The following is a 144,179-nucleotide window of genomic DNA, read 5'->3' on the forward strand; positions in this document are numbered from 1 at the left end:
GAAACTGGAAGTGAATTTGGCAAAATGCTAGGTTAAGACAGTGAAAACACTGCAAATCAAAAGGAAATTTGAGATATTAAATTTTACAAAGTATAGGCTGAAAAATAACATGTGAGCTTATACATAAGATCTTAAAAATGCTCAAAAAAATATAAAGCACATTGTTTCCTTGGGAGATAATAAGATATCTTAGAAAGGATACTGGGCTGTGCAGTCAGAGTTTGCTGTGACTGCTTATTGTGTTACTTACAAGATGGGTAGTCTTGGGGAAGTTACCCAGCCTTACTGAGTCTGTTTCCTGAGCTGTAAAATGGATGTAAATTTCATATAGGTATTTAATAGGAAACTAGATGCACCTAAAGGGAAAAGTGTTGAAATGGAAGAAAGACTGAAGAAATTATCCAGAATGCAGCACAGAAAGACAAAATTATGGAAGCTGGAGAAAGATAGAGGATAGAAAAGATCTAAAATATGTTTAAGAGATTCAAAAGCAGAGTTGAGACTGTGACAAAGGCAGTATTTAAAGTGACAGAAGATTTCAATCCTCTTAAAAGTTCCTATAAATCTCAAGTAGAATAGCTACTTAAAAACCACATCACGTAAGTTAGATATAGCATCACCAAAGACAATGAGAAAATCTGGAAAAAGCAGTTTGCACAAAAATGATGCATAATCTACAGAGGAAGGACAGAGCGGCAGTTTGCTTCTCACCATAACACAAGCCAGCTAACAAAGAAATGATAACTGTAATGTACTGAAATAAAATAACTCTCAACCTAGAATTCTACATGCAGCAGAAATAAAAAATGAGGGCATTCCTTATAGCAAATATACACTTAAAAATGGTTAAAATGGCCAATTTCATCTCACCTATATTTTACCACAACTTTAAAAAATGTTAAATGCCACATACCAAAAACCATTTAATTATGGTGCTAACCACACTTTAAAGGGGTTAATTGTATGGTATGTGAATTGTATCACAACAAAGCTGTTTCATAAAAGAATAATAGCATAATAAAATATTTTCAGAGAAACAAAACCAACAACTTACTGAACATAAATTCTAAAGAATGTACTTTCAGAAGAAAAAAAGGGGTAAAAATATGTAAGTAAGCCTGATAAAGACTATATGTAGCAATGTATTATGATGTTTAAACACAATAAAATTAAAATATATTACAACAATAATATCTAATTTGGGAGGTGTTCTTAGTCCTTTCAAGTTCCTGAAGAGTCTAAGGAGGGTTAAAAGGTAATGACTAACTTTAAACTTTGATAAATTAATATGCAAGATGTAGTTCCTAGGGGATCCAATAAGATTAGAAGTGAGATGCTTACGTTTCAAGTTAATAGAAGAAAACATGAAATTATTTTTTAACTTCAAACACAGGCAAGACAGTAGAGACAAAGTGTTACAAAATATCAATAAAGATTTATACCAAAACATAAAGTAATTATATTAACTATAATTTGTCTAAACGTTACAATTAAAAATAAAGACTATCAAGTTGGCTTCTTATTTAAAAAAATATTCCGATTATATGTTGTTTATAAGAAAAAAACTGAACTGTAAGAATGCAGAAACACAGCAAACAAATGCATCACTAGAGACAGTGACATTTCACAATGGCTTTTATAAAAAAGTGAAAGAGGGAAGGATGCAGGGAGGTAGGAAATAAAGAAGTACAAAGTGTATTGTATCTGTTGCTTCATAACAAACCACCCTAGGATTAAATGGCTTATAACAACAAACATTATCTCATATTTTCTGTGGGTCTAGATCCAGGCATAGCTTAGCCGAGTCTCTCACAGGCTGCAATCAAGGTGTCAGTGAAGGCTGCCTTCATTACAAGGCTCAACCAACAGAGACTTCGCTTCCAACATCCACATGGCTGCTGGCAGGCATCAGAAGATCCACTTCCAAGATCACTCACACAGCTGTTGGCGGGCCTGCCACCCCCACAACTATTCCATAGAGATGACAGTTCCTTGCCTGAGGGGCCTCTCCATAGGACAGTTCACCAGAGAACAGTTAGCTTCCCTCAGAACAAGCCAGGGAGAGAATAAAAGAGAGGGCAAGCAAGATGGAAGCCAGGCTCTTTGTAATCTAATCTCAAAGATGATACCCCATCCCTTTTGCCATATTCTACTTGTTAAAAGCGTCATGAGATCCAAACCACAATCAAGGAGAGATTACACAAGAGCATAAACACTAAGACACAGGGATCGTTGGGGACATTTCAGATGCTGTCAACTATAGGAAAGTGTAGTAAGGTTGTTGAGTACAAAAATCTGTACACAAAGATTAGTTTATATTTACAATATATAAGCAACAAAAAGAAAATGGAAACTTTAAAATGATCCCTTTTACAATAGGATTGAGCATTAAGGTATTTTTAAGGTAAATAATAACTGTTGATGCTAGGGAATTTTGATACGAACCTGTTTTTAAAGTATCAAATATCTGCCAAGAAATCTAATAAAAAATTTGCAAACCTTTACAGAGAAATTTAAATTTCTCACTTATTCTAAAATAGAGCGATAAACCAAGTTCATGGACTAGAAAACTTAACATTGCAAAGATAGTAATTCTCTCCAAGTAGATTTATACATTCAATACAATCAAAATTTCAACTCTGTGTGTGTGTGTGCATGTGTGTGTAGCTTGATAAGCTGATATTAAAATCTGAACAAAGGTGAAAAAAGTCCAAAAACTGTGAACTGGTGAAAAAGCCATATTAATAATGCAATGTGAAACCATAATGAGATACCATTACACATCTGCCACACTGACAATTCACACTCTGACAATAGCAAGTTTTGGTGAAGATGGTACACTGCTGATGGGATGTTAACTGGGACACAACAAGTTTGAAAAACTGGTTTTATTCACTCCTCAATTTCACATGCAGGTGTGGTTATGTTTGATGATCTCGCCATAAGTATGTTATATATAACAACAAAAACAGTAATTCAAGGGGAAAAAAAAATAAAGAAAACAGAAAACAGTAACATATATTTCCAAAGAGGAGACTTTGAAGTCAATTCTACCTTGGGGAATAAATAAAAAATAAAATAAAGCAAAAAGTCCTTACTCTTCACTCTAAACACAATTCCAAGGTCGAAGAATAAATGCTGAAACACTAACAATTTCCCAGTACTTTCCTTACTGTCAAGATAAGGGGTACTCAAACCAAAAGGAACACTTCTTTTCATCTCTGAGGGGGCAATATCAGAGTCAATTCCAAGAGGCATTCTGCTACAAAAGAGCGGGGGCAGATCTCAAGTGCAAGGAAAAATCAGTCCAAACAGCAGAGCAAGCCAATTAGTGAGGGTTGCTCTTTTAGCTTTTTGGGTAATCACTCTTTAGAAGAAGCCTTCAGATGCTCTATAATTTAAGTGTACCACTATTTGCAAGAGGGCAAATCAAAGCAAAAGAAATAGACAAATCATCTCCTGTAATCTAGTACAAAAGCCCAAACTCACTTCTTACTTTATCATAGAAATAAATGATTGATATGAAAACACTGGCTAAGGCATTGATGCTTAGCATTTGAAGACATTCTCTGACTGACCTAAAGAAATGCCAAAAAAGAAACGCCAAGTACAGTATTAAAAAGAATGGCTTTTATTTACATTCCATTTACTTTAAAAGGTTGAGGACGTTGGGGAAAATATAAAGGAAGTAGTCTCATTTTACTTAACCCATTTGTTTTTCATGAAACAACAAAGATTTGACTTAGAATCACAGGGCTAATGAGACCGAAAGAATTTATCCAGTTCAATTTTCCATCTTTAGCCAAGACTGAAATTATACCACTGTAGGCGCAAGAAAATCTACTTCACATACAAATAAACACCAACTAATATGTACATCACAGAAGAACCAGCTTTCATAAAATCTGTCACAGCATCCAACAAATCTGGCATAAAAGACACAGCCACTGTAATACAGAACATGACGAATCTTGGTACAACAGTGAAAACCAATTTATTTACCAGAAACCACAACTGGCTATTAGGTCAATAGCATCACAGTAACAGTACCCAGTGTCTTTCTTATTCAAGTATATATACACTATTTTTCAGTCATGATCATCACAGACATCAGTAACTAGGACGTACACACAAATATTTTACAAACACAATAGAAAACAACAAATAAAAAAATGAAGATACCTTAAATTTTTAGCAATTATAAACATGTTAACATTACCACTATATATAGTTGTCTCATTATTTTTAATAGATTTGTACCCTTTAAAAACAGCACTGAGTTTTATAAAAATACTGATAATGGCTCAATGTTTCTTGAAGTCAGGAAATCTTTATAATTCAGTAGTCTGTGGTTTATGTGCCTCTTTCTTCCACCACCAGAGTCCTATAGCCAATCATTTACTCAAAACAACAGCAACAACAGAGGTCTCTATCCAAGTATTACATCCGAAAACTTCTAGTTCTTTGAAATGGTTGGAAGGGGTTTTTTAGCGCCCACATCAGCAACTGTGGTTTCGCTTTAGGTTTTTCAGGAAACAGAAGTGCTTCACTTTCTGGTGTAGGAAATCGTTCTTGATAGACTTCAGGATATGATTTTTGAAACTAAAAAACAAAAAAGATTCAAGAGTCAAAAAAAAAAAAAAGACAAAATTCAATAAAATTGGGCACTGTAATTTTAAAATAAGTTAAATAATTTTAAAATAAGTTTCTGATGTAATACTTTCCTATTTTTGTTTGGTTTTAATATTTACTGCTTTCCATCAGAAGAGAGAATAAGAAGAAAACAGATCACAAGTTCTCATCAACACAAATCCATTTCTTTTTGTTAAAAAAATCACTGAATTCCACTTTCTATAGATCTGATTCATCTTTAATTTGATCTAATGGTCAAATAAATGTCTCACTTTAGTCATACCTTTTAAAATTTCTCCCCTGCCAACTATAAATAGACCTCCCTTCTAAAACAGTCACAAGTAACTGACTGATGCTCTACATCGTTAAAGAAAATATTAAAAAAAACATTTCCCTATCTCCCTGCTTCCCCAACTCAGCCCCACCAGATTCTGCCCAGATGGAAGAAAAAGCATGCTGGTATACACTATTTTACAAAAAGTTTATGAAGAAGCAGTGGTGATCCTCACCACTGAACTCTTCTCCAAAATTACTCTGCGAAAAATACAATGAGAGTTTAGAACCCTCATGCCCTATGTATACATATGTATACATACATGCCCGATGTAACTCTCATGCCCGGGTATGCATATGTATATGGTGTGATCAGAAATTAAGCTATGCAGGATTCAGTCTCTAAAAATAAATACCCTTGACTTGCTCTTGAATCAATATTTTAAAAATGATGAACATACATACATACATACATACATATATATATATATATGTACATATATATATATCTGAACTAACACAACACTATAAGTCAGCTACACTTCAATTTTTCAAAAAAGATCAAGTTAAAGGTATTCTGAGTTGAAAACTATTCAAACTGTTGAAAACCTTGTTCTTTAATAGGAACTAAAACTTTTAGTGATGCCTGAGGCAAGAAACCAAATTGATACTGGCTATCTAAAACAGAAGACTTTCAAATTATGGACATTTTACACTTGTGAATTCAGTCTGATTTGCCTTTCAAAAAAAAGGAAACTGCCCCCATTTATAACTTCTCTGAATTTAAAGCACCTGCTCCACTAATTCACAAAATCAGTTCAGTCCAGTTCAGTCCCTCAGTCGTGTCAAACTCTTTGTGACCCCATGGACTACAGCATTCCAGGCCACCCTGTCCATTACAACTCCCGGAGTTTACTCAAACTCATGTCCATTGAGTCAGTGATGCCATCCAACCATCTCATCCTCTGTCATCCCCTTCTCCACCCACCTTTAATCTTTCCCAGGATCAGGGTCTTTTCAAATGAGTCAGCTCTTTGCATCAGGTGGCCAAAGTATTGCAGTTTCAGCTTCAACATCAGTCCTTTCAATGAATATTCAGGATTGATTTCCTTTAGGATGGACTGGTTGGATCTTCTTGCAGTCCAAGGAACTCTCAAGAGTCTTCTCCAACACCACAGTTCAAAACCATCAATTCTTTGGCGCTCAGCTTTCTTTATAGTCCAACTCTCACCTCCATATATGACTACTGGAAAAACCATAGCCTTGACTAGACGGACCTTTGTTGGCAAAGTAATGTCTCTGCTTTTTAATATGCTGTCTAGGTTGGTCATAACCTTCCTTCCAAGGAGCAAGTGTCTTTTAATTTAATGGCTGCAGTCACCATCTACAGTGATTTTGGAGCCCCCCAAAATAAAGTCTGACACTGTTTCTACTGTTTCCCCATCTATTTGTCATGAAGTGATGGGACCAGATGCCATGATCTTAGTTTTCTGAATGTTGAGCTTTAAGCCAACTTTTTCACTCTCCTCTTTCACTTTCATCAAGAGGCTCTTTACTTCTTCACTTTCTGCCATAAGAGTGGTGTCATCTGCGTATCTGAGGTTATTGACATTTCTCCCTGCAATCTTGATTCCAGCTTGTGCTTCATCCAGCCCAGCGTTTCTCATGATATACTCTGCATATAAGTTAAATAAGCAGGGTGACAATATACAGCCTTGACGGACTCCTTTTCCTATTTGGAACCAGTCTGTTGTTCCATGTCCAGTTCTAACTGTTGCTTCCTGACCTGCATACAGGTTTCTCAAGAGGCAGGTTAGGTGGCCTAATATTCCCATCTCTTTAAGAGTTTTCCACAATTTGTCGTGATCCACACAGTGAAAAGCTTTGACATAGGCAATAAAAAAGAAATAGATGTTTTTCTGGAACTCTCTTGCTTTTTTGATGATCCAGCGGATGTTGACAATTTGATCTCTGGTTCCTCTGCCTTTTCTAAATCCAGCTTGAACATCTGGAAGTTCATGGTTCACGTACTGTTAAAGCCTGGCGTGGAAAATTTTGAGCATTACTTTACTGGCATGTGAGATGAGAGCAATTGTGCGGTAGTTTGAACATTCTTTGGCATTGCCTTTCTTTGGGATTGGAATGAAAACTGACCTTTTCCAGTCCTGTGGCCACTGCTTTCCAGATTTGCTGGCGTATTGAGTGCAGCATTTTCAGGGCATCATCTTTTAGGATTTGAAATAGCTCAACGGGAATTCCATCACCTCCGCTAGTTTTGTTCGTAATGATGCTTCCTAAGGCGCACTTGACTTCACATTCCAGGACGTTTGGCTCTACGTGAGAGATCACACCATTGTGATTCTAGGGTTGTGAAGATCTTTTTTGTATAGTTCTGTGTATTATTGCCACCTCTTCATATCTTCTGCTTCTGTTAGGTCCATACCATTTCTGTCCTTTATTCAACCCATCTTTGCATGAAATGTTCCCTTGGTATCCCTAATTTTCTTAAAATGATCTCTAGTCTTTCCCATTCAATTTTTTTCCTCTATTTCGTTGCACTGATCACTGAGGAAGGCTTTTTTTTTATCTCTCCTTGCTATTCTTTGGAAATCTGCATTCAAATGGGTATATCTTTTCTTTTCTACTTTGCTTTTTGCTTCTCTTCTTTTCACAGCTATTTGTAAGGCCTCCTCAGGTAGCCATTTTGCTTTTTTGTATTTCTTCGTCTTGGGAATGGTCTTAATCCCTGTCTCCTGTACAATGTCACAAACCTCCACCCATAGTTCATCAGGCACTCTGTCTATCAGATCTAGTCCCTTAAATCTATTTCTCACTTCCACTGTAGAATCATAAGAGATTTGATTTAGCTCATACCTGAATGGTCTAGTGATTTTACCTATTTTCTTCAATTTTAGTCTGAATTTGGTAATAAGGAGTTCATGATCTGAACTGAGTCACAGTCAGCCACAGTCAGCTCCTGGTCTTGTTGCTGACTGTATAGAGCTTCTCCACCTTTGGCTGCAAAGAATAGAATTAATCTGATTTTGAGGTGGACCATCTGGTGATGTCCATATGTATATTATTCTCTTGTGTTGTCGGAAGGGGGTGTTTCCTATGAGCAGTGTGTTCTCTTGGCAAAAGTCTATTAGCCTTTGCCCTGCTTCATTCTGTACTCCAAGGCCAAATTTGACTGTTACTCCAGGTGTTTCTTGACTTCCTACTTTTGCATTCCAGTCCCCTATAATGAAAAGGACATCTTTTTTGGGTGTTAGTTCTAGAAGGCCTTGTAGGTCTTCACAGAACTGTTCAACTTCAGCTTCTTCAGCATTACTGGTTGGGGCATAGACTTGGATTACCATGATATTGAATGGTTTGCCTTAGAAACAAACAAAGATCATTCTGTCATTTTTGAGATTGTATCCAAGTACTATATTTCTGACTCTTTAGTTGACTATGATGACTATGTTGACTATGGGGGACTCTTGCCCACAGTAGTAGATATAATGGTCATCTGAGTTAAATTCACCCATTCGAGTCCATTTTAGTTCGCTGATTCCTAAAATTTCAATGTTCACTCTTGCCATCTCCGGTTTGACCACTTCCAATTTGTCTTGATTCATAGACCTAACATTCCAGGTTCCTATGCAATATTGCTCTTTATAGCATTGGACCTTGCTTCCATCACCAGTCACATCCACAAGTGAGTGTTTTTGCTTTGGCCCCAGCTCTTCATTCTTTCTGGAGTTATTTCTCCACTGATCTCCAGTAGCATATTGGGCACCTACCGACCTGGGGAGTTCATCTTTCAGTGTCCTATCTTTTTGCCTTTTCATACTGTTCATGGGGTTCTCAAGGCAAGAATACTGAAGTGGTTTGCCATTCCCTTCTCCAGTAGATCACATTTTGTCAGACCTCTCCACCATAACCCGTCCATCTTGGGTGGCCCTACACAGCATGGCTCATAGTTTCATTGAGTTAGACAAGGCTGTATTCCATTCAGTTAGATTGGTTAGTTTTCTGTGACTGTGGTTTTCATTCTGTCTGCCCTCTGATGGAGAAGGATAAGCTTATGGAAGCTTCCTGATGGGGGAGAGACTGACTGAGGGGGAAACTGGGTCTTGTTCTGATGGGCGGGGCCATGCTCAGTAAATCTTTAATCCAGTTTTCTGTTGATGGGTGGAACTGTGTTCCCTCCCTGCTATTTACTTGGGGCTGCCAACAAAGGTTTGTCTAGTCAAGGCTATGGTTTTTCCAGTGGTCATGTATGGATGTGAGAGTTGGACGGTGAAGAAAGCTGAGCACTGAAGAATTGATGCTTTTGAACTGTGGTGTTGGAGAACTCTTGAGAGTCCCTTGGACAGCAAGGAGATCCAGCCAGTCCATCCTAGAGGAGATCAGTCCTGGGTGTTCATTGGAAGGACTGACGTTGAAGCTGAAACTCCAATACTTTGGCCGCCTCATGCGAAGAGTTGACTCATTGGAAAAGACCCTAATGCTGGGAAGGATTAGGGGCAGGAGGAGAAGGGGACGACAGACGATGAGATGGTTGGATGGCATCACTGACTCGATGGACATGGATTTGGGTAGACTCCAGGAACTGGTGATGGACAGGGAGGGCTGGCGTGCTGCGATTCATGGGGTCGCAAAGAGTCGGACGCGACTGAACTGAACTGAAGTGAAACTATGGTGGAGGTGATGAAGATAATGGTGACCTCCTTCAAAAGATCCCATGCATGTACTGCTACACTCAGTGTGCCCAACCCTGCAGCAGGCCACCACTGACCCATGCCTCCGCTAGAGACTCCTGGACACTCACAGGCAAGTCTGGGTTGGTCTCTTGTGTGGTCACCACTTCTTTCTCCTGGGTCCTGGTGCACAAGGTTCTGTTTGTGCCCTCCAAGAGTCTACTTTCCAGTCCTGTGTAAGTTCTGGCAGCTCTATGGTGAGGTTAATGGTGACCTCCTCCAAGAGGGCTTACAATAAATTCACATCAAACCACATATCAAAACCAAAGACAAATATTAGAGAATAGCCTCATAAATGAGGATCTCAATAATGGTAAAAGATCTACAGTGGAGAATAAAGATCTGGACAACTGACCACAGTTATGTAAATTAATACATGAAATGAATAATAATAATTTCAAAACTGCTCTGTCTCAGAAGATAAGATTCATATCATATGAAATCTCTTTAAACAGAGAATAAAAAGGAAAAAACAACATAAGAACAGTAGGGAGAAGAAATGACTTCGGAAGAACACCCTTTTTACCTGCTTCAATTTTTTCTTCTTTTCTTTGCTGGAGAGTTTGTCATCTGTGATGACTTCCTCCAACAGGGCTGCCAGAGGTTCCTGGGAGCCATATGCTCTTTGGTATTCAAATTCCTCTGGGCTGATTTGACGGCAAAATGATGGAGCAGATAAAGTAATATCCATGTCAGCTCCTGGGTATTTTATCTGAGGCAAATGGATTATTAGTGAAAGTACATTTTCAAATAAATTACAAAAATTCGTTCAGATAGTACAGCATATCTCCTAGAAGGAATGCTATGACATTCAATTTGACTGGGAAAATCTCTATAATGAATAGTAAAAATGTTATGAAAATAACTATACTACCAAATGTAATCTACAGAGTCAATGCAATCCCTATCAAATTACCAATGGTATTTTTCACAGAACTAGAACAAAAAAATCTCACAGTTCATATGGAAACACTAAAGACCCCTAATAGCCAAAGCAATCTTGAGAAAGAAGAATGGAGCTGGAGAAATCAACCTTCCCGACTTCAGACTGTACTACAAAGTTATAGTCATCAAGATAGTATGGTACTGGCACAAAAACAAATATAGACCAGTGGTACAAGATAGAAAGCCCAGAGATAAACCCATGCACCTGTGGTTACCTCATTTTTGACAAAGGAGGCAAAAATATACAGTGGGGCAAAGATAGTCTCTTCAGTAAGTGGTGCTGGGAAAACTGGACAGCCACGTGTAAAAGAATGAAATTAGAACACTTCCTAACACCATACACAAAGATAAACTCAACATGGATTAAAGACCTAAATGTAAGACCAGAAACTGTAAAAATTCCTAGAGGAAAACATAGGCAGAATACTCTATGACACAAATCACAGCAAGATACTCTATGACCCACCTCCTAGAGTAACGAAAATAAAATAAAAAATAAACAAGTGGGACCTAATTAAAAGCTTTTGCATAGCAAACTATAAACAAGGTGAAAAGACAACCCTCAGAATGAGAAAAAATAATAGCAAATGAAACAACTGACAAAGAATTAATTTCAAAAGTATACAAGCAACTCATACAAGTCAATACCAGAAAAACAAGCAACGGAAACAAAATATGGGCAAAAGACCTAAACAGACATTTCTCCAAAGAAGACATACAGATGGCTAGTAAAACATGAAAAGATGCTCAACATTGCTCGTTATTAGAGAAATGCAAATCAAAACTACAATGAGATACCACCTCACACCAGTCAGAATGGCCATCATCAAAAAATCTACAAACAATAAATGCTGGAGCAGGTGTAAAGAAAAGGGAACTCTCTTGCACGGTTGGTGGGAATGCAAATTGATACAGCCACTATGAAGAACAGTATGGAGTTTCCTTAAAAAACTAGAAATAAAACCACCATATGATCCAGCAATCTCACTATTAGGTATATACCCTGAGGAAACCAAAGTTCAAAAAGACACATGTAACCCAATGTTCATTGCAGCTCTATTTACAATAACTAGGACATGGAAGCAACCTAGGTGTTCATCAACAGATGAATGAATAAAAAGGCTGTCATACATAAATGATGGGATATTACTCAGCCATTAAAAGGAACACATTTGAGTCAGTCCTAATGAGGTGGATGAACCTAGAGCCTATTACACAGAGTGAAGTAAGTCAGAAAGAGAAAAACAATTATCATATACTAATGCATATATATGGAATCAAGAAAGACAGGACTGATGAATCTATTTGCAGAGCAGCAATGGAGACACAGACATTGAGAACAGACTTATGGTCACAGCTTGTGGGGGGTAGGAGGAGGAGAAGGTGGGAGGTATGGATAGAGTAACATGCAAAATAGACAGCCAACGTGAATTTGCTGTACGACTTAGGGAACTCAAACTGAGGCTCGGTAACAACCTACAGGGGTGGGATGGGGAAGGAGATGGGAGGGATGTTCAAGTAGGAGGGGACACAGGTAAACCTATGGCTGATTCATGTTGATGTTTGATGGAAAACAATGCAATACTGTAAAGCAATTATCTTTCAATTAAAAATAAATAAATTTTAAAAATTAAAAAATAAATAAAATGCATTTATAAAAAAGAAAAATAAAAGTGCTTCCATGATGTCAAAAAAATTCATATAAGCCACAGTTTTAAATATGAGTTTTTGCCTTTTTAAATGTCAAAGCCATTTTCATAAGCAAATAAACCTTGTGCCTTCTACTAATAAGATCTGAAATTTACACATAAACTAATAAACATGTCGACTAAAATGATTCCAAACACACAAGATGAACTATGCAGGTTCTTCTCACATCTGCAGAGTCTGCTCTCCCTTCACTTGGGGATGGGTAGAGGTACAAGTTCTAGCCCAGACGTTGTGGACAGGAAAGTACTGCACCCATCCCATCTCCAAACACGTTCACAGTAGGAAACAAGTGAAAACAAATGTGCAGACACTGCACAGGGCAAAAGGAAGAAGGAAGAAATAAGAGGGGAAAAGGCACCAAGATCTATAAAATATAAAGATAAAAGCACACATTAAAAATATTTAATTTCAGGGTCTAAGAAGTTCATCTTCTCAAAAATATAGCACCAAAATATATATATATATATATATATATATATATACATACACACACACACACACACACACATATATAGCACCTACCATTCTGTGGCGGATAAGATTCCTACCATTACAGTTACATCTTTGGTTTAAGATTTTTTGTCCAGGACACACAGTTAAAAATAAATGTGTTGTAGAGCCTGAAGTCAGGCAGGTTGATTCCTCCAGTTCCATTCGTCTTCCTCAAGATTGCTTTGGCTATTCGAGGTTTCTTATATTTCCATACAAATTGTGAGATGATTTGTTCTAGTTCTGTGAAAAATACCATTGGTAGCTTGATAGGGATTGCATTGAATCTATAGATTGCTTTGGGTAGTATACTCATTTTCACTATATTAATTCTTCCAATCCATGAACACGGTATATTTCTCCATCTGTTTGTGTCCTCTTTGATTTCTTTCATCAGTGATTTATAGTTTTCTATATATAAGTCTTTTGTTTCTTTAGGTAGATATAGTCCTAAGTATTTTATTCTTTTTGATGCAATGGTGAATGGTATTGTTTCCTTAATTTCTCTTTCTGTTTTCTCATTATTGGAGTATAGGAATGCAAGGGATTTCTGTGTGTTAATTTTATATCCTGCAACTTTACTATATTCATTGATCAACTCTAGTAATTTTCTAGTAGAATCTTTAGGGTTTTCTATGTAGAGGATCATGTCATCTGCAAACAGTGAGAGTTTTACTTCTTCTTTTCCTATCTGGATTCCTTTTATTTCTTTTTCAGCTCTGATTGCTGTGGCCAAAACTTCCAAAACTATGTTGAATAGTAGTGGTGAAAGTGGGCATCCTTGCCTTGTTCCTGACTTTAGGGGAAATGCTTTCGATTTTTCACCATTGAGGATAATGTTTGCTGTGGGTTTGTCATATATAGCTTTTATTATGTTGAGATATGTTCCTTCTATTCCTGCTTTCTGGAGGGTTTTAATCATAAATGGATGCTGAATTTTGTCAAAGGCTTTTTCTGCATCTATTGAGATAACCATATGGTTTTTTTCTTTCAATTTGTTAATGTGGTGTATTACATTGATTGATTTGCGGATGTTAAAAAAACCTTGCATTCCTGGGATAAAGCCCACTTGGTCATGATGTATGATCTTTTTAATATGATGTTGGATTCTGTTTGCCAGAATTTTATTAAGGATTTTTGCATCTATGTTCATCAGTGATATTGGCCTGTAGTTTTCCTTTTTTGTGACATCTTTGTCTGGTTTTGGAATTAGGGTGATGGTGGCCTCATAGAATAAGTTTGGAAGTTTACCATCTTCTGCAATTTTCTGGAAGAGTTTGAGTAGGATAGGTGTTAGCTCTTCTCTAAATTTTTGGTAGAATTCTGCTGTGAAGCCGTCTGGTCCTGGGCTTTTGTTTGCTGGAAGATTTCTGATTACAGCCACAGTCATCAAGACAGTATGGTACTGGCACAAAGATAGAAATATAGATCAATGGAACAAAATAGAAAGCCCAGAGATAAACCCACGCACATATGGACACCTTATCTTCGACAAAGGAGGCAAGAATATACAATGGAGAAAAGACAATCTCTTTAACAAGTGGTGCTGGGAAAACTGGTCAACCACTTGTAAAAGAATGAAACTAGAACACTTCCTAACACCGTACACAAAAATAAACTCAAAATGGATTAAAGATCTAAATGTAAGACCAGAAACAATAAAACTCCTAGAGGAAAACATAGGCAAAACACTCTCCGACATAAATCACAGCAGGATCCTCCATGACCCACCTCCCAGAATATTGGAAATAAAAGCAAAAATAAACAAATAGGACCTAATTAAAATTAAAAGCTTTTGCACAACAAAGGAAACTATAAACAAGGTGAAAAGACAGCCTTCAGAATGGGAGAAAATAATAGCAAATGAAGCAACAGACAAACAATTAATATCAAAAATATACAAGCAACTTCTGCAGCTGAATTCCCGAAAAATAAACGACCCAATCAAAAAATGGGCCAAAGAACTAAACAGACATTTCTCCAAAGAAGACATACAGATGGCTAACAAACACATGACAAGATGCTCAACATCACTCATTATTAGAGAAATGCAAATCAAAACCACAATGAGGTATCATTTCACACCAGTCAGAATGGCTGCTATCCAAAAGTCTACAAGCAATAAATGCTGGAGAGGGTGTGGAGAAAAGGGAACCCTCTTACACTGTTGGTGGGAATGCAAACTAGTACAGCCACTATGGAGAACAGTGTGGAGATTCCTTAAAAAACTGGGAATAGAACTGCCATATGACCCAGCAATCCCACTGCTGGGCATATACACCGAGGAAACCAGAATTGAAAGAGATGCGTGTACCCCAATGTTCATCGCAGCACTGTTTATAATAGCCAGGACATGGAAGCAACCTAGATGTCCATCAGCAGACGAATGGATAAGGAAGCTGTGGTACATATACACAATGGAATATTACTCAGCCATTAAAAAAAATACATTTGAATCGGTTCTACTGAGATGGATGAAACTGGAGCCCATTATACAGAGTGAAGTAAGCCAGAAAGAAAAACAACAATACAGTATACTAATGCATATATATGGAATTTGAAAGATGGTAACGATAACCCTATATGCGAGACAGAATAAGAGACACAGATGCATGGAACAATTTTATGGACTCTGAGGGAGAAGGTGAGGGTGGGACGTTCTGGGAGAATAGCATTGAAACATGTATATTATCATATGTGAAACAGAACACCATTCCATGTTCGATGCATGTGACAAGGGCTCAGGGCCGGGGCAATGGGATGATCCAGAAGGATAGGATGGGGAGGGAGGTGGGTGGGGGGTCCAGGAAGGGGAACACATGTAAACCCATGGCTGATTCATGTCAATGTATGGCAAAAACTATTACAATATTGTAAAGTAATTAGCCCCCAACTAAAATAAATAAATTTATAAGAAAAAAAAAATAAATAAATGTGTTGCCAAGAAAGGTTATTTCATCAAGTACATTCCATGCCTTGGCACTAGTTTACCAGGTCATTTAGACAACCCCAGAGAGAAAGAAAGAGAGAGAACAGGCTCATAAGGAAAGGGGGCACACACACAACACTTAATTTTTATTTGAACCAGGAAGTCCAGAAGAAGCACCAGAAGAACCAGAATAAACGGTGAGTCCCAAGTAAAATGTGCCAGGCTGAAGCCTAGGAAATGAGAGAAACGACAGATACCTATGCAAGAAGAAGAGGGTTACAGATGAGGCCAACAGAAGGTAGGTGTCAAAAACAATGCAGATCTCACTGCTTATCTATCCCAGGGTCAACCATGAAACTGCCCCAAACAATTCACCAGAACAGTCCAGGTAACTCTTCATTTTCAGAAAGGCACGATCCCAAATGTTACATGACAGAGAGGCTAAGTAGACTGTGTGAGAGAGCAGAGATCTATAGATTCTGAGGGCAAAAACAAACAACTGTTTGGCAATCTGAGTGTGTACTTCTAAGAGAGAAAATGCCACTGGACATCAGATAGTTCTTGATTCTATTCAGGGCCACTGCTGTGCCCCGTCACAGGATCACGCTGCCCTGCAGTTAAGTTCATCATCACTCAGCCTTCTGCCCTTCAGCTGACAGAGAAGGGCTCACAGGGCTAAGTTCCTGCAACACCCACCTGTGCCGTGTGAACACACAAGTCCAAGACACAGAGCAACAGTCACTGCCTGCAGTGTTGCTTGCAGAAATGCAGTGAAAGTTATTTATTTTTTATGTTTTCCTTTTTTTTTGAAAGTTTGGCTCATAAACTATCAAGGGGAGGTGGGAGACTAAAACAACAGTAAAACTACACTTTCATCCATTCAAATGGCAAAGGTATGTATGTTAATAAATAATACCCAAAGTAGACAAAGGTGTAAAGAAATGAATACTTTCTTACCAACGATGGGAAGGTAAACTGAAACAATCACTCAAAACAGAAATTTGACAGTATGCAATCAATGCTTAACACACATTCATGATCTTTAACCACACAATGCCACGCCTAGGAATTTATTCTTAGAAAATAATCAGAGGAGCCAAACAAGAAAAAAATTTAGCTACAAAAAATTTACTGCTATAATGCTTGCAAAATAGAAAAAAATGTAAACAATCTAAATACTAAACCAAAGAAAAATATTTAAATAAAATACGGCATCTCTATATTATAGAATATATTACTAATTATAATGATATTATAGAATATTATATTACTAATTATAATGATATTATGGAATAATGTAACAATAATGTTGATAATAACAACAACAGCAGTACCAAATGAGGGCTTACTGTGTGATAAAACATTATTCTAAGGACTGCATATGTCTTAAACCATTCAATCCTCAAAATAGCCCTAAAGATAGGTATTAACTATTGTTATCCCATTTTATGGATGAGAAAAGAGACATTGAGACAGATGCTAAAGCTGACAGACGTTATGTGTGTGTGTGTCCTTAGTTGCTCAGTCGTGTCTGACTCTTTGTGACCCCGTGGACTGCAGCCCACCAGGCTCCTCTGTCCATGGGGATTCTCCAGGCAAGAATACTGGAATGGGTTGCCATGTCCTCCTCCAGGGGATCTTCCCAACCCAGGGATCGAACCTAGGTCTCTCGCATTGCAGTGGATTCTTTACCGTCTGAGCCACCAGGGAAGCCCAAGAATGGGAGAGGGCAGCCTATCCCTTCTCCAGCGATCTTTCCGACTCAGGAATCAAACTGGGATCTCCTGCATTGCAGGCAGGTTCTTTACCAGCTGAGCTACCAGGGAAGCCCTGCTGCTGCTGCTGCTGCTGCTGCTGCTAAGTCGCTTCAGTCGTGTCCGACTCTGTGCGACCCCATGGATGGCAGCCCACCAGGCTCCACCGTCCCTGGGATTCTCCAGGCAAGAATACTGGAGTGGGTTGCCATTTCCTTCTCCAGTGCATGAAAGGGAAAAGTGAAAGTGAAGTCGCTCAGTCGTGTCCGACTCTTAGCGACCCCACGGACTGTGGCCTACCAGGCTCCTCCATCCATGGGATTTTCCAGGCAAGAGTACTGGAGTGGGGTGCCATTGCCTTCTCCGGGAAGCCTTGAGAGACATTACAAAACATGCCAAAGTCACACAGCTAATAAAGGCCACATCAGAGATTCAAATACTGTTTAGCTTGAGTCTGTGGCTCCTGGCCATTTTGGGTCAATCAAGAATATTTAATGATGTGGAAACTTTTCTTGCTGTATTGTTAAGAGAAAGTAGGTAACTTTCTTATAAAGTAAGTTATAAAAGGGGAATAAAAGAAGGAGAGATAGAAGGAAGGGAGGGAGAAGGGGAAATAGAAAAATATCTAAAAAGACTCTAACACTGACTCAACATTTAGAGTTACTCTGTTATTTTGGTGGTATTTTCTATATTTTCCAAATTCTTTCAATGTATTAGGTTGGTACTTACCAAAAAATAGAAAAAAAACTTTGATTTTAATTTTTAACTTGCACATTAAAAAACAGATAATTATTTAATGATACTTTGGGGGATAGCAGTTCACTGGTCTTTAGTTGTGGAGCCTCAAAAAATGCTTAATGAGAAAGAGATCCAGTCATTCAGAAGGAGCCAAGCAGATCTTCTGCCTGCCTTTACCCAGAGTTCCTGCTCCCACAGGCTGACATACAAACTCTACCGTGGGGCCCACATGATAGTAATACATTATAGTTCTTTTGCATCATTTTAATATAGTAACCACAATGACAATAAAAACAGCTACCTTTGAAAAAGTATCTGCCATATGACAGACATCTGTGCCAAGGGTTTTATAATGCAGTATCTACTCTTTACAACAACTTCATAGAGTAGGTATGGACTATTTTAACACTTGCAGAAACCGAAATCCAGAGGGGATAAGAAACTTGCTCAGAACCAAACAATCAGGAAAGTGGGGAGCCAGGGTTCTGGCCCAGGTCCTGCGGCTCTGAAGCCAGGTGAGCTCTTCCACCACTCTATGGCTTACGGCGAGGCAGTATGGCAGGGAAGTTCAGAGCACTGATTCTGGAGAATGAGTTCATCAGTGTGAATCCTAGCTCTGTAACCTTGGACAGATTACCTACATTCTCTGCCTCAGCTTTCTCATTCAAAAACTAGTGTCTAGGTGGCAAGGCTACTGTGAATCAAGGCATTATTCCACATAAATTACTTCCATCAGGAAGTATATGCACAGTCTGAACAAACCCATTTAAGGAATTCGCAAACAAAAGTATGCAGCATTGACTGACACCACAAAACCTAGGGGGTAATTCCATACATTTTTCAAAGACAAGAACAAACACATGAAGTGCCTACTATGTACCAAGCCCAGGTATAAGCGCTTTGTACAAATTAACTGAATCTTCATTAACAAAAAATGCCAAGAAGCCTAACAAATGTACATGACTTTTTGCAGGCAATTTTATAGGACTGGTAACATCCCTTCCTTTACCTGGACTCTTCGTAGATGGGCCACACGCTCCTCTATGGAGGTCTGCAAGGCCAAAGGGACTTTCAGAATCTCTTGGTAATTGTCCATCAGAAATGTCACCAACCTAGCAGCTAGTAAGTCATCCAAGTCCACTTCATCTTTGGAACACAAGATGCAATGAGAAAATGTCTGAACCATCTAAAAAAAAAATGAGGTCAAGGGAGTAAATTTTTAAATAAACACAAGATGAGGATTTTGTTTTGGTTTGGTTTTTTACCTGCTCTGAACTATTTTGCAAAAAGTAACTGACTAGTCAGTGAGAAATGACCCACAGCACAGGGTGCCCACCTTACCTGTCATCTGGACACACCTGGTCACCTCAGATGGGGTAATCTTCTCATCAACCAGCATGAACAGAACATGCCTTACATCTCACAGGGACTTAGCAGAGATGCTTGTCAGAGCAGTTTTTAAAGACATCTCCTTTTATAGATGTTTTCAATATAAAACAAGGTCTGAAAATTATTATCACCATTGTGACTTGAATCCATGTAGCACTCTTAAGTTCAAAGTACTTTATAACCATTTAGCCTAATAATATCCTAATTTCATTATTATTTTACTTTCAAAAAAATCTGCTAGCACAATCTGTGTGCTTCAAACATCATAGTTTTTCCTAGTTAACTGTTATTTTCTCAGGATTTTGTAAGTGCACTGACAATCATCTTTGAACAAAACCATCAGAAGTGCATTAAGTAATGAAATATAAAAAATATAGCAGTTGCTTCCACAGAATTCATTTTAACTACTCCATTCTTAATACAATCCTTTCAGTTCAGTTCAGTTTAGTCACGTCCAACTCTTTGTGACCCCATGAATCACAGCACGCCAGGCCTCCCTGTCCATCACCATCTCCCTGAGTCCACCCAAACCCATGTCCATTGAGTTGGTGATGCCATCCAACCATCTCATCCTCTGTCACCCCCTTCTCCTCCTGCCTTCAATCTTTCCCAGCATCAGGGTCTCTTCAAATGAGTCAGCTCTTCGCATCAGGTGGCCAAAGTATTGGGAGTTTCAGCTTCAAAATCAGTCCTACCAATGAACACCCAGGACTGATCTCCTTTAGGATGATGTGCTTTTTTCCCCTTTTCCTACAAATTTTATTGCTGACAATCTTATCTCAAAACCAATAAGCATGTAAATAAGTCAGGCAGAGAAAGACAAATACTGTATGATATCACTTATATGTGCAATCCAAAACATACAACTAATGAATACAACAAAAAAGAAACAGATTCACAGACACGGAGAAAAAAATGTGTGGCATGTGGCTACCAGTGTGGAGAGGGAAGGAGAGAAGAACAATGTAGGGGTAAGGGATTAAGAATTACAAACTATTATGTATAAAATAAGCTACGAGTACATATTGTAAAGCACAAGAAATAGCACCAATATTTTATAACTATAAAAGGACTATAACCTTTAAAAATTGTAAATCACTATATTGTACACCTGCAACTTAAACTGTACATCAACTATACTTCAATTTTAAAAACACTGATACACATGACATTATGTAATTTAATAAGACTTCATTTCATCCACATACTACAGGTGATACTTTATCTTCACTCACATACACGCACAGAGGAAGAGACACACAGAGACACTCTGTCTGGGGACTCTAGACCCCAGGGATTTGGGAATGTCTTGAAATTGTGTGCAAATTTTACATATACATTCTTCTGGGAAATAGGTGCAAAGTCTTCTTTAGCGTTTCAGAAAGGTCCATTAGCCCACCTACACATCTACCTACCCATAAAAAGTTAAGAATCACTCTTCTGGGCACTGCCTAGTCCTCTGATCTTGTGCCATGCCTCTATAAGTGGGCCAGCAGGCCCTCAAGCAATACACAGTGCTCCAACAGCATATGGAAAGGATGTACAACCAATGAGACATCAATTCTGCTTTAAGATATTTTCTGGGGAAAATTAAAAAACTTACTAGCAAATAATTCAAAATGTAAACCCTATTTTAAAATACACGCTGACATAATAAAGGAGAAATCAAAATCAGCCTACTAAGTAAAATGGAGAATATATTAAGAAATATCCTCACTCATGGACTCTTGGATCATAGCCTGAAAGATACACATTTTCTCTCTCTTTCCAAGTTGTCTGGTCCAACTCTATTTCATTTTGTCCTTTTTTAATCTATGATGTATGATGCACCTAATCTACCAGTTAGAGTAACAAAGGCTTTGCCACCCTTTTTGTCCTGAAGGAGAGAATGTGGTTTCTTGAGAAGCCAGTGATCTTGTCTGTCTACACTTTCTTCTCTTTGTGTTGACAGCAGGCAGGATGCAGCAGCTATCTCTACACTCAGAGTCTACCCCTACTCATTCTTTACTTTTCATTATGTTCTTTAATATTTTGGCCACCTGATGTGAAGAGCTGACTCACTGGAAAAGACCCTGATGCTGGAAAAGATTGAAGGCAAAAGAGAAGTGGATGTCAGAAGATAAGATGGTTAGATAGCATTGCCAACTCAAAGGACACGAAGTTGAGCAAACTCCAGGAGATAGTGAAAGGCAGGGGAAGCCTGGCATGCTGCAGTCCATGGGGTCACAAACAGTCGGACATGATGAAGCGACTGAACAACAACAAATGTTCTTTAAGTCACTAAGATCAAAAGAATAATACCAGCCCAAGTGGATTTCAAGCCATGGCTCTTTAAGCCAGCCTGCCTTGTACCTTCTTCTGGTTGCCAAACTAGTAAACTTGACTCGAGTGAATTTTATCCCCCAAACCCCAATCCTCTTAGATGTCAGAAATCAATCTACCAGTGTTCGAGTGACAAAGCCATCACACAGTGGTGGCATCTCCTTATTTAAGCAGATCCTTGCCATCATCTTCATCAACAGCTGTAACTTTCTCCTATTTTCAGGAGGCAGGAGGAGGCAGCAAATTTGAAAGGCTTCAATGGCCATTTTCTCTTTCTGTAACAAACCTGATTTAGGGGAGGAAAAATAAAAGGTTTTAATCCTTTAAAACGTATAGCCTACCTGACTCTATTATGTTCACATTTTTATAAGATATGTATTACTAAAATTGTATAAAGCACATTCACATGTTCAATTATACTGGGCTAATTGCTACAGATCCACTGTCACAAATGAGCATAGAAAATACAAACCATCAACTAGGCATGCCAAATATACAAAACAAACACAGCCATTTTTCCTTCCCACAATTTGACAGTTAAAACTGAATTTTCATAGCATTTTTTCCCATTGAATTAAGAGCAGTCAGGTTAAGCCTAATGTAACACTCAACACTCAGATAGTGGAAGACAGCATGGGCAAGAACATGAATATGCCATCACTGTCCTGAAGTCTCCCCTTTTGTACTATTTCCTTATGATGAGCAGGGTCACCATATTGCCTGACTCTCATGGACTAAATAACAGGACTAACGCTCTTGGGGTCATTGCACTGCCAAAGACTCTGCTTCTTTCTAAATAACACCTGTCAAATAATCCTTCCTCCCAATTAAGCTATTTTTTCTAGCTAAGCGTGCTGATTTAATTGTGTTACATGTCAACTCTACTCAGCCAGTATGATTTTGCTAAAAATTAGGGTATTCTAATACTGTGTTCTCTTCAACCATATTTGTCCATCTTCAAGCCTTCTAAAGAGATGAAATTGCTTTCACCAATGTATTGGTCCATATCCAACCTTTTCTAGTTCCAACTAGTCTCTGACTTAAGAGACCAAATCACATTTTACATTCAGCAGATATTTACTGGCCACATACAACATGCCAGGAACAATGCTAGCTCTCTTTGAAGAGCTTGTGCACTGTGAGAAGAAGAGGCCCATGAAGTAGCAAAATGTGAGGGGAGCTGCAAGAAACATCTGCAAGGGGCATATTAGGGAAACTAGAAGTCATTCAACAGGACAGTAGCATAGGCTGTGAGAGCCCAGTAGAAAACAAGCCAAAAGGGTCAGCAGAGATGAGATCTTGGAAGGTCTTGAATGATAGACTAAGGACTTTTGGTGTGAAGAAAAGTTAAAAAGGTAAGGAGCTGGGGAGTGATGGGAAAATACTCCAAGAGTTCTGGTGGTTACTCTCTAAGGACATTTGAGCAGAGATCCAAAGAAAATGAGAGCAAGCCTGGTAAATATCACAGACACAAATTTTCAAGGTGAAGGAAATAGCAATTACAAAGATTATGACAAGGGAATATGTTTGGAGTGTTTGAGGAACAGCAATGAGAGTAGTGTGAAGACAGAGCAGAGGGCAAGGAATATTCAAGTCAGAAATAAGGTTAGAGAGGAAATTTTTATGGAAACACATAAGACTCTGAATGCCTAAAACAATCTTGAGAAGGAAGAACAAAGCTGGAGGCATCATATACCCTGATTTCAAACTATACTACAAAGCTTCAGTCATCAAAACAGTATGGTACTAGCACAAAAACATACACACAGATCAATGGAACAGAACAGAGAGCCTAGAAATGAACCACACTTATATGGGCAATTAATCTACAGTAAAGGAGGCATGAACACACAATGCGGGAAAGATAGCCACTTCAATAATTGTTTCTGGGAAAATTGGACAACTTCATGCAAAAGAATCAAACTGGAGTCCTCTCTCATACTATGCATAAAAATAAATTCAAAATCAACTAAAGACTAAAATGTGAGACCTGAAACCATAAAACTTCTAGAAGAAAATCAGCAGTATGCTCTTTGACATTAGTCTTTATTATATTTGAAGGGGTATGTCTCCAAAATACAAAAGCAAATTAGACAAATGGGACTACATCAAATTAAAAGTGTACAGCAAAGAAAACTATCAACAAAATGAAACCACCAATTACTGAATGGGAGAAGATACTCACAAAAATTAAAAAACAGAACCATCATATGATCTTACAATTCCACTCTAGGGTATTTATCTGAATAAAACAAAAACACTAATTTATAAAAGATGCCTGCTCCCCTGTTACATTCCAGCATCAATCGAAGTGCCCATCAATAGATGAATGGATAAAGAAGGTATGTGTGTGTGCAGATACAGATATAGATACTGGGTTAGACAAAAAGTTCCTTTGGTTTCTAAGTAAAAATAAATGATACACTTTTCATTTTCACCAAGAACTTTGTTGAACAATGTATTCACCATTTTGTTCCACTACTTTCTGCCATTTTTTCAGGCAACATCATAATCCTACCTTCCCAAAACTTTTTATCTTTTTGAGCAAAGAACTGTTCCAGATGCCTTTTACAGTTACCAAGGAATTGAAATTTTTGCCATTAAGAGAATTTTGTAAAGACCAAAAGAAATGGAAATCCAAAGACACAATATCTGGTGAATATGATGGATGAATCAGAACTTCCCAGCCAAGCTGTAACAGGTTTTGCCTGGTCATCAAAGAAACAGGAAGTCTTGTGTTTTCCTGATAGAAGATTATACATTTTCTGTTGACTAACTCTGGACACTTTTTGTCAAGTGCTGCTTTCAGTTGGTCTAATTCAGAGCTGTACTTGGGGGAATTAATTGATTGGTTTTCCAGAAGAAGCTCATAATAAAGGATTCCCTTCCAAGCCCACCATATACACAACATGATCTTTGGAAGGCAAGAAGGGCAGCCCCTGGTGTGGTAGGTGGTGGTTCATTTCATTCACCCCATGATCTCTTCTATTCCTTATTCTACGATTATAAGATTTCTTGATACAAATTAATCTGACCAAAGTAAAGAATAAAAGCTTTTTACTCAAAAGACAAGTCACAGACTATGAAATTATATTTACCAGACTTAAGGATTAGTACCTAGAATGTATTTTTGGAATGACTAAAAAGAACAACCAAAAGAAAAAAAATGAGTAAAGGATAGAAAAAATATTTTACTCAAGAAGAAACCCACATGACAGATAATCAGTAAGAAGATTCCTTTTCATACTCATCAGATTAATAAAATTAAAGGATTGGTAAGATAACAATCAAATAAGAATATATCACTAATGGATGTGTAAATTGCTGGAACAACTCTGGAAAGCAATTTGCTAGAACCAGTAAAGACATGAATATCAAACAACTTAGTGATTCTGCTTCAAGGTACAGAGAAATACATGGATATCTTTGCAGCCTTGCAAAATGTACTGGGTCAGGGTGGCAGGCACATGAATGTCTATTATACCACCCTCCTTCCAAACAGTACTTTTGGTGAAAATTTAGAAATTAAATTGCAGGGTTACTTTCTTTTTGCTGTGCTGGGTCTTCATTGTGGTGCACAGGTTTCTCGTTGCAGTCACTTCTCTTGCTGCAGAGCTTGGGCTCTAGGGCACACTTCAGTAGCTGCAGCTGATGGGCTCAAAATTTGCAGTATGCAGGCTCAGTAGCTGCAGCTTATGGGCTTTGTTGCCCCGCAGCATGTGAACTCCTCCCAGAGCAGTGACTGAACCCGTGTCCCTGCGTTGGCAGGCAGATTCTTCACTGGACTTCACTGGACCACCACGGAAGTCCTGCAGGGTTACTTTTTAAAGTGCTATGTGAGAATATTGTTTTCTTTCTATGAACAATACCACCAATAACAATGAGTACATTTAGCACTAGATCTTGGCTTATAAGTATCATTCTCTACAAAAAGAAACCAAGAATTCTTAAAGAAATGGCTGATTCCAGGGTTGGTGACAGAAAGCAAAAGTTGAGCCTGTAGTGGTAAAAATAAAGTGCTTCAAGAATGCTTGGGACATGGCAAAAGGACACATGAGCCATTCTGAAGGAACCCCTCCCCCGGGATTCCAAATACATGTGTATTAGACTGTGCTGTGCCAAGTCGCTTCAGTCATGTCCAACTCTGTGCAACCCTATGACTGTAGTCCACCAAGCTCCTCTGTCCATGGGATTCTCCAGGCAAGAATACTGGAGTGGATTGCCATGCCCTCCTCCAGGGAATCCTCCTGACCCAAGGATCAAACTCAAGTCTACTAGGTCTCATGGATTGCAGGCAGATTTTTTACTGTCTAAGACACCAGGGAAGTCCTGTAATTAGACTACTTGATATTATCCTATATGTCATGGGGCTGTGTTCAGTTTAATTCCCTCTACCCCCAGTCTTTTTAACTCCTGAAGTCCAATTTGGTTCTTTCTTCTTTGTTCTTTTTTTATGAGATTATCTTTAAAAAACAAAACAAAACACATATACAATTCAATGGGTTTTGGTATATCCACTAAATCATGCCCTTTACCACCATCTTAATTCTAGAATGTTTTTGTCACTGCAAAAAGAAATCTCCATACCTATTAGCAGTCACTCCTCATTTTCTTCTCCCCTCAGTCCCTGGAAGTCACTAATCTCTGTCTCTATAGATTTGCCTGTTCTGAATATTTCATATAAATGGAATCATACAATATGTGATTTTTTGGGTCTGGCTTTTTTCATTGAGAATAATGCCTTCAAGATCCACCCACATTGTAGCATGTAACAGTACTTCATTCCTTTTGATGGCTCAACACTATGCCATTGTATAAATATACTTCTTTTTTTGCATTTATAATTTGATGGACTTTTTTTTTTTTTACTATTCTGAGTAATGCTGCCATGAACATTCATGTACAAGTAGTAGTGACATATACTTTCAATTGCCTTGGGTATATGCCTAAGGGTGAAACTGCTGAATCCATGGTAACTCTATGATTATCTTTTTAAGGAGCTGCAGAACTGTTTTACAAAATGGCTCTGCCATTTTATATTCCCACCTGTAATATATGACAGTTCCAATCTCTCTACATTCTCATTAATACTTGTTAAGCATCTTTTTTATATAGCCATCCTCGTGGGTGTTAAGTGTAGTTATGATTTGCCCTGTTTTGAGGACTATCACCCTAGAGATGCACAGCTTAGTGTGTATTCAGCAACAGATTCAAGGAGATTCCCATGCAGAGTTTTGGAGCTTTTTCTCTATATAATTGCTTTATATTAGTTTGCTAATGCTGCCATAACAATATATCACAGACTGGGTGGCTTAAACAACAGAACTTTTTCTCTCACAGTTTTGGGGGCTAGAAACTATGATCAAGGTTTCAGTAGGTTTGGTTTCTCCTGAGGCCTCTCTCTGTGGCTTACAGATGGCTGATTTCTTGTTCTGACCTCCATGTCATGCCTCAGTCTGTGTCCAAAATTAATCTCTTCTTATTAGGATATCAGTCATATTGAACTAAGTCCAAGTCACACAGTTTTTAAGTGGAGAGGCTGGAGCTTGAACCAGTTGCAGAAATTATTCAAAATATTATTCAAAACATTATTAGCATTTAAAAAATTATTCAAAAAAAAAGTCATGTCATTTATATACTCAACATTAGGAAAGTAGAGATGCAAGGAGCATGGTAAATGATATAGAACCAAATGACTTTGGAAAAACTACTCAACTTCTTCTTTGGTCCACTGAGATTTTCCTCATCTGGAAATGGCAATAATACTAATACCAATTTCACAGGGGTATTGTGAAGGTTACAAAAACAATACTATAGGGGGGCGGGGATAAGATGGCGGAGGAATAGGACGGGGAGACCACTCTCTCCTCCACAAATGTATCGAAAGAACATCTAAACGCTGACCAAACTTCACAAAACTACTTCTGAAGGCTGGCTGAGGACTTCAGGCTTCCACAAAAACTGCGCATTATCTTCAAAAGAGGTAGGAGAAATTATAAAAGATAAAAAGAGAGACAAAAGAGTTAGGGAGGGAGACCCGTCCCGGGGAGGGAGTCGTAAAAGAGGAGGAATTTCCAAGCACCAGGAAACCCTCTCACCGGCGGGTGTGGGGGAGGATTTTTTATCTCGGAGGGCAACGTAACTGGGAGGAAAAAATAAATAAAATCCACAGATTACGTGCCTAAAGCAACTCCCAGCAAAGAACCCCAGACGCTCGCATCATCTGCCACCAGCAAGTGGGGGCTGAACGGAGAGGAGCGGGCGGCATTGCCTAGGGTAAGGACCGGGCCCGAGTGCCCCGAGGGCAATCTGAGGGAGCTAACGTGAGATAGTAACCTAAACTGTGGGACAGCGAGAGAGAAAGAACTATCCCGCGAAAAGCCCAACTCTAAGGCACTGCCGGCCCGCTCACAGAACAAAGGACTGAGCGATACCAGAGGAGAGCTAGCCGGCTGCGGACCGCCCCATCCCCCGCCGGACACAGCGGGCAGGCGGGGCCCGCCAGAGCCGGAAAGGGGCAAACTCGGCTCCAGAGAGGGCACCCCCTACCAAACTGCAAACAGGCTCCCAGTTTCTAAGCAAAGACTGCCTGAGATCCCGGAGGGTCGACAGCCGCCGGGAGGGTCGCAGCCAGAGACCAGCTCCCCAGAACCGACACAAAGCACACCGGAGCCGGGCGCGCCCGTAAACCGAGGCGGGGACCAGGGAGGTGATAAGCCGCACCGCCCCAACAGGGAAGAGCGCCCTCGCCAAACTCCTGGCCGCCTGGGCAGCTCCGACCGGGAACGGCACAAGCCGCGGGCGAAACCGAGTCTGCGCCTTTGTGGAGTAACCGGGAGCCTGAACCTGAGCGGCTTAGACCTGGGAAGTGCACGCAGCTCAGGGCCCGCTCCCCGGCCGAGTAACCTGAAGCCTGAGCAGGGTAGACGGGGAAAGCACACACGCCGTGAGCGGGGGCGAACCCAGTGCGGCCGAGACACTGCGAGCTTACCACACGCACGCCAGAATTGCAGTGTTCCTTCCTCCCCACAGCACGATTGAACAAGCGAACCTAAAGAGATCACCTCCACCGCTTTGTTGCAGGGCGGAAATTAGATACTGAAGAGATCTCCAAACAGAAGCCAAATAAACAGAGGGAAGCGCTTTGGAAGGGACAGGCCAACAGATTAAGATCCCTGTAGTTAATACCGACTGCATTGAAAAGGACCTATAGATCTTGAAAAGTATAAGCAGGAATAAGGATCTATCTAAAACTGAGCAGATCCCACACTGCTCACAACAGCTCCAGAGAAAGTCCGGGATATATATATTTTTTACTATTTTTTTTTTTAATTTTTTTTTTTTTAATTAAAAAAAAAAATTTCTTTTTTTTTCTCTTCTTCCCTTTTTCTTCAAGTCCTCTATTACACCTTTAACTTTCATTTTCATAACCCACTATTAACTTGCAAAAAAAAAAAAAACCCCTATTTTTGAAGCAAACTACATATATATATCTTATACCTTTTGTGTTTTCTTTTTTTAATGTTTTTTTCCTGTTCTACATTTTTTTACTGTTTCTTTTTTTACTGTTTTACTGTTTTTTTTTTCTTTTTACACTGTTTCCTTTTTTCTTTTTTTTTTTAGATTGTAAGTTTTATAAGAGTCTAACCTCTACTCTAGATTTTTAATCTTTGTTTTACATATTTGATATCAACTTTGTACATTTAAGAACCCAATCTTTAGGACCCACTTTTACTCAGGAGTGTGATCACTGGCCTGATCACTCTCTCCACCTATTGATGCTCTTTCTTCTCCCTCAGGGAACCTCTATCTCCCACCCTCCTCCTTCTCTTCTCAACCCAATTCTGTGAATCTCTGAGGGTGTTCTGGGTACCGGAGAACACTTCAGGAACAGGATACTGCCCAGATTTCTCTCTCCCCTCTTAATTCCTCCCTTTCTACTCATGCTCACCTCTGTTACCTTCCTCCCCCCTCTCTATGTATCTCTGTGAATCACTCTGAGGGTTCCAAACTGTGGAAAGCACAGAGGGAAGTGCTTACTGGCTAGATTGCTCTCTTCACATTTGAATTCCCCTCTTCCCCTCCTGGTCACCTCAACCCACCCCCCCCACCTCATCTCTCCATGTAACTCAGTGAACCTTTCTGGGTATCCCTCACTGTGGAGAATCTTTTCACCATTAACCTAAAAGTTTTATTATTGAGGCTGTATGGAAGGAGAAGTCTTGAGGCTACTGCAAGAATAAGACTGAAAGCCAGGGGAAACATTAATTAATAAGAGACCATCCAATAGCCTCCATAAATTCACTGAAACCAAGCTCCACCCAAGAGACAATAAGTTCCAGAGCAAGACATACCACGCAAATTCTCCAGCAACGCAGGAACATAGACCTGAGCATCAATATACAGGCTGCCCAGAGGCACACCAAATCCATAGACATCTCAAAAATTAATACTGGTCACTCCATTACACTCTAGAGAGCAGAAATCCAGCTCCACCCACCAGAACACCGACACAAGCTCCCCCAACCAGGAAGCCTTGACAAGCCACCTGTCCAACCCCAACCGCAGTGAGGAACCTCCACAACAAAGAGGAACTTCATACTACCAGAATACAGAAGGGCCACGCCTAACACAGCAATCTAAACAAGATGAAAAGACAAGAGAAATACTCAGCAAGTAAAGGACAATGAGAAATGCCCACAAAGCCAAACAAAAGAGGAGGAGATAGGGAATCTATCTGAAAAAGAATTTAGAATAAGGATAATAAAAATGATCCAAAATCTTGAAAGCAAAATGGAGTTACAGATAAATAGCCTGGAGACAAAGATTGAGAAGATGCAAGAAATGTTTATCAAGGACTTAGAAGAAATAAAAAGGAATCAATATAGAATGAATAATGAAATAAAGGAGATAAAAGACACTCTGGAGGGAACCAACAGTAGAATAACGGAGGCAGAAGATAGGATAAGTGAGGTAGAAGATAGAATGATGGAAATAAACGAAGCAGAGAGGAAAAAAGAAAAAAGAATCAAAAGAAATGAGGAAAACCTCCGGGACCTCTGGGACAATATGAAACGCCCCAACATTCGAATCATAGGAGTCCCAGAAGAAGAAGATAAAAGGAAAGGCCATGAAAAAATACTCGAGGAGATAATAGTTGAGAATTTCCCTAAACTGAGGAAAGAAATAGTCACAGAAGTCCAAGAAACCCAGAGAGTTCCAAACAGGATAAACCCAAGGCGAAACACCCCAAGACACATATTAATCAAATTAACAAAGATCAAACACAAAGAACAAATATTAAAAGCAGCAAGGGAAAAACAACAAATAACACACAAGGGGATCCCCATAAGGATAACAGCTGATCTTTCAATAGAAACCCTTCAGGCTAGAAGGGAATGGCAGGACATACTTAAAGTAATGAAAGAGAATAATCTACAACCCAGATTACTGTACCCAGCAAGGATTTCATTCAGATATGAAGGAGAATTCAAAAGCTTTACAGACAAGCAAGAGCTGAGGGAATTCAGCACCACCAAACCAGCTCTCCAGCAAATGCTAAAGGATCTTCTCTAAACAGGAAACACAGAAAGGATGTTTCAACACGAACTCAAAACAACAAAGTAAATGGCAACGGGATCATACTTATCAATAATTACCTTAAATGTAAATGGGTTGAATGCCCCAACCAAAAGACAAAGGGTTGCTGAATGGATACAAAAACAAGACCCCTATATATGCTGTCTACAAGAGACCCACCTCAAAACTAGAGACACACACAGGCTGAAAGTGAAAGGATGGAAAAACATATTCCATGCAAACGGAGACCAAAAGAAAGCAGGAGTCGCAATACTCATTTCAGATAAACTAGACTTTAAAATAAAGGATGTGAAAAGGGACAAAGAAGGACACTACATAAAGATCAAAGGATCAATTCAAGAAGAAGACGTAACAATCATAAATATATATGCACCCAACATAGGAGCACCACAATATATAAGGCAAATACTAACAAGTATGAAAGGGGAAATTAACAATAACACAGTAATAGTGGGAGACTTTAATACTCCACTCACGCATATGGATAGATCAACTAAACAGAAAATTAACAAGGAAACACAAACTTTAAATGATACAATAGACAAATTAGATTTAATTGATATTTACAGGAGTTTCCACCCCAAAACAATCAATTTTACCTTTTTCTCAAGTGCACATGGAACTTTCTCCAGGATAGATCACATCCTGGGCCATAAATCTAGCCTTGGTAAATTCAAAAAAATTGAAATCATCCCAGCCATCTTCTCTGACCACAATGCAGTAAGATTAGACCTCAATTACAGGAAAAAAACTATTAAAAGTTCCAACATATGGAGGCTAAACAACACGCTTCTGAATAACCAACAAATCACAGAAGAAATCAAAAAAGAAATAAAATTATGCATGGAAATGAATGAAAATGAAAACACAACAACCCAAAACCTATGGGACACGGTAAAAGCAATACTAAGGGGAAGGTTCATAGCAATACAGGCGTACCTCAAGAAACAAGAAAAAAATCAAATAAATCAACTAACTCTACACCTAAAGCAACTAGAGAAGGAAGAAATGAAAAACCCCAGGGTCAGTAGAAGGAAAGAAATCTTAAAAATTAGGGCAGAAATAAATGCAAAAGAAACAAAAGAGACCATAGCAAAAATCAACAAAACTAAAAGCTGGTTTTTCGAGAAGATAAACAAAATTGATAAGCCATTAGCCAGACTCATCAAGAAACAAAGGGAGAAGAATCAGATCAACAAAATTAGAAATGAAAATGGAGAGATCACAACAGACTCCACAGAAATACAAAGGATCATAAGAGACTACTACCAACAGCTATATGCCAATAAAATGGACAACTTGGAAGAAATGGACAAATTCTTAGAAAAGTATAACTTTCCAAAACTGAACCATGCAGAAATAGAAGATCTTAACAGACCCATCACAAGCACGGAAATTGAAACTGTAATCAGAAATCTTCCAGCAAACAAAAGCCCAGGACCAGACGGCTTCACAGCGGAATTCTACCAAAAATTTAGAGAAGAGCTAACACCTATCCTACTCAAACTCTTCCAGAAAATTTCAGAAGATGGTAAACTTCCAAACTCATTCTATGAGGCCACCATCACCCTAATTCCAAAACCAGACAAAGATGTCACAAAAAAGGAAAACTACAGGCCAATATCACTGATGAACATAGATGCAAAAATCCTTAATAAAATTCTAGCAAACAGAATCCAACATCATATTAAAAAGATCATACATCATGACCAAGTGGGCTTTATCCCAGGAATGCAAGGTTTTTTTAACATCCGCAAATCAATCAATGTAATACACCACATTAACAAATTGAAAGAAAAAAACCATATGGTTATCTCAATAGATGCAGAAAAAGCCTTTGACAAAATTCAGCATCCATTTATGATTAAAACCCTCCAGAAAGCAGGAATAGAAGGAACATATCTCAACATAATAAAAGCTATATATGACAAACCCACAGCAAACATTATCCTCAATGGTGAAAAATCGAAAGCATTTCCCCTAAAGTCAGGAACAAGGCAAGGATGCCCACTTTCACCACTACTATTCAACATAGTTTTGGAAGTTTTGGCCACAGCAATCAGAGCTGAAAAAGAAATAAAAGGAATCCAGATAGGAAAAGAAGAAGTAAAACTCTCACTGTTTGCAGACGACATGATTCTCTACATAGAAAACCCTAAAGACTCTACTAGAAAATTACTAGAGTTGATCAATGAATATAGTAAAGTTGCAGGATATAAAATTAACACACAGAAATCCCTTGCATTCCTATACTCCAATAATGAGAAAACAGAAAGAGAAATTAAGGAAACAATACCATTCACCATTGCATCAAAAAGAATAAAATACTTAGGAATATATCTACCTAAAGAAACAAAAGACTTATATATAGAAAACTATAAAACACTGATGAAAGAAATCAAAGAGGACACAAACAGATGGAGAAATATACCGTGTTCATGGATTGGAAGAATTAATATAGTGAAAATGAGTATTCTACCCAAAGCAATCTACAGATTCAATGCAATCCCTATCAAGCTACCAATGGTATTTTTCACAGAACTAGAACAAATCATCTCACAATTTGTATGGAAATATAAGAAACCTCGAATAGCCAAAGCAATCTTGAGGAAGAAGAATGGAACTGGAGGAATCAACCTGCCTGACTTCAGACTCTACTACAAAGCCACAGTCATCAAGACAGTATGGTACTGGCACAAAGATAGAAATATAGATCAATGGAACAAAATAGAAAGCCCAGAGATAAACCCACGCACATATGGACACCTTATCTTCGACAAAGGAGGCAAGAATATACAATGGAGAAAAGACAACCTCTTTAACAAGTGGTGCTGGGAAAACTGGTCAACCACTTGTAAAAGAATGAAACTAGAACACTTCCTAACACCGTACACAAAAATAAACTCAAAATGGATTAAAGATCTAAACGTAAGACCAGAAACAATAAAACTCCTAGAGGAAAACATAGGCAAAACACTCTCCGACATAAATCACAGCAGGATCCTCCATGACCCACCTCCCAGAATATTGGAAATAAAAGCAAAAATAAACAAATGGGACCTAATTAAAATTAAAAGCTTTTGCACAACAAAGGAAACTATAAACAAGGTGAAAAGACAGCCTTCAGAATGGGAGAAAATAATAGCAAATGAAGCAACAGACAAACAATTAATCTCAAAAATATACAAGCAACTTCTGCAGCTGAATTCCCGAAAAATAAATGACCCAATCAAAAAATGGGCCAAAGAACTAAACAGACATTTCTCCAAAGAAGACATACAGATGGCTAACAAACACATGAAAAGATGCTCAACATCACTCATTATTAGAGAAATGCAAATCAAAACCACAATGAGGTATCATTTCACACCAGTCAGAATGGCTGCTATCCAAAAGTCTACAAGCAATAAATGCTGGAGAGGGTGTGGAGAAAAGGGAACCCTCTTACACTGTTGGTGGGAATGCAAACTAGTAGAGCCACTATGGAGAACAGTGTGGAGATTCCTTAAAAAACTGGGAATAGAACTGCCATATGACCCAGCAATCCCACTGCTGGGCATATACACCGAGGAAACCAGAATTGAAAGAGACGCGTGTACCCCAATGTTCATCGCAGCACTGTTTACAATAGCCAGGACATGGAAGCAACCTAGATGTCCATCAGCAGATGAATGGATAAGGAAGCTGTGGTACATATACACAATGGAATATTACTCAGCCATTAAAAAAAATACATTTGAACCGGTTCTACTGAGATGGATGAAACTGGAGCCCATTATACAGAGTGAAGTAAGCCAGAAAGAAAAACAACAATACAGTATACTAATGCATATATATGGAATCTGAAAGATGGTAACGATAACCCTATATGCGGGACAGAATGAGAGACACAGATGCATGGAACAATTTTATGGACTCTGAGGGAGAAGGTGAGGGTGGGACGTTCTGGGAGAATGGCATTGAGACATGTGTATTGTCATATGTGAAACAGAGCACCATTCCATGTTCGATGCATGTGACAAGGGCTCGGGGCCGGGGCAGTGGGATGATCCAGAGGGATGGGAGGGGGAGGGGGGTGGGTGGGGGGTTCGGGAAGGGGAACACATGTAAACCCATGGCTGATTCTTGTCAATGTATGGCAAAAACTATTACAATATTGTAAAGTAATTAGCCCCCAAGTAAAATAAATAAATTTATAAAAAAAAAAAAAAAAGAAAAAAAAAAAAAAAGAAATTAAAGAGGACACAAACAGATGGAGAAATATACCGTGTTCATGGATTGGAAGAATTAATATAGTGAAAATGAGTATACTACCCAAAGCAATCTATAGATTCAATGCAATCCCTATCAAGCTACCAATGGTATTTTTCACAGAACTAGAACAAATCATCTCACAATTTGTATGGAAATATAAGAAACCTCGAATAGCCAAAGCAATCTTGAGGAAGAAGAATGGAACTGGAGGAATCAACCTGCCTGACTTCAGGCTCTACTACAAAGCTACAGTCATCAAGACAGTATGGTACTGGCACAAAGATAGAAATATAGATCAATGGAACAAAATAGAAAGCCCAGAGATAAACCCACGCACCTATGGACACCTTATCTTCGACAAAGGAGGCAAGAATATTCAATGGAGAAAAGACAATCTCTTTAACAAGTGGTGCTGGGAAAACTGGTCAACCACTTGTAAAAGAATGAAACTAGAACATTTCCTAACACCGTACACAAAAATAAACTCAAAATGGATTAAAGATCTAAATGTAAGACCAGAAACAATAAAACTCCTAGAGGAAAACATAGGCAAAACACTCTCCGACATAAATCACAGCAGGATCCTCCATGACCCACCTCCTAGAATATTGGAAATAAAAGCAAAAATAAACAAATGGGACCTAATTAAAATTAAAAGCTTTTGCACAACAAAGGAAACTATAAACAAGGTGAAAAGACAGCCTTCAGAATGGGAGAAAATAATAGCAAATGAAGCAACAGACAAACAATTAATATCAAAAATATACAAGCAACTTCTGCAGCTGAATTCCCGAAAAATAAACGACCCAATCAAAAAATGGGCCAAAGAACTAAACAGACATTTCTCCAAAGAAGACATACAGATGGCTAACAAACACATGACAAGATGCTCAACATCACTCATTATTAGAGAAATGCAAATCAAAACCACAATGAGGTATCATTTCACACCAGTCAGAATGGCTGCTATCCAAAAGTCTACAAGCAATAAATGCTGGAGAGGGTGTGGAGAAAAGGGAACCCTCTTACACTGTTGGTGGGAATGCAAACTAGTACAGCCACTATGGAGAACAGTGTGGAGATTCCTTAAAAAACTGGGAATAGAACTGCCATATGACCCAGCAATCCCACTGCTGGGCATATACACCGAGGAAACCAGAATTGAAAGAGACGCGGGTACCCCAATGTTCATCGCAGCACTGTTTACAATAGCCAGGACATGGAAGCAACCTAGATGTCCATCAGCAGACGAATGGATAAGGAAGCTGTGGTACATATACACAATGGAATATTACTCAGCCATTAAAAAAAATACATTTGAATCGGTTCTACTGAGATGGATGAAACTGGAGCCCATTATACAGAGTGAAGTAAGCCAGAAAGAAAAACAACAATACAGTATACTAATGCATATATATGGAATTTGAAAGATGGTAACGATAACCCTATATGCGAGACAGAATAAGAGACACAGATGCATGGAACAATTTTATGGACTCTGAGGGAGAAGGTGAGGGTGGGACGTTCTGGGAGAATAGCATTGAAACATGTATATTATCATATGTGAAACAGAACACCATTCCATGTTCGATGCATGAGACAAGGGCTCAGGGCCGGGGCAATGGGATGATCCAGAAGGATGGGATGGGGAGGGAGGTGGGTGGGGGGTCCAGGAGGGGGAACACATGTAAACCCATGGCTGATTCATGTCAATGTATGGCAAAAACTATTGCAATGTTGTGAAGTGATTGGCCCCCAACTAAAATAAATAAATTTATAAAAAAAAAATAAATAAAATAAAAAAAAATAAAAAAACAAAACAAAACAAAAAAAACAATACTATAAAAGTGTGTCCAAAATTCTGAACAATACTGTTTTTATTCACAATGTACAAAAGAATACCTGGATGTTTATTAAACTTAAATACATAATTCAGGAAGACTTTATACACTTCAAGGCTTGATTCTGTCAAGTATCAGTTCAGTTCAGTCACTCAGTCATGTCCAACTCTTCACGACCCCATGGACAGCAGCACGCCAGGATTCTGTCCTTCACCAACTCCTAGAGCTTGTTCAAACTCATGTCCATTGAGTCAGTGATGTCATCCAACTATCGTGTACTCTGTTGTCCACTTCTCCTACTGCCTTCAATCCTTCCCAGCATCAGGGTCTTTTCAAATGAGTCAGTTCTTCACATCAAGTGGCCAAAGTATTGGAGTTTCAGCATCAGTCCTTCCAATGAATATTCAGGACTGATTTCCTTTAGGATTAATGGGTTTGATCTCCTTGCAGTCCAAAGGACTCTCAAGAGTCTTCTCCAACACTACATTTCAAAAGCATCAATTCTTCAGCACTCAGCTTTCTTTATGATCTGACTCTCACATCCATACATGACTATTGGAAAAACCATAGGTTTAACTAGACGGACCTTTGTGGGCAAAGTAATGTCTCTGCTTTTTAATATGTTGTCTAGGTTGGTCATAGCTTTTCTTCCAAGGAGCAAGCAAGTGTCTTTTAAAATTTCATGGCTGCAGTCTCCATCTGCAGTGATTTTGGAGCCTAAGAAAATAGTCTTTCACTGTTTCCCCATCTATTTGTCTTCTCTTTCACTTTCATCTAGAGGCTCTTTAGTTCTTCTTCGCTTTCTGCCCTAAGGGTGGTGTCATCTGCATATCTGAGGTTATTGATATTTCTCACTGCAATCTTGATTCAGGCTTGTGCTTCACCCAGCCCGGCATTTCACATGATGTACTCTGCATATAAGTTAAATAAGCAAGGTGACAATATACAGCCTTGACATACTCCTTTCCCAATTTTGAACCAGTCTGTTGTTCCATGTCCAATTCTAACTGTTGTTTCCTGACCTTCATATAGGTTTCTCAGAAGGCAGGTAAGGTGGTCTGGTAGTCCCATCTCTTGAAGAATTTTCCACAGTTTGTCTAGCAGGTATATAACTTTTATTTTCTGCTCTGATGCCTAGAATACTATAGGTGCTAAATTTAGTATATTAAGTGACTGAAAAGACTTGGGAGATCAGCTATACCACTATTTTGTTTGTTTAACAATCAAATGAGATTTTGAAAATTCTGCTCCCCTATCTTGGAAGACTAAACATTACTGAATATCTTCTAGGCCCCAATTACTATTAAGCAATTTTATCTGTTCACATTTAATCATTTTGACTATCCTGTAAAGTAGGAAACATTGCTCCATTTTGCAAACAAGAAAACTAAAGCCCAAAATAGTTAAGACCTTCAGACTTTTCTCATAAGCTAAGATTCAAACCTGCGAATCCCTTAAATATATCATTAACAACTTTGTCTCAATAAGTCCAACTTGGTTTTAATTTGGTATTAAAAGTGAATGGTCAGCAATTATTAATTATCAATTAAAAGATTTCACTCTCTACTTAATACCATACTCTATATACCTATTAACCTAGGGTAGGAATAGAGATGCAAACAGAATAGAGAATGGACTCGTGGACACAAGAGATGAAAACAGGAACAGAGAATGGACTTGTGAACACAGCAGGGAAAGGAGAAGGTAGAATGAGTTAAGGGAGTAGCACTGACATGTATACACTACCGTGTATAGAACAGCCAATGGGAAGCTTCTGTGCTAAACAAGTAAAGGGAGCTTAGCTAGGTGCTCCATGATGACCTGGGGGGGGTGCGGGGTTGGGGGGGAAGTTCAAGAGGGAGGGGATATATGGATACATACAACTGAGTCACACTGTTGTTCAGCAGAAACTAACACAACACTGTAATTATATTCCAATTAAAAAAAATTTTAATTTAAATTAAAATGAAGAACAACATTCATAATGATAAACCTAATTTATAAAGATTATGAAAATAGTTAACATTTATTAAGCATCTTATTATGAATCTAATAGTGTTCTAAGCTCCAATAGTATCTCATTTAATCTTTACAATAATCTCTATGAGGTAGATACTATTATAATTTTTATTTACATATAAAGGAAAATGAGGCTTAAAAGATTATATCATTTGCCCAAATCACACAGCTATTCAATAATAGAGAAGAATTTGAGTCCAAACAGTCTAGGCATGCATGCCCTAAATACCAGCCAATTACTTTCTAAGGATAAATTCATAGAAACAGAAATGTTGGCTCAAAGAATATGCACAAATATTCAATAAACAGATAGACAAATAAAATGGCATTCTTCAACTTGAGGCAAGGATTAGAGAATGAAAAGAACAGAGAATTTCTCAATGAAGCTAAATTTGAAACTAGCTCTTTTACAAGGGTCCAGAAAACCATTTTCTTGAGATTTCAAAATGAAAGCTGGTTTCAAAATAAAAACGACTGCCAATTCCCCTCCCACAAAGTAAAAACAAAATGTAGTTTTTTCCTGAAGATTAGGGATGAAAAACTGAATATAGCCCTATAAAATGTGAGCCATAGGTAAAAGGTACATTTATCTAAATGTAAAGGACAAATCATGTGATTTTTTTAAATCATGCGTAAAGGATGAACCATGTGTAAAAGGCAAGCATTTTTCAGTTATCTATTAATACCAGTAATATCTGAACAATACTTTCTGAGAAGACTTCACATTGTGGGGACAATCACATAAGATTGTGGGACCCTCACTTAAGTCCCCACAATCACCTTACTATGTAGGTAGGTAGAGATGAAATTTAGAGTATTTTTTTCCAAAAATGTTTTACTACAACTAAAATTAAGAAATATATCTTATATCACAATAATATATATACAAATACATAGGTATTTAAAACAAAAAAGTTTATAAACATGCTTACTCTTATTATCTACAGTGTACTCTGACATTTTATACACTATTCTATGGGTTTATTTGGTTTTTTTATTAATGCTGTTCTACTACATAGAATTCACATCCAACATGATAGTTTCTGAAACAATGGCCTATGAACTACTAAATTTGAACTGAGGACTTCATATAACAAATATCCAGGAATACACAGTCAGAAGTCAAATAGACATTCTAGTCTTGAATTTAGGAGGTAGGTATGAGTTGAAGATAAGAACTGAAAATCCTCATGGGTAGGTGATCCATGAAGTGCTATAGATGTGATCAAAGAGAAGATTTGATATTTCTATAATACTTAAGTCCTTCTGGGCATCCTGTCCCAAGGATATTATTTTTCAATCTGTTCAAATGTCAACATTTTTAGTTCTGCCTTTGAATCTTGGAGTGCTCCGTATTGCTTTCCTTAGTTCAAATACATGTAGAAATACTTAAATTTCCAAAAACTGTTTAATTTGAGCTGTCTGTTTCTATTTCCTAACTTCTTTCTCATTGCTAACCATTACCTAGTCTGTTTTTTTCTCCCTTGACAAAAGCACACTACAAGATTCAGGAAAAAATGACTGCAAGAGAATTTAACTTTCAAATATCCATGACAGTCTACAGTTGAAACATCTTCAACAAGTACTTGAAGTACTCACTGATTTTAAAGAGCTTCTTGATTTTTGTTTAAGGTTAGAAATTCAATGTTTTAGCTATTTTATTCTTTGGACTCATCTCATTTTGCTAAATAAAAACTAAAAGAGTAACTTTTTTCTTTTTTTCTTTTTTTTTTTTATAAATTTATTTATTTTAGTTGCGGGCTAATTACTTTACAATATTGTAATAGTTTTTGCCATACATTGACATGAATCAGCCATGGGTTTACATGTGTTCCCTAAAAGAGTAACTTTTTTCATCTTTTGTTATTTCTAAAATCTCATCATCACAGAATCACTGAATCCTCCTTCTCTTGAGAAAATAACAAGGGCCTTCTAGAGCCTCAGAGGTAACTTGTTACTTCCATTTCAGAATGATATAATAGTGCTTATCCTAATTATAGACTCTAAAGCTCTATCACAAATAGTTTTACATAAAAAGTCTTCCTATGATTTGAGAGAAGACATGGCTAGATAGCAACATATGATTATCCTGTCTCAACTTATGCATTGTTCCAATACTTTGTAGTTTTCAAAATGAAACAAACAAAAAATGTCTAATAGAAAATGTGTTACTCATCACTTTAAGTTCCATATTTTCACACCCATAAGTATGATAGGCATCATTGCTATTTATCACAATGAGAAAACAGGCCTAGAAAGGAAGAACAATTTACCAGAGTGGGTACAACTAGGTCAACAAACCAATAAGTTACCTGAGCTTCGTGATGCTTCCACTGGTGAAATAAGAATAATGAAAAAATAAACTAGTCGCCAAATTACTTAAGCAACTCATCTGAGACTTTTTCAATCAGAGAAACATTCTGTTATTTAGCTGAACTAAGGAAGGATAAGTGAACAAATAATTAAATCTCAAAGAAACCCAACTGCTCCTTATGAAAGCAATAAAATCAAAATCAATGGGAATTTGTAATGTTCTATGTTTTAGTAGTTAAGCGACACTTTTGGCCGTAATGACCAAGTGACAGGTTCAGAATTCTCCGGTGCTTTAAGTGACATCTATCTTTGTCACCCTCCTTCCCACTGTCCAAAGATATTAGATTTCTATTTTCAAATATTAGGAACACAAATTTTCATTTTTGCAAAGTAGACCTGATCATTCCATTAACATATACAGTAAGTTATTCCGTATGGGAGGGTCAAAACGGAAGTGAAATTTAAATACTTTTGAGAAGGGCTGGAGTTTCCAAAAAGTCAGTGGACCATGTCTGTCCAGCCAGAGAATACAAGAGACTTGAGAAGGGTTCACTGTAGTTTTCGAACATCCAAAGGAATATAAAAGTTAAGTCACAGTTTCATTTCCACTGAGAAGAGTTATAAAAAGGAAATGGTTTATTCTAAGCTGCAAGAATTCAAACTACACATCAATTGGTAAGAACTCCCTACCTACAAATGTTGTGGCAGTCTGGATGGGAAGGGGAGTTTGGGGAGAGTGGATACATGTATATGTATGATTGAGTCCCTTTGCTGTCAGCCTGAGACTATCACAACATTGTTAATCAGCTATACTCCAATATAAAATAAAAAGTTAAAAAAAATAAAGAAAAGAACTCTCTGCCTAAAAAGAGACATAGTAAGTGAGACTATTTCTCCGGAGACTTTTAAGGAAAAGCAAGCAAGTTGCCTTTGTGAACTGGCTTAAAAGCTGATACAGAGTCACACACAAACAAGATGATGCCCTTTCTGACAAAAGTGTCCCAAACTGCTGTAACACTTTTATGAGTTCTTTAGCTTTTATGATTAGAAAGTCTTTCACCTAACCCAACATCAGATAAATATCAACTATTTTAGATTTGCATTTTAAAAATTTAATTCTCTAATCCAGTTGGAATTAATCCTGCTAAATAGTCTAAAAAAGATCTTAATTTTTCGCCAAGTTTTGTCAATTATTCTGATGATTACTAGTATACTTACAAGTAATGTATGTGCTTAGCTATAGCCAGCAAATGCTTAGGCATTGCCTAAATTTCTATCTTTAAGAACTACCTAACTCACTTTATTCCAGCAGTCCTGACATTACCGTAGTCATTACATTTGGAGGTGATTCAGTATGCTTACCTTGGCAACTTCAAAAGCTCGGGCCATAAGCCTTGGGACCTGAGAGCAGAGAGCACCAGCAAAAACTCTGGACTAACGTGGGCAAGAGCCCCTCTCTCTGGTCAAGTGCACCAAATAGGCACTCTCTGAAAAAAAGAACAGCTTTTCCCTAGGATTACCATGGGATAAGGACCCTGAGACAATCTGAAGCATGAGGACAAAAAGAGATGGCACACAGCTCCAGAGGATCTCTACAAGTCACTATACACAAGAATCAAAGAGCAGAAAACCTAACTTCATGGATATTTCTAGATTAAAAAACACAGGAGGAGATCTCAGCCTTTGAGCTAGATGATCACTTCTAGTCTGAAAGTGAAAGTTAGTTACTCTGTAGTGTCAGACTTTTTGCGATCCCATGGACTGTAGTCCACCAGGCTCCTCCGTCCATGGAATTCTCCAGGCAAGAATACTGAAGTGGGTTGCCATTTCCTTCTCCAGGGGATATTCCCAACCCAGAGATCAAACCTGGGTCTCGCACATTGCAGGCTGACTCTTTTCCAACTGAGCCACCAGGAGTTAGATAATCAGTCCAGTGAATTTCAATGGCACTTTCTAAATTTCACCTCTAGGAAAAAGGGAACAGCAAAGGGCTGTTCAGCCTTTCAGACTAGTAGCACATAAATTAGGAGCCGCAAGCCCACCTGCCTGTAGGAGCAGACAAATGGAATAAATGAGCAGGAAAAGGGGTCAAGTGAACTTGACTTCACCATCTGAGAACAACAGCGAGCCCTGGAGTCTTGGTAAATTGGAATTCATGTCCCTGAAACACTGGCTCCCTCTAGTGGAGGCACCCATTACACAGCTATAGCAGCTTATACCACTGAAAATTCAAGATCCAAAACTGTCAGATTTCCCAATTTTTTAAAGAAACCAAATCATAAATTCTTATGTAAATTTCCGATTTCTTAAAGTTTTGCAATTAGTTATATTTTCTTTTTAAAACACACAGGTTAAACCAGATGTATTTATGAGACACATTTGGCCCGTAGTCTAGGATCTCAGCTTTTAATACTATACATCATAACAAGCCAGACAATTTTCCAAAACTCTTTCTTGCTCCCATGCTCGTCCGTGCTTCCTTTATGCCTGGTTTCTTCCTCAGGATGCCAACTTATCGCAAGCTACACAACTCAGTGGCTCCCAGGGAGCACGTGAAGCGCGAGTAGAGGCTGCTGTGCTGTCTCACTCACCCTGCTCAAGAATCAGCCAAACTCTGATGCTGATACAGGAACTGCCAGCTTGGAAAAGAAGATTACTATTCAGTTATGTTGTTAGGCCAGACTGCTGAGCCAAAGTAGATCATTTTCTTAATTATAACAGGAAGTCTTAAACCTCAAAAAATGTCTTCTTCCTTTTTCTTCATTTTTTTCTTTAAGAACACTTCAATATCCTATTCCACCTATCGATGACTGTTCTCAGGGTCACATTTCTGGCATCAAGCTAGCATTATTTCATGCAAGAAGCAAAGGAATGACCCTCAAAAGAAATCCATTTCCATTGAAACTGCTACAGAATTAGCTTCTACACAAAGTAGACTGATTACCTACTTTAAAGTATTTTGTCTAAAGGTATCCTATTTCAATCAAAGTAAAAAAAAAAAGGTTTAAGGAATGAGTCAGTCCTTCTGGGATTCAACCTACACAACTAGTTTGCATGTACTTAGATATGATAGGCTTTCCCAGATTCTAACAGGATTGCTACATTAGATAGTCTGTTATCCATATAAACAAATTATGGTCTTCCATAACTACATCATACATCTTCATTATGTAAAGATCTAAAAAATACAGTTTTCAATGCAGGGTGTCTGAAACATATTCACTTGAGAATGACTAATCAGGGACAGTTAATATATTACCATTTATACACATTAGTCTATTATTGCTGACACATAAGTATAATAAATTCTCCATTCTAACCATCCTTCTCCACCTCATACTCTCTATAGATAATATTTTAGATGGTGGCTGATTCTGCCATCAATCTAGAAACAACCAGCTTTAATTCCTAGATGAGATCAAAATGAGCAACTGGGGTTAGGATAGACAAGTGACATCACAAATATAACTGATTCAAATTGGATTTCATACATTTTTAAACACCTTCCATTTGATTTTCTAGAAGCCAGTTGCTCAAATGAGAATTTTTTCAGTCAGCTTCCACCAAGCTTCCAACTGACCCTGCCAATTTCAGGGGTGTCAAAAACCAAAGAAGTTGTATAGCAAGTCCAGGCTGCAGTACAAGCCTCCTGTCATTTAGACAGTACACAGAGCATATGCAATGGTGACCCACGTGTCTCTGCTCAACCACAGATTTGATGTCCTCAGCCATCACAGTTATCTCCAGAAGAGACGGAACTCAAAATAAAAAATAAATTTGAAAGGATGTTAGCTGTGTTGTTAGGTTACAGAGAATAGTGGTACAATATCACTTACAACAAGTTCAAATTTTCCATATGGGGAGAGGAGACAAAATGGTAGAGTGGAAGGACATAAGCTCATCTCTTCTTATGGAAACACCAAAATCACAACTAACTGCTGAACAAACATCAACAAAAAAATGCTCGAACCTACCCAAAAAGATACCCTACATCGAAAGACAAAGAAGAAGCCACAACAAGACGGTAGCAGGGACATGATAAAATCAAATTCCATACATCCTGGATAAGTGACCCACAAACTGAAAAAAATATTATACCACAGATGCGCCCCCACAGGAGTAAAAACTGTGAGGTCCATGTAAAGCTTCCCAGTCTGGGGATCTGGCAACAGAAGAATTTCTAAGAATCTGGCTCTGAAGGCCAGTAGGGTTTGATGGTCAGAATTTACAGGACTGGGGAGACAGAAACTCTACTCTTTGAGGGTGCACACAGGGTCTCACGCTTATCAGGACCCAGGGGAAAAAAGCCGTGACATCATAAGAAACTGGGCCAGACTTACCTGCTAGAACTGAAGGTCTCCTGTGGAGGCAGGGGGCAGCTGCAGCTCACTCTACAGACAAGGACACTGGTGGCAGTAGTTCTAGGGAGTACTCATTGGTCTCAGCCTTCTTGGAGGCTACCATTTTCTCACCAAGACTTCATCCCACTCAACTGCACGCATGCTTCAATGCTGGCACACCTCGGGCCAAACCACAAAGGTGGAAATACAGCCACACTCATCAGCAGATAGGCTATTTAGTCTTCTTGAACACACAACTTCCAGATAAACACACCCTCTGACATGGCTCTGCCCCCAAGAGGGACAAGACTCACCCACCAGTAGGCAAAACCACCCCCTCCCACCAGGAAGCCTGAACAAGCCTCTCAGACAGCCTCATCCACTAGGCAACAGATAGCAGAGGCAAGAAGAACTACAATTCTGCAGCTTGTGGAATAGAAACCATAACCACAGAATGTTAGACAAAATAAGACAGCAGAAAATATGTCCTAGATGAAGGAACAAGATAAAAACCCAGAAGAACAACTAAATGAAGTGGAGCTAGGCAATCTAAAAAAAGAACTCAAAGTACTGACAGTAAAGATGATCGAAGAGCTCAGAAAAAGAATGGACATACTGATTGAAAAGATACAAGAAATGTTTAACAAAGAAATAGAGAATAAACAAAGATGAACAATACAATAACTGAAATGAAAACACACAAGAAGGAATTAATAGCAGAATAACTGATGGAAGGAAGAGATAAGTGAGCTGAAAGACAAAATGGTAGAAATCACTGCCATGGAATAGAAAAAAAGAAAAAAAAAAAAGACTGAAAAGAAATGAGGACAGTCTAAGAGACCTCTGGGACAACAATTAAATGTACAACATTCGGATCATAGGGGTCCCAGAAGCAGAAGAGAGAAAGGACCTGAGAAAATATTTGACGAGATAATAGCTGAAAATTTCCCAACATGGGAAAGGAAACACGCCGAGTGCCACGCAAGGTAAACCAACCCAAGGAGGGGCACGCCGAGACACAGGGAGTCAAATCGACAAAATGAGCACCAAGAAGAAATATGAAAAGCAACAATGGAAAACAGCAAATAATATATAATGGAATTCCCAAGGTTATCAGCTGATATCTCAGCAGAAACTCGGCAGGCCAGAAAGAACTGGAACAATGTATGCAAAGTGATGAAAGGAAAGATCCTACAACCAAGAATACTCTACCCAGCAAGGCTCTCATTCAGATTCCATGGAGAAATCAAAAGCTTTACAGACAAGCAAAAGCTAAGAGAATTCAGCTTTGCAATATTTGCTATAGGAATTTCCCTGGGCAGAAAAGACCACAACCAGAAATAAGAAAATTACAAATGAAAAAGCTCACCGGTAAAGGCAAACATAGAGTAAAGGTTGGAAATCATCTACACACAAATATGATATCAAAACCAGCAACTGTGAGAAGAGAAACTAATGCAGAATATTGGAAACACATTTAGAACTAAAAGACCAGCAACTTAAAACAATCTTGTTTATATACAGACTGCTATATCAAAACTTCCTAGTAATTGCAAACTGAAAATCTACAATAGACACACAAACAAAACACAACACTCAAGTTAGTCAACAAATCACAAGAGGACAAAAGAGGAAGGGAAGAAAAAACACCTACAAAAACAAATCCAATTACCAAAAAAAAAAAAAACCAAAACAATTAACAAAATGGCAATAAGACCATACATACCCATAATTACCTTAAGCATAAATGGATTAAATGCTCCAACTAAAAGACACAGATTGGCTGAATGGATATAAAAACAAGACCTGTATATAAGATGCTCATAAGAGACCCACTCCAGATGCAGGAGCACACACAGACTGAAAATGAGGGTACGGAAAAAGGTTTTCTATGAAAATGAAAATCAAAAGAAAGTTGGAGTACCAATACTTATATCAGACAAAATCAACTTTAATAGAGACACTACATAATGATCAAGGGATCAATCCAAGAAGATGATATAGCAATTGTAAATATATATATGTACCCAGCTCCAATAGGAGCATCTTAATATATGAAGCAAATATAACAGCCAAAAAAGGAGAAATGACAGTAACACAATAATAGTGGAGGACTTTAACACCATTCTTGGATCAATGGACAGATAATCCAGACAGAAAATCAATAAGGAAACACAGGCATTAAATGACACATTAGACAAGATGATTTAATTGATATTTATAGAGCATTCCATCCAAAAGCAGCAGAACACACATTCTTCTCATGTGCACACAGAACATTCTCCAGGGTTGACCACATGCTGGTCACAAAGCAAGCCTTAGTAAATTTAAGAAAAGTGAAATTATATCAAGCATCTTTTCTGACCACAATGTTATGAAATCAGAAATCCACTACAAATTAAAAAACTGTAAAAAACACAAACAAATGGAGGCTAAACAATATGCTACTAAAAAACCAATGAGTCACTGAAGAAATCAAAGAGGAAATTGAAAAATTACCTAGAGACAAATGAAAACAAAAACACAACAATCCAAAATCCATGGAACACAGCAAAAGCAGTTCTAATCTGTGCGACCCTATGGACAGAGGAACTTGGCAGGCTGCAGTCTTGTCTTTCCAGGCAAGAATACTGGAGTGCATTGCCTTTTCTTCCTTTAGGGGATCTTCTCCATTCAAGGATCAAATCCGCATCTCTTACATCTCCTGCATTGGCAGGCAGATTCTTTACCACTAGCGCCACCTGGGAAGCCCCTCTAAGATATAAGTGTATAGCAATACAATCTTACCACAGGAAACAAGAAAAATCTCAAATAAACAATCTAACCTTAAGCTTCAAGCAAAAAGAGAAAGAACAAAACACCCAAAGTTAGTAGAAGGGAAGAAGTCATAAAGATTAAAACAAAAATAAGTGAAATACAGACAACAGAAAAGATCAATGAAACTAAAAGCTGGTTCTTTGAAAAGATAAACAAAAAAAAATAACCCTTAGCCAGCCAGATTCATCAAGAAAAAGAAAAGGCTCAAATCAATAAAACTAGAAATGAAAAAGAAGTTACAATGAACACCACAGAAATACAAAGGATCATAAGAGACTACTACAAGCAACTATATGCCAATAAAATGGAAAATCTAGAGAAATGGACAAATTCTTAGAAAGATACAGTTTCTGAAGATCGAACCAGTTAGAAATAGAAAATATGAACTGACCAATCACAAGTACTGAAACTGAAACTGATTTGAAAACTCCCAACAAACAATTCTATCGGACATTTAAAGAAGAGTTAAGACCTATCCTTCTGAAACTATTCCAAAACAGTGCTGAGGAAGGAACACTCCCAAAATCATTCTATGAGGCCACCAGCAACCTAATACCAAAACCAGATAAAGATATCACAAAAAAAGAAAATTACAGGCCGATACCAAAACCAGACAAATATATCACAAAAAAAGAAAATTACAAAGATAGCACAAAAAAAGAAAATTACAGCAGAAAATTACTGCTGAATATAGATGCAAAAATCCTCAACAAAATACTAGCAAACCGAATGCAACAATGCACTAAAAGGATCATATACCATAATCAAGTGGGATTTATCCCAGTGATACAAGGATTTTTCCATATTCGAAAATCAGTGTTGTACACCATATCAACAAACTGAAGAATAAAAACCATATCATCTCAGTAGGTGCAGAAAAAGCTTTTGACAAAATTCAACATCCACTTATGACAAAAACAAAAACTCCAGAAAGTGGGCACAGAGGAAACGTTGTTGTTCACTCACCCAGTCGAGTCCGACTCTTTGCAACCCCTGTGGACTGTTCCCATAGAGGGAACATATCTCAACATAATAAAAGCCATATATGACAAACGTACAGCAAACATCATACTCAACAGTGAAAAACTGAAAGCATTTCCTCTAAGATCAGGTATAAGACAAGGATGTCCACTCTTGCTCCTTTTTTCAACACAGTTTTAGAAGTCCTAGCAACAGCAATCAGAGAAGAAATAAAAGAAATCCAAATTAGGAAGAAATAAAGCTGTCAGTTTGCAGATGACATGATACATAGAAAATCCTAAAGATGCTACTAGAAAACTACTAGTGCTCATCAATGAATTTGGTAAAGTTGCAGGATGCAAAATTAATACACAGAAATCTGTTGCATTTCCATAAGCTAACAATGAAAGATCAAAAAGAGAAAGAGACAATCCCAGTTACCACTGCAACGAAAAGAAGAAAATACCTATCTAAGGAGGCAAAAGACCTGTACTCTGAAAATGGTAAGATGCTGATAAAGAAATTGAAGATGACAAAAAATAGAAAGATATATCTTGTTTGTGGATTAGAAGAATCAATACTGACAAAATTACTATACCACCCAAGGCAATATACAGATTCAGTGCAATTTCTATAAAATGTCATTTTCCACAAAACTAGAACTAAAAATTTTAAATCTGTATGGAAACACAAATAGCCAAAGCAATTTTGAGAAAAAAGAATGTAACTGGAGGAATCAGGTTTCCTGACTTCTGCTTATACTACAAAGCTACTGTCATCAAAACAGTACAGAACTGGCACAAAAACAGAAATAAATCAATAGGACAGGAAAGAAAGCCTAGAAATAAACTAAACATCTATGGTCAATTAATCTACAACAAAAAAGGAAAAGCCATGCAGTGGAGAAATGACAGTCCCTTCAATAAATGGTGCTGAGAAAATTGGACAGCTACATGTAAAAAAATGAAATTAGAACATTCTTTGACACCATGCACAAAAATAAACTCAAAATGAATTAAAGAGCCTTTTGGCTCTCTGAGCGGCATCATGGCGGTCGGCAAGAACAAGTGCCTTACGAAAGGAGGCAAAAAGGGAGCCAAGAAGAAAGTGGTTGACCCATTTTCTAAAAAAGATTGGTATGATGTGAAAGCACCAGCTATGTTCAATATAAGGAATATTGGGAAAACATTGGTAATGAGAACTCAAGGAACGAAAATCACGTCTGATGGCCTCAAAGGTTGTGTTTTTGAAGTGAGTCTTGCTGATCTGCAGAATGATGAAGTAGCATTTAGAAAATTCAAGCTAATTACTGAGGATGTTCAGGGCAAAAACTGCCTAATTTTCATGGTATGGATCTTACCTGTGACAAAATGTTCTCCATGGTCAACAAATGGCAGACCATGATTGAAGCTCATGTTGATGTCAAGACCACCGATGGTTACTTGCTTCGTCTGTTCTGTGTGGGTTTTACTAAAAAGTGCAACAATCAGATTCGGAAGACCTCCTATGCCCAGCACCAGCAGGTGCGCCAGATCCACAAGAAGATGATGGAAATCATGACCCGAGAGGGGCAGACAAATGACTTGAAAGAGGTGGTCAATAAATTTATTCCAGATAGCATTGGAAAAGACATAGAAAAGGCTTGCCAATCTATTTATCCGCTCCATGATGTCTTCGTTATAAAAGTAAAAATGCTGAAGAAGCCAAAATTGGAATTGGGAAAACTCATGGAGCTACGTGGTGAAGGTAGTAGTTCTGGAAAAGCTACTGGGGACGAAACAGGTGCTAAAGTTGAACGAGCAGATGGATATGAGCCACCAGTCCAAGAATCAGTTTAAAATGCAGACTCTTAATGGTGACAAATAAAAGATCTTATTTGTGGTAAAAAAAAGAAAATGAATTAAAGACCTAAATATAAGTAAGGACACTATAAAACTCTTAGAGGAAAATATAGGCAGAACACTCTTTTTGACATAAATTGCAACAGTATCTTTTTCAAGCCATCTCCTAGAGTAATGGCAATAAAAACAAACTAATGGGACCTGATTAAACTCAAAAGCTTTTGTACAGCAAAAGAATGGGGGCAAGGGAGGGGACATATGTACACCTATGGCTGATTCATGTTGATGTTTGACAGAAAACAAAATTCTGTAAAGCAATTATCCTTCAATTAAAAATAAATTTAAAAAAAGAATGGGGGCTTCCCAGGTGGCACTAGTGGTAAAGAACTCACCTGCCAATGCAGGAGACATAAGAGATGCAGGTTTGATCCCTGGGTTGGGAAGATCCCCTGGAGGAGGGCATGGCAACCCACTCCGGTATTCTTGCCTGGAGAATCTCATGGACAGAGGAGCCTGAGGCTATGGTCCACAGAGTAGCAAACAGTTGGACACGACTGAAGCGACTTAGCACACACACACAGCTAAGGAAACCATAAAGAAAACGAAAAGACAACCCACAGATGGGAGAAAATATTTGTAAACGATGTGACCAAAGGGATTAATCTCCAAAATTTACAAACAGTTCGTGTGGCTGAATATCAAAAAAACAAATAATCCAATCAAAAAAATGGGCAGAAGTCTCGACATTTCTCCAAGGATACAGATGGCCAAGAGGCATATGAAAAGATAATCAACATCAATAATTATTAAAGAAATGCAAATCAAAACTACAATGAGATATCACCTCACACCAGTCAGAATAGCCATTATCAAAAAAAATCTACAAGCAATAAATATTGGAGAGGGCCTGGAGAAAAGGGAGCCCTCCTACACTGTTGGTGGGAATGTAAATTGATACAGCCACTATGGAGACAAGTATGGAGGTTCCTTAAGAAGGAAAAGTAGAGCTACCTCAAAAACAGAGCTAGAGTGGGATCCAGCTATCCCACTTCTGGGCATATATCCAGAGAAAAACATGGTTTGAAAGGATACATGAACCCCAAGTTTCACTGTAGCACTGTTTACAACAGCCAAGACATGAAAGCAACCTAAATGTCCATCGATAGATGAATGGGAAAAGAAGTTGTGGTACATATATAAATGGACCTACTCAGTCATTAAAAGGAATGAAAATGTCATTTGCAGCAACATGGATGAACCTAGAGATTATCATACTGAGTGAAGTAAGACAGAGAAAGGGAAATAACATGCTATCACTTATATTTGAAATCTTAAAAAAATGATACAAATGAACTTATTTACAAAACAGAAACAGACTCACAGAGAACAAACTTATGGTTACCAGAGGATGGGCAGGAGGGAGGGGTAGACTATGAATCTGGAACTAATATGTACATACTCCTATATTTAAATAGATAACCAACAGGGACCTACTGTATAGCACAGGGAACTCTGCTCAATACTCTGTAAGAGCCTAAATGGGCAAAAAAACAATGAATACATTTATGTTTATGCATAATTGAATTACTTTGCTGTACATCTGAAACTAACAACATTGTTAATCAAATATATTCCAACATAAAATAAATTTTTAAATACAATTTTTTTTTAATTTGAAGTTCTTTTGTTTTAAAAGCAGATCATTTTACCATAAAACATTATGAAAATGGAAAATGACAAGAAAATCTAAGAATTGGTTTATAATCTTCTCTTTGGAATTATTTCACCAGTGGCATAAAGGCACTAAGTAGCTATGAAGAGAATCTACTCAATTAGTCCTTATGCATATTAAACAACAGCTAGTACTCATCATTAGGCATGACATTCACAAGTACACAAGCCTCCAATATTCCTTGGTGGAAAACAAAGTATCAAGAAGACCCAGTGGTCTCAAAACACAGTAACAGGCCTAACCCCTTCATCTGTTCTTAATATTGATCTCTCTGAAACAAACTCCCTCTTAGATTTATGATTTAAAATTGTTCCATGTTGCTAAAATTGTTCCATATCAGAAATCTTATGAAATCTTAAAATTTAAAGCATTGTGCTAAGACATTAGGTATATTATTCACATATTGCTGATACTTTGTTAGGATACTATGGCAGCATACATACTTTCCAAGAAGAAAATAAGACAGGAGAAAGGGAAGAGAAGGGGAAGCAAGAATGAGAAAGGGAAGGAAGAAGGAGAAGGTGAAGACTGCTAAACTCCACAATACTCAACACCAAAAGGATGTTAACATCTACAAATTTACATAACAGAGTATGATACCCACACAGTGATTTGGTCCTTAAAGCAAACATTTTTTTATAAGAAAACAATAATACTTATTCAACAATCACGATAGGAACAGAAAAAACTGATTTCCAAGGAGAAAGGAACAATATCAGAAAGACCGACACCAGTAATATTGATTTTCCCCTTTACCATGTTTGACAGTGTACAACATTCTGAAATATAAATATATGTAAGAAATTGCAGTAAGTTTTAGAGAATAATAGTTACATGTTTATTTTACATGTCACAAATAACAAACAATCCTACAAAACCCTGTTACTTCTATAAAAAGATTTCTAAATGATTATCTCTCACGGTTGACTATATGAAGTCATATCCAGAGTAGTCATGAACAGTAAATGTCAAATTTACATTCTTCTCTATCAATAAATGTATATTTTTTTGTACAAAAATGGCATGAACATATTATTCTTTCCTAAGAAATAAAAACTACTGGTCCATGTTTAGGTTTATTAATAGAGCTTAACTATTTTCTTTTCCTCCTGCATAGAGCAAGACTTCAACTAGGCAAGCAGCTCATTTGTTTTTATTTCAAAAATACTATGGAAATTGGGCTAACGGAAGTCTCAAGATAAAAAAAAAATGAAATGTTTGCATATCAATAGTGATATAAGTTCACTATATTCCAACTTACCTAATACACTGACAAACGCATCAAAAAGGTGAAACGTAAGTAGAGGCTCTTTCAAGTGACCATAGTAATCAGCTATAGATTTAAAGACATCTTTTTCAATTCCTAGATACATAGGCTGCTTCAAATCTGAACAATTAGGCCCTGTTAAAAAAGAGAAAGAAAAACATTAGTAAGGCAATCACCTGCAAGTATTGATATTAGTCTCTGTGCATATATGTGGTATGTACAGATATGCAAAATCAGAAAAGTTTTCAAGGGGAAAATTGATATCATACATTTTACTTATATAAATATGCTTTATGTCTAAACTGAAATCTATTATAAAACAATGAGGAAAACACTGGCTCACTTCCATTTTCAAAAACAAACCGGACTCTTTTATGACCTTCTGAAAGGTATTTTTATTAAATGCCAACAGTGATAATTTTCTTTGAAATATATAATATTTGCCTAGTCTAATACAGTAACTACCTCACATATGTAACAGAAAATCTATAAAGCAATTTTTAAAGCTTTTAATTATTTTATCATTGCTATACTATAAAGTTCTAGAATTAGAGTTGAGTGAAATAAACAATTTCTGCCTCTAAACAATTTTAGACTAATAAGAATGTATACTCTTTTTCCTAAAGATATTCTGAAAAGGAGATTTTACATTGTGTCTTAAATTCATTCTGATTATAAAATTCTCCATTTGATCACCATCAAAAGATAATGCATATTAAAAAAAGTTTTTTTTAATGTTAAAGCTGCTCAAACAGAGACCATGGAAGACTAGATAAAGTGGCCTCTAAGTTCCTATTCAATTTTTTGATCTAAGAGTCTAGGTTTTATTTACCCAATGCTTTTGAGTGAATAGTGGCATTTAATGAGTTTTTAATAAACAAAATTATAATAGAAAACAATACCAAAGCAGAATCAAACTGATGTTTTCTGCTAAAAAGAAGCTTAAAAATAAAAGATAATTTCTCAAGCAGAACCATATTGCAAAGTAACTCTAAGAAACTTGGAACAACTAAGAAACCAAGAAGCTTGGAATAAGTGAAGCAAAGATCCCCTTGTATCAGGGACCAAAGAGGAACAAGAAACACTTAGCGCTCTACAGTGAAAGTGTTAGCCGCTCAGTCATGTCTGACTCTTCGTGACCCCATGGACCACAGCCTGGCAGGCTCCTCTGTCCATGGAATTCTCCAGGCAAGAATACTGGAGTGGGCTGCCATTCCCTTCTCCAGGGGATCTTCTCTACCCAGGGATTGAACCCAGGTCTCCTGCACTGCAGGCAGATGTTTACCATCTGAGCCATCAGAGAAGCCCCAAGCTCTCTACCGAGCTGGCAGCAAAGGCCCACAACAATCCATATACAGATGGAAGGATTTACATCTCCAAGTAGAGAGAGCAACTGGATCTGCCCATGCCTGAGGGAAACAGCAAGTGGTCCACTGCCATTGTGGTTGGCCAACATTGTCTATCTCCATCACAGCATGGAAGAAAGTGATGTTGACTGCATTGGTCAGTTCTGGGCCAACAGAACACAAGACTAAACAACTGTACCCGAACAGCTATCTACCCTCAGGACAGCAGAAGAAGCCAGTAAAAATTGAAAGGAAATTCTTCCTACAGAATCACTGTAACTAATGAGAAAGGATCAAACAAAAAAGAACAGTTAAGGATTCTGGGCCTCCACATCTCCAAGCCATTGAGACATTGTGAAAACTGCTTTTTGTCAGTCTCTTTAAAAAGTCTCTTACCTTTTAATGTTCTCTATGCTGCTTATAAAAAACTTGGACTAAGATAATGAAAATTATTAAATGTGTGGTACCTCATTAACCTAGTGGCAAACATACCCATTTTTACTTGCTTCCTCCTCTGAAATATCCCAAGCTTAGTCAGTTGAAATTGAGTGACATGTCTTAGCAAGCAATACATGCCACCTTCAACTATTTATTCCCTCTAAGGATAAGTATGCAGTTCATTCTAAGCAGTTGTATCTCTTACAGAACACTTGATCATTCTTGATAAAAATATGCAAAAAGAAGCCAAGAAAAAGTTTTCTCTCAAATGCCAGTGCATGGCAAGCCTACAAGAGAGAAGGCTAAGTTCAAGGATCTTTTGTTTCTCTATCATGTTGAATTTCAGAATGTATTTTTAAATCTAGTTTTTGTAAATGTTATTCATGAAAGACTTTGGAAAAGAACTGTTTACATCTACTTTTATTGAATTCTTGCAATCTATGTGCACAAGGAAGAAAAACAGCTAACCTGGTTTTGTATTATTTATTTAACATCAGTCCCTCACCTATGGCCAACCATGAAAGCACCCAGGTCTGCAAAGCACCCCCAAGGAAGAGATGAGCAGTAAACCTACAGAGTAAGAGGCCTCCAAAAGTCTCATATCCTTTCTGTTCCCTATTGGACAACAATAATGGAAACCCAGATTTAGTAAGGATAAGGATAAGCAAGAGACTATGACTTTGACAGACTCATAGTAAATTCGGGAGATGGGGGATGAGAATTTGGAAAAATCAATAATTTTATAAAATTATTCAAAAGGCTGACCTGGCTCTTTGGCCACCTTTTTTTCTTTGACACACAAGCAAGCATCTTTATGGATGTGCCAACCATTTCTAAAGTACTGCATTTGATACATGTAAGACAGGTCCCCATTCCCATGAATTTCCACCTAACCCAACACTACCTCACACATGTGGAGAACATGACTAAGTCAATCCTCATATCTTTTCTCTCCACTGGTAATCTCAGTTAGTCTGACCTTTCTGCACAAGTTTCATGGATTATATATAAATCTTTCTTGAGGGGAAATTACACTCTTCATTACATTTTGATCACCACTGAGAATTCAACATCATAACTACATCTTAATATATATATATATATACTTTACAACGTATTATAGCTTAGATTTGTTATACTGGCTTCCTCTGTTCACTCCCAGTTGACCAACTTTCAAGATCCTTGGTTTTCCAAAAAGTCATACATGGGTCATTTAACCCATTCATAGCTTCTATTTTGTCATTGCCAACTCTGGCCAAACATATAATTTAGATTAATTTCTTTAAAATCATTGAGCAAGAATAAAAAGCATTCCTCCAAACTAAAACCACAGGACTCTACATCTCAGATGTTCTAAAACATGAACCAAAACCCAATGAAAATCTTAATAAACTCAGAAAACTTTGGTCTTCACACAAACTAACATTGCTATTCATATTCAGGATGATAGTATATCATCATTTTTATATCATCACCAAGATCACCCACAGTGAGTTAAACAGTTATTTTAGTTTCATTCTATAATCAAACAAAACTAATCAGTGAAATTAATAATTCAGAGCCTACTAATTTAATAATTTATACAGCAATCTCTATACATGCTGCTGCTGCTGCTAAGTCACTTCAGTCGTGTCCGACTCTGTGTGACCCCATAGACGGCAGCCCACCAGGCTCCTCCATCCACGGGATTTCCCAGGCAAGAGTACCATTGCCATTGCCTTCTCCGGACTATACATGCTAGTCTTACTTAAAAAGGAGGAAAGAAACTACCTCTCTGAGGTGATTTTTAAGACTCTAAAGACTCTATAGACCAAATGTCACCATTACCAGTCAGCTAAGATAACTAGAATTCTTACTACAATCACTTGTTTGGGTTAAGCCATTAACCATTAGAATCTCTTCTTTGAGTTAAGACTTCTGAAAATTCCAGAGAAACAGTAGTGTTAGTGAAATACTCTAATAACTCATTTCTTCACAGTGCCCATGATATCCTATGAAGAAGACTTCATATGCCCATGAAAAACTTCAGAGGGATCGCCTTGTCCAGGCCCCTCATCTGATAGCCAAATTACTGAAACAGTCTTTCTTGTTTCTCTATATACAGGTTCTTCTCCTTCCAAACTATGCTGCACACTAATTAGATCTGTCTTCTAAAACATTTCTCTCCAACTTAAACCATTGCCCTATAAAAAGCCAATGGGAAACAGAATCTGCTGGGTAAACTAGTGATGTAAATATAAGGCATACTTAGGAATACATGCTTTAGGAATAAACTGCTGACAGGTATTTATCTATTACAATATTGTTTTCAATATTACTAATTATTCTTTTCTGTGATGAAGCATTCAAAAGAAGCAGTGTGGATGCTATTTGCAGTGTGATTTTACCCATAAGAAAACACAAATACAAAAATCCCTTTTAAAATGCTCTATAACTCAGCCCTTTGACTAAGTCACAAATTTATCACTGAAAGCACAGGAATCCTCAGTTAACTGTCAGTCCCACAGGGGTCAAATCAATGTTCAGGCCATTGAGCAAAACTATTTTGTAATTCAGGGCACTAATTTCTGTCAATTTCATAAAAATGGCAGATAATTAGTACTCACAATTTGCCAAACACTTCATAGCTGACAGTACCCAATGAGGAAGTTCTTCTGCAGAAAACGGAAAATAAAAAGATGTTTTATTCAATTACATATAACTCAAAAGTATTACATACACACTTGGTATCATAAGAATGATACTTGTCCCAAGTAATATGAAACATATCAGCTAATCACAACTCACTTACTTATGTATCAGAATACTAAAAAGATAAAAATTTTTCCTTAGCAGCAACGTTACAACTCATTCTTATATAAACCATACCTGTAAATTTCTCTAAAGACAAGATGTACTTGTAAAGCTTTAGGAAAAAGAAGAAATTTGATAGTTGGTTCTAAAGAAACAAACCAATTATCCTAAGAATTATACAGAAGGAGGAAAAACACAGAAAAAGCAAAAGTATGAGTCATCAAATGCAGATATGAAACCAGTTCACCAAATATCTTAAAAAAAAAAAAAAGGTGAATTCTGTTTTGTCCAATGTTCAATCATTTTACAAGTTTCAATTTTCAAGATGTCTTAAGGCAAGAAAGTGCCTCTGACATATCAGTACAGGCCATCAGTATTAGGACAGCCTTAAAATAATAATGGTTAGCATTGCTACAAAAACCCCAGCTGAGCTTTTTGGTATAGGGTCTCTTCCCCTGGCCCTGCCACAGACATCTGATGGACCAGCACTCACGCTTCTACTTGACACCTTCTCCACTGCCTGTGAAACTGCAAAGACACTGGTTGACTTGTGTTAAAGCTAATGAACCTGAGGCTTGTGAAGTGCTCTCTTCTTTCTCAAGTACATACTTAATAAAACAAAACTGATCATCCAGCTGTAGCTGGAAGTATTCATGTCTGCTGTACTCAGGAGAATGCAGAAGGATTTTAGATGTATTTCAAAGGCAACAGCCCTCTCATTCTATGTAACTTAATTTTATACATTGATATTAACCTGACAATTCAAGAAGTCACAAAGCTGTTTATTTCTGTTTCCTAACATTCTCCATCACTGATACATGGGCTTTAAAGGAAAATTGTTTCAGGTTTCAAAGACACATTCTGCTCCTGTCAGGAAACATGGCCTAGAAAAACCTCTTCCCTTCTCACTGCTCAGGCTCCTTTTAGGCCAGCTCTGCTTGCTGCCCAGGAGCCTCTAGCATTTCATTTAATATTAATTTATAAAAACCCAAAAGTATTATACCATCTTCCCATATCCAAAGGTCATTCTAGCTCCAGCTAATTCCTAGGATCAAGAGTTTGAAGTAAAAGAAGCAGCAATCAAAGAGTGCATCCAATGTGGATCCATCCCTTATTCAGGGGAAGGAAATTTTTAAATCAGTTTGGGGACTCTGGCTCACTACATTTACAAGCACTTTATTTTTCTTAACCAAAAACCAGGACAGGGAGTTGCTAAATGTTTATTTTTCCCAATTTGTAAACTGGCTTGGAGTAAAAAGGTATAAAAAAATCAAAGCACCTTCAATATCTAAAACACTACCTTTGTAAAAAAGGGGGAAAATGATATAAACCAAGACTATCCCAGAAAATCTGACCCAAAGACACCATAATGAAAAGGTCAATGAGAGCTCTGAAAATCAGTCAGGCCCCAGGACCCACCTAAAAGTTGACTCAAAGAATCTGTTAGGCAGTAAACTTACTCACTTTTCAGGGATTTTCTGGGGATGATAAAGAACCACTTTATACTACCACATGGCTACCACTGAACTAGCCTCTAGATGGATATGGCTTAGGCCTTCACTACTGGGTATTCATCTTCCTATGACATTTCCTGAATACAAACAATTAGTATAAAGGTCTTTGGAAGTAAGCTAAAGCTATACGTAATGAGGGGGTAAACTTATGTAGGGTTTACAGAAATGTCAAATAGAAGCAGATGGACCTGTACAGCCGATGTACTAGGTCAACTGAGAACAAAATGGCTTTTATGCACTTACTTGACTTGTCATCAATGATAACAACTCCTTGCTTGCTCACACTATATACATTATGGATGATGAACTTGGAGTTGACAAGTTTAATGTCTAAAACTTCTTCTAAGGAATCCAGGCCAAGGATTTTCTGTAAACTAAAAAGATAAACAATACTTTTTAAAAATCATCTGCCCAAGACCCAGGACTATAAAAGATCTTTAAAATGTGCTGTTTTCATGTGTTTCACCTGATTTTTATGGGGCAAAAAAGCCAGACATTGAGTATGTAAAACAAACCTAAAAGAGACCCTTTTATCATTAATGTAGTACTTCACTAATTTAAAAGCATAACACACTGAATGTCAAGAAAATTATTTTTAAGTTAAATATAATGACAAAAACTAGCTTAACCAATGATAAGAAACTGCTATGAGTACATATAAAATTTCTTTTAAAAAACCTGCTATGACATTGTTAACTTTAGTTACTTATTGTATATCATATATCTAGAAGACCAAATTTTTCATTATATGTTTCATTAAGCTTAGGATTTCAGTGTATCTAGAAAGTTTAAAAGCTTTACATCACTAATTATTAGAGAAATGCAAATCAAAACAAGTCACCACCTCACACTAGGCAGAATGGCCATCATCAAAAAGTCTACAAATAATAAATGCTATGGAGGGTGTGGAGAAAAGGGAACCCTCCTCTACTGTAAATGGGAATGTAAATTGGTACAGTCACTATGGAAAATAGTGTGGATGTTCCTTAAAAAACTGAAAATAGAGTTACCATATGATCCAGCAATCCCACTTCTGGGCTTATATCCAGAAAAGATGAAAACTCTAGTTCAAAAAGATATATGCACCCCAAGGTTCACTGCAGCAATATTTACAATAGCCAAGACATGGAAGTAACCTAAGTCTCCATCGACACATGATGGATAGAGACATGGTACATATACACAATGGAATATTACTCAGCCATAAGAAAGAATAAAATATAGACATTTGCAGCAACATGGATAGACCTATAGACTATCACACTAACAGAAGTGAGACAGAGAAAAATAAATATTACATGATATCACTTACATGTGGAATCTAAAAAAATACTACAAATCAACTTATTTACAAAACAGAAACAGACTCACAGACACAGAAACAAATTTATGGTTACCAAAGGACAAAGGCCAGGAGGAGGGATAAATTAGGAGTATGGGATTAACAGACATATACCACTATATACAATATAGATAAACAACAAGGATTTACTGTAAGACACAGTATATTGAACTATATTCAATACCTTGTACTAACCTATAATGGAAAAGAATCTGAAGTTGTACACTTGAAACTAACACAATATTATAAATCAACTACAGTTAAATTTTTAAAAATAAAAATATTTAAACAGTAGATATTTTTGGTCCTGTGGCCAAAAGAAAAAAAAAGAACCTTTAAAGTTCTATTCTTATTTAGTATATAAATGACAATAGAAAATTCCCTGAATTCAGTTAAAGTCTGCTTGCTAAGCAGGATAGGTATAAATAATGCACTCAAAAGTTGAGATTTTTATACACAGTTTAAGAAAATTAAGTACACAGAGAGTAGCAGAGAAGCAGAAAAAAAGAAACCAATACTAAAGTTCTCATTAATATCAAATGCACGTACTATGATAATGTCATAGACTTCCATATCTCTTCTACATTGGCCTCTGTCAGCTGTTTGCGGTGGACAAGACGGCAAGCCGGCACCTCTCCAATAGCAATACTGTGACGCTTGTACCACATCTCAGAATTCTAATTAGGGGTGAGGGAGCGGAGAAAGACAGAAAGAGAGAACAAACATTTCAGTAGACAGTGATATGATTTTATGAAAAACTTCTTTGATTTGGTTCTCATTACAGTGTTAAAAACATGCATACCAGTGGGGGCTCAACATGTCTATGTGCCACCCCAGACAGATAGATATCCTTGCTGGGCAGGACACGTGTGACCCCGCAGCAAGGCATGATGCCCCATGGCCTGTACCAGGGGGTCATGTCCCCTCCACCCCCACAAAGCCTCATGACCAAGCAGAATTTCATGCTGATGAAGCAGCAGGCCGTGGGGGTAAGGTCTATAGCCAGCCCCTCGATATGCGCTCCCCACAGGGCTCCCTCCTGGGCCTCCCACCCCAGCAGAACCTCATGATTTCCCACCACCTTCGGCAGCACAGTGTGTCTCTGGACAACCAGATGAGCTACATCCTGGAGCCAGGTGGCATGGCTAGCCTGCCCTTCTAGCGGGCCCCGTGAGGGGCTGGAGCTGAGGCCATATTGCAAATATGACAACCTTTAGAAAAAAATGCATAGGAAAAAAATAAAAGAGTTAATATTAATTCTCTCTGGATGATATTATGAGTAGTTTTTTTTTTTTTGTCTCTATCTATGAACAACTCCATTAATAATGGCAATAGCAATTAACAGTTTTCCAAAGCCTGTGTGTCAGGCACCCTTGTAAACACACTATAGATATCAAGTCACTTGAGACTCATAACCACCTTACCCCAGGGGGTGTTATCATCCCATTCTCACAGCGAATGAAACAGAGAAACAAGCTTGCAGAGATAATAAACGAAGAACCAAGATTCAAACCCAGCAGTCTGTCTCCAGAGCTCACTCTCTACCTGCTGCCTGTCAGCAAACACAACAAACTGTTTTATTTGCTGCACTTCATTTTATTTTATACAATGGCTAGGCAAGAGAGAGGACAGGACAGAGCAAAAACAAAACAAACAAGAAGAGTGGAGGCAGAGATAGAAAGAGGGAAAGTAAGATTAAAAAATAAAAGGAAGATGAACTCAAGTCCTTTAAGAAAGATGGACTGTTTCTCTGTTGACTACTAACATCATCAATCTAATGCCTGCATTGAGGCCCAACTGAGGAAACAGATCCTACTCTGCCATTTTTTCTCTGGACAGTTCCCAAGAAGCAGAGCCCAGGCATTAGACGAGGTGGAACAAGTGAGGAGCTCAAACCTCCACCACTTAATTCAAGGTTAAGTACAAGAAAAGGCAAGAGCAAGGTTATCAGAAATAGACAGATAATCAGGGACATGACAAGCTCTGGGGGGGAATGGGTGATGAATCGGAGTCACTGGCAGATGATTTTAGGGTTGCTGAAAATGAGAAACTGAAAATAGATGAGAGAAGAGAGAAGACATTGTCTTCTTCATTGGTGCATGAAAGTGACTAATGAACAGCTGGTCTTCCTAGAGGTTCACAGAGCCAAAAAGAACAGAAAAGGGAAGTTATTATATTGATGACATATATACACATCAGTTTAATATGGGGTTTTACCTGTTTTGTATAAACAACACTAGATGATCTTACAATGAAAAAACATCTGCTGAATAACCACTCTACTGATTGGGGTCATATTAGGTGTTTAAATACAAATGTTTTCTTAAAAAATGAACCTGATTTCATGGAGCTTATATTTTAATTTTCTCAAGCACAGAAACTATCAGCTAGAGCTTAATTAACTTCTCCTCATTAGTAACGAATTAAATGATCCTCAAATACCCTTTGTGCTCACTCTTTCAGAGTAGTCCCACTGTTTCCTAATCACCTATCACTGTATGAGCTCTTCTGTAGGAAAAACTGTATCACATTCAACTGCATCTGTAGGACCTGGCACAATGCATGGCACACAGCAAACACTCAACAAATGTTCGTTGAATGAATAAATTAATGACTTTCAAATATGACCTCTCATCTAACTTCCAGGGCCATTACCTCCATCTATCTGTTAGATATTTCCATATAATATCACCTACCTTTATCATCAAGCATATTTAAAACTACATTCATCTCTGTCCCTGACAAATCTGCAAGTCCATAGGGAATCCCCATTCCTGTCACTGGTCTCACTCCTGAATTATTTCTGATAAAGGCTAAGCTGCTTAATTATTCTCTCCAAACTGAGATACAATATAACCACATTCAATCTCATTGCCTAAAAATGTTTACAACACAGTTCTGCAAATGTAGGAACTGGACATCAGTCCTATAAGACTAAATTAACTTAAAACATGGTTATTAGTACAAGTCTTAAAAAAATTGCATATAGAAGTTTTTGTCTACATTTTTTTTAGCATTATCTCAATCTTAGTAGTTTTCTACTGGGGATATTTCAAGGGAAAAGTACGCCCCCCAAAAGGCAGTTTATTCTACAATGTGCTTGCTGCTGCTGCTGCTTCTGCTGCTAAGTCGCCGCAGTCGTGTCCGACTCTATGCGACCCTATGGACAAGCAGCCCACCAGGCTCCTCTGTCCAGGATTCTCTAGGCAAGAATACTGGAGTGGGTGCCATTTCCTTCTCCACTACAATGTGCTTAGGTTTCTCCAAACTAGCAGAACCTACCTTTGTTCATATTGTCAGAGCTTGCTCCACAATTCTCCATGTCCCAACGTTCACACTGTCAACTGGTAATAATTATAACAAAGTTCAGAAAGAGGAGACAAAAAGGGAATTGAGGAAATTACAGAATAGAAAAGAAAAGGAAATTATAAGGAAGTTTTATGAGAAACCTGCTCAGTCTAAATGTATGAAAACGGCTACCACCTATTCGGTCAAAGTGTCAACGGGCAAGAGTGAAAAATGCAAAAGCCAATCTTCTTGTGCTACTAGTCTCTCAGCTACTGACAGCTAAGATATTGTTTTAAAATGCTTTCACACCACTATTTCCAAGGGACCAACAAAAAAACTGAACTAAGCCTAATGGCTCACAGACTTTTTTTATCTCTCCTGCTGCTAGTCCACCGGCTTCTATAATGGCACTTACCATCACAAGTGGCCTCGCCGGGATGTTGTCTTGTGAAGTGCCTGGTGGGGGATCATTCCATTTTGGAAATTTAATAACATCCTTTTGATATGGGGGCCTCTTTGGATAAGGCTTCAGGGGTGAAGAAGGAGGAAATCTAAAAACCAAGAAGAAAATTTCTATTATTGCAGTCTATGGGAAACAGATATTTTAACAGTAATCCCCACTTCTTGTACCCTTGAGAATTTATATAATGCCAAACTTCAGATAATCAACTCATACTTAAATCATTATACACATCTAACTGTACCCAACAATATATGATTTTTTAAAAACATTCATCCATTACATCCATCAAATCACCTTTGTGAAGAAAAAACAGGAGTCAAACATGTGACACATTTTTAAATAAATAAACAACCTTGGTCTGTCACTTGATTTTCATGATTAAAGATGTTTTTAATGGGACCCTAACCCTAGAAAGAAAGTCATTTCTTTCATCCAGCTCAAAACCCTTACTGCTGTCTAACTTCAGCTGAAATTTTTAGCTGGTAAGTATGCAAGTAAGCTTCCCTGGTAGCTCAGATGGTAAAGAATCTGCCTGCAGTGCGGGAGACCTGGGTTCAGTCCCTGGGTTGGGAAGATCCCTGAGAGGAGGGCATGGAAACCCACTCCAGTATTCTTGCCTGTGGAATCCCCATGGACAGAGGAGCCCACGAGCTACAGTCCATGGGGTCGCAAAGAGTCAGACACAACTGAGCGACTAAGCACACGTGCAAGTTGGAATTATCGATTAATCAGACTTCAGTGATACTTGCTGAGGAGACAAACATTAGAACAAAAATCATTTGGCCTAATATTTATTTTCATAACTGTTTCTAATAAAGATTAACCCTCCTTCCTATCTGACACTTCACACTGAGATTGAAGCTACAGTCTAAAATTTCATCTTGGAGGAGACAGAAAGCTTCCCAGTATCCTTGTGCTGTCCTTAGTCTCTCAGTACAACTTTCTGTGACCCCTCAGACTGCAGCCCGCCAGGCTCCTCTGTCCATGGGGTTTCTCCAGTCAAGAATACTGGAGTGGGTTGCCTTACCCTCCTCCAGGTCCCAGTATCCTTATTCTGCCGTTTATACCCCTTCTCTGCTTTTATCCACCCTAAGTATCATCACTCCGTGGACAAATACATAGAAGTCTAAATACAATCTGACTCTCTTTAAACTGGTCTAGGGCATACCTGATAAAGAACAACAGAGGCAATTAAATACATACTTTTCTCAGAGCATCTTTTTCTGTTAGCTTGCTAGAGAAGGATATATTGTACTGCATTGAAAAAGTAACATAAGAACTCTAGTTCTTAAAAGTTGACATAGAAGCCAATAGGTAAAGACTTCTATTTTTATTTTTTATTTACGTAAGCCAAACTAAAGGCTTAAAATCTTGTCCATGATATCCATAAACAAGTAATCCAAATAAAACATACAGATACTATTCATAAGGCAACTGCAGAAATAAAGAAATTTTAAATGTCTACAGTTAGTAAAGAAAGTCTCTATCAAGGTAAACCAGAAGAATTATAAATAATAAGAATACTATGGATAAACATTTCAAAAACAGTCACAATAGACTTCAAAAAGGATGACTAACAAAGAGCAGTTGAGTTCCATCTTCTGAAAAGAACATCCAAAAACTGCACTTTATTTGAAAAGTCAGTTTTGAGTAAGGAAAAAACTGAGATCTGGAAATCATTAAATCAAATTAAAGATAAATAAACTGAAAGATAGCTTAAATTTTTGGTAATCAAGTTACCAAGGCAGGTTATTTCCAAATGATTACAAATTATAAATCAAATGAATCTCTAAAACTGGTGAAAGTTATTCTGCTTTGTAAGTAAAGGCTGGTTTACCACAGTCCAATCCTATTTCTTAGAAGCCAACAATCACATCCAAAATATAGCAAGTGTGTGCACACACATGCAGACACATACACACAAACTCTCACATTCATATACATATACGTGCATGCATGCTAAGTCGCTTCAGTAGTGTCACAACTCTTTGCAACCCTATGGACTGTAGCCTGCTAGGCTTCTCTGTCTATGGGATTCTCCAGGCAAGAATACTGGAATGGGTTGCCATGCCCTTCTCAAGGGGATCTTTCCGGCCTAGGGATCAAAACTCTCTCTCTTATGTCTCCTGCATTGGCAGGAGGGTTCTTTACCACTGGTGCCACCTGGGAAGCCCTGACATCCATATAATAATTCCAGGGAATTCACAGACCACCCACCTCTCTGTCCTTTAAAAATTAAACATAACCCCTACTCCCATTCCATCACTCAAATCCACTGCTTACTTCTTTTCTCCATTCCCTCACTATAGTGTGAAAAGTATGAACTTCAGTTCCAGCCTTGGATCTCTCACAAATTGTCTGTGGAAACTGAAAGTGTCTCTAAATCATAGATTTTTCACTTTTAAATAAAGGAATTAAATTGGATGATTCGTAAGTTTCCTCCTAGGGTCAAAACATGTTGCTTGTCTTCCCACACTCAGAAAAAAAAAAAAATGATATCTTCCCTGGACCAAGGCAACATTTCTTATGTGGAGAACTGTGACCAAAGAGATACTAGGTAATCACCTTCTTTCCCCTGCCCTGACAAGATGAGGTCTGCATTACAACATCTGCAGCTATTAACATCAGTAGCTGATGCAGTTACCTTTATACCTGACTGGCAATCTGGCAAGAGACAAAATGCAGAAGAGCTCCCTCTAGTGGACTGCTTGTATTTTGTGCATTCAACGTTTTCCATTTCTAGCATTTTAATCATGTCATCTGGGGCTTGAAAACCCGTTAGAGATGATTTATTCAAATGTCACATTTTTCACTTAGTAAAATTATGGCCCAAAAGAAGAACACAACTTATTACAAGCCCCGCAGCAAATTGGCCAAGAGAGTAAATCTTGCACAAAAGATTTGCAAACCTTTTAATAAGAAAATTGTAAAGTTTTATTAAAAGGTATCAAAGAATTAAATTGATGGAAATATCATATTAGTGAATAAGAGGATTCAATATCATAAAATCTCAATGCTCCTCATGAAGATATATAGTTATAATGAAATTGCAACCAAAATATAAAGTTTTTCATGACACATGATACGTGAAGTGAAAGTGAAGTCGCTCAGTCATGTCCGACTCTTTGCGACCTCATGGACTGTAGCCTACCAGGCTCCTCAGTCCATGGGACTAGGGTTAGACACATGATAACCTGATTCTAAAATTTATATGGAAACACAAGTGACCAAACATAACTAAGACATTCATTCTTAAAGATGAAAAGCAAAGTGAGGTGACTTTACCAACTTTAAGCTAATTAAAGATAATATGGTAGGACAATACTGGTGGTATGGACCATGATTTCTCAATTTCAGCATTACTGACATTTGGGGCTGGATGATTCTTTGCTGTGGGAGGCAGTTCTGTACATTATAAGATGCTTAGCAGTAAGCCTGGCTTCTATTCACTAGATGTTAGTAGCACCTTCTCCCAAATATGACAGCCAAAAATGTCTCCAAATATTATCCCCTGCAGAATTACCCCAGTTGAAAATCAAGAGTGCAAAAAGGCAATCTAAAACAAATACACACATGTTTAGAAACCTGATTTATGACAGAACAGACATTACATATCAATGAAAGAGAACCGACCGTTCAATAAAGAACTCTGATCCAATTGGTATCCATTTGGGAACAGTGAGGCTGCACCCCTGTGGCCAACATAAGTTCCAAAGATGTTTTGCAACATTACCTCCCACCTACATGCGCTTCTGCAGTGTGATCCTGCCACTTCCCTAACAAGAGGTAGAGTTTATTTGAATTAGGGTGAGCTGTCTCTAATTACTTTGAGAAAAAGAAGACGGCAAAAGTGACAGTGGCAGTTCTAGGCACTAGCCTTTAACTGGCCTGAAACTTTTCTTCCTGCCTCTTGGAACTCGTGCTCATCACTCACTCTTGCAAAACTCTCTCTTGGAAACCATTTATCATGTAAGAAGTGCAACCACCCCGAGCCCAGCCCACTACTCTGTGAGATGCCTAAGTGACAGGGAAGAGGCCTGAGAAGATGAGAGTCTGAATGAAAAGAAATTGAGGTCAAGGAGCACAGAAGTTCCAGGCTTGTGGATGGGCCTCAGCAGTACCAGCTGATGTCCAGCTAACCCCTTCCTAAAACCCACAAAATTACATAAAAATTACAATGATTGTTTTAAGCCACTAAGTTTGGGATAGCTTTGTTAAACAACAACAGATAACCAGAACAAAAATGTGTGGCATCAGGGCCAGGCAGTGACTGGAGGCCTAAAGGATCTGAGAGACACGTTAGTGAAGGCTGGAAGAACAATGACGAGGTTGTTACTGGAAGATGGAGAAAGGCCCATGTTACACAGTTACATAAAGTTCAGTTACAACTGGCACTTTCAGTAACAAGGTAAATACAAAAGGTAGGCCTGGCTAAGGAGTCTTCCAGGATGAATGGTGAAAGTGCCAACTCATTTCTTTTAGCCTTGATAACAAGATTTAGACAGAGAGAAACTAAAGAAGGAACTTTTTAGCTTTTAAGCAGAATTTAGAGGAACTATAAAGGAGTCGTGACTTGATGATTCAAAAGTAAAGCTATTTCCACCCCTAATCTCTCCCAGCAAAAGGTTCTCAAAGTAAAAATGGCCTTATAACAAATCAAATTCAAGCCATTTCTAGTAAATTATTGTCTCAGAGTAATCACAAGTGTGTGGCTATAAAACTCTTGCTATAACCTTAGAAAGATTTAGGGTAGTACCTTATAAAGCAGCACTTTAGGAATCTTAGATTGTTGTACCACAGCAGACTTAATAATAGAGTAGAGCCTATCTCAAAGAGATTTACGAATGTGACTTTTGTCTAATGCATTAAAGCACAATAAGATTCACAGAAATAGTACTAACAGAATCACCATTGGTTTCAACAGGCAGGTAGCTAGGTATGAGCAGAGAAACGGCGACAAAGGACAGGTGGCAGGAAATCATACACCTTAAAAACAGCAGGCGCCGTGGGCAGCCAAAGAAAAGCAGGAACCTCCAAACTGACAGGAAACCACATATTTTGGGTCATAAGTGTCCTGGAAGCAGACAAAGAAATGTGTGGAAAGATGGGAATCTCCTGAGTGCAAACATAACCTCTTGCTCATTATGTTCCCATTACAATAAAAGTAGACTTACAGATAAGAAGTACCCATTATGCACCAAAACCATGACACCTCTGATCTAAGCTGAAGTGAAAAGTCAAAGTGTTAGTCGCTCAGTTGTGCCCGATTCTTTGTGACTCTGGACGGCAGCCCACCAGGCTCTTCTGCCCAAGGAATTCTCCAGGCAAGAACACTGGAGTGGGTTGCCATTTCCTTCTCTAGGGGATCTTCCCAACCCAGGGATCGAACCTAGATCTCCTGCATTGCAGGCAGATTCTACATCGTCTGAGCCACCAGGTAAACTAAATAAGGACAAAAATCCCTCCTCCCCTTGGGAAGATGGGATAAAAATCAAGGAATACAACCCCCAAACTCCTCCTTCCCCAGTGAATATTCCACCCCTTTATTTGTATGCCCCTCATAAACAACTTGCCAAAGAAACCTAGGGCTGCAGCTCCGCGCCTGCTGCTTGCTCTCCCTCTGAGAGCAGGTCCTTGCTTAAATAAACTCACTTTACTTGCTTAACCTCCCTGCTTTATCTCCAAATTCTTTTGAGACGAAGAAAGAACCTTAAATTCACCAGGAGCACATTCATTTGGACTAAACAATTTCAAATTAAAAAAAAACATTAAGAATTCAAGCTTCTATAAGCAGGAAGCATCTTAAAAAGCTATTCCACTGCAATCATGGACCAAAATGACTCAGAATTTAGAGCTTAAGAGTACAAGGGTATTGCCAGGAACCACATAGAATCCAGGAGGCAGAACTGTGACCTAATTAAGGAATAGCAGACATGTTTCAAGTACATAATAACTGCTACATATGGGTTCATTTCAGTTCAGTCACTCAGTCTTGCCCAACTCTTTGCAACCCCATGGACTGAAGCACGCCATGCTTCCCTGTCCATCACCAACTCCTGGAGCTTATTCAAACTCATGTCCATAGAGTCGGTGATGCCATCCAACCATCTCATCCTGTCATCCCCTTCTCCTGCCTTCAATCTTTCCCAGCATCAGGGTCTTTTCTAACGAGTCAGTTCTTCACATCAGGTGGCCAAAGTATTGGAGTTTCAGCTTCAGCATTAGTCCTTCCAATGAATATCTAGGACTGATTTCCTTTAAGATGGACTGGTTGGATCTCGTTGCAGTCCAAGGGACTCTTAAGAGTGTTTCCAACACCACAGTTCAAAAGCATCAATTCTTCAGCACCCAGCTTTCTTTATAGTCCAACTCTCACATCCATAAATGACTAACGGAAAAACCACAGCTTTGACTGACTAGACGGACCTTTGTTGACATATGGGTTACTGATTGCTATATGTGATCCCATAACAGAATAAATTTTGAGAGTTTTGACGAATGTAGTTTCAAAATAAATGCTGTTGAGGTCAGATTGTATTTTTCAAAGATGACCACAATAATATCTCCCATTCTTTATGCTTCTTCCACAGTGTGGCTTTGACACTCTCCATCAACAGGAGGAGGTTACTTTTATTTCTCTACTCCTTTGAATGTGAGTGAGGCCCATGATTGTTTTGACAAATAGAACAGACAGAAGTGACACTACCCACTCCAGTATTCTTGGGCTTCCCTTGTGGCTCAGCTGGTAAAGAATCTGCCTGCAACGAAGGAGACCAGGGTTTGATCCCTAGGTTGGGAAGATTCCCTGGAGAAGGGAAAGGCTACCCACTCCACTATTCTGGCCTAGAGAATTTCATGGACTGTATCATGGGGTCACAAAGAGTCGGACACTGTGAACTCCAGGCATAGATCTTAGCTGCTTGGCAGTTTCCTCTTCTTGCCTATTGGAAATACTAGCTCTTGGGATGCTCATTCTTGGAATATACCTCTTAGAATTCAACAACCACATAAGAATAGCAACTACCCAAAGCCCATCATGCTGCAAGAAGCATAACCCATAACGGAGATGTCCTAGAGGATAAAAGCTCATGTAGAAAGAGAAAGGAGCCAAGATGCATGAAGGCACCACATTTGTGAGCAGAGAAAGGAGCCATCTTGGAAGTGAATTTTCTAGCCCAACTAATGCCTTGTGGAAAAGGGACATACTGTCAGCTGAGCTCTTTCTAAATTCTTGACACAAAAATCATGAGCTAAATAAAATGGTTGCTTTCAGTCACTAAAGTTTGGTATAAGCTGTTTGTCAGCAATAGAAAACCAGAGTAACTCCAAATTCACACCATGAATAAGAATCATGGGCAAAACCATAAAATTAGGGCACCGGGACTTCCTGGTAGTCCAGTGGTTAAGAATTCACCTTCCAGTGCAGGGGATGTGGGTTCGATCCCTGGTTGGGGAACTAAGACTACTGAGCCTGCACACTCTGAAGCCCTCACTAGAGAAGCCTGCAGCCACAGCAAAGACCTAGTACAGCCAAAAAAGAAAAAAACTTAGACACAATATAAGACAATATCTCTCTGACCTTGGGCAATAAGAATTCTTTTTAAGCAAGATATAAAAACCATAGGGTACAAAGAAAAAGTCTGATACATTCATTCACTTCACAATTAAAAACTTTTCTGTTCATCAAGACACCATAAGGTGAAAAAAAAAAAGTGAGATTTTGTAATCTATATAACTGACAAAGGATTAATATCCAGAATACATTTTTTTAAACTGCTAAGGATTTATGAGAAAAAACAAAATCCTATTGAGAAGACAAAAGACACTAAACAGGCATTTCCAGGTATGGAAACAGGAATAATAAATAAACATGGAGTGGGGGATAAATCAGGAGTATGGGGGATAAATTAGGAGTATGGTGTTAACAGATACATACTACCATATATAAAATAGATAACAAGGATTTACTGTATACCACAAGGAACTACATTCAATATCTTGAAATAATCTATAATGGCAAAGAATTAATATATATATATATGAAACCAAATCACTTTGTTGTTGTATACCTGATGCTAATACAAGATCATAAATCAACTATAATTCAATAAAAAAAGACACCGATAATCCCAGGGACAGAGGAGCCTGGCAGGCTATGGTCCATAGGGCCGCAAAGAGTCAGACACGACTGAAGGGACTGAGTGGAAGCACAAGCACAGTCTCATCAGTAATCAAGGAGATTCAAAATAATATCACAATAAAGTATCATCTCACTCTTAACAGATCTGCAAAAGCTAAAGTCAGTCAATAACAAATTATTTCCTACTACTGAAATAAAGGGCTTCCCTGATAGCTCAGTTGGTAAAGAATCCACTTGCAATGCAGGAAACCCTGGTTCAATTCCTGGATCGGGAAGATCCACTGGAGAAGTGGATAGGCTACCCACTCCAGTATTCTTGGGCTTCCCTTGTGGCTCAGCTGGTAAAGAATCTGCCTGCAACGAAGGAGACCAGGGTTTGATCCCTAGGTTGGGAAGATTCCCTGGAGAAGGGAAAGGCTACCCACTCCACTATTCTGGCCTAGAGAATTTCATGGACTGTATCATGGGGTCACAAAGAGTCGGACACATCTGAGCGACTTTCACTTTCACTGAAATAAAAATTAGCATATTCACTATGCAAAACAGTTGGCATGACCTAGTAAAGTTGGACTTGCACACATGAATGTACACATATCCTGTATACTAATTCCATTCCTCAGTAACTCTGAGTAAACTCAAGATATACTTACACATATTCAAGGATACATACCCATGAATGTTCATGGCAGCATCGTTTATAAAAGCAAAAACCTCAAAGTTACCCAAATCTCCACTGACAGGAGAAAAAGACAGATTACAGAGATTATACTGATATAAGAGAACATATAATATAGCTGAGGAAATCCCAAGAACTATAATTAAGTACACTAATATGGATGAATCTCAAAAGCCATGAAAAACAAAAGAACAAGTCAGAGAACATACACTCTTTGATATCTTTAATATAAAGTCAAAAACAATGAAAAGTGTTTCAGAAACAAAAATAGTATTTAAGGATACAAACCTAAGTGTTAAAACAATAAACAAGCAAATGATTAATGCAGACGTCGGGAAATTGAGGACCTCTCCAGAGAAGAAACTGTGGGTAATAAGTGTTTGTTTTATTATTCCTATATAAGTTGTTCAAATATAGTTTATACACTCTTGCATGAAAAATGTATTTCTCAAAATTAAGGACATTCAAATAGAGCAGAGCTCTCAATAGTGGGGGGGCTCCCCTGGTGGTTCAGACAGTAAAGCATCTGCCCACAATTCAGGAGACCTGGGTTACCTGCCCTGGGAAGATCCCCTGGAGAAGGGTATGGCTACCTAACTCCAGTATTCTTGCCTGGAGAACTCCATGGAGAGAAAATCCTAGCAGGCTACAGTCCATGGGGTCACAAAGAGTTGGACACAACTGAGCGACTAACACCTTCATTTTCTAATGGGCAACGTTTATTTTAAAAACTATAAGGAATTCCCTGGCAGTCCAGTGGTTGGGATTCCTAGATTTCGCTGCCAATGGCCTGGGTTCGATCCCTGGTTGAGGAGCTGGGATCCCACAGACTGTACAGCAGAGTCAAAATATAAACAATAAAATACAAACTACAAATTTAATCCCAAGATAATCATGGATTCCAAAATTATAAAGTCCCCTTAGAAATGATCTAGCACAAACTCCACATCTGTACACTGAAAAATCTAAGGCAAGAAAAGGAACTAGCCACAGTTAATCATTCAACAAAGCTACCCAGGTCTCCTACTGCTGCCTCAGTTGCCAAATACTAGTTGGAAAAAAGCAAGGAAATAATAATCCATACCCAAACTACTATCCTTTGACAAATGTACTCTAAATAAAATAGAATTTATTACCTAATCTATCAATAAACATTCCAGGGCATCTGAACACTATGGAAAACAGTTTATAAATCTTAATAAATCTGACTCATAAAAGACAGGGGATGGGATGATTTAAAGTCCTTTCCACAATACATGCTAAAAATTTTCCTTTAGCATCTGCAGAAAACTGCAGCATCCCCAGCTTTACTCTTTGCCTTAGTAGCCTGAAGCCTTTGTATAAAAAAGCCAGCCCAGTAGTGATTATTACAGAAGCTGATCTCTCTGAGACTGCTGTTTCCCAGAAGAACCTAACCCATAGGTTAGGCAAATTTACAGTATTTTGCTGGGTTTCACTATGCTCTATAAACCCATTCAACATATTTTTTGAGCCCAGTAACAGTACATAGTTCTGTATTACTTAAATGCTAAAAAACTGCCAATGATTACATCCCACGATTCTGCTTAAATGAGTAGCAGGAACTAAAAGTATTTGAAGGAAGGAGAAGGAGAGATACGGGCTTCCCTGATAGCTCAGTTGGTAAAGAATCCACCTGCAATGCAGGAGACCAAAGTTCGATTCCTGGGTCGGGAAGATCTGCTGGAGAAGGGATAGGCTACCCACTCCAGTATTCTTGGGCTTCCCTTGTGGCTCAGCTGGTAAAGAATCCACCTGCAATGTGGGAGACTTAGGTTCAATTCCTGGGTTGGGAAGATCCCCTGGAAAAGGCTACCCACTCTAGTATTCTGGCCTGGAGAATTCCAGGAGAGAATTCCAGGAGAAATGAAGCTGTAAAAAGTTACTTGATACACTGAGGAACTCTGAACTATAAGCTCAGAAATTATTTCATATTCTGTATGAATAAAGATTCCACCATAAGTAAATGATCAAATGAGTATTCTTAAGGAGGGGAGAGACATGATCTGATCTGAAAGAAATTCTTGATTTAGATTAGCAATGACTATTTAGAAAATAAATTCCATTTACAACAGAATAAAATATATTAAATATTGATAATAAAAAAATAAAAGAAATGCACAAATTTTCTACAGGGAAAACTACCACTATTTATAATAGCACAAAAGAAAAATGAACTACTTAGATCTAAATCTAACAAAATTTGTGCAGTCTGTATATTTAAAGCTATAAACACTGCTGAGAGATTTAAAACCTAAATAAACTGAGAAATATACCATGGTGATTTGAAAGACTCAATTTTGTTATCAAAAATCCCCAGACTGATCTACAGATTCCACACAATTTCATTCCAAAATCTCAAAAGAAATTTTTCTAGAAATAAACAATTTAATTCTAAAATGTGTATGAAAAGGCAAAAGAACTAGAATAGCCAAAACAACTGAAAAAAAAGAAAAGTTAGAGGACACTATCTGAATTCAAGATTCATTACAAGCCTACTCAATGGAGACAGTATGGTACTGGAGACAAGGTGGACATACAGAACAATGGAACGCGTACAAGTTAAGTCAGAGGGCTCTATACAGTGCTGGGTCCAAAAGACACATGAATACCTGCTCAGGATCAAGGGGTGGAAGCAGGCACAGCTCTACTTACCACCTTTCCCATGACCCACTGGGGGCCTTTGTGTTTCCCATCCCTAGGACCCTGGGCTCTGCAGTTAGAAGTCCCATCCTCCAAAGAGAAGTAAGTTCTCCTGCCAGGATCTGGCAGGGAGCAGCAGGCAAGAAGAGGAACCCCTATCATGGCAGGAGTAAGTGATCCTGACCAGCAGAAGAAAGCATGGCTGCTCTTACCCTGGGGGGCAGGAAGGAATGAATACCCCCGGGCACCTTGTGCTCCGCTTCCCCGCTGCACTGTGAAACAGGCATGTACACAAACATCACGCCTGAGAAGCAAATGGTTACCAAGGGTCTAGATTCTCAGAATGAACTTCTGGGTCACACTTCTAGGTAAGCCACCCAAGTCTGCCAACATGACAGCTGAGGGTGGGGGAATCGACCGTGGAGAGTGGAGAAGGGAGAGAATCTGCACCAGTCTCAGCCATGAGACCATGAGCTACACGAGCTCATGTAGCCATGAGCTACAGCAGCAGAATGTACTCTTTCAGCAGAATGTAATTTCCATCTCCTAGATATTGCCTCAAAAAGAAAGGCGCCCAAGAGCCGATCTGTGCAGCACAGGAAAGGATGGTGCCCAGACACGGAGGAGCACGGCTCACACCCCTCTTCAAGAGCAGCAGCCTATAGGACAGTCTCCAGCCTCTAGCTGTTGCACCTCTGAGGCTTCCCCCAGGATGCTTCCAGCACATCAGTGAGCACAGTGCGGGTACTGGAGCCAGGTCAATCCCACCAGAGGACACAAGACTCCCCCAGCAGGTAATGCTTCCCATCACGTCAGCCCGGCCAAGACTGAGACCTTTTCAGAACTGTACCCTGTGGGCTTGGCCCTTATTCCCTAACTCCTCTTTCCTTTCTTTTATCCTTCCCAGGTGCTTCCCCCCAACCCTGGCATTAGGATGTCTGCATATCCACTGCCTTCCTGGTGTCTCCTTCTCTCTCAGAGGACCTGAACTAACAGAATCTTCTATTAATGTGCACTCCTTTCTGTGTGATAACTTCAAATCAATTCAAACAATCTAATATTGGAGTGGGTTGTCATTTCCTCTTCCGAGGGATCTTCAGACCCAGGGACCGAACCCGAGTCTTCTGTGTCTCCTGCCTTGGCAGGTAGATTCTTTACCACTGAGCCACCTGGGAAGCCTGCAGGTATGTTTCCATGACTTTTGTAAACCTAGTCTTATAACCTACAGGCTTCCCAGGTGGCTCAGTGGTAAAGAATCTACCTGCCAAGGCAGGAGACACAGAAGACTCGGGTTCGGTCCCTGGGTCTGAAGATCCCTTGGAAGAGGAGATGACAACCCACTCCAATATTCTTGCCTGAAAAGTCTCATGGACAAAGGGAAAGGAGCCTGGAGGCATCGCATGGGGTGGCAAAGAGTCAGACACTACAGAGTATGCATGCACAATGAACAACCTGCGTGTCAAGGCAAATTCCCACTCTTCTCAGAAAGTTAGTTTTAGGATTAACTGAGAAGAACTGATTGATGCCCATATGATCTGTATCACTTGAACAACACATGTTTCAAGTGTGTGGGTCCACTTACAAGCGGATTTTTTTCAATAAACATTGTGGAAATTTTTGGAGATTTGCAACAATTTGAAAAAACTTGCAGATGAATCATGTAGCCTAGAACTATCAAAAAAATTAACAGGAAAAAGTTAGGGAGTGCCCTGAATGCATAAGCCATATATAGAGACTTGTCTATTTTATCATTTACTATTGTAAAATAAACACAAATCTACTATAAAAAGTTAAAATTTATAAAAATTTACACACAAACTCAGAGACTATACGTGGTACTATTTGCAGTTGAGAAAAACCTAACCAACATAAAAATGCAACATTAAAACTACATCAGACTGTGTACATACTGTACTACTGTAGCAATTTGTAGTCACATCCTGTTGCCATTACAGTGAGATCATGCTCCCAGTAGCTGCTTACAATGCTCTGTGACTATCTCCATATGAGCAGCTCATATCTCCAATAAATTGTGTTTCAAAGTAAAAAGTGATCTCTCACAGTTCTCATGTATTTTTTATCATGTCTAATGCCATAAACTTTGCATAACACCATGGGACCCATACAAAATGCCTCCAGTGATGCTGGAAGTGCTGCCTAAAAAGCAGAGAAAAGTCATGATATGACAAGAAACAGTCGAACTGCTTGATATGTACCATAGAAACTGAGGTCTGAAGGTGTGGTTGCTCAAGATAAATGAATCCAGTGCAAGGATCATTGCTTTAAAAAAAGAAGAGGGAAAAGAAAGAAATTTGTGAAGCTGCTGCTGCCACTAATAAGCCAGCAGGTGCAAAAACCTTGCACTTTTTGAGAAATACCTTTTTTCTTATATTGAAAACGTAGTTTTTATGTAGGTGCAGGATTGCTATAAGAAAAATGTATAGACTCTTATATGATTTGAGAAAAAGCAAAATCATTGTTTGGACGACTTAAAGCAAAAGAAAGGTGAAGGATCTAAAATCGGAGAATTTAAGGCCAGCAAAGAATGGTTTGGTAATTTCAGAAAAAAAAAAGTTTGGCTTAAAAACAATGCAGAGATAACAGGACAGGCAGCTTCTGCTGACCAAGAGGCAGCAGGTGAATTCCCCAACACCATTAAGAAGATCACTGAGAAGAAACTCAGATATGTGCCTTAACAGGTTTTTAATACAGATGAAAGTGTCTATATTATTTGGGGTTAGAGTGGGTGGGGAATGCTACAAAGGGCAATTATTAATAAGGAAGAGACGAGAGCACCAGGATTTAAGGCAGGGAGGAACAGGCTAACACTACTGTTGTGTGCAAACATAGTGGAGTTTACAATCGGGATTGCCCTTTTCTATAAAGCTGCTAACCTCTGAGCCTTGAAGGGAAAACTAAACACCAGTTGCCAGCCTTCTGGTTGTACAAGAAGGCCTGGTCAACAAGAACCCCTTTTCTGGACCAGTTCCATCGGTGCTTTGTCCCTGGAAATATTTTGCCAGTAAGAGACTGCCTTTTAAAGTTCTTCTGATACTGGACAATGCCCCTGGCCACCCAGAATCCCATGAGTTCAACACTGAAGACGTCCAAGTGATCTACTTACCCTCAAATACAACATCTCTAATTCAGCTTGTATATCAGGGGGTCATAAGGACCTTTAAGGCTAATTTACACAAGATATTCTATAGAAAGGACTGTCACACTATGGAAGAGAATCCTGACAGAACATCATGAAAGTCTGGAAAGATTAACATCACTGATACCATTGTTGTTATGGCAAAAGCTCTGAAAGCTCTCAAACCTGAAACAGTAAGTTCCTGCTAAAGAAATGTCCAGATGTTGTACATGACTTCATAGGATTTACAACAGAGCCGATCAAGGAAATCATGAAAGATATTGTGGATATGAAAAAAAGGTGGAGGGCGAGGGGTTCAAGACATGGATCTTGGAGAAATTCAAGAGCTACCAGACGTCACACTAGAAGAATTAACAGAAGACAACTTGATGGAGACGGGCGCTTCCTAACCTGTGCCATATGATAAGGAAGAAGATATAGAAGAAGCAGTGCCAAAGGATTTCAGTTACTCAAGACTGCTTCTGACAGGGATCCATCTATGATACAGGCACTGAAACTAAAGCAAATGGTAGAACGATTGATACAATACAGAAACATTTTTAGACAAATGAAAAAGTAAAAAAGGAAGTCAGAAATTATGATACATTCTGTAAAGTTCACCAAGTGTGCCTGCCTCTCCTGCCTCCCCTCCCACCACCTCCTCTCCTCTTCCACCTCTGCCACCCCTGAGACAGCAAGACCAACCCCTCCTCCCCGCTTCTCCTCTCCAGCCTACTCACTGTGAAGACAAGGATGAAGGCCTTTATGATGATCCACTTCCATTTAATGAATAGTAAATAATCATTATACCGCACAGTTAACAGGCTTATCTCCATGTGAAAATCTAGTGAGACATCATTATCATCATCACCTAAATATTCACTCTGTAGAACATCTTGTGTAAGACTTGTATTGAAGTGGATAGCCTATCCTTAGACAGACATAAGATGAGTGATATTTAATATAAAACTAATAATGTGCTAGTTTTAACTATTTCATTACTTTGCTTTCAAAGAATTATATTATCGTACAGTATGCGGTATCTCTCTCTCTCTCGTATTTGGAGAAAATATCAGTCTATTATCACAGGTAGACAGCTTTTTTTTTTTTCTTAAATGTAACAGTGTTCCTAATACTGTATTATGAATATGACTTTAATACTGTACACCATAAAAATTTTGTAAGAATTCATTCATTAGTGTATAGGGTAGGCTTCTGTGGAGCAATCATTCCGTTACTTCTTTATTATCAATGCATGAATCGTTATAGTGAAGTGAAAGTTGCTCAGTAGTGTCCATGGACTGTAGCCAGGAATTCTCCAGGCAAGAATACTGCAGTGGGTAGCCGTTCCCTTCTCCAGGGGATCTTCCCAACCCAAGGATCAAACCCAGGTCTCCACATTGCAGGCAGATTCTTTAGTTAAGCACTTATAGCTCAGATCTTCCCTGGGTTGGGACGATCCCCTGGAAAAGGGAATGGCAACCCACTCCAGTATTCTTGCCTGGAAAATCCTATGGACAGGAGGAGCCTGACAGGCTACAGTCCATGAGGTCACAAAGAGTCAGTATGAATCGTTATATCTGTAAATAAATATTAATTTCTTTTTCATATTATCTATTCATTTTTAATGTCTATTGTTAGTGATATATATAACATCTACAGTGTTTTGTATCATATAAGACAATATTGATTGAGGTGCTGACAGACAATTCAACCTATAAACAGAGAGCGTCAACTTACAGTATCAATAAATACAATACATATGTATGTCTTCTTTGGAAAAATGGCTATTCAGGTCTTCTGCCTATTTTTTTAAACAGGTTGTTTTTTTGATATTGAGTTGTATGAGTTGTTTAAACAGTTGGAGTATTAACCCTTTGTCATACATATTATTACAAATATTTTTCTCCCATTCAGTAGGATGTCTTCATTTTATCAATGGTTTCCTTCACTGGACAAAAGCTTTTAAGTTTAATTAGGTCTTATTTGTTTATTTTTTATTGTGTTTTCCTTGCCTCAGGAGACAGATTAAAAAAAAATACTGCTAAGACATGTCAAAGAGTGTACTGCCTATGGTTTCTTCTAGGAGTTTTATAAACAGGCGCATGAAAAGATGTTCATCTTTGCTAATCATCAGGGTGATGCAAATCAAAACCACAAGAGGTATCATCTCACAGCTATCAAAATGGCTACTGCCAAAAAGGCAACAATATAAATGCTATAAATATAATAAAAAATTATAAATATAAACACAAATGTTATTGAGGATGTGGAGAAAAGGGAACCCTACACACTACTGATGGGAATGTAAATTGGTATAGCCACTACAGAAAACAGTACAGAGTGTCCTCAAAAAACTAAAAATAGAGCTACCAAATGACCTAGCAATTCCATTCCTGGGTATATCTCTGAAGAAAATAAAAACACCAATTCAAGAAGACATACGGGGACTTCCCTGGTGGTCTAGTGGTTAAGAATCCACTTTGCAATGCAGGGGATATGGGTTTGATCCCTGGTCAGAGAACTAAGATCCCACATGCCATGGAGCAATTAAGCCCAAGCACCACACCTAGAAAGCCTGTGTGCCACAAACAGAAGATCCCGCATGACACAACAAAAACCCCACATGCAGCAACTAAGACCCCAGGCAGCCAAATAAATAAATATTTTAAGAAGGAAGATATATGCACCCCACTGTTCACAATGTTGTTCAGTCCTGTCCAACTCTTTGCAACCTCATGAACTGCAGCACTCCAGGCTTCCCTGTCCATTTCCAGGAGTTTGCTCAAACTCACGTCCACTGAGTCAGTGATGCCATCCAACCATCTCATAGCAGCATCATTTACAACAGACAAGACATGGAAGCAACCTAAGTGTCCAACAACACTTTTTTATGAATGGATAAAAAAGATGTGGTAGATATATACAGTGGAATATTATCTGGTCGTTAAAAATGAAATTTTGCCATCTGCAACAGCATGGTTGGATCTGGAGGGTATATGCTTAGCAAAATAAGTCACAGAAAGACAAATACTATTTTCATGTACATGTGGAATCTTAAAAAAAAAAAAAAAGAATGAATATAACCAATAAATATAGTTTAATACTATAAATACATTTTTTCTTCCTTAAGATTTTCTTACCATTTTGTTTTCTTTAACTTATTTCATTGTAAAAACACAGAGTATGATACATAACACACAACGTATGTGTTAACTGACAGTTAATTATCATCAATAAGGCTTCCAGTCAACAGCAGGCTCTCAGTAGTTAAATTTGGGAGGGACGGGTAGGGGGAATCAAAAGTTAGACTCAGATTTTAGACTGTGCAGGAGGTCTCACTCCTAACCCCTACATTGTTCAAGGGTCAACTCTATTTTGTTTTAAGGTCAACTGTATTGAGAACTACTATTCAATCTACCTTCTCTGACTGAAAAGAGCTTTCTCTCCATCTGAAATGGGAGCATTCAGTGAGTTGAGCTCCTTTGATTTTTCTAGATTCCACGGCTCCATTCCCTACTAATGACACATCATTCCCTATTAATGATAATAACCAGGCATCATAAATTCATAGGAAAGAAATCTGGGCAAGGATTAAAAAAAAAATTTCAAGAGCAAGACCATGAAGATCAACTGGATAAAACAAACAAATATAAAGGGAAGGGATATAAAGTAACCTGACGGGGAACATGTAGCCATGACCAAAAATGAAGGCCCAAGATGGAAAAATAAATCACAAATTTAAAATTTGCATGAGTTAATCACCAAAAGTCTAAAAAAGGACATTACAAAACAAGTTTATCAGTTACCAGGAGTTGCCTTTTGTGAGTTAGGACAACCCAGTTCAACCTTCTGTGTAACACACGCTACTGGCATCTTTTACATCCAAAGATGGCAATGATAATGTAACCTCAGACTAAGCAAGACTAATATAGAACTTTCATCCCCCGGGCCATGCATAACCATTATTCTTAGTAGACTCTGCAGCTATGCTGCAGGGATCTTGAGCTCTGTGTCCAAGTCTCTGGTGCCTTCAGGCCAATCTGACCCAGTGCTTGGCTCTCAGGCACTCCAAATGCACACAGAAGGGATGGTACTACTCCCGAGGCCCAAAAAGCTGCCCCAGTTTTGTCATTTCCATAGGCACTGCTTGTTATATCAGTCTGAGTTCTTGATGCAGAAACCAATTCTGGTTAAATACCAGAAAGGAATTTGAAGATACTTGGAATGGTCATAAAATCAATAGGAGAGCTGGAAAATGGGGATCAGAAAATTTTAAAAATTTAAAAAGCTGGGACAAGGGAGAAAAGGAAGCCCCTCTGCACACACAGTAGGAACCACAAGTGACAGGTGAGTGTGAAAGTCGCCGCTGGCATCACGGTGACTTGCCCCTGCTCCCATGGGCCACCACTGCCAGCACAAGAAATTCTACACTGTCCGAAGTCCTAGGGAAAAGCACACCAACAGCCCAGGGCAGGAGGCACGCCTGCACATCAACCACTCAGGGGCTGGGAGAGAGCATCTCATCTGCCTAGGCTTCCACTAGGGGTGGGGCCTGTCTCCCACCAAAGCTCACACAAACAAGGACTCCCACAAAATAAAAAAAGAGTTTAGGATGTGTGGCAGCAAAAAAAGTCAAATGTCTACTGCATATTTTCCCATCATTACTCCACAACTGTGACACCACAACCTGGACATTCATTCTTGACCCGTGTGGGAGGTACGGGGACAGACACCCTGAGATGCTCATCCAGTACCGGAGGCCCCAGAGCTCTTGAGACAGGAAAGAGGAACAAAGCCATTCCAAAGACTCAGACACCCACTGAACACTGTAGGTGTTTGAAGAACTACAAGGTATGATGGATCAACAGTTGCCTTGAAAAGGACTTTTGTTACATTCCAGGCAATAGTAAAAGAAAATGCTAAATATGCACAAAGATTCTAAATGAAAACAATGATTTCAGACTAATGGATAACACGTTTAAAAAGCATCAGACTTCAGGCAAGCCTGAAGGTCTACAGAGCAGTTAGCGGCTCACTTAGAATTCGGCTATAAAATAAGGGTCCTTCCTTCCTTTTCAACCCCATGGCTGGCATTCTCATCTGGGCAACATCCTCCCCCACCGCAGTTACCTGAAAACCACACCAGTTTCTCTGCCTTAAAAATCTATTCTATTACTACTATTCAATTAACTCTATTCTAGAACAGAGACTTCATTTCTACTCAAAGCATGGGCCTAGGCTGCTTTTTCCTTTTACATAAACGTCAACACCACAGCCAGATGTTTAAGAAACATCACCAAATTTAGCCCTATGGCTTCCTATTAATAAAACTCCTTCCTCCCTCTTCTCCCAGTAAAGCTGCCTTAGGCATACCTGACCGAGACCACGGTCCTACCATCCCTGACTCCTGTAATACCCTCCCCCTCCCTTTCCCATCTGATCATCCAGACCCTACCCCATTCTCAGGAGCCAGACAGATGTCCTCCACCCGCTCCTCCAGGAAGCTGCACAACTTCCATCCACACTGACTGGCTCAGACTCTTCCTGCACTGACCAGGCAGACAACAAAACCATGATACAATCTGGTAGGATGTAGACAAGTGATGGGAAAGGTGGCAACTGGGGTGGGGGGTGGGGGGGATTTTCGCTTCTAAAGACTTGCAGGATCACAAATGTTAAGACCCTGTGCTAGAAGCTAATAATATTAGATGCCTGTGGGAAAGGCAACTGGCTGGAGAGTTTGTCTTTTTCTCTACTCTATTCAGTTCCACATTTATTTATTCCAGGTCTATTATCACACTGTTAGGCCCCATGGCATTTTAGTTTCTGATAAAGCAAAAAGTCCTGTCCAGGATTTTTTGGCTACTTTTGTGCCTTTTCTCTTCTGGATGAATTTTTACTCTTGTCAACTGAAACCGTAACTCTCAGAGACTACTCTGAGCAACTGCTCCAAAGAGGTTAGGGGAGAGCCAAGATATAGGAGTTTTGTGACCAAGTCCAGATAGTAGGAATGATGAAAGATTACTGTTAATTAAAGAGAATCAGATATCTCAAGTTAATGAACTTAGCACTTTTTCCTTTTTAACTTATTAATTTTAATTGGAGGATAATTACTTTACAATATTGTAGTGGTTTTGCCATACATTGACATGACTCAGCCATGGGTGTACATGTGTTCCCCATCCTGAACCCCCCTCCCACCTCCCTCCCCATCCCATTCCTCTGGGTCATCCCAGTGCACCATCCCTGAGAACTCTGTCTCATGCATGGAACCTGGACTGGTGGATCTGTTTCACATATGGTAATATACATGTTTCAATGCTATTCTCTCAAATCATCCCACCCTCGCCTTCTCCCCCAGAGTCCAAAAGACTGTTCTATACATCTGTGTCTCTTTGCTGTCTCGCATACAGGGTTATTGTTACCATCTTTCTAAATTCCATATATATGCATTACTATACTGTATTGGTGTTTTTCTTTCTGGCTTACTTCGCTCTGTATAATAGGCTCCAGTTTCATCCACCTCATTAGAACTGATTCAAATGTATTCTTCTTAATGGCTGAGTAATATTCCATTGTGTATATGTACCACAGCTTTCTTATCCATTCGTCTGCTGATGGACATCTAGGTTACTTCCATGGCCTGGCTATTATAAACAGTGCTGCGATGAACACTGGGGTACACGTGTCTCTTTCAATTCTGGTTTCCTCAGTGTGTATGCCCAGCAGTGGGACTGCTAGTTCATTGGGCAGTTCTATTTCCAGTTTTTTAATGAACTTAGCACTTTTATGTACATGGGAAGATGCAAGAGTCTAGGTGTATGGAACTCACTCCTCTGATATGCACCTCAGCTAGCTGGGACCAGCATCCTCTGCTTTCTCATCCCGAGTCTCAATGGCTGCAACATCCTCTGTTTACTGACAATGGCAGGAGGCCTTCTTAGTCCACAGAAGCAAGTGGGATAATGGTGTGGAGCAGAGGTGTCTAAAAGAACTCATTCTGTCCCTGATGCTGGGAAAGACTGAGGGTAGGAGGAGAAGGGGTTGACAGAGGAAGAGATGGTTGGATATCATCATCAACTCAATGGACATGAGTTTGAGCAAGCTCCAAGAGATAAAACACAGGGAAGCCTGGCATGTTGGGGTCCATGGGGTTGCAAAGACTCAGGCATGACTTAGCGACTCAACAACGGTCATTATAAACTTTCCCACAATAGGATTTATCCCTCTTTTACTGCTATGATTTAAAAAACTGAAAATAAAAGCAATATACATTCTATGAGTAAAATTAAGAAGAGAGAAGATAATTTGTGCTGTCTTTAAACCCTCTATCCAGAAATAGCTACTGTTAACATTGTGACTTTTCTATATTTTTTTGCTAAAGCTTTTACATGGAAAAAAGAAATAATAAAGTATTTTCTAATCTGCTCTTCCCCCTCTACCACTATTGTGCGTTTGAAAGTTATTTAACTTCTTCTCATCCAGGTCAAACTGGAATTTAGGGTATAAAAAAACCAACACAACTTTAGAATAACTAATAAAAATAAGAAAGACTCAATGCAAGTTCAAGGCTTGAATACCACCTTGGGGACACAAAGTAGAAGGGAGATTTTCACTGAATATGCCTTGTCTAACTCAATGAAACTATGAGCCATGCCATGTCCACCTAAGACGGACGGGTCATAGTGGAGAGTTCTGACAAAATGTGGTCCACTGGAGAAGGGAATGGCAAACCACTTCAGTATTCTTGCCTTGAAAACCCCATGAACAGTATGAAAAAGCAAAAGATATGATACTGACAGATCATAGGTAGGTACCCAATATGCTACTGGAGAACAGTGGAGAAATAACTCCAGAAAGAATGAAGAGGCAGAGCCAAAGTGAAAACAACATCCAGTTGTGGACGTGACTGGAGATGGAGGTAAAGTCCAATGCTGTAAAGAGCAATACTGCTTAGGAACATGGAATGTTGATCCATGAAACAAGGTAAATCAGAAGTAGTCAAACAGGAGATGGCAAGAGTGAACATTGACATTTTAGGAATCAGTGAACTAAAATGGACTGGAATGGGTGAATTTAATTCAGATGACCATTATATCTACCACTGTGGGCAAGAATCCCTTAGAAGAAATGGAGTAGCCATCATAGTCAACAAGAGAGTCCGAAATGCAGTACTTGGGTGCAATAACAAAAACAACAAAATGATCTCTGTTTGTTTCCAAGGCAAACCATTCAATATCACAGTAATCCAAGTCTATGCCCTGACCAGCAATGCTGAAGAAGCTAAAACTGAACAGTTCTAAGAGGATCGACAAGACCTTCTAGAACTAACACCCAAAAAAAAGATGTCCTTTTCATCACAGGGGACTGGAATGCAAAAGTAGGAAATCAAGAGATACATGGAGTAACAGGCAAATTTGGCCTTGGAGTACAGAATGGTGCAGGGCAAATGATTTTTTGCCAAGAGAACATGCTGGTCATAGAAAACACCCTCTTCCAACAACACAAGACTCTACACATGGACATCACCAGATGGTCAATACCGAAATCAGGTTGATTGTATTCTTTGCAACCAAAGATAGAGAAGGTCTATACAGTCAGCAAAAACAAGACCGGGAGCTGACTGTGGCTCAGATCATGAACTCCTTAATGCCAAATTCAGACTTGAATTGAAAAAAGTAGGGAAAACCACTAGATCATTCAGGTATGACCTAAATAAAATCCCTTACGATTATACAGTGGAAGTGACAAATAGAGTCAAGGGATTAGATATGATAGAGTTCCTGAAGAACTATGGACGGAGGTTTGTGACACTGTATAGGAGGCAGGGATCAAGACCATCCCCAAGAAAAAGAAATGCAAAAAGGCAAAATGGTTGTCTGAGGAAGCCTTACAAATAGCTGAGAAAAGAGACGCTAAAGGTAAAGGGGAAAAGGAAAGATATACCCATTTGAATGCAGAGTTGCAGAGAATAGCAAGGAGAGATAAGAAAACCTTCCTCAGTGATCAGTGCAAAGAAATAGAGGAAAACAATAGAATGAGAACGACTAAAGATCTCTTCAAGAAAATTAGATACCAAAGGAATATTTCATGCAAAGATGGGCTCAATAAAGGATAGAAATGGTATGGACCTAACAGAAGCATAAGATATTAAAAAGAAGTGGCAACAATACACAGAACTATACAAAAAAGATCTTCATGACCTAGATAACCATGATGGTGTGATCACTCACCTAGGCCAGACATCCTGGAATGTGAAGTCAAGTGGGCTTTAGGAAGCATCACTACAAACAAAGCTAGTGGAGGTAATGGAATTCCAGTTGAGCTATTTCAAGTCCTAAAAGATGATGCTATGAAAGTGCTACATTCAACATGCCAGCAAATCTGGAAAACTCAGCAGTGGACACAGGACTGGAAAAGATCAGTTTTCATTCCAATCCCAAAGAAGGGCAATGCCAAAGAATGTTCAAACTACAACACGATTGCACTCATCTCACATGCCCACAAAGTTATGCTCAAAATTCTCCAAGCCAGGCTTCAACAGTATGTGAACCGTGAACTTTCAGATGTTCAAGCTGGTTTTAGAAAAGGCAGAGGAACCAGAGATCAAATTGCCAACATCTGTTGGATCACAGAAAAAGCAAGAGAGCTCCAGAAAAACATCTACTTCTGTTTTATTGATTACACCGAAGCCTTTGACTGTGTCAATCACAACAGAGTGTGGAAAATTCTTCAAGAGATAGGAATACCAGACCACCTTACCTACCTCTTGAGACATCTGTATGCAGGTCAAGAAGCAATAGTTAGAACCGGATATGAAACAACAGACTGGTTCCAAATTGGGGAAGGAGTACGTCAAGGCTGTATATTGTCACCCTGCTTATTTAACTTATAGGCAGAGTACATCATGCAAAATCCTGGACTGGATGAACCGCAAGCTGCAATCAAGATTGCTGGGAGAAATATCAATAACCTCAGATACACAGATGAATCACCCTTATGGCAGAAAATGAAGAAAAAATAAAGAGCCTTTTGATGAAAGTGAAAGAAGAAAGTGAAAAAGCTGGCTTAAAACTCAACATTCAAAAAATTAAGATCATGACATCCAGTCCCACCACTCCATGGCAAATAGATGGAGAAACAATGGAAACACTGACAGACTTTATTTTCTTGGGCTCCAAAATCACGGCAGATGGTGACTGTAGCCATGAAATTAAAAGACTCTGTTCCTTGGAAGAAAAGCTATGACCAACCTAGACAGCATATTAAAAAGCATATTACTTTACCGACAAAGGTCCATCTAGTCAAAGCTATTGTTTTTCCAGCAGTCATATAGGGATGTCAGAGTTGGACTATAAAGAAAGCTGAGCGCTGAAGAACTGATGCTTTTGAACTGTGGTGTTGGAGAAGACTCTTGAGAGTCCCTTGGACTGCAAGGAGATCCAACCAGTCAATCCTAAAGGAAATCAGTCCTGAATATTCATTGAAAGGACTGATGCTGAAGCTCCAATACTTGGCCACCTGATGCAAAGAACTGACTCATTGGAAAAGACCCTGATCCTGGGAAAGATTGAAGGCAGGAGGAGAAGGGGACAACAGAGGATAAGATGGTTAGATGGCATCACAGACTCGATGGACGTGAGTTTGAGCAATCTCTGGGAGTTGGTGATGGACAGGGAAGCCTGTCCATGGCATGCTGCAGTCCACGAGTTCGCAACGAGTCGGACACAACTGAGCAACTGAACTGAACTGAACGTCCAGGTCCAACTGTAATTTAGGGTATTAAAAAACCAACACAACTTTAGAATAACTAATAAAAATAAGAAAGATTCAGTGCAAGTTCAAGGCTTGAACCCCATCTTAGGGAAGCAAAGTAGAAGGGAAAATTTCACTGGATATACCCTTTGTGCTGTGCTCAGTCACTTCAGTTGTGTCCGACCCTTCGCGATCCCATGGACTAAGCCCACCAGGTTCCTCTGACCATGGGATTCTGTCCATGGGATTCTCCACGCAAGAATACTGGAGTGGATTACCATGCCCTCCTCGAATATACTCTTCGGTACTTTGTAAATTTTGAAACACAGGAATGCATTACCTTCACAAAATAAACAAAATTGAAAAATAAAAATGAGAAAAAAAAATTTCAGTGACTGAAAACATAATGCTAGTCAAACAAAATAGCTATCTTAACCCAAGGACTGTCAGTGCAGTGCCTCTAATTTTTTGGTTAAACTCAATACTGCCTTGGTTCTGCTACTTATCTTTTTCATACATGTATACTCTCTCTCTCTTAAGAGAGACTGCAAAACTGAGGAGGAAAAGAATGTCATATTTCTTTCTTATCTTCTTCATCACCTAAGCCTTGGAAAACCCCTGTGATAAGTACTCAATATTTGGAATGATGAAAGTTTAGAATGGAAAAAGACCTTAAAGATCTAGTTGGGGGGCTTCCCCAATGATCCAATGATTAAGAATCCGCCTTGCAATGCAAGGAACACTGGTTTGATCCCTGGTCTGGGAAGATCGCCTTCCCTGGTGGCACAGCTGACGAAGAATCTGCCTGCCAATGCAGGAGATGCAGGTTCGATCCCTGGGTCAGGAAGATCCTCTGGAGTAAGAAATGGCAAACCACTCTAGTACTCTTGTGGGAAATCCAATGGACAGAGGCGCCTGGTATGCTACAGTCCATGGGGCTGCAAAGAGTTGGACACAACTGAGCACACACACACACACAGACTGGGAAGGTCCCACATGCTGTGGGACAACTAAGTCCGTGTGCCGACTACTGAAGCCTGTGCACCTGAGAGTCCACACTCCGCAACAAGAGAAGCCACAGCAATGAGAATCCCGTGCACCAAAACTAGAGCAGCCTCCACTCACTGCAACCAAAGGAAGCCTGTGCACAGCAACAGTGGCCAGCACAGCCAAAAGAAAGAAAGAAATGTTTTAAGAACTAGTCCCAGTCCTGTCATTTTATAGATGAAAAAACTGATGCATAGGAAGGGTACAAAATGTATCTAGCCATCACAGGATAAGAACACAAGACTTGAGGAAATGAATAAAAAGAAAAGCAAAGCAAAATCACAATCACAATTTTGAAATTTACTATAAGAATAAAAGGCGTCCACTAGAGGGAACCAATAGTTCACTAACTTGAAGAAGTTCCATCCGCCCCTTCAAAAGATGCTGTTGTTTAGTCACTAAGTCGTGTCATGTCCAACTCTTTAGTGACCCCAAGGACCGTAGCCCACCAGGCTCCTCTGTCCATATGGTAACAATGAAGACTTTTCCCCAGGACCACAGGGGCATTCAGATTTCTTTCACTAGAGGTACAAATACAGACTTTTCAAATCTCCAGTATTTAAAAAATGTTATTAGCGTATAGCAAAATCGATCATTTTTTCCATTGTGTGCGTGTGTGTATGTGTATACTGCTCTATCAATAGACACTTATGTAACCACCATCCCAATTAGGAAACATTTCCATTATTCACCAAAAAACCTCTCTCCTGCTCTAACTGTATAGTCACACCCCCTACTGCACCCAATATACACAGCAGCATTCCATACAGATGTTCAGTGCTTATCCATTCACCCATGGAGGAACAGTTGAGTTAATGGAGCAGCTATAAACATTCACATGCAAGTTTTTGTGTGAACATGTTTTCATTTCTCTAGGGTAAATGCTCTGGAGCAGAATATGGAGTCATATGTAAGCAATACATGTTTAATTTGAAAAGAGACTGAAAAATTGTTTCCAAAGTGACTTTGTTTTTCAAAGTGTTCATCAACCTAGGCTTCCCAACATCAATGGATGAGATTTCCAATTGCTCTGCACCCTCAGTAGATTCTGGCATTATCAGTATTCTTATTTTAGCCATTCTACTAGATATATAGAGGTATCTCACCAGAGTTTTAATTTGCATTTCCCTAGTGCTAATGATGGAGAAGGCAATGGCACCCCACTCCAGTACTCTTGCCTAGAAAATCCCACGGACAGAGGAGCCTGGTAGGCTACAGTCCATGGGGTCGCTAAGAGTCGGACACGACTGAGCAACTTCACTTTCACTTCTCCCTTTCATGCACTGGAGAAGGAAATGGCAACCCACTCCAGTATTCTTGCCTGGAGACTCCTAGGGACGGCGGAGCCTGGTGAGCTGCCGTCCATGGGATCGCACAGGGTCGGACACGACTGGAGCGACTTAGCAGCAGCAGCAGCAGTGCTAATGATGAAGTGTCCTTTCAAATCTAGTGTTTGAGTTGTTTTTTCACAGTTGAGTTTTGCGAATTTTTTATATATTCTCGATATTAGTCCACTTACATGTGGTTTACAAATATTTTCTCCCCAACCGTCGCTAGTCTTCTCATCCTCTCACTAGCACCTTTCACACAGCAAAAGTTTTTAATTTTGATGAAGTCCAATTTATTATGTTTTTTCTTTTATAAATCATGCGTTTGATGTCATGTCTAAAAGCTCCTTGTCTAACCCTTGGGTATAAAGATTTTCTCCCATTTTTCTAAAATTTTCATAGTTTTACACTGAAATCTATAATTCACTTTGAATGAATTCTTGTATAAAAAAGTGAGGTTTAGGTGGAGCTTCTTTTTTTGCATGTGGATGAACAGATGTTTAATTGTTCCAATGTTGTGACTGCCAGTGGTATAGTGGTGAGCACAGTTGCCTTCCAATTGTTCCAACGTCATTTGCCAAACAGACTGATCTCTTTCTTTAAAGGAGCTTTTACATCTTCATCAAAAGTCAGTTGGCCATATTCTTCAGTGTGTTTCTGAGCTCGATTCTGTTCCACTGATCCAAGCATCCATCTACCCCTTCACCAATACCAGTTTTCATTACTGTGGTTTATAGGGTAAGTTTTGAAACTCCATAGCATGACTCCTGTTTTTTAAATTAAGAACTGTGAAACTCACATTTAAGAAAGCTGACAGAATCTACATAACAAATTTTAGGTTCAAATTAAAATAAACATGTTGGAAATAAGCCAGGAAAAAACAAAGCAAATAAAAGGGAAAAGACAGAAAGAAAAGGAGAAACTAAGTAGAAGAAAAAGAAAAGGGGAAAGAATTGGGAACATGAGATGATACACATAAAGAGACAGAAACAGAGGGACAAAAAAAAAAGGCACAGGAATAAGTAGAATAAAAAGAAAATGGTTCCCTACACATTAGATCAGAGCTTCCCCGGTGGCTCTAGGGTAAAGAACTGCCTGACAGTGCAGATGAGGGTTCAATCCCTGGGTCAGGCAGATCCCCTGGAGAAGGGAATGGCAACCCACTCCAGTACTCTTACCTGGCAAATCCCATGGACAGAGAAGCCTGGTGGGCTATAGACCATGGGGTTGCAAAGAGTCAGACATGACTTAGCAACTAAACAACAACACATTAGCTCACACACGCTACACTGGAACTAGTGAATTCCTCTCTGTAAACCGTGAGCACCATCCAGACAACTGCATCCCAGAGCTAGCACTGGTAATGAGAGCAGGGCAAGGGCCAGGTGGAGGCTCCAGATCAAAGGACCTATCCCGCTAAAAATCTAAAACGGACCAAACACTTTCCTTATTAAATAGTCCAAAACAAGCAATGATCACAGCATACACTTCTATTTTTATATAATCCACTATATTCAGTTCAGTCGCTCAGTCGAGTCCAACTCTTTGCAACCCCATGGACTGCAGCATGCCAGGCTTCCCTGTCCATCACCATCTCCTGGAGCTTGCTCAAACTCATGTTCATCAAGTCGGTGATGCCATCCAACCATCTCATTCTCTGTCGTCCCCTTCTCCTCCTGCCTTCAATCTTTCCTAGCATCAGGGTCTTTTCTAAGGAGTCAGTTCTTAGCATCAGGTGGCCAAAGTATTGGAGCTTCAGTATCAGTCCTTCCAATGAACACCCAGGACTGATCTCCTTTAGGATGGATTGGTTGGATCTCCTTGCAGTCTGAGGGACTCGCAAGAGTCTTCTCCAACACCACAGTTCAAAAGCATCAATTCTTCGGCGCTCAGCCTTCTTTATGGTCCAACTCTCACATCCATACATGACTGCTGGAAAAACCATAGCTTTGACTAGATGGACCTTTGTTGGCATTAGGTTCAAATAATCCCACGTAACTATCTGTTCACATACATAAATAGGTGATTCAGGGATCAGCATGGAATTTACTGGTGTTCTGCTTAGATGTCTCAAAGAGACAAGTGTCTGGTTCTCTGAGGATGAAATATCCACTCTGTCTACTTCACAGGATTGTCGCGAATATCAAATGAGATCATAAAGAGAAACTGCTACATAAACTGAAATTTCTCATAAAAATACAAGGTAGTGCAGGTTCTCTTCATCTGAAGTCGAGGGCCACAAAGCTTGGTTAGACACAGATGACAGCATCTGTCTGGCTGGACTATGATGACCCTATGATGACGCCGATGACTATGATGTAACTGTCTTCACTGGCAGCAAATCTAGCTACTCTTTCTAGTCATCGGTGTTACTAACAGCAAAGAAGTGGTTCAGTAAATAGCTCTGGACCTTTTTTTCAACATCTCTGATTGTTAGGGACATTCTCACATTAGGATCTTATTTTCCTTTTTTACACACAAAAATTCACTATTTGCTATTTTCTATACTTAACTCTATGAAAAATGAAATCATAGTTAACACATGTGAATGCAATCACACAATAAATACTTTTTTTAAACTAGAAATAAGATTTAATACACTACAAAGTAAAAACATAACTCATCATTTCTGTTCTAAAATTCTGTTTGTGTGTGTAATTTCTGTCTTTAAAAAATACTCTAAGAGTCTTTATATTTCATGTCGCTTTGTCTAACTATGCCTTTCCGTAACCCAGACCCAGGCAACCACCCATCCCCTACATTTACATAAGTATTTCAGCTGATTATGTTTACCTTACCTCCTCTATTTGAGAAGACAGTTGATCATTCAATATATATTACACTGTACTTAACACATTCCTGGAATTCTATGAATATATGAACACATGTTGACTACACCAACTATTTTTTGTTTACTATTCTGTGTGTTTTCTCATTCAGTCCTTAAATTAGTTAACAAGCTAGTCAACCTCGTGCTATGGAAATGGAGGCAGTCTGGCACACCACAAGAACACAGGCCTCAGACGCAGAGCCCTCAGTCCAAATTCTCTTTTACTACCACCTGAGTGACTGTGGACAAGCTGGTACCTTTGGTCTCATTAATTTCCTTATTTTTAAGATTAGATAAGAGACATCTGCAGGTGCTGAGGTAAATGGTCCATCACAGGCACTCCACAATGCTAGTTCCTTTCTTTCCAGAAAGAACTCTCAGCTGCCCATTCCAACTTTGACACTACTTACAGAGGCTCCTCCTCCACCAAGCTTGATATTTAAAAGCATTGTAGGAATTTATCTTACAGATTCTTCACCTATTTTTCAAATCTAATATGTCTCGAGCTCCTCATGTCCCTCATGGGCTCTCATTATGATTTGGCAGTGGTACTGTTCGACCACGAGGAGCAGGTGGACACTGAGCAGGAAGGCAGCCTGTCCCCAATCCTCCCTGGGGCACTGGCAGGTCAGTATATCATCCCGAGCTGTACACTCAGTCCTGGAAGCTGCCTCATGCCAACAGGCGCCTCTACACTCCTGAGTGAGCTGACTCTCAACTCAAGGTACGGGCCCCTTAACAAACAGTTGAATGTCTAAATAGACTTCATCCCCGATTAACCTGAGAACATCAAACACCAGGACTTAACACTAGAAAAACGGAAAACTATGCGTCTTCAAGTTGTAAATAATGAAAGAGGTACTACTCCCTTTACAACTCACAAGTATTTTATAAGAGAAACTGGGTAAAAAAAATTGTTATTTCATGGTTGAATGTAATCTATCTGTGCACTTTATTTTTTAAAGGACAAATGATTAAGTCTTCATACTGAGGTGAAAAATGCTCTGACAGTCACTACTGGGGGGCTGGCTCCTAGAACAGGCTCCTGTTTTACTCGCCTGGCATCTCTGAAAGACTCATGAGACTCAATGGATGGTACCCAATCTAAGGTCACAATAAAACAGACTCCAAGTTACTCCTCCATACAACCTTCTAGAAGTGTGCGAGCTAACTCTTGATGGGGTACAAGTAATTATAGCCTCCCAAGAGAAACAATCACTTAAGCATTCCCAGTGAAGTGTGCCATGTGGAACCAGGGCTAGAGTCTCCACTGCATGATACTAATAAGCAGTATGGTCTCAGAACAGGCTAATATCACCCAAGATTCTAATTAAAAGATGCATCAGCAAGCCAGAAATAACTGCCAAGTGGAGAGACAACTAATTGCCCAGCTGACAATCCTGATGCCTAGAAGAGGAGATTGCTGATGAAATTCCATGAGGAAGTTAGATCCTAAACATATACCACTGTTGGGTATAGTCCAACAGCCTGAGTGCTGGTGACCACCCTCCACTTGCCCTGCAGCCTTCCTCAGCAGCTAGTCCCAAAGGAACCAAAGACACGACTCAGGTAGGGAACAGTCACGTTTTCTCTGCTCAAAATGCCCCAAATTGCCTCACTGAATGTGCTGTAAGAGCATTCCTTATTCTTCTGTTGGAGTAAATGACAGAAAATATTAAGGGCTCGTCATCTTCATTTCTTCCTTTAATCCCTCACAGGTTCTTGGCACTCTGGTAGCCCTCTCTGTAAATAACTCAACGATTCCTCTTCTCATTCCTCTTTAAGTATTCTCTCATTCCCTGAATCTCAGGCAGGCCCTCTCCACTTTCAGGAATAAACCAGCCTAGCGTGCAGTGAGAAGGGCAGTGTCCGCAGAGGGACATCCTTGCCCTCGGATTATCGCATAGAAAGTAAGCAATCACAGAAGAGCACTGAAACGTGGGGGGAGGCGGCCCTGCAGCGCAGAGTTAATCTGAGACATGCGGGAATTCCAGCACAATTCTTCACGATAAGCCTGAGCTCTACGTGAAGATCAGACACCTCTGCCACTAACCCCCTGGACACACACCCTCACGCTGCTCAGAAAGGTGCAAGCCAGAGCTACTGTTGTTTCACCCTTTCAGATTCCCCAGGAGAGGCACTCTGCTACTATAGCCATCCTTCCAGGTTACAGAAGGCACGAAAAGTTTCCATTACTGAAAGCCACTGCAACAAAAGACTACTTACGGGTGCTCTATGAAGCCAAGAACAAGCACAATCAGTTTTCTCATAGGAACAGATGCAGTTCTCCACCCAACAAATCACAAGTACAAGCATCCCTCCTGGGGACAAGGCAAGTTCTCTCACAGGAGGAATTTCATCAGACTGACCAGACCCACGCATGCTCCTCCCCATCAGGGCTGACATACTGTTACCTGTACAAGTGACGGTTGTCCTCAAAGTCTTCCTGGCCCCATTTTCCCTTGATGTCTTCAATAACGTGGTTCTTCAGGAATTTTTTTAGCAGCTGGACCGTTTGTTTGCGGGTCACTTCGGGGCCAAAGTTTTGGCTGCGCCTCAGCAGCTCATGTAGCCAATCCACAGCTTCGGTTGCTGTGAAGCAATGCTCATAACTTTTGAAACGACAGCGATGTTTCCGTAATGGCATCTTGGCGCGAAAAAGTTCAACTGTTTCATTCCACTTGGGGCAAAAACAGAGGAAAGCATTTAGTGAATTTTTTAAAAGGTTAAACATCCTAAATATTTAGGACAACGAATGCAGTTTTTCCATTTAAAATACTGCCTTAATAACAGAAGCAAAGTTTTTTTTCTATTTACGACCCTTAAACACTAAAGTAACCTTATAAACAAATACATTTATTCATTCAATAAATATTTACTGGAAATGTTGTCATCAAGTTGTCCTTGATGTGAACTTAGTGGATTTTTACATTAATGCAAAATATATGAATAAAACTAATAGTAAAAACTGAGCTCATAATTCAATTCTTGGAGCCCTACGTTTAATATAACTACCTCATTCAGCAAGTACTCACTGATTATTACATGAAAGGCATTGTATGGAGAATGGAAAAGAGAGACACATAAAATATAGTGTCTGGTGTCAAAGCATGTTTAAAAATTCTGCAGGATATTTTCCTATAAAAAAAAGAAAAGAAAAAATTCTAGGGATTTCCCTAGCAGTCCAGTGGTTAGGACTCCAAGCTTCCAATACAGGGGCCAAGAGTTTGATCCCTGGTCAGGGAAATAAGATTCCACATGCCACATGATGCAGCCAAGTTTAAAAAAGAAAAAAAAACTTTTTTTTAATCTAGATATCCTCATCATTATCAGCCATCCCAAAATTAAGTGAAATGCTCACATGTGATGTTCTTCCTACATAATTACTCCATTTCCTTAGGACCCTTGTCATCCCGGAGAAGGCAATGGCACCCCACCCCAGTACTCTTGCCTGGAAAATCCCACAGACAGAGGAGCCTGGTAGGCTACAGTCCATGGGGTCGCTAAGATCAGACACTACTGAGCGACTTCACTTTCACTTTTCCCTTTCATGCGCTGGAGAAGGAAATGGCAACCCACTCCAGTGTTCTTGCCTGGAGAATCCTAGGGACGGCAGAGCCTGGTGGGCTGCCGTCTATGGGGTCGCACAGAGTCGGACACGACTGAAGTGACTTAGCAGCAGCAGCTTGTCATCCCGCCAGTCCTACAATTTCCAAAAACTCAGTCTTACTCCTACAACCATTCTCTCTTCTTTCATGCTCCTCTTTCAAGTTTATTAATTTACAGACTCTGAACCTTATTTTTTACCTACCTTCCCACTGAAATCAGTTTTTCCTTTTTCTTTCAATGATAGTTCTGACCTCAACATATTCTTTTTATTTTGCCCAACACTGTAACCTTGTTTTCTCTTCTTCCACGTTTCTCTTCATACTCTCCGCTGCCCAGTCACCTCTGCACCTGTGGCCCATTTCTCGTCTCCCTTTGATAGCTAGCCTCTCTTGAGCACAGGAACTGTCCCTGAATACACAACACCAGGTGCGTCAAGGGCCCAGGTCTATTCAAGCAATGCTCCCTGAACGTGCAGCACAGGGCACAGCAAACACACAGCCGGTACTCAACACGCAAACACCTAACCGGTCTTTCCCTTTTCCTATTTTTATTAAACTACCTTCTAACTTCATGCAATTTAATTCTACTCTGATTCTCAATCATGTCTTCCTCCTGGCTCTGATTCTCAATCATGTCTTCCTCCTGGCCAAATTCAAACATCTTTATGCCCTCTGCATATCAATCTTTCTACTTCATTTGACACTGCGATAAGCCATGCTTCAAATTAAGTTGGTCCAGATTTAAACATTTTTTTAACTTCTTAAAACCACACACAAAAACAATGCAACCTGTAGAGTAAGATAACATATAACCAGAATTTCTAAGACAAAATGAAAAAGTCAACTCAAGAAAAGACAGACATTGAATAGAAAAATGAAAAAAACACTTAAACAGGCACTTCACATAAAAGAACCTCCAAATTTACCATAACACATGCAGAGATGTTCAATCTCATGAGTTAGCAGTGACATGCAAATAAATCCCCAATGAAATAATATACATGCCTGCAGAATGACTAAAATGAAAAAGACGGGCAGTACTAGGTGCCAGTCAGAACATGGAGCAACCAGAAATTAGATGCACACTGTATAACCCAGAAATTCCATTCTTAAGTGTGTATATATATGCAGCAGAAGTATGTTAACCAAAAGCCACTCTGTTCAAAATGGCACTATTCTTACTCAATAGATTAAAAAAAAACCCAAATGCCCATCAACATAAGAACAAATAAACAAATTCATGCAATAGAATACTGTAAAGTAATGAGAATATTACTTTATAACAAACTATTGCTACATGCAGTAACAAAGATGAATAACATAGATAAAATGTAACTGATAACTGTTTTTGCTTTACAACATGAGTCAAACTACAAAACACAACAATGAGTGTTGAAGTCAGTCAGTTCAGTCACTCAGTCGTGTCCGACTCTTTGAGACTTCATGGACTTCAGCACGCAAAGCTTCCCTCTCCATCACCAACTCCCGGAGCTTACTCAAACTCCTGTCCATTAAGTCAGTGATGCCATCCAACCATCTCATTCTCTGTTGTCCCCTTCTCCTCCCACCTTCAATCTTTCCCAGCATCAGGGTCTTTTCCAATGAGTCAGTTCTTCACATCAGGTGGCCAAAGTATTGGAGTTTCAGTTTCAGTATCAGTCCTTCCAATGAATATTCAGGACTGATTTTCTTTAGGATGGACTGGTTGGATCTTGTTGCAGTCCAAGGGACTCTCAAGAGTCTTCTCCAACACCACAGTTCAAAAGCATCAGTTCTTTGGCACTTAGCTTTCTTTATAGTCCAACTCTCACATCCATACATGACTACTGGAAAAAACATAGCTTTGACTAGACGGACCTTTGTTGACAAAGTAATGTCTCTGCTTTTTAATATGCTCTCTAGGTTGGTCATAGCTTTTCTTCCAAGGAGCAAGCAAGTGTCTTTTAATTTCATGGCTGCAGTCACCATCTGCAGTGATTTTGGAGCCCAAGAAAATAAAGTCTTTCACTGTTTTCATTGTTTCCCCATCTATTTGCCATGAAGTGATAGCACTGGATGCCATTATCTTAGTTTTCTGAGTACTGAAAGGTGCTTCCTATTCTTTTCTCTTGAACAATATTCCATCCTTTACTTCTCAGTATCAAAAATATTATGATAGTGGTGCTTCAATACAGCACTGGCCAGGGACTTCATAGACAAACAAGTGCTAGATATAGGTGTACTTGCCACACACTGGCAGTGTGAACTTGATCATGTTAGTTCACCACTTTAGGCCTCAATAAAATGAGAGTCCCCTTCACAGATCACAGCTTTGTTGTGGCGAAGGGGCTTGCATTACTCTATGAAGCTATGAGCCATGCTGTGCAAGGCCGTCCAAGATAGACAGGTCAAAGTGAAGAGTTCTGACAAAACGTGGTCTCCTGGAGGAAGGGATGGCAAATCACTCCAGTATTCTTGCTGCGAAAACCCCATTAACAGTACAAAAAAAGACAAAAGATATGACACCAGAAGGGGAGCTCTCCCAGGCCGGAAGGTGTCCACGTGGGGAAGAGCAGGGGGCAATTACTAATAGCTCCAGAAAGAATGAAAGTGCTGGGCCAAAGCAGAAACGATGCTCAGTTGTGGATGCGTCTGATGGTGAAAGTAAAGTCCAATGCTGTAAAGAACAATACTGCATCAAACTCCAGGAGACAGTGAAGAACGAGGGAGCCCAGCATGTTGCAGTCTATGGGGTCGCGAGGAATTGGACACGACTTGGCGACTAAACAATAACAACAAAATGAGAAAACTGGAATCTTTAGAGTCCATTCAAACTCTCAGATTCAATGATACCCGTAAGTCTTTTAAAGTTTACCTGTTGTATCAGAAGCTACAGACAACTCAGAATTAAGTTCCAAGAAAGGATTGGTAGATTTATGCTGTTTTCAGAAAAATCAATTTTCTTTCTCATCATTTCTTGTTAACTAATGTTTATAGAACTATTTAATATGTGGATTACAAAAATGAAAGTTATTTCAGTGAAGATGAGTAAGTTGCTAATTAGCTTCCATATTCACCATGAATTGACTTACAGAGTCTGTCATTTGATTTTGGGCACAGAAATTTACCTAGTCTATAAAATGTTATTTTCAGATAAGACTTTGGTACCTTAGAAAATGGAGCTGTACATGGATTGAGAAAGTATAGTGAGCCATGAAAGGAGGAAGCAAAGGCCCGCTCATTGTGTACCACTAGCTTTTTCCCAAGCTTTTCTGAAGATTAGGTTGAATGTGATGGTGGGAGAAGATGGAAATGGTAAAGTGGGAATCAGGGAGGTAAGCAGAGCTGAGGTAGAGAAAGAGGGCTAACTGATTTAACTGATAAAAGCTGTAAAGCACAACTGAATTATACTTAGGGAAACACTTAGAGATTTTACAATGGGGGGAAAGTACCTGTAATGACTACAGAGATCACTGATAAATCAGGAATTCTCACTTAAAAAAAAAAAGTCTATCGCTTTCTTTGTTTTCAAAAATTTGAGTTTAAGTTCAAGATGCTCAAACAGAATAAAATTGAGAACTGATTAATACTTAGCAAATTCTGGTGAAACTGAGCTGTTTTCATCAATTATTCATATAATTTAGTTTCCTGTTTAACTTGATCAGTCTTGGCTAAATGTGATTTGAAAATCGCTTCTTGGGAACTGAAAACTTCTGAAGAACAGAGTATTTTTCTTCATAAATTCTTTTGATAATACTTTAATGTGACTCAGAATCAAGAATGTCTTTCACATAGGCAGGCTGCATCTATAGAAAGTGTTACTTAATACAATTCTGTGAATATGAGATTTAAAAAGTTTCAATTATCATGTAATTTATTTTTTTTAGTCTAAAGCTAGAAGAATGAGAACAAGTCACCCCAAGATCCAGCGTCTCTATTTCCCCTGTACAGTGAATAAATTGGCAGTTGATGTTCAGTCGCCAAGTCACATGGACTGCAGCACACCAGGCTTCCCTGTCCCTCACCATCTCTGGGAGTTTGCCCAAGTTCATGTCCGTTGAATTCATGATGCCATTAAACCACCTCATCCACTGTTGTCCTCTTCTCTTTCTGCAGCAGGACAGTATTACTTTCTCTCCAGAAAGGAGAGTAATCTTTTTTTGCGTTTTTTGTCTTTTAAGATTTTTTTTGATGTGGGCCATTTTTAAAGTCTTTACTGAATGTGTCAGGTGGTCTGGCGTTCCCATCTCTTTCAGAATTTTCCACAGTTTGTTCTGATCCACACAGTCAAAGGCTTTGGCATAGTCAACAAAGCAGAAATAGATGTTTTTCTGGAACTCTTTTGCTTTTTCGATGATCCAGCGGATGTTGGCAATTTGATCTCGGGTTCCTCTGCCTTTTCTAAAACCAGCTTGAACATAGAAAGGAGGCTGTGGCATGAATCTTACTTGTCTCTGGGAAAAATAGAAAGTTGGTTTGATGACCAACTCACCAATTTATGTCATACCTTTTGTTCTTTTCTCATCTTTTTTTCTCTTTTTCTCCTCCCCTCCCTCCCCTTGCCTTTCCCTCTCTTCCTGTCCCCTCTCCTCTCTTCTCATTTCCTCTCCCCTTGTCTCCTGTCCTCTTCCTTCTGTTATCTAATATGTCTATGTAGAATCTAAGCTTTGAGTTTAGCCACTATGTATAAGTTAAATTAAAAAATTATAATCATTATCACCTAGAGAAAATTAAGAATACAATTTAACTTTTCAAATCTTAGTCCTATATGGTAACAGTTTTCCAAGGCTATTAATATATAACTGAACATTATAATTTTAGGAGTTACCATTGATTTAATATTTATGTCCAGTAGTGAAGAAAGGGGTAGTGGGATGTTTTTCTCTTTCCACGTATCTCTTCCTCTTCTGTATCAATTGTTTGAATCTCCTGCTTTGTATTTTTAGAGAAGGGTAGGAAGAAAATGAAAAATGGGCAGCAAATATAAACTGACTGCTCAAGCCTTCTCCACTCTTTTCCTGTTCCTTGCGTGTTGTATAAATTTTGCAGGGAATGCTAGCTTATTATTGGGGAAAACCGCTATGAAGAGAATGTATACTTGGAGAACTGTTTTACTTGCCTGGAGTTGTGCAAATGATGGAATTAATATAAACTTGGTTTGCAGCCTCTCTATTTCCTAGAGACTGCAGACATTTCTGTACACTCTGAACTTTTGGAGATTAGCAAAAATATTTATATCACAAATAAAAAAGAACACAGATGCCTACTCAGTAGGCATCTGAAAAACATTTTTCAGATCATTGCTATTTAAAAGAAATCTCCCCACAAACTTTTAATTTGCCATGACGTGATGGGACTGAATGCCATGATCTTAGTTTTCTGAATGTTGAGCTTTAAGCCAACTTTTTCACTCTCCTCGTTCACTTTCATCTAAAGAGGCTCTTTAGTTCTTCTTCACTTTCTGCCATAAGGGTGGTGTTATCTGCATATCTGAGGTTATTGATATTTCTCCCTGCAATCTTGATTCCAGCTTGTGCTTCCTCCAGCCCAGCATATATCATGATGTACTCTGTGTATAAGTTAAATAAGCAGGGTGACAATATATAGCCTTGACATACTCCTTTTCCTATTTGGAACCAGTCTGTTGTTCCATGTCCAGTTCTAACTGTTGCTTCCTGATCTGCATACAGGTTTCTCAAGAAGCAGGTCAGGTAGTCTGGTAATCCCATTTCCTTCAGAATTTTCCACAGTTTATTGTGATCCACACAGTCAAAGGCTTTGGCATAGTCAATAAAGCAGAAATAGATGTTTTTCTGGTACTCTCTTGCTTTTTCGATGATCGAGCGGATGCTGGCAATTTGATCTCTGGTTCCTCTGCCTTTTCTAAAACCAGCTTGAGCATCCGGAAGTTCACGGTTCACGTTTTGCTGAAACCTGGCTTGGAGAATTTTGAGCATTACTTTACTAGCGTGTGAGATGAGTGCAATTGTGCAGTAGTTTGAGCATTCTTTGGCATTGCCTTTCTTTGAGATTGGAATGAAAACTGACCTTTTCCAGTCCTGTGGCCACTGCTGAGTTTTCCAAATTTGCTGACATATTGAGTGCAGCACTTTCACAGCATCATCTTTGAGGATTCGAAATAGCTCAACTGGAATTCCATCACCTCCACTAGCTTTGTTCATAGTGATGCTTCCTAAGGCCCACTTGACTTCATATTCCAGGATGTCTGGCTCTAGGTGAGTGATCACACCATCGTGATTATCTGGGTCATGAAGATCTTTTTTGTACAGTTCTTCTGTGTATTCTTGCCACCTCTTCTTAATATCTTCTGCTTCTGTTAGGTCCATACCATTTCTGTCCTATATTGAGCCCATCTTTGCATGAAATGTTCCCTTAGTATCTCTAATTTTCTTGAAGAGATCTCTAGTCTTTCCCATTCTATTGTTTTCCTCTATTTCCACCTGACCTGTCTCTTGAGAAACCTGTATGCAGGTCAGGAAGCAACAGTTAGAACTGGACGTGGAACAACAGACTGGTTCCAAATAGGAAAAGGAGTACGTCAAGTCTGTATATTGTCACCCTGCTTATTTAACTTATATGCAGAGTACATCATGGGAAACGATCGGCTGGAAGAAGCACAAGCTAGAATCAAGATTGCTGGGAGAAATATCAATAACCTCAGATATGCAGATGACACCACTCTTATGGCAGAAAGTGAAGAAGAACTAAAGAGCCTCATGATGAAAGTGAAAGAGGAGAATGAAAAAGTGGCTTAAAACTCAACATTCAGAAAACTAAGATCGTGGCATCCGGTCCCATCACTTCATGGCAAATAGATGGGGAAACAGTGGAAACAGTGACTTACTTTATTTTTTTGGGCTCCAAGATCACTGCAGATGGTGATTGCAGCCATGTAATTAAAAGACACTTACTCCTTGGAAGGAAAGTTAAGGCCAACCTAGACAGCATATTAAAAAGCAGAGACATTACTTTGCCAACAAAGGTCCATCTAGTCAAGGCTATGGTTTTTCCAGTAGTCATGTATGGATGTGAGAGTTGGATGGTGAAGAAAGCTGAGAGCCGAAGAATTGAGGCTTTTGAACTGTGGTGTTGGAGATGACTCTTGAGAGTACCTTGGACTGCAACAAGATCCAACCAGTCCATCCTAAAGGAGATCAGTACTGGGTTTTCATTGGAAGGACTGATGTTGAAGCTGAAACTCCAATACTTTGGCTACTTGATGCGAAGAGCTGACTCATTGGAAAAGACCATGATGCTGGGAAAGATTGAGGGCAGGAGGAGAAGGGGATGACAGAGGATGAGATGGTTGGATGGCAACACCGACTCAATGGACATGAGTTTGGGTAAACTCCGGGAGTTGGTGATGGACAGGGAGGCCTGGCGTGCTGCAGTTCATGGGGTCGCAAAGAGTCAGACATGACTGAGCGACTGAACTGAACTTATTGAATTTGTCACAATATTGTTTCTGCTTTATGTTTTTTGTTTGGAGGGTGTAGAGTGTTGTTCTTTTTCCTTTTTTGCGGGATGGGGGGGGTACGGGGGGCGCCTAAGGCATGTGCGCTCTTGGCTCCCTGACCAGGGATCAAACCCACAGTCCCTGCATTGGAAGGAAACGTCTTAACCACGGGACAGCCAGGGCAGTCCCAAAGAGATTCAAGCTTTTGAATGTCCCTGATAAAGCACGATCTGTAGCTCATCCCTAAAGATGGACCAACCAATAGCCTTGACCCCAGATGGTTTCAAGTGGTAGAGGCACTGTGAAATGGAACTTGATAAGAAAATACTATTAAAAAAACTCTGTTTGTCCCCTGCCACCAGCATACATACCTCTTAGAGACTAGCCCAAAGGAAAATCTAACTTTATATGAAGTTTTTTAATGAGTAAATCATTATGGGTCATATATATACCTATGGTTGATTCCTGTCGATGTTTGACAGAAAACAATAAAATTCTGTAAAGCTATCCTTCAATTTAAAAATTAATAAATTAATTAAAAATTAATAAAAATTTAAAAAATCATTATGGGTGTCTGCAGTGGATTATTTGCAAAGTGAGGGGAATAACTTCTTCCATCCTGTTATCTTTTCCTGGATATCCCTTAGGGGTGCAAGCAACAATGAGCCTAATTCTCAAGTTAGCTGTGGCCAGAACTGGTGACAGATAGCACTCTAAGGAGTGCAGTCTCTTCCTCCCAAATCACCTTTAAGCTTTCATAAAAAGTCGTCTAAAACCGGCCCGGGACATTACCAAATTATCTCCACTTATTCCATTATGAAATCGCTATAATCACTTGCTTCAGGTCACAAAGAAATCAAGTATGCCTCAGAACTCTTGATTATCAACGCTCTTCTCCCAGGAAAAAAAGGCAGCCCCCTGGACCATTGGGGTCTGAAAGAAAGAAAGTGAAGTCGCTCAGTCGTGTCCGACTCTTTGAGACCCCATGGACTGGGATTTTCCAGGCAAGAGTACTGGAGTGGGTTACCATTTCCTTCTCCAGGGGATCTTTCCAACCCAGGGATCGAACCCGGGCCTCCCGCATTGCAGGCAGACGCTTTACCGTCTGAGCCACCAAGGAAGCTGAAAAGGCTCTTTCAAACCATCTGTCCGGGCCCACCCTTCCCCTTCATTTAGGTGGGTGCTGATAGAAACATCAGGAGCTGGAAACGTGGCCAGAGAGATCCACCTCTGTTTAGGGCACCGTTGCAAAGAACCTCAAGTGTCACCACAAGTGAAAGGATGGACACGCCCAGCCCGTAACGGGCGGCGGGTGGCCCGAAAGTGACGGACGGACTGGGTCTTTCCTCTCCCGGCGCGGGGCGTAGGGTTCCGGAGGACCAGGAAACGGGAGCAGGGTGCCGTCGTGCTCTTCTGGGCGCTTTAAACCCGGAGTCGCCGTTCACTGGCGAAAACTCAGCCACCGCCTCGGGACCCAAGCTGCGCCCACCCTCGACGGGCTGGGCCCGCAGCCGGGCTAGACTTTCTTTAAGCATCATCTAGAATTTGGCCTCTGGAGAAGGCAATGGCACCCCACTCCAGTACTCTTGCCTGGAAAATCCCATGGATGGAGGAGCCTGGTAGGCTATAGTCCATGGGGTCGCTACGAGTCGGACACGACTGAGAGACTTTACTTGCAATTTTCCCTTTCATGCACTGGAGAAGGAAATGGCAACCCACTCCAGAATTCCTGCCTGGAGAATCCCAGGGACGGCGGAGCCTGGTGGGCTGCCGTCTATGGGATCACACAGAGTCGGACACGACTGAAGCGGCTTAGCAGAATTTGGCCTCACAAGCTGAAACATGCCCCGCCTCCAGAACTCGGCCCGGCTAGCTCTGGAGAAGCGAGGACTGACGAGTCCCGCGGCCGGCCCGCAGGCCCGGGGCTCGCTTCGCCCAGACCCCCGCACGCACACTCACCAGCCTGGTGGCCCGGTATGGCCCGGGCCCCACGATGCGGTGCTCCATGGCCCGCACGCCACGGCGGCGACCAGCGCCGATCCCCGAGAGCCCCAGGCGCCGCAGTTTGAATCTCGAGCCCATGCGCTGCAGGCGCTGATTGGGCGGCGCGGCGGCACGTGACGGGAACTGCGGGGCGGGGCTGTCGGGGCCCCAAGGAGCGGGCGGTGGGCGGCTCCTCCCGTCCGTGCCCACGCTTGCCCATCCTGCGCGCACGTCAGGAGTCTCCGAAAAGGGGTCGCTGTGAACTTGTGTATTTCAGAGACCGAAACACGGCAGGGCTGGATAGACAAATCCCTGTACACCCTTTCAAGTGCGCGGTGTCAACCTAGCGGTGAGGCTAAGATTGGGAGAAGTGGGTAGTGAAAGGGAGCGAGTGGACAGCCTCTTCAAGTAGAGGGACGTGTGAAAACTAGATAAGAGCACTTGGCCACAGGGGGTGTCGACAGCGTGAAAGAACAATAAAGAGCTGGAGAAGAGCCCCATTCAGCTTCCTGTGTTGTTCCTTTGGTAGCACACTTTCCCTGGAACTTCAGTTCTTTGTTTTTTTGGGTCTGACTGAAATTTTCAGTCCTGTGGGGCAGGGCTGTGAGGCATTTTTTGTTGCTCAGGATTTTCCCCCTAGGACTTGATGATCTGATTTGCAACTGTTCAAAGGGACAGTTGAGGTCACCATTCTCTACCTACCACTCGAGTTCAAAGTTCAAATCTGGTCCCCTCAGCGATCATTCAGGATGAGATATAATGAGAGACAAGGCAGGGATCAGATGCCCATGCCCTGTTAATACCCTTCCTCCATTTCCTGCATAAGATATGTATTAGCTGCATTTTAGAAAACCCCCCAAATTCCTGAAATGGTACATATTTATTACTTTTGTAATAAGGGAAAAAAAAAATAAAGCTACTTTTTTACTTCCAATCTTATCAGAACTTTGTGGGGGTTTTTGGACTTCTAAACTCCGTAGTGCGTGCTAAGTCACTTCCATAGTGTCTCACTGTTTGTGACCCTAAGGGCTGTAGCCCACCAGGCTCCTCTGTCCCTGGGATTCTCCAGGCAAGAATACTGGAGTGGGTTGCCATGCCCTCCTCCAGGGTATCTTCCCAACCCTGGGATTGAACCCACATTTCTTACAACTACCTGCATTGGCAGGAGAATTATTTACCACTAGGACCACTTGGGAACCCTCTGTAGAAGGGACACCAATGGAGCACAAGAGACAGAAGGAAAAAAGGATTACAGGGCCTTGTCCATCTGGAAACTGTCATCACCTGCCACAGAGGTGGACTTGGGATCTGATACAAAACATCATGCCCTGCTTCTTGAGCATTTTCCCAAGAGTCCATCATGAGCTATAGACAAGACAGTCCCTTTTTCTGGAAAGATATATCTCCCAATGGTCTATGTATAAAAGTCCACAGTCTTTGTAAATGTAGTTTAAATTCAAACTATATAAAGACTGATCATCTACCAGTCTTTCAGCATCATCGACTGGGAAATTTCTCACCCGCTCCCTGCTCTAAATTGCTTTCTACCTTTCTGACTATGTTCCAGCCACAATGGTCCTCTTTCCATTCAAACCTCATAGTCTCTGCACCATTCCCATGATGGGAATGTTCTTGCCCCAGCGCTTTGTAAGACCAGCTGCATCTCACCATTCAGGTCTAAGTTCATATGCTGTCATCGCCACCTGACATGTCACTGACATTAAGAAATTTCAAGCTGTGGAGCAAAAGCAACATAGGCCACAGGTATTTTGTGGTGTTGGAGGCTGTGTTTCTCAGTCATGCCCCAGGGATTCCTGACTGCTTCATGCAGTCCTGCTGCTGCCTGAAAGGTCTCCCAGCCAGCTGGATGGGTCATTTTGAAAGAACTCCTCTGCTGAAACCCAAGTCAGTGCTTACATTCAACTTGAGCCTTTAGGATTATACTGCAGCTACCTTCAGTTGCATTTGCTGGCATTTAAGCCATCAACGCTATTTGCCAAGGTTCTTAAAATTGTCATATCAGTGACTTGATTTCCATGGCTATTGGTCTATACTGTCACTGTTCTATTAGGAAATCTTCCCCCAAAGCTTGTATTAACGTTATTCACCTACAGGAACATCATGTTCTTTTGGGTATGGTGAAAAAGAAAGGATAAAAATATATGGAAAACATAAAACCATACTATTTCATTGAAACTGTTGAATACTATTTTTGTTTCAGCATTTTAAAAATAAATGCCTCAGAGAAATAGAGGATTTATATTCATTCATTCATTCATTTATTCATTTAAACAAATATGTCCGAATACTGACTATGTGCCAGGCACTGTTGCAATCACTGAAATACTACAGGAGGTAAAACAAAGTTCTTGTTTCCAGAAGCTGACATCCTAGTGGAGGAAGGGATGAAAAGCCCACGATAATACATGAAACATATTTAATATATCAGGTGGTAATTGAGTTCTGGGAAGAAAAGTAGAAGAAAGAGAAGGTAGTAAAGGGAGTAGATGCTATTTTGGCTTAGATGATCAAGAAAGGTCTCTCTGATGAAGTGACATCAAGTTAGAAAATCTGAGAGGTATAGAGGGGTAGCTGTCTAAGGGAAGACCTCCCCAGATGGTGGAGTAACACCCACATGATAGCCTGAGGTGGACGCATACTTGCCAGGTCCAGGGAATACGGGAAGGGTACTGGTGTTACTGAGGAGGAGTGAGTGAAGGGAAAGAGAAGGATGTGCTGCTGGATACAGAGTGGAAAGGGGGCTTTTGAGGCTACATTGTGGGCTATAGGATTTAGATTTTACTCTGAATTTTTGAAAATATATTAGAAAGTTTTGAGTGTGTCAAGATCTTAAGCAGGGTTTTTAAAGCATCATTCTGGCCATTGTGTAGATAAGACACTGGAATGGGTGTGTAGGTGTGGCGTGGAAGCAGGAAAAATAGTTAGGGATACTGTAGCAATACACTAGTAGGAAGAGTAAATAAATATGATTGGTACAGTGCTTGTCACATAATGACATTCCACAAATATTTGTTGAATGAATAAATGAATGAGCAAATGAAACTAACCTTCAAAAGGTTATTTATCTCCTAAAGATCAATTCAGTTCATTTTATCTATAAGTGTATTTCTTATATGTATGTACTCTACAGTATAATAGATAACTTTTATATTTTCAGTGTAACCTATACAATTTGCTTCTGAAACTACTACTCTGTTAGTTCTTACTGTTAAAGGATTATCCATATTTGCTTCTCCCTTTTGAGTCTGGGAAAATACAATCCATACCCCATGCCTTGTGTTATAATCACATGCATAAACACACATACACATGCACACACATTTCCTGCCACCTCACAATCACACCATAGAGTGTGAAGTTAGCACCTGAAAATCTTTAGCAAGGATCTAGCTAAATGTATTCTTATATTTGCACACAAGCTCAGTTTCTGGAATGTCATAGTGTGCCTCTGTTTTGCTATAGCTAAGTATAATTCTCTAAATCCAGGAAAGTATACTGATGGGAAAAAAATTTTTTTAACAGACCTTGGTTTGTCCAAGGAACATAGGGTGAATTAAAGGAAGAAGATCCTGGAGATGAGAATCTCCAAGGTAACTTGCTTAAAATCCTAGGTACCTAGATTGCATAGGTAGTTGATGGTTTTGACTCTTTATCAGCAGCTGTAAAGATCCATGTACATATTTCTAATTTTGATGAGGCAGAACTTTAAAACTCCCACCTTAGAGGCTGGTGTGCAAGAGAATGTCATCCAGCTTGAATATAAGCCCAGCCAACCCCTAGGAGTTTCTGTTCAATATGAGCTAGTTATTCTCTACTGTTTGTGTTTATGGGAACAATATTATGCTATCTTTGTATTTCAGAATTACTCAAGTCAGTGGACCTAATATTCATAAATGCCAAAAGCTGAAATTTGAATATGTAGCCTGTATAGTGAAACATCCAAATAGAAATGACCCATGGTTGAAAATATTAGATCAAGAGGGGAGGGTAGAGTTGGGGAAATTGAAGCCCTGTAGATAAATGAGGACTTTGAGGAAGGAAGAATATAGAGAGGACAGAGGCCCTCGCTGTCCCATCTCAGCCTTTTAGCTTACTGCCCTGACTGACCAGTTTCTCTGACCCACAAACCTGCTGCTTCACCTCTAAGTCTAGGCTTGTCTGCCCACTCCTGGCATTTCAGCTTCTGACATTCCTCAGCCTGCCCTGAGCCAGTGCTAACTCAATTAGGGAATCTTCCCAATCTCTTGGTTCCCCACCTAGAGGCTTGAACTCTGGGCTTCCATCCAAGATTTTCCCCTCTACTTCACTGTCAAAGGCTCAAGATTCAAGTTTTCACCTCAGCAGAATTACAGTCATTACCTGTGATTGAACTTTCGGGTAGCAAACAAATAGTGAAATGTTAAATTCCAGTATCGGTACAGTACATCATTTGTATGACCCACAGGCCCTAATTCAGTTCAGTTCAGTCGCTCAATTGTATTTGACTCTTTGTGACCCCATGGACTGCAGCACGCCAGGCTTCCCTGTCCATCACCAACTCCCAGAGTTTACTCAAACTCATGTCCATCGAGTCAGTGTTGCCATCCAACCATCTCATCCTCTGTTGTCTCCTTCTCCTCCCACCTTCAATCTTTCCCAGCATCAGGGTCTTTTCAAATGAGTCAGTTTTTCGCATCAGGTGGCCAAAGTATTGGAGCTGACTTTATTTTTTGGGCTCCAAAATCACTGCAGATGGTGATCGCAGCCATGAAATTAAAAGACGCTTACTCCTTGGAAGGAAAGTTATGACCAACCTAGACAGCATATTGAAAAGCAGAGACATTACTTCGTCAACAAAGGTCTGTCTAGTCAAGGCTATGGTTTTTCCAGTGATCATGTATGGATGTGAGAGTTGGACGGTGAAGGAAGCTGAGCGCCGAAGAATTGATGCTTTTGAACTGTGGTGTTGGAGAAGACTCTTGAGAGTCCCTTGGACAGCAAGGAGATCCAACCAGTCCATCCTAAAAGAGATCAGTCCTGAATATTCATTGGAAACACTGATGCTAAAGCTGAAACTCCAATACTTTGGCCACTTGATGCAAAGAGCTGATTCATTTGAAAAGACCCTGATGCTGGGAAAGATTGAGGGCAGGAGGAGAAGGGGACGATAGAGGATGAGATGGTTAGATGGCATCACCGACTCAATGGACATGGGTTTGGGTGGACTCCGGGAGTTGGTGATGGACAGGGAGGCATGGTGTGCTGCGGTTTATGGGGTCGCAAAGAGTCAGACACGACTGAGCAACTGAACTGAAGCTCAGTTTTAAGAAAAATCTAAAGGTAGGATAAAATTATCTGCACTTTTAAAAGATTCATCACAAATGTTCCCTGAAATAGTAAAGATACTTAGTATAGCCCTAAAGAATTCAATTTACAAAAAGGAAAAGCAAGGTAGAGGAGGACAAGCATGTGCAGCACTTTTAGAAAACACTACTGCAAGGCCCCACATCTTGTAGTTAGTAAGGTGCCTGGGGCAGAGGTAAGACCCTCTGGGCAGCAGAGGGTCCTGGGAGCCAAGGCCCATGGACCACAGCCACACACAGAGCCCAGAGAGTCAGAAGTGGGACAGTGGTCGGCAGCACCGAGCCAGAGCAGAATGAAAATGAGACTGGGAGGCAGAAGCAGTTGGGGAACAAGGGAGGTCTGTGAGCTGCGCTCGGGGCGGGGTGTCCGTATGTGTTGGGCTATCTTGAAGGACTAACAAAGGCAGCAGTCGTTATTGTGTTTGCCTACAACACTGCCACTCTTATTTTCTTTCAGAGCCAAGTGACTGAAACTGGCTTGAATAAAAGAGAAAAGGGGTATTTTAAGCATTTCGTCTTTATTGATGACTTCTTTTTTGTTTTGTTTTGATGACTTCTTTATATTTTATAGTTTTCTTTGGTTGATTTCCGACACAGATCTTTTTCCTTTCTTTCTTTCAAGTTTTTACTGGGTTATAACATATGGACATTACCTGTATAGGGCTTGTGGAATTTTCACTAACTGACTACATCCCTGTAACCAGCACTCTGATCAAGAAACAAAACATAACTAGGACCGGAGTCTCTACCTGCCTAAACATAACTGGTGTGGATCTTCTACTGTGTAAGAAAAAAAGAAACAAGGAGTTTACCGCAAGCTAAAGGGGGAATAAGAGCTAACTCACAAATAACCAGGAATTTAGTCCACCTACGTTGTAACTCAATGTAACTCAAAAGCCAACTATAAAAAGTGGAAGGAGACAAAAGGATTTTATTTAGTGGACAAATGCACCAGCATTCAGTTTCCAGCTTGACCAGATACACCATTTGTGGATTTTTGTGGGTTTTCCCCTTTCATTTAAAATTAAATAGAGACCTTCTAGACAGTCAAACCCTCTTGACTACATCTCCTTATTTAGCTGTCTCTGAAAACTCTCTAATTGGGTGGCTCCTGGAATTAACGACAGGGCAGTGCTTTGATTTCAGCTCCAGTGAGGAATTAGAAGGCAGAGAAGCTCTTGAGGTTCCCTGTGAAGTGACCTCCAGCTCATCTACACACCAGAACCCTGGAGACTTATTTAAAACACAGATGCCAGGCTAACTCCTCTCCTAAAAGTAGCTTCTTTGGGGCGTAGGGGGACCAGAGGAGTGAACACAGGTATGCCATTATTATCTGATTCTCTCCCTCAGACCAACTGAGGTCTGGAGTTGGGGTTCTGCAGGCCCTGCCAGAGGACCTGGGCAGCATTCTAGGAGAAAATGCTTCTTACGTGTTCCTCTTTGCATGATGATAAAGTTATTAGAAATAGCATCCTAAAGGAATGTTAGACAAAGTCATAAGGAGAGTCAGATTTCTCAACTGAGCCTGGAAAAGTACAGAGCCCAAGGAGATGGGAACAGGGGAGGTAAAATGAGACAGGAGGTTTGAGGCAGAACTTGGAATAGCTACAGAGCTGCAGGGCAAATAGTTAGAACCAAGTTTTAGCGATAAGGACCACAGCTTCATCTGCTAAGGATTCTTGCCCCCCAAATTGAAACTGAACCTGATCACACCTCATTTTCTAAGATGCAGTTACTCATTTGCAGGAAATGCAGAGGATGGAAAAATAATGAGGTCTGGGGTTGCAACTGGTAGTATGTGGAATATGGGAGAATCTATGAGTGACCAGGTATTTGCAATTACAAGGAAGGAAGTAGGTGGAGAGTAGAGGGAGAACCCATAAGACATCTGAGACAAATGAAATTAATCACAGCATGTGGGTGTTATTTAGATCATAATTCAACCTACTTTAAAAATTATAAAAACTAAAAATGTTTAAATACAATTGTGGAAAAATTGGAAGATGGAATATTGAACAGATATTTGAAGATAATCGAGAATTAGAGTTTAAAACTGTATTGTATGATAGTTATCTTTTAAAAGACTCAGTCTTTAAGGACATGCATCAGAATCACCTGGAGGACTTCTGAAAACACAGATTACTGTGTCTAACCCCCAAAAGTTTCTAATTCTATAGAACTTTACTGGGGCCTGAAAATTTCCATTTCTAACAAGCTGGATAATGAGTTCATGAGAGTTCTTGACTCCTGTTCTCTCTACTCTTGTCATGTGTGTAATTTCTATTTAAAAAGGTTTTTTTTTTAAGATAAAGGAAAAGAAAAAAGTTGAAAAAGTGTTTGACAATATCGAATATCCATTTCTGATTTTTTAAAAAATCTCTCAACAAACTAGAGAATACAAGGGAGCTTCCTCAACTTAATAACAATCTATGAAAATCCTCAGGTAACGTCATACCTGATGCTGCTGCTACTGCTGCTGCTAAGTCGCTTCAGTCGTGTCCAACTCTGTGTCACGCCATAGATGGCAGCCCACCAGGCTCCCCCGTCGCTGGGATTCTCCAGGCAAGAACACTGGAGTGGGTTGCCATTTCCTTCTCCACTGCATGAAAGTGAAAAGGGAAAGTGAAGTAGCTCAGTCATGTCTGACTCTTAGCGACCCTATGGACTGCAGCCTACCAGGCTCCTCCGTCCATGGGATTTTCCAGGCAAGAGTACTGGAGTGGGGTGCCATTGCCTTCTCCACATACCTGATGAAAGACTGAATACTTGCTCCCTAAGATCAGGAACAAGACAAAGATATCTTCTCTCATCATTTCTATCCAACACTGTACTTGAGGTTCTAGCTAGCACAATGAAGGAAGAAAAGGAAAAAGCATCCAAACTGAAAAGAATAAATAAAATCATCTTTTTTTTTTTTTTAACAAGTGGAAAGAGGTCTATTATGTACATAGAAACAAGACCTTGTGACATTGTTGAATGGATGGATACAGATCAATGGAACAGAATCTGTATGACTTTGTTGTTGTTTGTTTGTTTTATTTCCAAAGTCAGCTTTAATACAAGAGACTTAATTAGCATTTCCCCAACAGTAGCTGGATCTTTCTAGGTAAAATGCCAAGAAGCATTTCATCTAAGTCACTGCAATCATTTTGGATAATTCAGCAGTCCTTTCTTTGTCGTTCACTTTTTGGTTGTTGTTCTTGATGATTCTCTCAGTTTTTTAGCTGCCTTTCTGATAACTTCAACCTACTCCACATATTTCCTTCTTAATAATTTCACTGTTATCTGTATGGCTGTACTTAATTGTATTACAATTATTATATGTATGTAAGTGTTTTCACCATAGATTGCGAACTCATTGAGGTTGGGGACCATGACTCAGAGAGTAAAAACCATCTTTACTTACAGACAACTTGATAACCTATGCAGAAAATTCTATGAGGGCTATAAAATAGCTGCTAGAACTAATGAGAAAGTTCTGGAATACTGTGGCCAAGGACAGACACTACAGCTGGGTAGGAGCTGAATGGCTGTGAGGAGGGGCTTTCTATCTTTATTTTCTGATAATATCTTTATTATCTTTTTTGTTCCTTCTGAGCTTGCATCCTATCACAACCTGGGGGCATTCTCTGACTAATGCTGACACTGAATACTTATTCCTTACCTAATCATATTTCTCCAAGGAGAGACTTCTTACAGCAGCATTTCTCAATCTTGTCTGAACATTGGAATCATCTGAGGAGATTCAAAAACTCCTGTTGCCTGGGTTCCACCTCCACAGATTGTGATTTAATTACAGACTCATGGATTCCTTGTTTATTTAATGAATTATGATCCATTACTGTCACTGTCTTTTTGAAACCAGCTCTTGTATTGTTTCCATATGTCCCCATTAGTTTTGAAATGGTGTCTTTATTTCTGCTACAAGATGTTTTAAGCTCATCAAATATATTTGCTTCTCCAGACCCAGAGCTGACCATTTCTCCAAGGAGCACCTATTGCTTTTAATCGGAAATAGTATTTATTATGCCTTTTCTCTTTGATACAAACAGTGAATTTTTTTTTGTCTTTGTCTGCCTGACTCTTGCGTCTATTTCCAAGTTTGTTCTAAACTCAGGCAGGTTAAAAATAGGTGCGATTATTAACCCGTCTACCCCTCAATGCCTGACCCAGTGTAATATAGAATAGGCTCACAACTTATCCTTACATTACTATATTGAGTCAACAGATATTTTTTGGAATGCTTACACTGTGCTAAGCACTAAGGATTAAAATTTGAAGCAAAACAAACAGAGTCATGGCCTTTCTGTGGTTACAGTCTAGTGGAGAAGGCACATATGAATCAGAAGATTATATAAACATTTAATTAAAAACACTGTAAGTGCCCTAAAAATAGGCACCCTGAGTTCTAGGCACATATCAGGGAGTCTGATATACATTCTGGGTTGGGAAAGGTCCCCTTAAAATAGGAACTGAGAGGGACTTCCCCAGCCATCCAGTGGTTAAGACTCTGCTTCCACTGCAAGGGGCATGGGTTCAAACCCTGGTTGCGGAACTAAGATCCCACATGCTATGATGCAGAAAAAAAAAAAAAAGACAAAAAATAGGAGTAACTCAGTTCAAAGGAAGGAGGATTTTGTGTGTGTTGGGGGCAGTGGTAGTGGGGGCAAAGGGTAGGGGAGTAGTGGATCTAGCAGTTTTCAGACTTCATCTCTTTATCCATAGATAAAGAGAGGAACTCAGAATATCTGAGGAACCAAAAAAATGCTGAAGTCTTTGTTCAGTCATTGTTGTTGTTCAGTCGCTAAGTTTTGTTCTACTGTTTGCAGCCCCATGGACTGTAGCACGTCAGGCTTCCCTGTCCTTCACTGTTTCCTGGAGTTTGCTCAAACTCATGTCTATCGAGTTGGTGATGCCATCCAACCATCCTATCCTCTGTTGCCCCCTTCTCCTCCAGCCTTCAATCTTTCCCAGCATCAGGGTCTTTTTTAATGACTCAGCTAGGGTAAGGAACTGTAGGGTAGCTGGTCAGCTGGGCAGGCGATGACTCTGCAGGACCTTGAAAGCATGTTCAGGGTTTCACTTTTTGTCTTCCAGGTAACTGAAAGCCATTGAAGGGCTCAAGCGGGAAAGAGACAGAATTCGATCTATATTTTAAAATGAATATTGACAAATGCAAAAAAGACTGGCTGAGTCAAGGGCACACATCAGCACTCCAGCTGAGAGGCTCTTTGCAATCATGCACAGAGAGCTGACAAGTAACATGTACCAGGGTGGTGGCTGTGAAACATCACTGGCACTCCCTTTCCCTAAACCTAGCACATGCCCATTTTGTGGCCCATTTTAAGAATTTTGACAGACAATAAGAAATCAAGTTAATGAACTCCTCCTTGAGCCCATTCCAACCCTGCTTTGCAGCCCCCACTCTGTTCCCCTTTTTTCTTTCATAAGGGAAAACACATAAATATCTCCTTTATTTGAGAAGGGAAACACAGAAGTGAAATTGGAGTTGATAATGGTGGGAGTTTAGGAACACATAGATACACAAAGCCAATAAACAAACATGCTCTAAAAAGCCTACAAGGCAGGGTAGAAGTCTCTGGAGGAAGGGAAAGAGAAGGATAACAGCTGGAAACTTGTTTGACTGTTTTGCTAGGAGGAGGAAAAGATGGGTGAGAGGGTAAGGGAGGGAAGTGTCTGAGCACAGGACTGAACTTCACCATTTCCTTACTCCGAAGGATCTGCCTTTTTGCCCTCATAAATGTAGCACTGCTAAAAACCTGATGTGTCCCAGCCACGGAGAGGTGGAGATTTTTAGCAGTGACTGCTGAAAGGAAGAGTTCAGAGAATAACCTGAATGATTCCTTAAAGCTACGTATAATTTGTGAGGGATGTGGAGGTGCTCTAAATTTATTTTTAAGCTTTCCAACTCCTTCTACAATGCTAGCAGAACTGACAGTAAATCTGATTGACATAGTAATGCAAAGAGGAAGGAGCAACATAATGTTACCATATTAACCATTTTCAAGTGTACAGTTCAAGTAGTGTTAAGTACATTCTCATTGTTGTGTAACCAATCTCCAGAACTAATTCTGGTGAAATTGAAACTCTGTACCCTTTAAACTCCCTACTCCTCTCTTCCCCCAGCCCCTGGCAATCACCTCTACTTTCATCTCTATGAATTTGAAGACTCTATGTACCTCATATAAGTGGAATCGTGCGGTATTTGTCTTTTTGTGTCTGGCTTCTTTTACTCATCAAAATGTCTTTAAAGTTGTAACATGCCTACAGAATTTCCTTCTTTCTACCCTCCCACTACACTGCATGGCATGTGGGATCTTAGTTCGACCTTACTTCTCCAACCACAGACCAAACTCGTACCCCTTGCATGGGAAGCACAGAGTCTTAACCACTTGACCACCAGGGAAGTCTTAAGAAGTCTTCCTTTTTAAGGCTGAATAATATTCCATTGCATGTATATGCCACAGTTTGCTTACCCATTCATCCTTTGAGGGACACCTGAGTTGCTTCTGTTAGATAGTTAGAATAGGAAAAAGGAGTCCAAAATGGCAGTGGCTAAAAGACAGAGAAAAGCCCACCAAAAAGGAACAAAAGAAAATCTACAGACCAGAGTGAGAACTTCAGGCGAAAGACACACACCCCACTTCTTGGCTAGCCCAGTTTGCATAGGGCAGGCTCAGTGGGGAGGAGACAAAACATATGAAAAGAGGGAGCCAAGATGGATTGTGGCCTCTCCTTTCAGGTTGGCCCACACTTACGCATCTAGGGTGTATTTTGCTTGTGTAATAAAACTCTGAGCTGTAACAGAGCTGTAACACCGGTCCACCATTTCAAATCTTTGCTGTGGTGAGACAAACCCAAGGAAATTACACACTCCCCTGAAGCTTCCATCTTTCAGCTAATGTAAAGAATGCTATAGAAGAGAACTGACTTGTGGTTGCCAAAGTGGAATGAATTGGGGGAGGGATGAAGTGGGATGTTGGGGTTAGCAGATGTAAGCTTTTATATATAGAATGGATAAACAACAAGGCCTTACTGCATAGCAAAGAGACTATATCCAATTTCTTGGAATAAATCATAATGGAAAAGAATATAAAAATCAATGTATATATGTGTATAACTGAGTCACTTGGCTGTACAGTAGAAATTAACACAACATGGTAAATTAACTATACTTCAATCAGGCAGTAAAATGGGAATTAAAAAAAGATTACTATGAACATGAGTATACAAACACCTCTTTGAGACCAATTCTTTTGTATATATACCCAAAGGTGGAATTGCTGGGTCATGTGGCAAGATCAACCAGTCAATCCTAAGGGAAATCAACCCTGAATATTCACTGAAAGGACTGGTGCTGGAGCTGAAGCTCCAACGCTTTGGCCTCCTGATGCAGAGAGCTGACTCATTAGAAAAGACCCTGAAGCTGGGAAAGACTGAGGGCAAGAGGAGAAGAGGGTGACAGAGGATAGGATGGTTGGATGGCATCACTGACTCAATGCACATGAGCTTGATCAGAATCTGGGAGATAGTGAAGAACAGGGAAACCTGGCATGCTGCTCTTCATGGGGTTGTAAAGAGTTGTACACTACTTAGCTACTGAACAACAACAACAATGGTAATTCTATTTTTAATTTTTTGAGGAACTACCAAACTTTTCTCCATTTCAGGTGCAAAAGGATTTCAATGTCTCCAATTTACCAACCTTTGTTATTTCCTGTTTGTTTTTTTAAAATTAGTGAGGGTGTGTTTACTTCAGTATACGTATTTATTGCAGAAATTAGAGATGTAGAAAAATATAAGTGAAAGAAAAAACAAAAATGCTTTAAAATGTTCCATTTTAAAATGAGGAAATATAGGATTGCTATGTAAATAGCTGTTTAAAAAAAATGCAAAGAGAGTAGTTAATAGAAAAGTGAACAAACGACAGGCACAGGAAGGTGGCCAGGGATGAAACAGAAGTAGCCAAACTGAAACGTGAAAGGGTTGGTATCTGGTATTGTGGAGACAAGAACAGGAGCCTGCATAGTTCACTGGCTACTTCTACCTGATGAGGACACAGCTGAAGGGGCTTCATTCAGCTGGAAGGGTGTCAAAAACACTCTGTACTCTCCTGTACAGATTGTAACCCCGACTGGTTTATCCATTGAACACAGGAAAATGGAAGCTAGACAGCCAAAGGAAATGCTGCCTTCCCTAACTCTGAAACCAATGATATATTTGGAATGCTCCACAGAAGATACAGAAATGAACCGAGCCCTTAAAAAGCTCTAAAAACACAAATGACATGGTTAAAGCACACATTTTGTTTTAGAGATAAGAATGCGGGGAAACAATTTTGGAAAAGCAAGAATACAAAGCGCTCTGTCCGTACCGCGATGCCAGACGATAGTCTACTCTGCATTCCCTGTCGGTCCTCATGCTGGTAGCAAAGCACCTCACCGGGGGGATGCTGAAGGTGCAGGAGCTCCTGCTGGAATCCGAAGCTATGTGTGGTTTGGAAACAAGCCCTCAAATGCACTGAAGCACATCCCACAGAGGGGCGAGTTGTCTGTCTCCCCAATGAATCCAGGGGGCTTGTGACTGTTTCAGCAGATAGAGTATGACAGAAATGATTCCATACGGCTTCTGGAATTGGGTCCTAAAAGGCCATTCAGTTCCCCTCAGTTTTCTTGGACCACTCACTCTACAGAAGCTCCTTTACTGGGTCCTTACTCCAGAAACCCAGACTCCATGCTGTGAAAAGCCAAGCTTGGGAGAGGCTGAGTGTCGGTGCTGGTTGACAGTCCAGCAGAGCCCAGCCTTGGGGGCATCTCAGCCCAGGAGCCAGACGTGTGGATAAAGAAGCCTCCAGATGATTTCAGCCCTCAGCCTTTCAAGGTATTCCTCACCTTTTGAATCTTCAGAACAAGAGGCCCCAGTCATCATGGAAGGGAGATGAACAATATATGCTGTGTCCTGTCTACATTCTTGATCCAAAGAACCTGTGGACCTTTGTCTTTCAATGCCACTGCCACGGTCTTTGGGATCATTTGTTGTGGAACAGTAGATAACCCAAGCAAATAGTTAAATTACTAGTGCTACAAAGAAACTAATCTGAACTACGGTTGGCTACTGATTCACCCGCATCTAATAGCAGTAGTGTAGTTACGGGTGCCCAAAAATCAGAGAGCACAGACTCTTCAGCTAGCAGTCACTTTCTAGGGATGCTGGCCTCATTCCACAGAGAGATTATCCTTATGGGTGAAAACCCTGATAGGCCATGGAGATAGATTATTTTTGGTCTAACGGGTGAGTTTCCCATCCGTAGAAATACCCTACGTCTATGGGATCTTTACAATAATATTAGATGACAAAGAGGATGTCCTGTGTGATTCTCCATGTGGGAAAAAGGAGATTTTGTCCTAGTGGCTGTGAGCTTCCCAGAACCTCAGTCTAGAAGAGAGTGTGATGAGCCAGCCCCTCACTAAGGACTTACTTTCTTAAACGCAGGAGTGGACAAAGCTGGATGGGATTAGGGTAGAGTGCCCTTCTGGTCAGTCCTCAGGAGTCCTCTTGGGGTTTAACAGAAGAATGGAATGGCTGGTTATAATGCTCATAAGCCCTGGGAATCTGTAGAAAACACATACAATGACAGATGGTCTATAAATAAAAAAACAGTAGAACTGCTTTGGATTTGATTTGATTATTCCCCCAGGGGGCAGGAGAGAGAGTGGTGATCCTGCTATATTCATTATTAAGATATTTTCCAGTTTTATCTGGACCTATTATTGAAAACACACTGAATCAAACAAATACAACAAGTCTGGAGTGTCAATAAAAATTGATGGACCTTTGGAAGGATCTTAAGATCAACTGTTGACCATTACAGGATCATAGGTTAGACACACAGTATTTGCTATAAAGTAATAATAATAATAATAATATGGCATGCAGGCTTAAAGAATTGGTATTATAGAATTTTCTATTAGTAAAAACAGTATTTGGAAACAAATTTAACTCCTTATTATGTAAAAATTTTAACATATGAAAGAATGGAAAGAATAGTATAGCAAACCCAGTTTCATTAATTAGCAACTTATGGCCAATGCTGTTTCATTTGTAGCCCTACCCACTCTTTATCAGCCTAGCTTATGCCCTCTTCATATCATTTTACTGAAAAATTTTAGTGCTGTGTCTTAAGCTGGGGCCCAAATAAGTCACATGAGATGGACTCAGCCTAGACCTGATGCGTATAGCCCGGCCTAACTGAGTCCAGCCAAAATCAACCCAACCAACCCACAGACCCACGAGTTGCAAAATAAACATTAGTTGCTGTAAACCACTGAGATGTTGAGGTTGTTTATATAGCATTATTTGCCAGTACTTATCCAAAATTTAACTTATATGCAGAGTACATCATGAGAAACGCTGGGCTGGAAGAAACACAAGCTGGAATCAAGATTGCCGGGAGAAATATCAATAACTTCAGATATGCAGATGACACCACCCTTATGGCAGAAAGTGAAGAAGAACTAAAGAGCCTCTTGATGAAAGTAAAAGAGGAGAGTGAAAAGTTGGCTTAAGCTCAACATTCAGAAAACTAAGATCATGGCATCTGGTCCCATCACTTCATGGGAAATAGATGGGGAAACAGTGGAAACAGTGTCAGACTTTATTTTTTGGGGCTCCAAAATCACTGCTGATGGTGATTGCAGCCATGAAATTAAAAGACGCTTACTCCTTGGAAGGAAGGTTATGACCAACCTAGATAGCATATTTAAAACAGAGACATTACTTTGCCAACAAAGGTCCGTCTAGTCAAGGCTATGGTTTTTCCAGTAATCATATATGGAGGTGAGAGTTGGACGGTGAAAAAAGCTGAGTGCTGAAGAATTGATGCTTTTGAACTGTGGTGTTGGAGAAGACTCTTGAGAGTCCCTTGGACTGCAAGGAGATCCAATCAGTCCATCCTAAAGGAGATCAGTTCTGGGTGTTCACTGGTAGGACTGATGTTGAATCTGAAACTCCAATACTTTGGCCACCTCATGCGAAGAGTTGACTCATTGGAAAAGACCCTGATGCTGGGAAGGACTGGGGGCAGGAGAAGAAGGGGACGACAGAGGATGAGATGGCTGGATGGCATCACCGACTCAATGGACATGGGTTTGGGTAGATTCCGGGAGTTGGTGATGGACAGGGAGGGCTGGCGTGCTGCGGTTCATGGGGTCGCAGAGTCGGACACGACTGAGCAACTGAACTGAACTGAAACTGATCCAAAATTTATAAAAAAATTTAACAGTGGATCTCTTTGGATGGAGGAGAATATACGTAGATTTTTCATTTTATAATTGTACTTTTTTGTGTTTTCCACATTTTCTACTCATTGCTTATACTATTTTTTAAATTAGACTGGGAAAAACAATGTATTTGAAAAGAAGAATTAGGAGAAAAAAAATAATGGAAATAACCAAGCTGTTTCTTCTAATTCTGTACTTAAACTAGAATAAAATTATTTACTTTCTACAGGAACTGCAAGGGTACAATCAATTAAGCATTGAAGTTTCATACTGTAAACATTGTAAAAAAAAATGACATCTTAACAATCAAAGCATCATGGATTTGTCCTTGTGCTCTTCTCCTTGAAGGCTTCCCAGTTACAGATACACAGACCCTTCTTTCCTCCACTGCCTCTAAACACATAAATCACACATTTCTGTCTTATTTGAACAATCTTTTCCATTTCTCAACAATTATAAAAATAAGGAAAGGAGAAACTGACGAATCACTACGTAATTCAGTTACCAACTAATTAGGGGGAAATATCTGACATGTAGGTTTTATAGTATTGAAGAATCCATCATCTGTTTATAAGCCACGGTAACACTGACACATTTCTTACCTCAGTTATCAGAGCAAACAGTTATTTATCAATGCAGTCCATGTCCTTTTCGTATTCTCCAAGATTATCTTCAGTTATTAAAAATAGTGTTGAGGTGGGGGATGGGTCAGAGGGAGGTTCAAGAGAAAGGTTCAAGAGTCATATATGTAGTTATGACTGATTCTCATCATACAACAAACCAACACAACATTGTAAAGCAATTATCCTCCAATTAAAATAAATAAATAAATTCTTAAAAAACTGTGTCATATATATTTGCCCGCTGGGAATGTAGAGCCACAAAAATATATCCCCTACAAGGACACATTTGAAAAAATTAGTGACTACATAAATGAGCATGGAAGATATTATAAGTGAAATAAACCAGACTCAAAGTCAAATACTGCATGCTTCCACTAATATGAGGTATCTAAAGTAGCCAAACTCATAGAAGCAGAGAGTAGAATGGGGGATGCTTGGGGCTAGTTGGGAGGGGAAAATGGGGAGATACCGGCAAAGGGCACAAAGCTTCAGCTGCACATGATGGAAAACTTCTGGATATCTAACGTACTATGTGGTAAATATAGTTAGCAATACTGTTATTAAATACTTGATATTTGCTAAAAGAGTAGGTCTTAAATGTTCTTACCAGAAAAAAAGCAAGAAAGAAGGAAGGAAGGAAGGAAAGAGGAAAGAAGAAAACGGTAACCATATAAAGTGATGAACATGTTAATTAGATTGATTGTGGTAATCATTTCACAATGTATTGAAAACATCAAGTTGCATACCTTAAATATATACAATTTCTATTGGTTAATTATACCTTAATAAAGCTGAAAACAGAGAAAGAAAACTATGCAGGCATATGGCAATGATTTAGGCAAAGATCAAGTCCATTGCAGTACAGGTGTCACAACCCTGAAGTGTTAGAACTTTTAACAGATGCCAAGAAAGACTACTGTACAAAATGACAATGTGATAGTGAATCATAGATAAAATATTCTAAAAATAATAGCAACATTCACTTTGGGGATTCATGTGTTTGACCCTAGGAAGGAAGACCAACAAGAATCTGTGTAATTAGTCTATGGTAGTCAATAGTAGTCCAGAAAAAGAGAAGTAGGAAAAGTCATTGAAGCGTCAAAGGAAGCCACTAGATATTAAAAACAATCACACATCACAATTCCATCACCATCACCAACACCACCATTACCATCACCCAGGACCACCAATACCACTCCACCATCACCACCACACCACCATCATCACTACCACCATCACCACCACCACCCCACCACCATCACCAATGCCCAGACCACTATCACCACCGTCACCACCAACCAGCAGCAACAGATCCCCCCTTTTCTCCTACAGCAGAAGAAAAGAAATTAGATGTTACTCCTTTAAAGTAACTCTTTTTGATTCAACAAAAAGAGGACAAAATATATTGCACTTTTATGCAAAAGTGCTCTCCACTGAAAGAAGTAAATAATGGCAAAGGAAATAGATTTTAAATGAAGAATTGCCATACTAGGCTAGTTTGCCTATAGGTCTGAAATTGATTTATATTCTTAAAAATCACAGTCTTAGAGCCTCTCTCTTAGGAACTGTGATTACTCTTACAATGGGTAAGAGAATTGTGGAAAGCATTTATCTTGTTTCACTTTGAAAAATGGTACAAAGAAGGAAGCTGGAGAGTTACACAATACACAAGTGGGGAAAATATATGGAACAGAACCATAATGTAAGCAAACTGACCACATTATGCCACAGGGATGTCTACTAATGGAAACCAGAAACTGCATAGATCTGTGAATCCGTACTCAGGTTGGATGCTGATACAAGGACATCTAAGATGTGAGATCTTAGGCAGTTTTTTTCAGTAACATGGATCAACTTCTCTATGAGGACTAGATGTAACTTTTCCACTTTATGTCAGGTATGATTCTTAGCCCCCAAATTCATGACTTCAAGAAAGAGAACCACTTCTGTTTTTTTATATTCCAACTTAATTTCTAACCCTGACTATTATTATTATTTGTTTGGTCCTATTTAACAGATAAAAATATACCCTTAGTTCTTTCCATGATTTTCTCAAGGTATGGGAAGGTTGGGTGGGGGAGAATAGTTTTTGTCATCTGATCTTAGAGATGGCTCTCATGATGCCCACTGACATTCCCCCCCTGTCCCCAAGGATTCAGTAGCTCCTTTCTACATTAGGATCAGCCTCACAGCCCAGAAATCTTTACTAGGCTCTCTCTAGACCCGTCTGATGTCTCACAGCCATTTCTCTCCAGAGATACTATCAAAGGAAGGTGAAGGTTTCCCCTACCCTCAGGAGCCTAAGGTATCTCTCAGCCTCTTCAGATCCATTTCCTCCCCACCCCTGTCTCCCAATTTAAATAATGCCACTCCACTGAGGATTACTAAATGTAACCTAGGATGTTTTTGAGGAGAATATGTGGTACATGTGCAGTATATCATTTAACATCACAGTACAATTTTGGGCAGCATGACATAATCAAACACATCCATATATCTGCACTAAAATATATAACTATTCATCCTGTGCAGATGACTAAAAAGATGGTTTCTCACTGCCCAAGTCAGGCTTGGCAACCAAATACATTTGCTGCAAACTAAAAAGCTTGGGTTTCATAATCACAGGTAAAGACTGTGGATCTGTAGCCAAATATGACTAAGTTAGATACAAGCATGATGTCACTCCACTTAGTGCAATAGAAAGTCAAATGAGGAAGGTGCTGATAAGGGCTCATAAAGGTTTGTAAAGATTTCACAGATGAGAAAGCACTTGAACAAAGGCTGGATAATGCAGGGAAATTTGCAAAGATCAGAAAATAGAAGGCATTCCATGTGAGGAATAGAAAGAAATTGATTATTCTAAACATTACCTTGGACTGCAAGAGATCCAACCAGTCAATCCTAAAGGAAATCAACCCTGAATATTCATTGGAAGGACTGATGCTGAAGCTGAAGCTCCAATACTTTGGCCACCTGATGCAAAGAACTGACTCATTGGAAAATATCCTGATGCTGAGAAAGATGGAGGCAGGAGGGGAAGGGGATGATAGAGGATGAGATGGTTGGTTTGCATCACCGACTCAACGGACATGAGTTTGAGCAAGTTCCGGGAGCTGGTCATGGACAGGGAAGCCTGGCGTGCTGCAGTCCATGGAATCGCAAAGAGTCCGACACAACTGAGCAACTGAACTGAACTGAAATATTACCTGTTATAAGGAAAGTGGAAACTAATAATAAAACAACACAAAGATAACACTATATACTGATTAGACCGTCTATAACTCAAAAATTTGAAACCATCAAATCCTGAAGAGAATGTGGAACCACAGGAACTCTCATTCATTGCTGGTGGGAATGCAAAGTGGTACAGCCACTTTGGAAGAAATTTTGGCAGTTTTTTTACGAAGCAACATATGGTCTTACTATATAATTGTGCTCTTAGGCATTCACTCACATGATTTGAAAGCCTACGTCCTCACAAAAATCAGCATATGAATGTTTATAGCAGCTTTACATATAATCTTCCCACACTGGAAGCAATAAAGATGCCCTTCAATAGGTGAATGAATAAAGAAATGTTGTACATTCAGACAATGAATTATTATTGAGCAATAAAAAGGAATGAGCTCTCAAACCACACAAAGACATGGAGGTATCTTAAATGCATACTTCTAAACGAAACTATCTAATCTGGAAAAGGCTACATACTACATGATTCTATTCATATGACATTTTGAAAAAGGCAAAGCTATAGGGATGGTAAATAGATTAGTGAATATCAGGGATTCGAAGTGAGAAAAGGTTGAACTGGTGAAACATAGAGGATTTTTTAGGGCAGCAAAACTATCCTGCGTGATAATGGTGGGTATTTGACACCACATATTTGTCACAACTCAGAAGAGTTTTAAAGCACAAAGAGTCAACCTAAAACTATGCAAAACATTTTTTAAATTGCTTAGAAGGTGAGAGGGTTCCAAGATAGAAGGTAGAATGCAACAAAATAATCTAACTGTACTACAAATATATGAAACAACCTCATTGAAGAGGATGAGGGGCAAAGCTGCTGATCTAAGTAATTGTGGAAATGAGTGGAGTCTCTAAAAAGAAAAGGAACTCTAGTTGATTAAGTGGGGTGTGCATTAACAGTTCTGAAACTGTTACCTGTGTATACTAGAATTGAACTATTAAGTAAATGCATGGTAGATACTAGGGCCAGGTTTCTCATGGAGTTACAGATAAGCAAGGGGCAAAGCTAGAGGGATCCATTTAGTAATGGATTAGAATTGAAGATATTAATATGAACTTATGCTTATCTTAATATAGATACAGATGTTACATATGTAAACATTTATAGATATAGGCTTGTAAACTGGTTAGTGTACACATATACTTTCTTGCTTCGTCAGCTGAGAAGGTCTAGAAGCAATGACACCCCAGTAGTAATGAGCATACCTGGTGCTACATCTTGATTTCTAACACCATTCTCCAGTCAGTGAAACCAGGGCCCTTGCAGAATTGGCAGATTCTAGGACTGGGGCAGAAAATATGCAAGATAAGTTTGGAGCATCTTGCAGTGCCAGAAAGTAAGGAAGTAGAGATATGTCCAAGTGACACAGGAGCCACCTGGGAGAGCTCCCAATGGCCAAAGCTGGAAGAATTTGAGCAACAAATTAAATGAGGTAGTATTACATTATAACCCAAAGTATACAATAGATATTCATGAGTCCATACGAATAAATGAGAGAATGAATAAATGGGAGAGAATAGGCAACTTACTCAAGCAGAATAATTCCAGATAATTTATGCAGAAGCTTAGCTCTCAAGGGGGTATCGGGAAGTGTTACTATAAATAATGACTCTCTTCCCAACAATAAAGTATAAAAAGATGAAGAGTAACATGACCTCAATCATATATGTGATCAGGGTTAATATCAGCAGTGAAAAGTCATGTTGATAGTATGTATCCTTGATATGAGTGATAATTTACCTCTATTGTCTTCCTTTTAAAAACTAGTAAAACATCTAATCATGAGAAAAACGTCAGACAAATTCCAAAGGAGAAACACTCTACAAAATACCTGACCAGTACTCTTCAAACTGTCAAGGTCATCAAAAAACAAAGAAAGTCTGAGAAACTATCACAGCCAAGAGGAGCCAAACCTAAAGAGACATGACAACTAAATGTAGTGGTATCTTAGATGCAATCCTGGAACAGAAAACAACATTAGGTAAAAACTAAGTAAATCTGTATGGATAAAGTATGGACTGAATAATAATGTATTATTATTGGCTCATTAATTGTAACAAATGTACCATACTTATATACCATGTGAATAATGGGAAAAACTGGGTAAGCATTTATGGGATTCCCTATGCTAACTTGGTGATTTTTCTGTAAATCTAAAACTATACTAAAGTTAATTTTAAAAAATAACCCAATACAGGTGCATCCCAGATTTTGAGGCTTTTATCAGTTTGCTTTTGTCATGGTTGTCATTTACTTTCTTCTTGGCCTTATACCCCTATTCAGAGCTCTTTGACATTTGACTAAACTTGATGCCAAGATTCATCGTCTTGAGGCTCTTCAGCATTCACGTGGACAACCCATCCAGCGCCATGCCTGATATTTCTTCATCTGTTCAGTTCCAATAACCATCATACACTTCGTGTCACCTCTCACTTCCAGAGCCACACAGTGCTACATATCTCCACACTGAGTTTCTTACCACAACCTGTGTCTTCCAATATCCCCATTCACCTTCTTCCATAGTCATAAGATCCCTGGTTTTAATCCCTTTTTTTAACAAAAAAGCTTTTTAGCCTTTTTTATTTTCATTTTTTGTGCAGTATGTAGGATCTTAGTTCCCCAGTCAGGGATTGAACCCATGCTCCCTGCAATGGAAGCTCTGAGCCTTAACCACTAGACTGCCAGGGAAGTCCCTAGAGTCCCTGGTTTTATCTTGATACAGAGTCACCTAAAATTAATACTACACCTCCTAGATTTCTTTCTGCTATATGTAACCCCTATGACTAAATTCTGGCCAATGAGGTGTCACTTTTGTTATGTGTCCTTAAATGGAGAGATCAAGTTTTTCTCTTATCCTTTTCCTCCTTCATACTGGCTGAAATGTGTATGTATTCATAATGCCTGGAATTCCAACACCCATTTTGGATCATGAGATAACTACGGGAATGGAAGTGACATTCGATAGAGCTATCAGAAAGTTTCTAGGCCTCTAATACTTGACTGCAACCAACTCAGCTCTGACTGCATATGGCTGGAACTTTACATGAGAAAGAATTTCTGTCTTGTTTAAGTAACTGTTATTTTGGGTTTTCATCATTCCTAGCTGAACTTGCAAATCAGTTCACTCCCTTGTTCCATCAACCCCTCCTTGCCCTATAGCATGATGAGTAAGAGTAAGAGTAAGAAATCAAACAGATTTGGTTTGATACCAGCTTTACCACTTGATGGGCTTCCCTGGTGGCACAGTGGCCAATGCAGGAGATGCAAGAGACACAGATCTGATTCCTGGGTCAGAAAGATTCTCTGCAGTAGGAAAATGGCAACCTGCTCCAGTATTCTTGCCTGGAAAATTCCATGGACAGAGGAGCCTGGCATCAGGAGCCTGGCAGGCTACTGTCCACGTGACTGCAGAGTTGGACTTGACTGAGCATGCAGGCATGCTACCACTTAATAAACTGCCTGATCTTGGGCAATTTACTTAGATGGTATAAGTGCTAATTTCTTCATCTGTAATTTCCTTATTGTACCTATCTTGTAGGCATGTTCTGAGGATGTTATTGCATGAGACACATAAGGAGCTTAGTAAGCACCACTGTCGTTTGAGAGTCCTGATTTCAGCTCCATCACTTCATCTGCTTTTACCGGCATTCTCAATATCCTCCTTTCCTTGTTCTGGGGCATCTTTCTTGCAAACCCCTACCTTGGTCAATGCAAGCCTCTTTGTGCCCACACGATCATGGCCAAACACAATTATGTGCATTGGGACCACTACAAATGTATGCTCTCCAGACTCAGCAGAGCCCTGCTAGAGGCTGGGGATTATTTGAAATCTGCCTCTGTTCCTGGGTGCATCCATTCCCCACTGTGTTTATGCAATTTTTCCCTCTTCTTCTCAAGCCATTCCTAGAGGAAATAAACATGTGTATGCTTCTTCTTCTTAAAAAAAAAAAAAAAAATCCCTCAATCCCACATTTCTTTAGCTACCACCCTTTATTCTTCTCTCCTCACCTCATCGCCTAAAAAGAATAGTCATCACACTAGTGCCTGAGGAAAAGATTAGATGGAGGGATGCCCCTCAAACTCAACGTGTCCAAAATCAACTCACCACATGTTCCTCCTTCCTGCATCCCAATCAGTCTTGGGCCTGGGCCTGCACCCTTGAAGCTGAAACACTGCATTCACCTTACACATTTCTCTTAAGCTCATGCCAGGCCGTTTCTTTCCTTTTCTCACCTGGAATTGCCTGTTGGGCACACTCTCGTCTTCATTTTCTCTTTGACAAACAGCCTCTCATCTTTCATAAGTCAGCTGATACCACTTCTTCTTTCAATCCTTTTCTGAAGTCCTGCCCTCAGCCAGGGAGAATTCTCTCTCCTTTGTGTCACTACATCATGCAGATTAAAAATCACTTTCAGCTAGGATACTTGACTTCTTTGCCTACTTAACTCTGCTGCTGCTGCTGCTAAGTCGCTTCAGTCGTGTCTGACTCTGTGCGATCCCATAGACGGCAGCCCACCAGGCTCCCCTGTCCCTGGGATTCTCCAGGCAAGAACACTGGAGTTGGTTGCCATTTCCTTCTCCAATGCAGGAAATTGAAAGGTGAAAGTGAAGTCGCTCAGTCGTGTCCGACTCTTAGTGACCCCACGGACTGCAGCCTACCAGGCTCCTCCGTCCATGGGATTTTCCAGGCAAGCGTACTGGAGTGGGTCGCCTACCCAAGTGTAAATCTCTGTGGGGATTGCTATTATTTGACTTGTTTTTTATACTCAGTGTTCAGCACAGAATCTGATACATACTAGGTATTTAACAAACTGTTGTTGGATGAATGAATAAGTCAGTAAAAGAATGAGCAGAGGAAGAGAACCTTATATTTTTTGAGCTCCTGTCATATGCCAGCATTGTTCTAGGAACTTGCTGTGAACAAAACAGACAAAAACGTCTGCCCTCAAGAAGGTTATTTTCTAATGAGAAAGACATTCTAAAAAACAATATAAATGGGGGCTTCTCTGGTGGCTCAGATGGTAAAGAATCTGTCTGCAATGCAAGAGACCCAGGTTCAGTTCTTGGGTTAGGAAGATTCCCTGGAGAAAGGAATGGCTACCCACTCCAATATTCTTGCCTGGAGAATTCCATAGACAAAGGAGCCTAGCAGGCTACAGTTCATGGGGTTGCAAAGAGTTGGACACAACTGAGCGACTAACACTTTCACTTTTCACCTTCAAACAATATAAATCATAACTAAGCACGTTGTAGGGCATGTTAGAAGGTAATAAGAGTTGTATGGAACAAAGAAAGTACAAGGCAAAGGGAGGTGCTGGTTGCAGTAGTAAATAGGGTAGACAAGGCCTGCCTCATTGAGAAACTGCAATCTGAGCAGATTGGCGGTAAATGAGAGGTTTAGCTGAGAAGAAGTGACTCTGAGGCAGAGACAAAAGCTAAACCTTGGGGCCTAAGATGGGACTGTGCTTAGCACAGGCCAGTGAACACAAGGAAGCCAGTATGGCTGGGCCAGAGGGAGCCGAGTAAGTAGTCATAGATGAGGACAGAGGGGCAACGGCAGTGGAGACAGACCATGGAAGCCCTTGTGGACCATCGTGGAGACTTTGGCTTTATCTCTGGGTGAAATCATAGGCCATTGCTGGGTTTTAGGTAAAAGTGTGACATGCATCAATTTGCTAATAGATGACTTTGGGTGCTATGTAGACAATGCATTGTATGAAGACATGGGCCGAAGCCGTGAGTCAGAGAGGAAGCTATTTTAGAAATCCAGGCCGACATGAAGAGGGTCCAGAAGATGTCAAATTCTGGTGCTACTTTAAGAGGAAGCCCTTGTTGTTGGGTGAGAGAGAGGAGTCGAGGATGACTTTGAGGTTTGGGGCCTGAACCGGAAGGAAAGTGCTGCCCTAAAAGCTTTCCCTGTATTAACTTATCTAATCTCCACACTGAACTGATGAAGGAAGTAGTGCCAAGGTTCCTATTTTTAGTGGGGACACTTAAGACACAGACAGGTCACCCGGGTCACACAGCTTGTAAGTATCAGAGCCAGGATCTGACCAGGAGGCTGGTTCCAGAATCAGTGCTCTCAACTCCTGCCCCCAGCTGCCCTCCATGACAGTGGCTTAGTTGGATACAAGGTTCTTATGATGGGTAAAAATGCAAAAAGACCAAGGATAATTCTCTCATCTGGGTAAAACTATCTGGGGCCAAAGTCGATATTTGGCATGAGAATAAAAAGAAACAGATTCATGACAAGATAATGTATAGCAAGTGGAATACATGCTGACAAAGGCTCATTCAGCTTTTAAGATAGAAGACAGCAGCTCTGCACCCAGGGCTTGCACGTTCAGGTAGTCAGATGCATACATCAGGCCTATTGAAGTTGTAAGTCCCCTTGAGCAACCTGGGCACAGAATGTCCCCCTGGGCGGCCTGGACACTTGCAGCCAATAATACCTTGTACCAAACCTTCTGTCTTTAGTAACCAGACTGTTCCCTAAATGAACTGAATCCTGCTGACTTTAGAATATATGCAAAGTACGGTGATATTTTTAAAATGCTGCAGCTTGAATACAGGAACAAATATTAGGGTGGTGCTGTTGGTTGGATCATATATGCATGTGCAGCCTGACCTGCTGACAGCTGTCAGTGAAAGTCATGACCACACCCAGTTAGCCACTAAAAGAAAGAGCCCTCTGGTCTTCTCTTAGGGGCAGCCTGGTATAACAGGATGTGTTGTGAGCCTGTTTAATTGTGATTGCATCTGCTGGAAATGTCTAGAGAAACTTCTGTCCTCACCTCCCACGCATTCATCTCCTCTCCAGTCAACAATACACTTATCTCCTGGAGTGGAAGTATCATAACTTTTGGAAGTATCATAACCCAAGGGTCCTTAACCTCTTGGGTAAGGACCAATTTTTTTTTCCTCCCCATTCAAATCTGGTAAGTCTTATATTCTCTGTGCTTATGCTATTTCACATTCTCACCAGTTACCCAGTTCAGTTCAGTTCAGTCACTCATTCGTGTCCGACTCTTTGCAACCACAGACTGCAGCATGCCAGGCTTCCCTCTCCATCACCAACTGCCGGAGCTTACTCAGACTCATGTCTGTTGAGTCAGTGATGCCATCCAACCATCTCAACCTCTGTTGTCCCCTTCTTCTCCCACTTTTAATCTTTCCCAGCATCAAGGTCTTTTCAAATGAGTCAGTTCTTTGCATCAGGTGGCCAAAGTACTGGAGTTTCAGCTTCAGCATCAGACCTTCCAATGAATATTCAGGACTGATTTTCTTTAGGATGGACTGGTTGGATCTCCTGGCAGTCCAAGGGACTCTCAAGAGTCTCCTGCAACACCACAGTTCAAAAGCATCAATTCTTTGGTGCTCAGCTTTCTTTATAGTCCAACTCTCACATCCCTACATGACTACTGGAAAAACCATAGCCTTGACTAGATGGACCTTTGTTGGCAAAGTAATGTCTCTGCTTTTTAATATGCTGTCTAGGTTGGTCATAACTTTTCTTCCAAGGAGCAAGCGTCTTTTAATTTCATGGCTGCAGTCACCATCTGCAGTGATTTTGGAGCCCCCCCAAAATAAAAGTCTGTAACTGTTTCCATTGTTTCCCCACCTACTTGCCATGAAGTGATGGGACCAGATGCCATGATCTTAGTTTTCTGAATGTTGAGTTTTAAGCCAACTTTTTTACTCTCCTCTTCCACTTTCATCAAGAGCCTCTTTAGTTCCTTCGCTTTCTGCCATAAGGGTGGTGTCATCTGCATATCTGAGGATGCCTTGCTCTAATTTGGTCTGCTGGCCATTTCCTACACTGTCCTACCCCTGGGCCCCCTTGATTTATTATTTCTTTTTACCTAGAACACCTTTCCCACTAACCCACTCCCCATTTTGATAATCTGTACATGACCCACATTTACATACCTTCATGGAGTCTTCCCTACTACTAAGTGCCAGGACCTTTACTCATATGACACCAACCATGTACTTCCCTGTAACACAATCTCCTCTGACAGCCTGCAAGCTCCAGGGGGTACCAACTACGTGGTAGGGATCTTTGATTTTTGTTTTTTAGGCTGTGCTGTGCGGCATGTGGGATCTTAGTTCCCCAACCAAGGATTGAACCTGTGCCGCATGCAGTGGAAGTGTGGAGTCTTAACCACCGGACCATCAGGACAGTCCATGGGGTAGGTAGGCATCTTTGTATTTTGTAACACTCTAATGTCCAGGACTTCCCTGGTGGCTCAGACAGTAAAGCGTCTGCCTACAGTGCAGGAGACCTGGGTTCAATCCCGGGTTCAGGAAGATCCCATGGAGAAGGAAATGACAGTCTACTCTAGTACTCGTGCCTGGAAAATCCCATGGACGGAGGAGCCTGGTAGGCTACAGTTCATGGTGTCGCAAAGAGTCAGACATGACTGAGTAACTTCACTTTCACTTTCAATGTCCTGCACAGGGCTCTAAACATAGCAAGGGTACAACAAGTGTGTGAAATGATTTGATTAAGTGAATATTCAGAGTAAAACACCATCTTTCCATGCAAACATACGTAGTTAGATTCCAAAATGAAAAACACACACACATAGACATGCAACACCACGAATTTATTATTATAATATACACACCGAAAATCAGACCCAAACTTTGACAATTTCCATGGAGTTTTCCACAGTCTTTAAAGTAGTTAACAGAAATAAGGGATAATTGAAGAAATGCAACTTCATAATCTTATAATTTATGTAACAATGCAGTCTGCTCAATTAAGACTATAAAATGACAATGTCCCACAGATATTTAAAATTTTATATTTGTATTTATTTATAATGTAGCTATAGGTTCTGAAGAATTCATAGAGCTTTGTATCATAAACCAGGTTTTGTAGCTGGCCTTTTTATTTTTCAGGTAAGCAAAGCATACCCAAAGGCAAGGAAGTCTTGAAAAGTGGGATGAAAGTCCAACAGAAACTTTATGTGACCCACAGAGCCATTTAATAAAACAATATCCACCCAGTCATGCATCCAGTGGCACTCTGACCTGCTGATGTTCATTCATATGAAGATTGTCTCTGCCAGCTGTGATTTCTTTTCATGTAACATTCTAGCTCTCTACTCCTATTCATACAGTGTGATTCCGTCACATGTTGCTATTAGTTCATAGGCACTTCAATCATTTTAAAGGCTGCAGGAAGATGAGGGGAGGTTGTACAGTACAAGGCAGAAAGTATGCAAAGATACCAAGTGAGTGAAAGTTGTTCAGTCATGTCCGACTCTTTGCAACCCCTTGGATTGTAGCCCACCAGGCTCTTCTCTGTCCATGGGATTCTCCAGGCAAGAATATTGGAGTGGGTTGCCATTCTCTTCTCCAGGGGATATTCCCAAACCAGGGATCGAACCCAGCTCTCCTGTTTTATCTTCTTTTAGTTTTGTTTCCTTTTGGTCTTTACCCTACTGGGATCTTTGGGAACTGTGCATATGTGTAACAGCATCTACCATACCTCTTCACTTTAGCTTAGGCTGGATTTGAAGAGCCAAAACAGGAAAACACTTAAGGAGACCTGAGACTTTCATAGAGAAATAAATTAGAGCTGCTGTTTCTTTTATCTTTGCTTTCCTGTTCTTTATTATTTATTTTTTTTAAATGTAATCTCTCCTTTTATCAACCTTCATCATTTCATACTGTAAGAAAGTGAAATCACTAAAGGCAAATAACCTTATGAACCTGCTGAATGTGAGGAGAAAAGGCCATGGTATAGATGAATGGATTAGGAGGGAGACAACTAACTCTAGGAATTTACAGTTGGTAGAAACTCAGGCTTTGTTGTACAATAAGTATCATTATGTGTTATACAATGACGGGGTACCAATTGCTTGCAGTGACACAAGCATAAGCAACCCTTCAAAATCAAGTACAACACGTAAAAAAGCAATATGGAAAAATTCAGAAATGTCCAACTATTGTTATTTCTTGGCTGAAACTCTACTGATGGGTTCCCCAACAAAATGTGAAAACAATAGAATTTTAGAAAGCAGCAATTTTAAAGAAATGAAACCTATGCAAAATGCATTGCAGTCCTTCATTATATAGTTCATAAATATGAAAAAAAAAAGAATTCTAGGCTGTTAATTAATTCATAATTCTGGAAAATATTTTTCCATGCAGTGAATCTATAACAATAACTGTTACACAGTCTCTCTCCCTCACTCTCTTTATGAGAGATCTCTATCACCATGTCTTCCCTGGATAGTTTGTGTGCCACCATTTGCTTCCAGTTGCTTCACAAGCCATTCTTAACCCACCCCTGGAAATAATGTATAAAATCATTTAATGTGTGCTAATGATATGAGCATTTACATATGTAACCAATATATATTTAACCAAGATAATCCTTTAAACCATGATCATATGAGAAAGTGACATTACATCAATACTACAGTCAACTATTTATTTTTTCCTTGGACATATTCACCTCTTCCCAGAAACATGCAAGTTCAGTGCAAAAGAGTAACAGTAAAGTGTTCATTAAGCCATCAGAACAAATCATCTTGTTTTCAAAATATTAACTCCACCTTAGTTTCAAGTGCATCAATGTGCTAACCTAAAGAATTGTTACCTTTAAACAGTTTACCAAGCAAAAGCGGTGCCAGCTATTTAAAAGATTCATTAAAAATGACTTAGTGATTTTAAATGATAACTTATCAAAAATCACATTAGCTCTTTAGAATGGGAATTTAAGTTTAGAGTAAATACAGTGTCTTCTGAATATAGTCGACAAGCAACAAAGCCAGAGCCCATAATTAAAGGTTTTCAGAGCCTGTAGAAGGAATCTACTGTACTGCATGGATCTCCACCCATGCTCAAAATATCAAACGATATTTTTCATGTATACTGGATTTCTTTGAAGACTACTGTACTGTTTCACATCCTTCTTTCAATCTAAAAAATGTGTTAAATAAGATCTTTAGGTTTAAAATCAGCTGAAAAACTGGCTGCTTTAGGCTCTAATTATCAGAAGACTGTTCTCTGGGAGCTTTGGGCTCTCAAATACCAGCAACCCCAATAACTTATCATAAAAATACAAGCTCTTGGTTTTGAAAAATATACAAAATGCACTGCACATGGAAATATCTCTTGATTGTCAAGGAAGACAAGATATCAATCTTTTTCATAGACCTATATTGTGCTTGAACTTTAGTGATCTTTGTTTTTGCAGATTCCATGTTTCACAGTTTTGGGTAGCCTCTGACCTTTGGTGTAAGCACGGTACCAAAAATGGAGAAAGAGCAGCAGGAAGATGCAGCCATAACTCATAATGATGTACAGAAAGACTGGAAACTGGTACTTGCAATCCTCCATGAAAAAGAACTGGCTGATGTGGATGGTGATAAGAACAAACTGGATCTAACAGATGGAAGAATGAAAAGTACTGTTAAGCTACCAAGAGTCACAATGGAGCAATTATTTAAGGCATTCTTTGTCTGCTTATATTTAAATACTCTCCAACCACATCTAGGCTACTGTTGAACAGGGAATTTTATCTTTCAATCTAGCCTCCATGGGAGTGAGAGTAGGTGGAACAATGTCAAAATGCAGATTGGAATTTGGAACCATTGTTCCGTCTTGCCAAAGCACACAACTCCGGGGAGTGCTATGTAAATTCCCTGGAGCTGTACAGCTACAGTCCTTGGGGTCGTAAAGAGCCCAACACAACTGAGCATGCACGCACGCATGCAGTACGGTGCAGCCCTTTAACACTCAGAGAACCATCAGCCTCAACTTGAGGTCTTGTCTGAAGAAATACACTCAGGACCCCTACCTTATGGCCTAATTTTCTATGACAGTTTGATTTCAAACATTCCATCCTGTTGTTAACCTGGATATTTCAGTTGAGGATGGCGTGGGGAGGGGAATAAAAACATTCTAATTAGAGCCCCGTTTACTTTATTGCAGCCACACCATCACTGAGTCTTCATATTTGCCAGCAGTCCTCCACTGACATAGACAAAAATATATCCTATCTGCCAACTATAGCAGAGAATCTTCAAGCAGTAAGAGAGCATTGGTGACCCCCATCATATGCCCAAGGGCTCTGTGTTCCAGAATGCTCTACACAGTCTTAAAAGAACATATTACATGTTCTGGGCTAATGTCCAGATTTTTTGGATATCTTTTTTCTCATGACTAAAAGGTAACACGTGTTCTGTGGAAATTTTGGAAAAGTAAAAATCTACACATAAAAATAAATAATGATTACCCACAATCTATTCTAACCATAGTTAAGATTTTTACATCATTCTTTTTATTATCATCATCAACTTTCCTTGCATTATCTCAAGGAACTTTTAGGACATTTCTGTGCGGTAGCTACAATTATTCCTCTCATTTTGCAGATGAGAAAATGAAACTTTAGAAAGTCAAAGTAGCATCCTCAGCATTCTATGCAGGTGTGTTTGTGTAAATACTATCAACACATTTGAAAAAATAATGAACAGCATGTATTTTCCCCATATAAGTCTTTTTCCATATTATTAAAAAGTTTTGACAACACTTAAGAGTATGTTAAGTGAAATAAAAAGCCTAAGACAAATTCTATATGCAGTATAGATGTTCTAATTTCTCTACAATAAACATATATTACTTTCCATTTATATAAAATGCTTAAAAAGAAAGGACTTGTGAATAATTTTCAGAACTTTATAATATTTTCAAGCAGGAATTAAAATAATTTACTTCTCCATTTCCTTACGTTTGGTTATTTAGGGTGCTGTCACTTTTGTCAATAAGTATTTTACAGCACCACTCTACACCTTTAATTCCCACAGTACTGTTACTAGTTGGAGGAAAGATAAACTTATAAATGTTAGGACTAGGCAGGCAGGCACACAGGAAGGCTCATAATTCTCTGAAACTTACATTCCCTCAAGGTCATTTAGATCTAGCATATGGAATTTCTAACTTCTAATTTAATATTATGTCTAATGAGGTTCACATAATTTTGAGATTATTTTGATCATAAATATATTTATTTTATACAAATGCATGTTGTGTATGTGTTAGTTGCTCGCTTGTATCCAACTCTTTGCAACCCTGTGAACTGTAATCTGCCAGGCTCCTCTGTTCATGGAATTCTCCAGGCAAGAAGATTGCAGTGGGTTACCATTTCCTCCTCATATAAATGCATAAAATAATATAAAGATGGTATAAAGATATACATGCTAGTTTAATTGTCTGAGCCTCATGGCTACCAAATATACTTTGTTTTCAATAAAGTTCCTGACAAAAATTCGCAGAAGATATAAAGAATGATGGTATGCCATGAGTGTGTGTGTGTTCAGTCATGCCTGACTCTGAGATCTCATGGACTGTAGCCTGCCGGGCTCCTCTGTCCATGGGATTTCCCAGGCAAGAATACTGGAGTGGGTTGCCGTTTCCTACTCCGGGGGATCTTCCCTACTCGGGGATGGAACCCGTGTCTCTTGCATCTTCTGCACTGGCGGGTGGATTCTTTACCACTGAGCCACCTGGGATGCCTTAGAGGCCAGGCAATTTATATTCCTATGTTTTGTAAACTTTGCTCTTTCGTTAGTATCCTCATTCATAATGAAGTCAAGGGACTCCCAGTTTAGTTTCATATCTGGTTTTAAAGAAAATTAACTACTCACAAGTTGTAATGATGTCAAATATTTTTTCCACCACACATACTTCTGGTAGTCTGGTCCCAGTGCACACAGTCCATAGTAGGAATACATGACCACATGCACAGCTGTATTTATAAGGGCATGGAATGTTCCCAAACCACCTGGAAAAATAATATCATAAAATAGAGGGGCTGTTCCTTAAGATGAGATATAGTTTGCTCTGAACTTTTAGTATATTTCTTTAGTTTTAGTGGGAAGAAAAATAAATATGAAATATCATTATTATTAA

At 39.5% G+C, this 144,179-nt stretch overlaps 2 protein-coding genes and 1 pseudogene across 5 annotated transcripts in view; 1 reads left to right on the forward strand and 2 right to left on the reverse strand.

Moving 5' to 3' along the window:
• Positions 1-3,608: 3,608 nt before the first annotated feature.
• On the reverse strand, positions 3,609-109,823 carry DEPDC1B (DEP domain containing 1B). The gene is made up of 11 exons (XM_081524315.1): positions 109,694-109,823; positions 99,085-99,350; positions 66,047-66,182; positions 62,893-63,020; positions 61,245-61,375; positions 59,301-59,348; positions 54,905-55,045; positions 22,046-22,212; positions 19,225-19,401; positions 10,177-10,362; positions 3,609-4,602 (listed from the first exon to the last, which is right to left on the reverse strand). The coding sequence occupies exons 1-11, from the start codon at positions 109,814-109,816 to the stop codon at positions 4,441-4,443; spliced, it is 1,665 nt and encodes a 554-aa protein (XP_081380441.1). The 5' UTR covers positions 109,817-109,823; the 3' UTR covers positions 3,609-4,440.
• LOC145519080 (small ribosomal subunit protein eS1 pseudogene) lies at positions 51,110-51,966 on the forward strand (annotated as a pseudogene).
• Positions 109,824-138,840: 29,017 nt separating the features above from the next.
• The window catches only part of ELOVL7 (ELOVL fatty acid elongase 7), an 81,060-nt gene continuing 75,721 nt past the window's right edge, over positions 138,841-144,179 (reverse strand). For 3 of the 4 annotated variants that reach the window (XM_081524316.1, XM_081524319.1, XM_081524317.1), the window contains 2 exons: positions 143,915-144,051; positions 138,841-141,653 (listed from right to left, as the gene is read on the reverse strand). In XM_081524316.1, the coding sequence (XP_081380442.1) occupies positions 141,444-141,653; positions 143,915-144,051 (347 nt within the window). In that variant the 3' untranslated portion in view covers positions 138,841-141,443. The remainder of the gene's footprint in view (positions 141,654-143,914; positions 144,052-144,179) is intronic. The other variant, XM_081524318.1, reaches the window with a different exon arrangement.

The sequence above is a fragment of the Giraffa tippelskirchi genome, chromosome 8, assembly GCF_054371585.1.
Source record: "Giraffa tippelskirchi isolate mGirTip1 chromosome 8, T2T-mGirTip1v1.2.pri, whole genome shotgun sequence".
Lineage (NCBI taxonomy): Eukaryota > Metazoa > Chordata > Mammalia > Artiodactyla > Giraffidae > Giraffa > Giraffa tippelskirchi.

What these genes read in the sequence shown, in the direction of transcription:
- DEPDC1B (XM_081524315.1), bottom strand. Translation starts at nt 109,816, where the DNA reads ATGGGCTCGAGATTCAAACTGCGGCGCCTGGGGCTCTCGGGGATCGGC. An exon ending in CATACCGGGCCACCAGGCTG is followed by an intron (nt 99,351 to 109,693) that starts GTGAGTGTGCGT and finishes TTTTGCCCCAAG; the next exon opens with TGGAATGAAACAGTTGAACT. An exon ending in AGAAGAAAAAATTGAAGCAG is followed by an intron (nt 4,603 to 10,176) that starts GTAAAAAGGGTG and finishes TTTGTTTTTTAG; the next exon opens with TTTCAAAAATCATATCCTGA.